The sequence below is a fragment of the Strongylocentrotus purpuratus genome, unplaced genomic scaffold (genome assembly GCF_000002235.5).
Source record: "Strongylocentrotus purpuratus isolate Spur 01 unplaced genomic scaffold, Spur_5.0 spur5_scaffold_6, whole genome shotgun sequence".
NCBI lineage: Eukaryota > Metazoa > Echinodermata > Echinoidea > Camarodonta > Strongylocentrotidae > Strongylocentrotus > Strongylocentrotus purpuratus.
Genome location: NW_022145612.1, coordinates 1,416,889 through 1,537,689, shown reverse-complemented (window position 1 = coordinate 1,537,689; position 120,801 = coordinate 1,416,889). Strand labels below are relative to the sequence as shown.

Sequence of the window (120,801 nt, the reverse complement as noted above, 5' to 3'; positions counted from 1 at the left end):
TTACTATGAAGATCTACTTATGCATTCCCTACGTACGGAAAGTGCCCTTCGATCAACTCTTTGGAAACATTTTATTTTTTCCATACCATGGACAAAGAAATTTACGAAATAATAGGAATGAGTGTTTTTTAAACAAAGTGAAATAGTTCAGGGACCTATGCTTCAAAGCTAATCATGTGGTGTCACGAAAATTTACTAGCGTTGTTTCATCGGAGTAATATATATCTCATCGAAATCTGTGGTAATACGAACAGAAATCGGAAGCAGAAGTCTGAATGGCGAGTCAAATTTGTAGGAATTTCGTATAAGTAAGGATCGCATATATGCTTCCAATATGTTCATTTGAACCAAACTCATGGCCCCATACCAAAACTTTGTATTACCTCTAATGTTATCACCCATTAGTGATCTTCACCTGCGCCACTGAAATTTACACTGATGTAATCCCAATACAATATCGGCCTAATAATCATATGGTTATGATTAATGGTACTTAAAACGGGTTTACAGAAGTACAGGTTCATGCATGGATGCAAATTAAATGCCATTCCATCTGTATCATTCAGACAAGATGGTCTCCTCGTACTTTAATAGTATGCTTCCCCGCACAATCTCAAAGCCAAATTGTTTTGTAACTGACACTTTACAGTTATCTTTCATATTCTTCAAATGACTCAAAATCAGAGTTCATGCCAAAGGAGTCATACATGGATGTATACGCGTCCCAGAAAAGAACGAACCACGACAACAAACGAAAATTATGAGGAAATAATGAGTTGTGTGAAATAATTTGTTGCTCTAATTCATAAAGTAGTAGTGATATGCTTTTAAATGAAACTTTGATTGATTTAGTCCATGCCCGCTTCACAAAGCAACATTATTTTGAAAATGCATATCAAAATCCACTAGTGCCAGATTTTGGCCAGTGAAAACGTCAGTATCACTTGCAAACACGACTTGCAAAAGGGGCTTAGTAACATTGTTCAGATGAGAGAACATGGTGCTAACTAAGGTAGTGAATTCAATGCTAGATGTACAATCTGATAACTTTTTGTTAGTTAAAAAAAGGCCATTAATAATTGTTAATGATACAAATTGGGAAAAAAATGATCTGATCGATTCCTAAATTCTCCCATCCACATATTTATAATTAAATTAAATTTTAGGCGAATATAAATCGTCATAAAGCAATGAATTTGCTCTATATACTATTCCAAACGTGTTGAAGGATTTTAATAGGCTGCTTTATGTCTTATTTTCATGGAGAAAAAAATGGTTGGTAAAATTCAAAAATGGTCGAGAGAATTTACTATCAGAGAGTGTCGCACATTGACGCCTTCAAAGAAAGCCATAAATATCTTTGTGGTTTGAGATTTTTTTTCTTCAGGATTTGTTAGGGCTTGTAGAGTAAAAGGAATATAATAAGTACCGGTTCATTAAAAAATTAGGCAGTTTTTTTTATCAACCTTCAACGATGTTACCGGGTCACTTCAAGTGATGATTATGCAAAATTCCATTGAATGACGATTTGTAGTAAAATAAGCAGTAACAGAAAATAGGGGCAAATACTTATTTCGGACAGGGGCGTACACCCTCAGATTTCTCGCAAATTATTGAATAACCCTCGAGCACAGATCTATTCCCTTCTTTTTCCTGACATGTCAATACCCTTACTATCTTTAATTTTCTGCTGGCATTATATTTGCCCTCGTTATTAAAAGAAAAACATGAAAACAATATTCTCGTTGTACTTAAAATTGTGCGTCATGTTCGGTCATGATCGCCGTCATGTTGTTTTTTTTAAACAAAAAATCGTTTTCTTTTCTAATAAGAAATTTGTATTGTTAAACATAATTGGATTATTCTTTTCTTCAAAATTCCTACAACCGTCCAAATCTTCCCAAGCTTTTGTCATTTTAAATGCAATCTCGGGTACGTGTACCACCCCATAGTCCCCCCCCCCCCCCCCACACACACACACAAGCACCAAACACACATCCAGTTTACCTGCTCACAATCATATTCATTTCTAATTTCGCGCATTTATGTACTCGACAACCTGCTTAGCATCTTTTCCTGCTCTATAAAATCCGTAATAGTTGTCTGTAATATCCTCCTTGGTATCTTTAATAGCTTGACTAACTTTCTATGAACACAGTGAAAATTTACGTTTAAGTGTGTAAAATATATAAGCTAGGCAAGAGTTTGAGTCGACAACACATGGAACAATGAGTACCCATAAACAATCACCTGAAATCTCTTGAATAAAGAGAGGTTGAGTTGGTTCAACAAACCCAGAAACCAAATTAAGAACATATTATCATCAAGTACACATAATACTTCGTACAAAAAAGCAAGAAAAATGATTAGACATGGAATTTATTTAATAGCAATGCGTAGTAGAATCTCACTTTTAAAACAAATATTTGTCTTCAATAAAAAAAAAAAATTACATACAAAAATTTATATTTACAACTCGAATACTTAAACCATTGAAGATTATTCAGCAGGGGAAAAATAGGTTGTTTTTCTTTATAATGATCAATCAAAATAGTACATGTAATGTAATTTTTCAATAGTACTTAGAAAGTTGTATACAAACATATTTGTCTTGAATGCATAGGAAGTCCTTTTCAAATAGAAAGTAAGATGTCCTTATCAGAAAGTGCATAAATGATTACAATTAACAATGAATCCTTTTTCCTTTCTGAACATACCTTGAGCTAAATGAATATTCACATTTACAGAATTAGCCATTTTCTGTTAAAAAAATATCCCATGTTTATTGGATACAATGTAGACTTTAAGGGAAATCCAACCTTAATATCAAACAACTATAGATAAGAGGAGAGGAGAAAAATAGACTGGTGAAAGTTTGAATGAAATCGGACATAAAATGGTGATTTTTTTAAAAGATGTAATCAGTATAAGTATAGACTTTTCAAATAAGATGAATCAGTAACGTCTCTGTGATGTAGTGGCAGACAACTTCCCCCCTTTGTTCAAACAAACAAATTGAATAAAATTTCAATTTTTCAAAAATGTACGAATCAGGAGGTCATTCTCTCTTCAGGGGACCTACAATAATATGCTATCCATAATATATTTAAGTAATGCTCCAAGGGTGAAGGCACTTAGGAGAAAAACACAAATTAAGTACATTTTTCAACACAAAACAGGAGAATACCACAACCACAAGGCAAATTGCTAATTTGCGATTTGCAGACACTTTGTGATCTCATATTTCATACATTCATAACTTTCTTATTATTGGTCAGATTCATTTCAAACTTTCGCCATTTTGTTTATCTTATTATTCTGCTTTCACACAAATTAATTTATTACAAGGGTTAGATTGCAGTGAAATGGGTGTCCTTAAAAACACTTTCCTATTTAAGACTTCACATTTCCTAGACTCAAAAATTGCTACATAAATTGAAATTGAACATATTTGATTTATACTACAATCTATATTCACATTTCAATCCTACCACGACTCTGCTTTCTTTCTTATCCTTTACAAAACATGATAGGTCGAATTATCTTTAGCTCTCAGTAAAAAAAAAAGTGTTTATGATTACAAATAATAGGGATCGTAAAGAAACAACATTTAAGACAGACTACATCTTTAATATTCACTAGGTTCATAGACATAATAGTGTATGTGGACATGAATATATATAAATATCATCCTTTAAGGTGTTTTCCAAGTTTCTAACTATTCCAAATTAAAAGGTACTACTTTAAATGAATTCATTGCTGCATATGATATCATGGACAAATTTGGCATCATTTATAGTTGACAATAGCTTCATACATTAATAAGCAATACAGAATAATGTTATGTTTATTCAAGGAAAGATACCAGATTCATATATAATATTCTGAGTACACAATGTTACTGATTATAATGAGCATCACCTTATGGTGCACATATCACCCAGCCTAAAAGATCAAGGTGCCTACAACTTATCCCTCATGTGCAGAAAGAGCAGCTACTCTATATAAAGAAACATTAGAATCAGGGGCTGTATCTCAAACAATCCTGTACTGAACGCACAATTCAAAGCAAATATATTATGTGAGTTTTTGTTATAATGTGAGTATATGGAGCAATTGCAGGATAACATTAAAAATCACTTTTTTATCACCATACAATGTAGACAGTATATTGAAATTTCTGTGATAGATTATTCGTGTTCTTAGATGATCTGAAGAATAAAATAGATAGCGATGCATATGACAGATATACTTGTACATCATGATTCTAGAAAATTGGTCAGAATTTCACAACTGAGATAAACTGAGACATACACAAAACATTGCGCAAAAAAAACCTAAATTTCCAAGTTTAACAAGTAAGTTACATGTAAACATATACACTATTTCTTTTCGTTTGTTTGTTTTTACCAGACAATATTTGACACTGAGAATAAGAAAGATTGACTTTACATCTAAATGCATGCAATATTTTTTTGCCAAGATGCTTCCTAATGACACAAAGAGAATAAAACAAGCAACACAAAAGCTGTAACCACGTACATGCAGTAATTTAGATCAATTCAAGCAACACGTGTAATGAATTAATTTGTAATAATGTTTTTTTTTGGAAAAACGAACATGGATGTCCATATACACATACTACATTTTTACCTTTATATCTTTGTATCAAAAATTGTACAGTACCGTTTCATCACAATTAATTAAAATCTTAGTGGAAGCTTAACATGTTTTATTCATTAAACTGAATTAATACATACAATATTGACAAAGAAGACATAGGAATCCTAACATATAAAGTAAACTCATACAGTATTCAATGAGTAAGCGCAACATATTCTTTTGTGTTACAGTTTAAAGATGGATGCATTATTTATAATAAATGCATAATTCATTTATTTGTATGCTAGAGGATATTTCAGATTGATTTCAAATTCATAACATATTAACAGCATTCAAGTTTTCCCTATCAGGCTTTAACAATCCTGAGAACAAATTTTGAGCAAATGTCTATAATTAATGAGATTTTTACATAATTCAATTCAATTCAAATGAGGTTTTATTCAAGACCTGTCAAAAAGTCCAAAGACTAAAAATGCAAGTTTACATCAAACATATAATCATATAAAAAAGCGTTCAAAAACATATATATATATATATAGAGAGAGAGAGAGAGAAAACATAGCAAATGAGAACAAATATATAAAAATGAATAAATGTTTACATCAAAACATCAAAGCAATAATGTGAAAAATCTGGAATTTTCTTGGTAAGATTTGTCAAAGGGAAAAAGCATGCCCCTTTTCAAATAAGATAATCCATATATACATGTATTATCAAAATCGTGCCTTATAGGCATCTTTCCATTTAGCTCACTTTTTGTGTGTTAATACAAGTGATGAACAACAGCAGCTGAACACTTGAAATAAGCTGCATATGGTTCTGCTCACATCATCTCTGTGATTGAATCAAGCTGTGGAACATGAAAGAAGGAAAAATGTTATCAACATTATAGACGGATCCATATTTATGGAAGTATTGAACAGGTATGTGTCTTTGAAAGATTTAAATAGGAAACTCCTTGATAGTTTACACTTAAATGTCATTAAAAGATTGAATTATTGTTCATTTATACACAATACACAGATGGAAGTTTTCTGTGAAAATGCGAACAACGGCTATTTATGTAGCACCTTCATCGATGTAGGAGCAATTATTTAAAATTGTACAAAGTGGGACCTCTTCATGTTTTGAAGATCTGTGAATATTCAGGGTCATGTGGGACATGTGCTAACCATGAACTGGTCGGTTAAAATGAATTTATTCACTTACTAAGCCGGCAGTGTCGTGATGGGTGAAGTCATAGAGCAATTTCAGGGTTCCAACACGGCTGAAAAGACCAGAGAATTCCTGGAAAAAATGAATAGAAAGGAATTGAATTATTACATGTATGTTCATGACCTGTAATAATTCATGGCTCTTAAGCAAAATGATACTTATAAACATAGATATAACAACGAGTTCTCTTTCAATTGTTGAAAACTTGAAAGTAAACAACAATAGAGGAATTGGAAAACTTTTTAGTGAAAATCTATGGATGGCTAATCATAATAATATTATAGCTTGAAGATGGTGCTCTTAATTTGGAATACCAAGACTGAAAGTGAGAAATGTCTTTCCTCCTCTCCTAAATGAGGATTACAAATGCATCTTGAACTTATAATGATCAAGTTATAATTCATGCCACAAACTAATGTTTTTTTCAACATGAAAGCGCAAGGCAATTATGTTCCCAGGGGATCTCAAACTTTTTTCTTTACAGTCCAGATGTGATTTCCATGTAAGCTAAACAGTCCGAAGTAACGGGCAAATCTAGTTTGCTAAGTCAATTATTTCCATTCATATAAGTTTGTGATATTATACATACTAGTCTTTACACGTACCTTAATTTCAAGAGTTAAGACAGTCAAATATAGAAGATTTGGTATGCATGTATTGTAGGGTATATCAGTGGGAAAAGTGGCATTGTGTCCCGGTAATAAAGCTCCTTAAAGGCCTGGTCACACAGAGGGGACGCATGGGGGACGCACGGCCAGCGCATTGGAAATTTGCAATTTGGGCCAGTGCGTTGTCGTTCGCTAGGCGTGCGTCATCATTCATTACTCGTTCGTTGAGCCTGCTAAACCAACGCTAGACCAGCGCTATGCATTCGTCGTCATTCGCTGTGTTTTGAGCATGCTCAAAAGTGTGCGCGGAGCTCGACGCATGAATGTACACGCCAGAGGCATGCCAGACATGCGTGGAGCGCGCTAGACCAGCGCCAGATATACGCGGAGCACACGCCCTGTATACGCACAGCGCGCTAGCTACACGCTGTGCATTTTTTGTCAGCTCGCTAGCTTTTCCAAGATCATGGCAAAAGTTAGGCACACAGCCTTTTCCTTTTACAAATGGAGCATTAATGTAACTGTTCAGACAATCTACTACTAGGATTTATACAGTTTAACCCTAAAAAGACCAGATTATTTTGAGGGGTGGGGAGGGGTTGTGTCCCCTTGGAATCTCAGCTATGAAATGACAACAAATTCTTAACCTTAGCATATTGATAGAGTTTCATAAAGATTTATGTCCATGAAGTTTCATATCTATGTCTCAAATGGTTTTTGAACGATTACTAACTCTTCATATATTCACGAAGTGACAATTCTGTATTGTGTACAGTACATAATTTATGGTAGAATGTTCATTTTTGCCACGCACAGTGCCGAAATTTTTCCCACTATGCAGTACTTCAACTGCGGTCCAGACTTTAAAAAGCACTGCTTTACTGAAATGAGTCCTTTAAAAATGTTAAAGTCATGTGCTTACAAATGAGATCTATGGAGAACCAGTAAATGTAGGTGTGAAATTATGAGGTAATCGTATTTCCTTAATACACATGAACCTTAACATCCTAGAGACCTAGAGAAGTCACACAGACCTACCTGTCCAAGCCTATTGAATTCTCCCTGCAGCTCGATATGTGTTGGTTCTGGACGGGAAGCCAGGTTCTTATAGTAATCACTGATAGTTCTGATGTACCTTGGTAGATCCTTGACAAATAACACTCGATTCAGGGACGAGTCCTGCATAGGAGATCATGTCATAAGAAAACATCATTAACGAGGGAGGGGTCTAGAGAAAAAACACTTGATGATCACTAAGTCCATCGATAAAGATTTTTTCTTCTTGGTTTCGAAAGTGATTCTGTTGATACCTGTTTAAATACATGTTTCATAGAGAATTAAAGCAGATTAAAGGAGGTAACCTTATTTTTTAAATGATTGTAAAATCTGTTAATGATGATTTTGAATTGATTTTGAATTTGCTCCAGAAAATGTTAAAGCAATTATCAACAAATTACCTATACATATTAGTTGCACATCCATTTCAATATCTGTTCATATTCATGTTTGATGCTATCTATTGGTATATATCACTGTGCAGATAACTTACTTGATTTTTTTCTGGGATGATCTTCTTACAGGCATTGTCTAGCATGTTAGCCAGGACAGACACGCTCTGATCAGCAGAACGTGATTGACGCATGTCAAAGATGTACGATGGGTGAGTCAGAGTGGTTACCCAGTAATGCTGAGGAAGGCTACAGTACAGTGATACAGAATGGGGAAATAAGATTTAGTAGTCTGAACAGAAATCAGAAACATATTCAAGAACATGCAATGAATGCCTTTCTACAAATCTAATCTGACTATATCAACAAAACTACAAATGAGATACCACAAGCTTTCAAATATTTTGACATATATATACATGTACACAGATTCACTTCTTCTAATGCTGATGCTTTCAATAAGCATAGAATTCTGGAGGGTTTTACCGCATTGACCTTGGACTTTCTACAAAAGTACATTATATAGTTCATATGGATATCATACGTGATAATACATGCTAGGTCTTGATGTTATGGTAGATTCACTACTTGACGATATACATGTACGTAAAGTTTCTAACATAAATCTTGAATTGATTTTCCCATATGCTTTTGACAGATTTTCGCTACATTTACTTGTACATACCTGCAAAAGAATCACTTGTTACGCACATTGTTAAGTCATTATAGAGCAGCTGATCTCAAATGTAATAATAATAAAAACTCTGTGCATGTATGTATGACATTTAACTTGATCATTATCACAATTTCTAGTATAACAAATAGACCCAATGGTGAGAAAATTTGAATGATTTTACTGTAATATTTGGGGGAAATCAGGAATTTCAAACACCTCACCTGTTACTCTTCCAGGCTTCTGAATAGTCTTGTGGGTGATTAGGGCAGTATTTAGAAGCCATTCCATCGTAGAAATCAAAGAAATTCTTAATGGTAACAGGTGTAAGGTCTGGATTCTCAAACACTGCTGCCAGGAACTGGTTCAGGAATGGCTCGATGGTTTTCTGTCATACCATAGAAAGAAAAGGAAATTATTATATTGTCAGTTTATAAAATTACATGGCTTTTGTGATTAGAATCCTTTTTCTTTAAGCATATGAAAAATTACAATACTAACTTTAAGATATTTAAACGGTATGCATAATTTGAAAAACAATAAATAAGTATTTAGTCAATTTTATGAGTCAGTTAAAGGTAATACAAATTTTTGGGAAATTTTGAAAATTGGGTGGATAGTGATTCTTTTCAATTGTGATATATTTGGATGCCCCTGTGGATGTATTATAAGCTCTAGAAAATTTAGCCCCTAAACTACTTCTGCTTTCGAGAAAAATTGAATATAAAAATTTACCGGTGCTCCCGGTAAATTTTGATAAATTTCAAATAGCGCCTACGGCCGTACAATGGTAGCTGCGACCATGAACATCTCAGAATATGTAGTTGTGATATATAATTTCCGAACGGGAACAACTAATCGGTAGATTTTAGTCAAGAATCATTGTATTATAGCTCAATTTATATCTGGACCTTGAGAGGGAAATATACAACATAAAGAGTTTATTATTTACAATTTCATATCTTTAGACTCGATTTCAACCGCGACAACGATCACTGAATATTGTAGGACCGCATAAGCATCCAATATGTTCATTTGAACCAAATTCATTACCCCATACCAAAAATTTGTATTACCTTTTATGTTTTCATATTTTATCTAGTTTTATATAACTGTGTGCAATTTTGCATTTTGCGTCACATTTTTTAGTGAAATTATTACACAAATAAATGACTACAAATACTATTATGCAAACCTTTGTAACTAGCAAATGGGGCGCTGAGAATTCCTTATCTAGCTTGGTCTTTGATGGATCACCATTGGCCTGCAGGTGATCTTCTGGAAGCTATCAACAACAAAAACATATCAAAACAATTGCAATAAACATCTCATACAAACCGTACATCAAAATTCAGTGAGAATTTATCCTGTATTTTGTATTTATTGATTGTGATGCAAACTTAAAAAGTTATTTAAGAGAAAAACGGGTTCTAAAATATTTTTAATTAATTTAATACCATAAAAGGCATTCAACTAATGTCCAAATAAGAATAGCAGAAAATAAAAGGGTGAACGAAAAAAAGAAGAAGAAAATCTTGTTTCCATCCTGAAATTTGTTATCTTACTCTTTGTCTAGTGGCACACAATGCCATTGGTTTGGTATTAAAGCAGAATATAACAAACAGAAAACAACAGTTTGATCAGAACCCCCCCCCCCCAAGATTTGATAATAATTGCACTGTACTATTTAATTAAAAAACACAAAAGAAGCATTTACCAGATGACAGTGTTGGAAGCCTTCTCTCTGTGTCTGTATCCTAGTGTAGTCTCTATCTCTCACATCAGTATTTCCTTGCTGCTCATCTGGAATCATCAAAGTTAAATAGAAACAGCAATTAACTAGACAGTTCAGAAACAGTTACAAGAGTATATGATACATGCAAAATAGCCGAGATAGTATATAAATTGAAACTGAAAATAAAGTGATTTATTGATAAAAACATATAAAAAAATAGCAATTATAGTACCTTAAACTTCATTAAAGTCAGCTTAGCAAAATATAGTGGCACAAAAATACACATCTAGAACACAAAATGCATTGTATAGTTAGTGATGTTTTTCAATTGAAATATCCTCTTTCAATTATCTGAATACAAATTTAGCTAACACCAATCCTCATCGAGATGGTATATCCATATACCAGCTCCATACCCCAACCATGAAGTTCTACCTCTGTATGATCAAATTTTGATTTTCATAAATTTTGATTGGATGTGACTTTTCGTACCACTATATTTTGCTAAGCTAAGCCTTAGATAGGAGTTACGGCTCTTCCAGCTTAGCAAGATAGTCTTAAACTCTGTCTCAGATGTGAGTTACAGCCCTTCCAGCTCAGCAAATAGACTTCAACTCAGTCTCAGATATAAGTTACAGCCCTTCCAGCTTAGCAAGATAGGATTAAAATTTGTCTCAGATATGAGTAACAGCCCTTCTAGCTCACTATGATAGGCTAAAACCCTGTCTCAGATATGAGTTACAGCCCTTCCAGCTCAGCAAAATAGGCTTCAACTCAGTCTCAGATATGAGTTACAGCCCTTCCAGCTCAGCAAATAGACTTTAACTCTGTCTCAGATATGAGTTACAGCCCTTCCAGCTCAGCAAAATAGGCTGTAACTCTGTTACAGATGTGAGTTACAGCCCTTCCAGCTCAGCAAAATAGGCTTAAACTCTGTTTCAGATATAAGTTACAGCCCTTCCAGCTCACCAAGAGAGGCTTAAAGTCTGTCTCAGATGTGAGTTTCAGCCCTTCCAGCTCAGAAAATAGACTTTAACTCAGTCTCAGATATGAGTTACAGCCCTTCCACAGCTCAGCAAAATAGACTTTAACTCTGTCTCAGATATGAGTTACAGCCCTTCCAGCTCAGCAAAATAGACTTTAACTCTGTCTCAGATATGAGTTACAGCCCTTCCAGCTCAGCAAAATAGACTTTACCTCAGTCTCTGATATGAGTTACAGCCCTTCCAGCTCAGCAAAATAGACTTTAACTCTGTCTCAGATATGGGTTACAGCCCTTCCAGCTCACCAAAATAGACTTTAACTCTGTCTCAGATATGAGTTACAGCCCTTCCAGCTCAGAAAATAGACTTTAACTCTGTCTCAGATATGAGTTACAGCCCTTCCAGCTCATCAAAATAGACTTTAACTCTGTCTCAGATATGAGTTACAGCCCTTCCAGCTCAGCAAAATAGACTTTAACTCTGTCTCAGATATGAGTTTCAGCCCTTCCAGCTCAGCAAAATAGACTTTAACTCTGTCTCAGATATGAGTTACAGCCCTTCCAGCTCAGAAAATAGACTGTAACTCTGTCTCAGATATGAGTTACAGCCCTTCCAGCTCAACAAAATAGACTTTAACTCTGTCTCAGATATGAGTTACAGCCCTTCCAGCTCAGCAAAATAGACTTTAACTCTGTCTCAGATATGAGTTTCAGCCCTTCCAGCTCAGCAAAATAGACTTTAACTCTGTCTCAGATATGGGTTACAGCCCTTCCAGCTCTAAGCAAATGAATTTCATGCAATTTTAATTAGGCTTTCATTCATGATCCCACACGTATATACTGAACATATATAATTTTTAAAATCAAAGTTAGCAAAACAGAAATGAATTTGACAATCCAGTTTCTGAATTGCTACTTACAAATGTAGAACGACTTTGCTCCAGGTGAGACTGGTGTATAGCTTCCAGTATGGCCTTCAAGATTACCAACTTTATTGATCATCGCCATCCGACAATCAGTTGTCACCTGTGTACATCAAGGATACATGTTTACTGTTTAATAGACATCCAGATACATATAATGTGAACCAAATTCAATGTAAACATACACATATGAGTTAACTTTACTAAAATGTAAGGTTAGGGTTACACTGTAGGATTATAGTAAACTGTGACTGAACTACATCTAGCTTCACGCACATTGCTCTATCACACATGTATATACATAAAATTATGGTGGCACAGAACACAATTGTAGGGGTGCATTTTAGTTTTGTTTATATAAGGTATTAAGCTGCATTGGGTTTTAATAGAGGGGAAAATACCCCTGCACCCCCGTGCCAACCCCCTCCCCCAATCTGTTGTTGGTATTTGCTAGAGTCAGTGGCATGCTGAGATTATAAGCAGAATGCACTAACGAGGTTTTCACATATAACTTGACCTGTTACCTTGTTCAAATCATTAGAAATTCATGATGCGTTGCTAGGATGAAATAGCGAAGTTAGAATTAGCATGTTCTTTTCCCTACACATTAACTCTCAGGTATTTGAATATGCAGTTTTGCACACAATTTCTGTGCCCAAGAGAGGCCTGCGCAATATAAATAGACCTAAGTTGTGTCTTTATTTTAGACAATTAGAAACTGTGATGACTCTAGCTTACCCCAACACTCCTGAGTGTATTTACTTGTACAGCCATAGATGTATCTGTTGGTGTGTTGTATTCATCTTGATCACGTAAGATCCTCTGCTCTCCACCAGGATGGTACCACACTGAGAAAGAAAATTGTACAATTCCTGCCACCGTAGTTGATTTTATCACGGCAGACCCTTTTCCTAAATTTGGCCAATTTTCATAACATGCATCAGGACAATTTACTCTACTTCTGACAAATGTACAATACTTATGTAACATAATAAAATAAACAGGCAGTCAATACAATCAGTTCCCCTGTACAAAAAGTGAATAGCCATCATAAACAAAATCATCTTGATTATGTGTGCATCATAATAAATCACAATACTTATTAAAACAGGCTCATAACCCTTTAACAATATTTGTTGTTAAAGAGGCTCCATAGCATCAAAACTTGTTTTAAATCTCACTTGTCAGGTTTAAATTTTTAGCTTCCACTTGCTACGTCGGTCATCAAATATTTATAACATATTTATGTGCACTCTGGAAATTCTCGCCAAAAACAAAAACAAAACATCTGAGGATTTAATAATAGATTGAATAATAGATTTCTAACTCACAGAGATCCAACTCATGAGCTCTACTCTGCTTGACAAAATGCTGTCTTCTGTAAGCTGCATCCAGTATCTTCTGCTTAGTTTGAGAGATGCAGTCAGAGCTGAGGACAGTAACATAGTACTCATGCTGCCCATCAGCACCAACTACAGACAACGACTGTGTTTAGACAAAAACAGAAAGTTTGTCTGAATCTCACTATAAACATGTTCACATCTCACATGGTGCACCTGCAATCCTACTGTATAGGTTATTCTAAGTTCTCCATTTCTCTGTTACCAATTTGTTCATGTAATGAACATGTTTTGAGCAATTAATTCTCTATTAGTTCTAAAACACAAAAGCTTCAAACTTTCAACTGATCTCTGAAAAGAAACTTATTTGCCTCTGTATTACAACTCTGCTCAACACATCAATGCAACAATTAACTAGATGGAATTTTGACTGCGCGCAGTCGAAAATGATGCCTCCGCCATAGAGCAATTTAAACAAGTTTGGAGTTTAAATCTCCAGTGGTTCTTGAGATATCATGATAACAATCTCAATGTATGGAATTTCATAAGTTGACCTCTGTGACCCTTGACCTTTGACCTACGTGCTCCAAAATCTAATCAGATTGTCTTCCTATGGTGATACACACTATCATTAAGTTTGAAGTTTAAATCTCCAGTGGTTCTTGAGATATTATGATAACAATCTCAATGTATGGAATTTCGTAAGTTGACCTCTGTGACCCTTGACCTTTGACCTACGCGCTCCAAAATCTAATCAGATCGTCTTCCTATGGTGATACATACTATCCTTAAGTTTGAAGTTTTTACATCTCCAGTGGTTCTTGAGATATCATGATAACAATCTCAATGTATGGAATTTCATAAGTTGACCTCTATGACCCTTGACCTTTGACCTACGTGCTCCAAAATGTAATCAGATTGTTTTCCTATAGTGATACACACTATCACTAAGTTTGAAGTTTAAATCTCCAGTGGTTCTTGAGATATCATGATAACAATCTCAATGTATGGAATTTCATAAGTTGACCTCTGTGACCCTTGACCTTTGACATACGTGCTCCAAAATCTAATCAGATCGTCTTCCTATGGTGATACATACTATCCTTAAGTTTGAAGTTTAAATCTCAAATGGTTCTTGAGATATCGTGCTAACAAACTCAATACAAGGAATTTCATAAGTTGACCTCTGTGACCTGTGACCTTTGACCTACATACTCCAAAATCTAATCAGATCGTCTTCCTATGGTGATAAATACTATTCCCGAGTCTTAAGTTTAAATCTTAAATGGTTCTTGAGATATTGTGATAACGGTCAAACGGGACGGACGGACAACCCGAAAACATGATGCCTCCGGCACCACCTTCGGTGGCGGAGGCATAAAAAGGGGATCTTTAAGTGACATTGCTATGCTCAAAGGGTGGGGGCAATGACAGTCCCCTCCACCCCCATCCCCTCCCCACCTACATGGTAGACTACATGTACCTGTATACATCAAAACAATTTCCATTTTGGGATTGAATATCACATTACTGTACATTTTTTAATAAATCATGGTGGAAACTTCATATTTTTAGCCCAAATTCCACATGTGAAAAAGTATCCTGAAATGAGGTACAATAACAAGGAACAGATCCCCCTCCCTCGCCCTTTTAGAGTTTATCAATCCTGGTATCTCATGTAAGGATTAAACTGTAAGGTACCATTTCTTCATAAGGAACATCCTCCTCTATGAGACAGTCAAAGTTGAGTGAGAAGTAAGACTGTCCAGTGATGATATCAATGGGTCCCTTCTCAACTTGAATCTTGATAGATTGGTATAACAGGTACAGTGACTTGGCAACATGTTTCTGGCAATAAAATATAGAAAGGAAAATTATATGATAAGAACAAACTGATAGGCAATGTAAATACAAGAGTTTTGTCTGAAAGAGTAAAATAATATAAAATGTTTTAAAATGAAATGTGTGTGCATGTAACTATCAAAAAGTCATGTTATTTACCAAATGAAACTATATACTTTATTTTGTTTGAAGCAATATACATGTAGAAGTAATATAAAGGCAAATTCTACATGTACGGCTCTAAAAGTATTACAATGTGATTTGATCAGACATTATATATATATATATATGCAATATCTTCATGAACTTGGTTGGTAATAAACAGTGATCAAAGATCAAATAGCACACATTTATGAGGTACATATCACCACTGCTCTTATCTCACCATGTATCAATTAGATACTAATTTACCATTAGTCTAAATAACACATTAAGTACATGAAGCATTATTAAAATGAAATATGTAGATAACAAAACATACCTTAAGATAATGGTACATGCAGAGAGAAAACCAGTTGGCCAGCAGCTTTTCAACAATTGTTTCAGTTCTGTGACCAAAATAAACAAAAAAAGATGATAAAAATATATTCAATGTACTTACGATTGAAGATATTAGATGCCAAGTAGGAGAAAATAACATTAACAAATTCTGCTCTTTAAATATCTGAATAATAAAGTTGGAAGAAAATGGAGATAAAATATTGCCAGTGTGTAAAACATATTACTCACTAAAAATGCATCAATACAATAGTTTAGAATTCAAATTCTTCAAGAGCAGAATGTATATTTCTAGTAATATTTCAGACATTAAAAAGTGAGATCACTAAGAAATAAAAATTAATGACTAAATATAACAAATAGAGCCATACACCTGAAATGTTCATATGATCAGCCTAGCAGGCCTGTGCCCTTTAGCAGTATATTTGACAATGCTTAAGTAGCAATTAGGTTTAAAATTCAAAAGTTAAATAAATGTGTTTAGCATCTTACCTTCGAAAGAGAGACTTGAGTTGTCTTCCAGTATCTGATGCATCACTGATCTGATCTTCCAATAATCTTTTGAGGATCCTTGAGAGGGAAAAAGTAGATGTAAACCAGTTGAGCATTGAAAACAAACATGTAGAATGTTTTTTAGGCTCCAGCAAAGCCAAATTCTATGTGTGCAGACTTGTATTCCTATTCATTGTAATGTTTAAAAAAGGTGGATTAACAGGGAATTCTTAAGTTGGTATTTGTTATTTCTACTATTTGATAAACGCCAAGTACTACTTGAAGCACTTCAAACATGCTAACAATGTGCCAACAGGGAAATGAGTAAAATTATATTAAACATAAATTAATCATTCCTGTCACATACAATATATATGTGATGATGCACTTCCATTGTAATTAACTTAAATCCCCTTCTTTAATACATGTAATAATAATAAGTCACATTTGTATAGCCCTTAATACTAGATTTCTAAGCATTTAAAATTGAAATTAGTACCCCTGTCACCGGTTTCAATTGCCAATTGGAACATGATAGTGCATGCGCCCCACTCCCTGCGGAGTATTTTGGCCTCGCTCCATTTTACAAGCATACTACATAACGTTCACATCATACCAGGTACCCATTTAACACCCGGGTAGAGAGGGACAAATGCAGATTAATCTCATGCCGAAGGACATGCTGCGGCACGACTCAAATCTTTTATTTTATTATCTTTTTTTCTTCTTCCATAAACTACCTAATAAAGATAAACTACACAATAAACAAATAATGGGGGGGAGGGGGATAATAAAATAAAATAAACTTTTAAAATAGGAGTGCCAGAGCAACAGGAATTACAGAGTACTGTGCTTTTAAATCTGGGTATGCCTGTGTAGTTTAAATTTTTTAAATCAATACATTTGTACATATATATCAAATATAAGGTAAACTTATAAATATCACAGTGCAAAATGAGAATGAAATGAAAATACATCCATATGATTAATGGCCATCCAGGATATCAATACTTACTTAGTGAAGTAGTCAAAGTTCCCTTCTGATACCAGAATAACTGTAATAAGTGATGCGATGTTGACTCTGAAAATAACAAGAACGTCAGTTTATCCGGCACTTCACACGCCACATTCAAACTTACTGCGGGAGAGTATAATCAGAGTCTCTTTCTCCTTCAATGAATTTGTAATGTGCTTTGTTCAATTGCTCTGATATACATCTACATTGCAATAAGACCTACATAACACCATATCTATGTCTCTATTAGTCTCATTTGAAGTAATAACAATTTTCCCAGTAATTATCATATTTGCACTAATTCATGAGGTAAATGTATTAATTGTGCTCCTCTAGATTCAACAACATTCCATTTGCCACTATTATTAAATATCTTTCATTGATGACATAACCAATAAACAAAACCAAAGGAAACGTCAGGAGCAAATTGATCAGCATTACAGTCACACACCTCCTACATGATACACAGTGCAGTCAAGTTTGTTATTGTGAAATGACAAGAGTAACAGAAAGGGACACAACTAGAGAAAAGAAGTGTATATTTACCGGTCTCTCCTCTGAGATTTCCTCCTCTCTTCCAACTCTTGAATGTACTTGACGAGGAAGTCAGGGTTATTCAGCTGTCTGGAGAATGTGATCATTGCTCGCTCTAGATCTGCATCCAAGTACTATACATATACAGTAAATCAGTTTACAAATTACTTTCATATGTGCATGCATTAAAACTTAAACATTCATTTTGTCTGTTTTCTTATCTGTGTTTTTTTGTAAAGATATGATCATCATATTTATGGCTAATGTATAGTATAAATGAAGAAATACAGAAATGTTTGTAGCTCTTAATCATTGGATAAAAGTTGCTTAATTTACAGGTGCATGTGCATCAACATGTTTCGCTTCTTTGTTCTTAATATTAATGTGCATTTAAAAAGCTTCTACGTTGACACTATATAGCATAATCTCATTTGTAGAAGGATAGTCTTCTTGTGACCAATAATTCTGCTACACTTTGATACAATTCTTCTGTAAATTCTACAATATATTTTGCATAAAAGAAAATCTATTCTATAGTACTTTTGCCATGGAACAAAAGGCTCTATTTGTACAGTGTTAGAATGCTATTCCTGCACATAGCAGGTGTCCATCATGTTTGTGGAATCACACAGCAACCACCAAATGTAAGACAATCAAACCTATCTATGGAGGCCACCTAAGGGAAACCGAGAAAGGGGACACTGTAGAAAGGTGGCCTTTTTTTAGACAGGTTCTGCAACACACATTTCTTTCTTGAGGAATACAAAACCACGGTCACTCTAGACAGGTTGCCTTCATAAAGAGGTGGCTACTGATAGAGATGTGATACATACTGACCTCTGGATCAGCGGTAGCAGGGAGGATATCCAGACCTGAGAAGAGCATGTTTCGGGCATAGTCCTGGGTGTTTACAAATGGAATACCAAGACCTTTCACCTGGTCTTCAACTTCTGTCATGTCAACCTGCAAGTTGTGGTAGGCTGAAGGGAAGTAAAAAAAAACTCATCATAAAAAGATGGTTGGGCAATTGCACAACAGAAATCTTCAAGAAACATACAATTTAAAGTGGGGTAAAACCAATTGTAGCAAAAATAATGATACAACAGATTTCTTTTGATTGATTGTAAGTGGATTTAGATATGACAGGGCCCTATATGCTGCAAGATAGTGCCTGTATAGTGTACAAATCACCTGAAAATAGAGATTTAAGTACAGCAAGATTGTATAAAGTCAATAAAAAAAACTTTACCTGAGTTAACAGTAAAAGAGTATAGTGACAAAAGTTAAAGATAACATAAAATCTCTGTACAAGGAACCTGAGTCGGACTTGGATTCAATGTGCTACTGACTTCTGTGCAGGTATAAGGGTGCATCAACTAGTGTTCTTGTAGGTTGCTTTCATGTTCATTGAGAACATACTTGAACATGTTAGTAGTACCGGTATTGCGACAAGACTTCCTGTCATACAGAGCTATACTAGTTACTGGTGATATTTACCTTCTTCTGCACGATTCTGAATTTTTTTTTCAAGAAGTTCCAACTCATCCACCTGCTGATCAATAGCTTTCTGTCTACGTTTGACCAAGAACCTTCCAGCAAGACCCATGACAATAATGATTACCACTAGAGAACCAACAGTAGGTCCAACTATGAGCCCAATCGAGGGTCCAGTATTGGTTGAATATTGAACAAATCCAGGGTAAAACCAAAGATTTCCATGCTTCACCTACATCAAGAGGAAAATATACAGCATATACGTAGTTTTGCAATTATTTTAAAATTAAAAATACATGATGGAACATAACTAAACAGTATTGCAAATCCATATGACATCAAAATATAATCAGAGGTTGGTTTTAACTTGATCCACTAGCAAAGTGACAGAGATTTCTACTTGGAAAAGTAATAATACTAACATCATTTTACATGTTTGCTGAATACATCTCACATTTTACAATAAAATTCATAAATTACCTCCAAATTTTGTTGAAAAATTTGACAGGTGTCATTAAAATGTACCAATCACCTAAAAAAAAAAAAAATTAACTTTTGAGTAGCTAGAATGTATGAAATCAATCTTTAAAAGAAATTACTTGGCATTATATATGTTAATGGTTTAAACTTGGGTTCTGTGAGAAAGGTACGTGTGTGTCGACCAGTCTATTAACAAATCTATTTTATTTTTACCATATTGAAACTGCAATAGCTCTTTGATAGTAGAATTAGTATTCACAGCTCCTATTTTGAATACACTATGGCAAATTAGAACCCTCACATCAAGAGCACAACATGTTTGGGTGGTCAGTACATTTTAATGGCTATTTTCTCCTGTTTTTAGTTCAGATGCTTGAAACTGAAAATTTGCAGAAGAGAAAAATAACTTACTGTCACAGCTGGAAGATTCTTTGCATCTCCCTGACCTAGTGTTCCATTCAAGTTTCCTGCTTGAGGCTGGACATCTGGTAGCTGACAACGCAGGACATTCATTCCAAGATCATCAACAGTGCATTCTCCATCAGGTCCTAACAAAACTAGTACATCGTCTTCTGTACTTGCCAAGGTTAAATCCATGCCCTAGAAAAACATAGAAGCAGAATTTACAATTTTAGCTTCAACCAATTTACTCATAGCATGTGCAGTCAAGCCTGTGAATAGAAAAAATCAAAGTCCTTTAATATGCCAATGAACTTAAAAATGTTCAGTGTAAATTAATTTCCCTATTTGAAATGAATAATAACAATAACATTACTATACAAAAAATAATAATAATAATAAGTTACTCAAAATATGTCAATACTTTGCATTAGACACAATAATAATTCATTAATAATAATTAATTATGAAATACATTTGACATATATCAGATAGCAAACACATTACACTTAATTTTATAGCTATAAAAATTATTTTACAAATAGTATTGTATTACGTACATTACATTAAAATTATATATAAGATGTACTCTTCTTTAAAGGCAGATATCATGACAAAATACAGAGAATATTGAAATTAATATAGTAATCCACAACTATAACATTAAATTTTAACTTTCAAGTGTCTTTTAAGCCAGCATTTATATTGGATTTTAAGCGTATGTAAAGCGTATGGCTCTTTCTTCAATATGTGAAAAGGAAAAGAAGGCAAATTTCTCCTGCAAATTTACATAGAATCATGACAGACATTAATTCAGTATCAAGAATAGGCTAGAGGCATTACTGCAATATTTCTATTACATGGCAGAATCTAACCGTCAATAACAACGTCTATTATTAAAGCAATTCAAATTTCAATTGAAAAAATTAAATAAAAAACGATCATGTACGCGAACCAAAACGTATCTGCAAATACAGAGTAATGATGACAACATTTTTCGAAATGATTAATCAATACAGGCTAAATGACTTATTTCATGAACAGAAATTTGGTGTTGCAGGTGTGTATGAAGAAAACTCCTAAACTCACTGTAATCTCGAGTCGTTTATTAGCACTCTTATAAATTCTGCTGTTCCCACTGAAGTTTACATACACAGGGTCTGGGAAATATTCAATTGTGCCGCCATCAATCACATTTCCATCAAAGTCAAAGGATAAATTTGCGATCATTGCATCGTCTGTTGCTCGTCTTCTTCTAGCAGGGATAGCATCATCAGGAAAACTTGGTGTTGGACATTTGAGAATGGTTTCTGTTCCATTGCAGAGCTTTAGGACATAAATGTCAAAGCATTGATAAAGAATATAGAACAAAAGATATGAAAAGTATTAAAATTTCAATTCCATTTCATGTTATTGCATTATGATCACATATAAGATCCAATAATTTATGAACACAACCAAATGTGATTTTAAAGAGAAAATTTGGGAATAAACCTGTAGATTAACAATTACATGTGCGAATGTAAATGTGTATGCATGGCAGAACAATTCATTCATGTTTTATATAAAACTGACAACATACATGTACTTGTACAAGCAAATACAAAGTATGCTAAAGCAGTACTGTGTCAAATAAATTTATCTAAATGTTACTAAATACAATGTACAAGGGTATGCCTGAGAAAGAGCATACAGGTAGTCATCCAATCTTTTACAATCAATCTATCTATGGTTACTAATCTCCTAAACATATATGAGTATAACTAAAACGTCTAATATCAACCAATAAAACCAATGCTTAACCAAGCATTCTACGGGCTATAAAACAATTAAGGAGTATGAAAGAAATAAAGGATAACATAATACCCTACATAAGGACTAGTATGCCTTAAACAATGCACATGTACTATTAGAGCATGTAAAGGAAAATAAAATAATCTTCTCACAAGTTTCTTCTATGTTTAATGAATGTATTTAAAATTGCCACATCTCTTTGTATAAGTAATATTTGAAGCACGTATTTTTTAATATACTAATATACTATAACCTGATCATTTCCCTTGCATATACAGAGCAAAAATACATCTTGATGATTGATACCCTTTACCAGTAATGGGACTTGAATGAAATATAGAGAATGCATACCATACCTCAGAGTTGCTTGCATTAGTCGTGAGAGAGGTAACATTAATCCTGGGTTCTTGGATCAGATCAAATCTAACGCCAGTTAGTGTGATATCAAGACCTCCTCTGTTGAAATAAAAAATAAATTCCAAGGTAAGCTTCAAATAACACCTAAATATAAGAAAACAGTCATATGTGAAAATTACAGACAGGGAATACCGGTACTTTATAACATTTGGTCAATTGTAAAACAAAGAAAAAATGGTCAATCTATATATTCTTATAGTATATAGTATCTATGAAAAATAATGATAAACTTTATCATACACATGTTTAGATGGTTGCTTGGGCTGAATAATAACAAATTAGAGAAATAGATCAATTAAAGCTCCAGAGAAATAGAACAAGGAAAAAGAGGATTACCATTTTTTTTTACTGTTTTACTCACTCATTTTATGAAAAATCTTGTAATAGTGAAGCAATAATGATCCATTATGTCATACCATGGAGAACTTTACCAATTGTTTTATACATAGTACAAAGTAGTCAATATAATCCCTCTTCACAATGCTTTTGGTGGAACAGACACGTGTGAAATTTAAATAACCATGCTGCTTCTTGAATAACAAAATATATTCTATCAATAAAATGAACAGGGATATTTGTAATGATTTCTTAACAAAGGTAGAGTTCTCTATGCATAACATTACAAATTACTGCATTGCCAATGGGTAATTTTTAATACCACTGAAACTTACAAGAATCTATTTCTATTAGTTGACTCATAATTCTATTATAAAGTTATTCACCAAAATGTTTATTATGACTAAGCTCACCATGGGGAATTATCACAGTGATTCTTTGTAACCATGTAAATGAATGACAATAGAGGATGGAGAAAAAATTAAAAATTCATATTCCATGTTACTTACGACATGATAGATGTTGTCCTATCAATATTATCAATCCTTGGATTTGGCATGTAGGTAAAGGTGTAATCGCTGAAAGGTCTTTCTTCTCCATCAAATGTCATGGCCAAGGTTACAGTAACCTGTTCATTCTCTGGTATGCTGCTTGTGATGCAGGTTGCGAATGAGTCTTGAACAGAACTACAAAATAACAAATAATACCCATTTACAGATTGAATGTACTTCTATTCTTTCAATCTCTGCCTGATATTTGTTTGAATTAATGGAGCCTTTCATGAATGGATATGATGAAGTTCACATATTCATTACAAAATATTCTAAAACGGTATCAATGAAGAAATGTGTACAAAAAAATATTTCTCAAGGCCTAGTAGCTATACAAATTCTTCTCAATATTCCAATGCGCTTCATTACATTTTATTACTAATTAAAGTTTAAACAGTAAAGAATTACCGTGGACTGTACATAATAATTACATCAAGCATTAAATGTAATACACATTACTTACATCACTACGCAATCTGCATCTCTGAAACTTGCAGTAATGTCCCTTCCAGTGTCCAAGTACATGCCATTGATAGTGATTTCTGTACCCCCTGCCACGGGTCCTTCTCTAGGATCAAACCCTGTGATCACAGGATCCTATCAGAGACCAGAACATGTCATCATATTGTATATACTTGTTTCTCAAAGGATATGAAATGAAATGTATGTTAAAACAAATCAATACATCTATCTGCATGTTTACATTTTGATCTAACAACTGTTGACATGAATTTGGATCATTAAGTTCCCTCCCATGAAAGATTTAAATACTTAAAAGAATATACAAGAACATATGGACTAAGAGCTTATCGGTGCAATTATGCAATTATAAGAAGTATTCTTGGAAATCCAGACATTGTAAACTGTCTATCGTATGCTATATTTCCATTGTTTCACTCAACAATTATATCCCAATACTTTGGCTACATGTATAATCATCAATATTAAAGCCTACATTCAAACTTTTATAACATCATGAATATATTTCAGTTGTTGCTGTTTTGTTTAATAGTCATATTAACCTTTTTATTTAATTCAATTCAATTTTAACATATACCACATTAAAAATGAATGAATTAATGCCTCTTCCACCACAGTTGCAGAGGGATAAAAACTAGACAGGTTTTCATCTTACTCACCCTATACTGAAATTCTTTAGTGCTCTGTCCTGTCTTGTTTCCTTCCCCTGACACCACCGTGATTTCAATGCCTCCTGATATTACTTCAGTAGATATTGCTGTCATACAACTTACACTGCAAAACAAAAACAAACAAGACAAATGCGACTGCGTCTCCTATATGCCTCCACCATAAATTCAGTATACGAAATGCATGGAAATATTTGTGACATATCATAATGAAAACAAAAAGCCTATCTCTTGTATTTCTTTATATATCACAATAGCAAAGCTAAAACCTGTTATTTCAGAAATTGACCTTTGTGACTTTTGACATTTGAATCCAAAATCTAATCAGATCATCTTCCTATGTTGATACATACTATCCCCAAGTTTGAGCCTCATATCTCAATTGCTTCTTGAGATATCACGATAACGAGGCCAATAATAATAACATAATAACAATATTTATAAAGCGCAGAAATCACAATAATTTAAACAAGTTTAAGGTTTCTCTTAAAGGGATCCGGTAACTTTGTCTTAGATCCTTTAGAAATAATCCTTGATTTAGCTCACGCTGCAATGATAATTATATACCTTTAGGTCAGTCAGGAACTCCATGGCTTTTTTAAGCCGATTGCCTGTCTGATTATCAAGATATTAATGATTATAATTACAAATTTTGAAAACCGTTCGCCGGACGGTTTTCATAACACTACAGTCTATTGGGGAAAACGAGTATGGTAAAACCGGTCACTCAAAGATTACTTTTTTGAGGCACTTCTTGATTATTTTTAAGTGCGAATATTACACCATATCACAGACACTGGTAACATGTAGGACCGTGTATCTCAGATTTAACATTGTTAAACGATCCCTTTAAAACGTATTTATTCAATGTTAAAAGTGTACACCCATGAACTCAGCGTCCAACACTACATGTACTTCTTTGCTTCTAAGTGGATTTTCTAATTTGTATGACTTTTTCTTGTAATTCTTTCCTTTCTATTTAAAGCGCATAGGGACATGCTATCCTGTAATGTGTTATGCGCTATAAAAGAACTGAGTATTATTATTATTATTATCCATCTCTAGAAATGCTCAAGGCGCATCAATACCAGGAATGTAATAAGTTGACCTCTGTGACCTTTGACCTATAGGTTACTCCAAAATATAATCAGATTGTCTAAGTTCCTATGGTGATATATATTATCATCAAATTTGAGCCTCATATCTCAATTGCTTCTTGAGATATCTTGATAACGAGGCCAATGCCAAGAATTTAATAAGTTGACCTCTGTGACCTTTGACCTAGTTAATCCAAAATCTAATAAGATTTTCTTCCTATGTGATACATACTTTCATCAAGTTTGAGCCTCCTATCTCTATTAGTTCTTGAAATATGGCGTTAACGAGAAAGCGGGATGGACGGACAATCCGAAAACATAATGCCTCCGGCACAACCTTCGGTGTTACACTATAACTTGCAATTGTATAACTGATGAAATGCAGTTTACTTACTTATTCCATATTATATAAACAATTAATTACACCTTTAAGATGTTTGGCAACACATTTTCATTATAAACATAAACATACAATTGTACAAAATTAAAAAAAAAAAATTGTGAAAATTGGTATTACATATATCAGTCAGAAAAAAAGAAATAAAAGTAATAAAGAAGAGTAAATATGAGATTTACCTCTGTCCTGGCTGGTAATATTCGCCCATGTTGTTCAAATCGCACTCCAAATCTTGAATAAAAATTTGAAGTACATCATCAAATACCACTCCAATGTCAGTTCCGATGATTTCTAATCTTGTTTGGCCATTAATAGGACCTGACAAGGGGTCAAACTGCAAGAAAAGAAGAAAAAAAAGAAATAAGAAATTGATCCCATCATATCTCTTTATATCAAACTATTTCAGTCTATCACTAGCATCAAAAGGGATAATTCCAAATTTAAGAATCTTGTTTGTTTGTTTTTACTAATCATGTGTCAAATATAAGATTCCTTATGTGTGTGTACATGTATGATACAAATAATGAATACCAATTATATGTAAATGTATATGAAATAAATCTAAACATTAAAAACTTTTCTACAGGTATAAGGCTCGTTCAGATATATATGCCGCGGTAAGCCATGGTGTTTCTGAATGTGTATATGAATGACAACTGCGTGCAGCAAAGGTCATACAAATATTCACTTTATTAGCTTTACATGTGCTATGACATACAGAAATGTGAAGCGTTTTACACTTGTGTCATCATACAATGAATTACCACGGTATCCGAATGACTTAATAGTTCGCATTTACATCCTGTTTGAACAAATATTCTCTTACATCAGTGATCACTGGTGCTGAACATAGATGTGTCTCATTCTGATGGAGAAACTGGTTGTTCTTACAAACTTCACTTTGAACGACATTGCAGTCATCACCACACCAACCACACTTCAAGATGGATGGAGTTGCATCTTGGGAAAGGCATCGACTGCAACTTCCACTGTTAACTGAACACTTGTAAAGGGTGACTGCAATTCAACAAAACAACATACTTTTAATAGCTCAAAATATCCATTAAATGCAGCTCAGAAGTCACTCTTTATACACACTAATTTTTTTAAACTGATTTTCTTAATGACATTTTTGGAAAGACTTTTTAAACATGCAAGAGCATTCATAAGAATACTGCTGTCGTGTAACTGGTGCCAGACTACATACCCATAATTCCCCTTATTGTAAGAATTTTAAAACTGAATGTGGTTCATAATTAATCCTTAAGTCTGACTATATACTCACATACTACAGTGATAAAGAGTAGACATAATATCACTCCTCAGGGAACGACCACAAACAATAGGTTATTAATACAGAAGACATAAATTCATCCCGTGCCAAGAACTACATGCACAGGTCTACATGTATGTGACACATTCTAATGGTTTTAAATTCCAATTAAAGAAATGAAAAAGGTAAACAATATTATTCTAATGAAAATTTAGCTCAGAATTAACATCCGAGCTTGCCTCACTTTCTTCACTTTTGTTTACTGGTTTACTCACAATCTCCTTTTACAATAATTTAGAGTGCAAATTCAAGATTTCACCATGTAATATCTTTAAAAATGTAATATCTGAAGCAGACATTTTTCAATACATATTTTGATCAACTCAAAATCCAATACCACCTGTCTAAAATGATATTAAATAAAGTACCATTGACTCCTTGTAAAACGTTACATGATTATATGTTAGACATCTATTGGCTTTAATACCATGCGTTTCTGACAGGTCATCTATGCTGTTCTGTTCATTCCACTGTACAGAGACACTGACATTCTTCTCGAGGACATTTTCATTGTACATGTACTGAAAACAAAAACAAAAAACACAATGTTATGACAAAAGAAGGAGAGAGAATCTGTCTTGAAGTAGATGGGACTTGCAGTGCAAATCTATCAACATGGTTTCAAAGCTGTTCTCACTATGGTTAACTAGTGGAACAAACAGGGGAACACCTTAGTTTATTTTTGGCAGAAGTAATACGTAGCTGTATCATATACTCTGTGGCAATCAAACAATGTGGCAATCTCAGGGTTTCATTCCATAGCAAAAAAAAGAGTGAAGAAATATGAATATCATAGACTTTGGATATACAAGTACTTTACCAGTAAGAATAGCTATGAACAGAGACAAACTGAACATTTGTGTCTGCCACTTATTGGAGTAAACCACAAGAATAACTGCAAGCTAAAATCAGGCAACATAAATGGAAACTAAAGAAAATTGTGGACAGCGAAAAAGCTTCAGTTTGTCTTTATTCACAACTATTATTATACAAATGATGCATGCGCATGAGTTCATTATACGATCCATCCGCACTTGAGTTAAGGCTGTGTGTATCTATCGCATGAAGCTGTTAGGCTGAGTGCGATAGATACACACAGCATTAGCGAGAGCGGATAGATCATATAATGAACAAATGAAAACATGCATCGTTTGTTTTATACAACGAAACTCCTAGATCCTTGTTACTTGATGTAAAAAGAATTTATTCAAGATTGTTTTGTGACAGTATATGGTTGACAAATAAATCTCAAGTTTAATAAGGCTTAATTTAGTGCGCATACATAGCTAAAGATATAGCAAGCGCAGTAATTACCTCTACCCATTTACACATAGTGCTGTGCAAGAATAGGCTCATGCTCACGCAGTATACGCGCTCTAACCTCTACGTGCACTACTGCGCTCTGAAAACGAGTTCAATAGTATTGGAAAATATTACACTCCTTTTCATGAAAACGAGTGCAATAGGCTCAGTTAATGAATCACACGTGACCGTGCTTGACCAATCATTTGATTAGGATCTGGGAGTGAATTGTATAATTGATTTTGTAGTAGCAATCATCTTTTCAGTAATTTTAGCAGTAACCAAATAGTAGGTGGAAAACAAAAGGTATAACATATATCTGGGAACTTAATTAGAGATTTACACAACCAAGACCCTTAACTCATATCCTGCCATAAAGACTGCATGCACGCTACCGTTTTATCACTTTGTACACACGAGCGCACTATCAATTCACTGCTTAATTCATGCAAGTGAGCTACTGCTTCGCTGCTTCATGCATGTTTGCTCGCATTCGTAATAAATTTATAAAATTGTTATTGTTCATGCCAATTGTAATGTGCTGAGTGCTTCCCACACACTATAGATCGCACCATCAGATTATCAGATTATTTCAAAAATAAACTTGGCACAGGGGGGATTTGTGGCTTGGCACAATGGGGATTAGCCCTGTGGCTCTGGGCTGTATTCATTATGGCACGATAAGAGTACAAACTACTCTTTGAATGACAACATAATAATTTTCTTTTTTGTTTGTATATTAAATTTGCCACACCGTTGATGCTAAATATACATTTAAACATTTTAGAGTCAAATTTATAACTCCATGAATACTTGCATTTTAATTCAATGTTTTCATGTTATTGGAAAATCATATGTTACTGTTAAAGTTGTGATAAATGCTGGGTTTGAGCAGAACTTGAGGTTTTACCTGTTCATCATTGCAGAGAATGTAGGTTTCATTAAAAGTGGTACTGGGTACTCTCACTTCTTTTCCTTCAATGTCAAGGATGCACTCATATGTTACTTGGCCCTGGAAATATACAAAAAGTCATGTTAGTAAGTAAGTAAAGTTTTATTTAACCATAAAATGAAACATGTACATACAAATGAGTAACATAGTAAACATAATACGGTAAAGGACACCCTTAGAAGCAAATTGCTTGTGGTGGGGCCTTAACAAGAAAAAACAAACTACACATAAATTATACAGTTTAAAAAACTTTAAAATAACATGATACAAACACACAAGCACGCTCACACATATACATACACACATACATTCAAAATATCCTCCTCTGCTCAAACTTGTTTACATAAATCATTAAATAATAACTGTTTACATCGTACTTTAAATCTAGATAGAGTTGTACTTTCCTTAATATTATTACTCAAATTATTCCATTCCTTAATGCCATTTAAATAGAAAGAATTTTGTGCATTTGTCGTACGAACTTTAAATAAATGTAAATGATTTTTCTGACGAGTAGAATACGAGTGAATATCACTATTAATAACAAAGTTTATATTAGGAATTTCTGGCAATAGGCGATTTTGAAATTTAAACATAAATATGCGAATATTAAATTGAATCAATTCAAAAATTGGGACTAGGTGTGTTTTAACAAAAAGTGGCCGTGATGGGGCTAAATAATCAGATTTAGTAATAATACGCACGGCTCGTTTCTGTAACAAATAAATCTTATCTATATATGATGCATAAGTATTTCCCCAAATAATATTACAATAATTTACATGTGGAAAAATCATACTATTATACAACATAAGCAAAATATTTGATGGTAAAACATGCTTTAGCTTTGACAAAACTCCAATACTTCGAGATAATTTCAACGAAATGCAATCAATATGAGGTTTCCAATTAAGTAATTCATCAATTATAATACCAAGAAACTGAACACATTCTTTCCTTTTTATAATATTTACATCAATTTGTATAGGCAATAAATCACTAGGGATCTTCCGATTTCGAGAATGAAATATTACATAATTTGTTTTATCATAATTGAGAAATAATTTATTACATTTGAACCAATTATCCAATTTTATCAATTCATTATTCATAATATCAACTAAAGTATATACACTACTATGTGATGTAATAACGGAAGTATCATCTGCAAAGAGCGTAAAATTTAATACATTTGAAGATTGTTTAATATCATTTATATAAATTAAAAACAAAAGGGGCCCTAGAACAGATCCTTGAGGAACACCACATATTACATCCCTTTTAGTCGAACAGACACCGTCAACCACCACATACTGCTTTCTATCACTCAAATAGTTTTCAATTAATTTCAATGGAAGGCCGCGAATACCATAATAATTTAATTTTTTGAGCAGTATGTGGTGGTCAATGGTGTCGAACGCTTTTGACAAATCCATAAACACACCCAATGAATAATTACCCTCATCCATATTCTTAATTACATAATCTGTTAAATGAAGTGCTCCCAAACATGTAGAATAAGTCTTCCTAAATCCAAATTGCTCATTTATCAATAAATTGTTTTTAACCAAAAAATCATAAATTCTTTTTTGCAGGATTTTTTCAAATAATTTTGAAAAAATTGATAAAAGAGCAATTGGTCTATAATTTTGTATATTTTCTTTTTCATTTTTCTTATAAATGGGTATAATTTTAGCTAATTTCAAACTGTCGGGGAATACTCCAGAAGAAATTGATTTATTAAATATATTACATAATGGATCAACAATAAAGTGTATACATTCTTTTACTACTCTGGGAGAAATACCATCTGGGCCACTTGCTTTATATGGTTTCAATGTTTTACTAAGTTCAATTATTTCAAATACTGTAGTAGGTTTTAAAAACAATGTAAAATCATTATGAGTTTTTAAATAATCATTAAATGAAGTATCTACAACAGGAATGCCACGAGCTAGATTACTCCCTACATTAACAAAGTATGAATTGAAACATTCAACAATCTCTTTTCTATTATTGTAACTAATATTTTCAAAATACATATTACATGGCAAATCATTCTTCTTGCTCTTTCCTAGTAATACATTAACTTGTGACCATGTTTTCTTGCAATCATGTTTATACTTAGCAAACATTTTATAATAGTACTGTTTCTTAGCTGTTCGTAATAAAGAAGTTAATTTATTTTTATATATAGTATACTTAGTTCTATTATTATCAGTACGTTGTTTCAAGAACTGTTGATGTAATTTTTGTTTCTTTCGTACTGATATTAAAAGTCCTTTACTCATCCATAGTTGCTTGAATTTGCACTTCTTGTTCTTTTCAAAAATGGGTAACAATGGAAAACAATCATCGTACAATAATGATAATTTACATATAAATTCATTATAACAATAATTCACATTATCAACATTATACATATTTGACCAATCTATTTTTTTCAACTCATTCTTCAATCGAGATATCCCGTCTTTTGTAATTTTTCTTTTCTTCATACTAGCAAATTCAGAACGATGTCTATACTGATTATCTTTATTATTTTTACAAACATTAATACAATACACTGGAAAATGGTCAGAGAAGTCGGAGTATAACAAACCTGAATGTACATTATCATTTAAAGTATTTGTAAAAATGTTATCAATAAGTGTTGCAGTTTTTGTAGATACTCGAGTAGGTTTCGAAATTAGTGGAAGCATATAAAATGAAAGCATTTTTTCTAAAAAATCATTTGTTTTATCATGAGAAGCACAATTTAATAAATCAATATTAAAGTCGCCCATAATATATATTTCTTTTCGTTCACTATCCAATAATTCTAAAACAGAGTTCATCTTTTCTATAAAACATGGTATATCAGAGCTTGGTGGGCGATAAATACAAGTAATTACAATAGGTTTTTTTAAAGGTTCATTTGTTTCAATTGATACAATTTCATAATCAGGTGTAATGCATGTCAAATCATTGCGAATTTTATACTGGATATTGTGCTTAACATAAATTGCAACGCCCCCACCGTTTTTATTGTCTCTACATTGTTGTATCAAGGAATACCCCTGCATAGAATATATATCAAGATCAAGATTTGGGTGGAACCATGTCTCAGAAACAGCAATAATATCAAAATCAAATTTCACTGAACTGAGTAGTAACTGAAAATCATCAAAATTCTTTTTTAAACTTCTTGCATTTATATGTATTAAAGACAAAGATGGTGTACATAAGCTATATTTCTTTCCAAAATCTTCACAAAACATATAATCACATTTGAGTTGAGTTACATCATAGTCATTATCCAAAAATGGTGTTTCACTGAATTTGAGTTCTTTATTCATAACAAATGGATTTATTTTCAAATTTTGGAGTCTTTCAATATTAATATTTTGATTCAATTGAAAGAAACTGAATACATTCCAATAAAAATCATTGTCACTAAGAAAATGATTAAAAGGTAATATACTTGAAATACATTGCGTACAGATGAATGATTGAGCAGAGGATAAAAAATCAGCACAGTTCACACACTTCATACACACTCACCCAGATAAGTCAAACAAGTTACAATAAAAAAAAAATCACAAAATCACAAATTAAATCCCCTATTAGGGAATACTGAGTTCAATAATAAAAGTTCAAAGTAAAAATGTCTATTGAGAGGGTCGGGAACCTCCCAGGGAAATATTATAGTTCTGTCATCTTACTTTCTCTTTCTCTCTCTAGCTGTCTATCAGTCTATGTGAGTTTTTCTTCACGTTCTATTCGTGGTTACCTTAATTTTCTTGCCTCTTCTATGGTACCGATAACTTTCCTGACCGATTTGCCGTTTGTCGCAGGGAGTGCTACCAGGATGCGGCCATCTGACGACCAAGCTGCGGATACTCTTGGTGACGATCTTGCCACCTTGAGTATTTCGTAGTTATGGGAGGTCAGGTCCTCCGCTATAGTAATCCCGGAGTTTTTGAGCCGGCGTCTAACCGCCATCAGTGTCTGCTTCGCGCGGTAGGTAGCAAATTTGACGATGATCGGTCGGTGGTGAACCTGTTCCGACCTCCGCGTCGCCCTATCCGCCACAGCGGCCCACGATGTCGGTGTCGATGCGGCTGTGTTCTCCGGTCCACCCGGAGTCGAGGTCGGTGTCGCTGGTAGTCTCTGCTGGTGAACTGAGGCTCCTATGCCCTGAGTGTCTGGTCTCCAGATCGCCCCGATCCGGTGGCTTCGGTCGAGGTCCTTTAGTTGTAGCTCCACTCCTAGCTTCTCCTTGGCAATGTTCATGATGACGTTGTCGGTCTGTTCTCCTGTGCTTTCGGGGACTCCAAAAACTCGTATACAATTTCTCCTCGAGTACTGCTCGGCGTCGTTGCACTTGTTTTGTAGTCTGTTAGTTGAGTCTTCCTGTGTTTTGAGTCGTTTTTCAAGATCGTTTATTTGTTGGCTTTTACGTTCAGTCTCGATCTGAAGTGAGACAATATTTGACTCGTTTGACTCTACTTGCTTCGAGAGTTTGGCGAATTCTTGTTTTAGTTCTTGCATTTCCTCTCGTATTGTTTTCTTAATCGTTTTTTTGATCATGTCAAAGAAGTCTTTATTGTTGAGAAGTTCAGGGATCGGAATTTGCGTGATTTCGCTTGACTGTGAGTTTCGCGTTGCTCTCCCTGCCATAACTCGGGCTGATTTCCTTTCATTAGATCCACTGTTTAGACCCTCCATTGTGTGGAGGGGTACGGCGATACAAAGGAGGGGGGTAAACTGTATTGTTGTTCAAAAAATAGTTCGAAAGCTTTGCGTGGACTAGTGATCACGTCGCGATAGTGTCACTGAGATATATTTCGGCCGACTCTGGCCCGGTGTTGTGAACTGCGATGCCGTTTGAAGTTATATGTTTAGATATGAGAAACTGGCTCAATACTTTCAAGGCATATTTTGCCCTACAAAATGTCAGGAAACTCACTTATATGTCCTGGGAGGTCCTCATGGTATATGTAGACACAATCAATATTTGCAAGGGAGTTTGCAAGGGAGTGTTATGTACGTGCCAGACTTGCAGAATAAATTTGGGACAAAGTCGGGAATGCATCTTTTCTTTTTAATCACAATGTATGGTGTGCTTGTTAGAAGAAGAAAAAAAGTACATTACTTCAATCCAAATGTACTAGTCTGAAGTTTAAGATAAATTTACGTGTAAATTCATACTTGCAGACTGAAGTCAAGTCTTGTTCATAATCTGACCGTGACCTGTAAGCAGTGGTGTTGAGGTAATACATGTAATGTAAGTCCACTTCCACCACAAGGTTTTCACTATACTTGAATTTACAAAAAATCTATATAAACTGCCTACCAGTGGTATGCAATAGTGAATCTCTTGTAGCCCTACTAGCTTCATAATATTAATATAATTACCTTTGACTGATCTGTAGGAAGGTTCTTTGCAGATAGTGAGTAGCCAGAAGGAATACCGACTGGTATGAGAAACGATTCTGTTGCTCCAAGCAGCTGAGGGCAAAACCCCTGTCCTTTGTTTCCAGCACCATCAGTATTCTATAGAGACAAGCAGTCAGGTAACATGTGAGCACGGAAATCAGTAACCTTGAGCAACTTGTTTGGTGCATATGTGTTCTATAAAAATGTTTATATTATTGTAACGGAGTTGATTCACCGTAGCAGGTGCATGTCAGCACATGGGGAGTTTAGGTGGTGCATGGGCGTCAACGTGGGAGGACGTGTTTTTGGCAAGTCGGAGAGAATCAGAGTATTGTTGAAGTAGAATTACATTGATGTTATAGTTATTCGTGAATAAAGGGAAGTACCTTTCGATCCTGTAAAGTGACCCTGTGTTTCAGAGCATTATTGAGAGTGGCGTGATGTTGATTGCTTAGCTGTTTATGAAAAAACCTTTGTGCGGGTGATTGGAGTCTATGTTTATAGCCACTCGGTAAATGGTGAAGGGACCCAGAGGAGAAATCATTACATGTACATGTAGTAATAAAGCAAACAGGAAAAAATCTGCATGCTTAAAAGAGCAGTAATTCAATTCATTACTTGAACTTGTGTATTTAGTCTATGATTACATAATTAGGGTCGGCTCTCTGATATATGATTTGCAACATAAAGCCCCCCAAAAGCAAACAATTCTTGGGCAAATTTTCCCCCCAAAAGTTTGGTTAAATTACAATAAAACATAAGGAGATATATCTGTAAATACCATTTGATTGACAGACATTGCACTTTGTGTCAATTAATGCTTTATTTATTCCTTTAGGATGCCAAACAGAATTTATGAGAGGGCCTGAAACCATATACAATGATCTATTTTGTACTCTAGCCTAGGAAAGCTGAAACTATATATGGCATGAAAACACTTTCGTAGTATCCCTGCATGAAGTGCTTACATTTTCTCCAATAACCACTGTATCTCCTGTCTGACATGGGCTGCTATCATCTGTACACTGGTTGTCATAAACACACCAGTCACATGGAAAGCGGGTTGTAACACAAGATGAACATCTGCAAGAAATTGAAAATTACTGTTGTATTAAAACTAATACCAAAACTACATGACTATTCACAATGATGCAAGTCATAACCCTTTCTACAATACTGCCAGAAGTTCAAATTTGATCATTATAAACAGCCCCAATGCCAACAAGAACAACTAGAAAATAGCTTGCTGAAGTTTAATGAATCCAAGAACTTACGATTTAATGTGACTGCAGTCAAAGAAGAAGAAATCTGTGGTCACAAAGTCGACACTTGTTTCATTTGAGACAACAGACAGAGGCAGGTTCAAGAAGTACACTAGCAAGCAAAATGAAAAGAAATGTTAAGCATACAAATCATTTTAATGCAGACAAAATCACGTATGAGTGAAGGATGATGAACCACTTTCTGCTTTTTGTCTAATAACAATAATTAGAAGATAATCAAACAGATTATTAAAGGGGCGCAGATACTGAGAGAAATACATGGTAATTACATCAGTCCTACATTATATCATAAACCTCTGAACACCTTTATACGATGGGAATGTCTCAAATCAAGGAGACACTTCACCTTGTGTTCAACATACAACTCAATCTGCTTTGTGGATTCTGCATGTCTCTTGTGTTGTAATGAGTTGTCTTTCAAAAAATGTCAACAACAACAAAATAAATCAATACATTAGATAACAAAAGATGTACCATATTCCAATTATTTTTTACAGGTATTGGTATTTTAATTACTTATCAATAGTCAGCACATGTTATTTATTCAGATAGATGTAATTAGATTTGCAAAGACAATGCACATGTACAATCCGCACTGGTACACATTTCATCTTTATACTTACTTCCATCTGGAATTGTAGGTATGCCGTTTGCAGGAGGGGATGTACAGGTGACAGTATTACCGGTAGTTGTAGCAGAGACCTCATAAGAGTTAAAGGCACACATGTATTGAAAAGTGCTCCTAAGATCTGGGAGCTGTTGGACTGTGATGATAATCTATAACAAGAATGGGAAAAAAGAGTGTGATTTCTCAACAAGACTTACATGCACAGGAAATCTCACATGTCATTTTACATTGCTTTTACTTTTAATAAGTTGTATTTCATTCCCTGACTATAAAATTTGAAACGTTATAATAAAAATGGAAAATAATATTATTTTTGATTTTTGTTATAACTGATCATGTCCGAGTCAGCAGTCTCTGCATGGTCAGTAATAAATAAGCTAGTCAAGTATCACTTATAGCTGATATTTACGTGTAGTACAAACTATATTTTAATCATCCTTAAAGTGATCAAACCAGCATGGATATGCAGAAGGAAAAAGGTAATCTGAGAAAGTGAAATTACAATTGTATTTACTTCTTGTTGTGTCTGATGATAAGGCAGACTGTTTGGCTGGACATCAGAGATGGATACACACTGTAAAGCATTGTATGATAACCATCGAGTCGACTCATCACGTAAGGGGCATGCCTCATATCTTGTGCACCTTTAGAATGAATGGGAGTATAGAGAACCAATTCATTAGTCTTGATGTGTAGAAACAAGATCATCAATAGATGATTTTTATTTCTATTAAACTAGACTTTAAATTAGACTTTTTGAGGGTATAAACTTCACAAATTTTTTGTTATAGGTTGCCTTTTCTCCCTTGCATATGTTGTTCAGGATCTAGTACTCTTGCACCCCAATTGGATACAGTTTATAATATACATAGGGTTCAAATTATCTAATCAGTGACAGTCTTGTTGCTTTTTCTCCCTATTATTTGTTATCATTCTCTTGTTTAATATTGCATCCTCAACAATCCTTGCAATGGTTCAACATTTACAAAAAATCTGAACCTATGGTTACCTTACTAAATTCTCGACTATAGTTCTCCTGAAATTTCATTAATTTTGTATCCAGTAGAAGAAGTGAACAGAAGACCGCTTACTGATGTTCAAATGTGAAATTTTTCTGTTCAATTGCAAGGAATTTATTAATCCAATATTCAGTCCGCCATCACCTGTGGGAAGCGAGGTGCCTCCATATATTTTTGTATCATAAGTAGAGTATTTTGATGACAAATTAAAGTCATTTGTTTCTTTTCCTTCTTTTACATTTAGGAACAGGATGGTTAATATTCATCCAGTGGCCTCTGCCCCCCCCCCCCCCCCCCCCCCCCGGTGACAATATGTCCATACGCCCATAATGGGTAAAATGTACTAGAGAATGTGTGTTAGTGGATTAGAAATGGGAGTCTACAGCTTATTTGTTTCACTCACTCACTTTAACAGTTGATAGTTGGAACAGGGGAGGGGGGAGGTGCTACTGTAAGGCCCAGGTGCAATAATTACCTAGATATGCCATTGCACAATTTTGACAGAATTCATTCTCTACTTTTTGTGTGTCATGTTTTACACCCATAGTAAGCCTCAACTTAAAAAAAGGTTGAGGAGCTGTTCTAGAATACACAATCCATAGCAAGATTTGTACAAAAGCACCCACCTTGCTTCTAAAGTACACCATCCACAGTAAGGGTCTCCAGCATTTCCTCCATTGCCTCCAATGCATTCATTGCAGGTCTGGTATTGGGTACAGTTTGTCAAATCCAATGTCAGGATCTACATTTTGTTTTTATAACATGAAGATTAAGTTATTTCCTTTACCGGTATGTTGATGATGCTGATACACATATCTATGCTCACCATGTATTGTTTTGTATTTGGTAGAATAAGGAGACCTTTAAACGGACCAACAACAAAAAATATTATTTCAAAACCAGGGCTATATAAGACAGTTAACAATTGAACATCTAGTGCGAAAAGGGGGGGGGGAGATTTATATCATAAGAAGGACCAGACAGAACTTATGAGTTCATTTGCATGCACATCAAATTCAAAGCAAGCGCAACGACTTTTCTGCCAACAAGTGCCTTCATCGTTTTGTGCACTCAAACTTGCAATATTTATTTACATCACAGAACTCAAAATATACAGAGCAAAATAATTTCTCCCTTTTAAATATGTGAATCATTATGTAAGGAGATATGGTCGAGAACCTTATTTTCATGAAAGCATACATACATACATACATACAATTGTCTTTTATATAGCGCAACATCCAACGAATTGCTCGAAGCGCTTTACAGAAATAATGACATAGTAAACACAAGATAATACATGTATAAAAGAGTAATTATAATAACAAACAAAAATATTAGAATTACAATTTACTTATTGAAGAGGTACGTTTTTAGTTTTTTCTTGAAAATTTCAACTGAGGGAGAGGTACGGAGGTCGAAAGGGAGGGTATTCCAAATTTTGGGGCCATAATAAAAGAAACTACACTCCCCCGATCTTGAATTGATACGTGGTAATCGGAGGAGCGTGGAGTCGTTAGAAGAGCGGAGGTTGTATTGAAGTCTAGGAGGAGTATGTAGAAGCACAGACAGATACATTGGTGCACAATTATTCAAACATTGGTAGACAATTAGGGAAACTTTGTATATGATTCTGTTATTTACGGTTAACCAGTGTAATTGCTTAAGTAGAGGAGATGCTGATTCATACCTGCTCCCTCCCAAAACAACCCGGGCAGCACGATTTTGGATTCGTTGTAATCTTTGAATGTCTGTCACATTAGCATTCAAAAGAAGAGAGTTGGCATAGTCTATTCTACTGAGGATTAATGATCTTACGACATGATGGCACGCATCAGAGGTCAACAGATTCTTGATTCTAGAGATATTGTACAAATGAAAGTTAAGCGATTTACACAAAGCAGTAATTTGTTTAGACATGGACATTGAAGATTGAAAGAAAATACCTAAGTTTTTGACATTGTCAGACATTTGTACTCTACCATTTCCTATGTTTATACTTATATCACGCGGTAAGTGATGTCTAAGCTTTGGTGACATGGCCAGCAGTAGTTCCGTCTTTCCTTCGTTCAGTTTGAGTTTATTTAAGGTCATCCATATACTAGTTTCAGAGATACATTGTTCAAGTTTACTTATTTCTTCTTGAAAATTTGCAAGACTTTTGGGGTTGAAACTTGTGTATATTTGTGTGTCGTCAGCATACAAATGATATCTAAGACCGTAGCGACTAATAATTCTTCCCAAAGGTTTGACGTATAGCGTAAAAAGGAGCGGGCCGAGTACGGACCCTTGTGGAACTCCATAATCTAAAGTATGAACATCAGAGTAAGTGCTATCTATGCGAACCCGATAGGTCCGACAGTTAAGATACGACCGAAACCACTGCAGAGCCGTGTCACGTATTCCAAATTCTGAGGAAAGCCTATCAATCAAAAATCCGTGGTCAATGGTATCGAAGGCTGCGCTTAAATCTAATAAAACTAGTATCACACCACGCCTTTTATCAATTTCACATAGAATATCATTTCTAACACGGGTTAGTGCAGATTCAGTACTATGATGTCTCCTGTATGCCGACTGAAATTCATCTTGTAAGCTAAGCTCTTCGACATGGGCTGTCAGTTTTGAGGACACCACGAGCTCAATCACCTTGGATATGTAAGCAAGATTAGATACAGGCCTATAGTTTTTAAGTTCCGAAGAAACCAACGAAGATTTTTTCAGGTGAGGAAAAACTATTGCATATTTAAGTTTGTCAGGGAAAACTCCATTCACTAACGAGCAGTTTATGATTGACGTGATAACGGGTACCATTACCTCTGAATTAGCTTTAAGCAGCCAGGTTGGCATGACATCCAGGTCACAGGACTTGTTTGCATACAATCATTCAATTTCAATTTATGAAATATGGAGAAAGAGTAGAAAAGTCAGAAAAAAATCTACAAACAGAGAGAATACATGTACTTTACAGTTCTCTTTTTTGAAGTTTTTCTGATTAAAAGATAAATCAGGACATTAAAAAATGAAATGTTATTTTTTTAAACTATGTGATTATGCTCATACTGTCAGAATCACATGAAAATAGTGTGCATTAACAAAATTATAAGTCAGTTAATATGTTGTATACAAATCAATCATCATCTGAATCACAGAGTGGCATTAAAGTGCTACACTGACAATTTCACACTTCAATCCTTCATCTGGGTAGAGAGAGCAGTTTAATTTCAGTGACAAGGTTGATCAATTGAATTATAGCCTGGCACTTGTGTACCAGGCCAGAAACATACATGTACATGTACACACATATATACACAGAATTCTATACATTATGATTATATGTGTATAATAACCAATTTGCATAAATTACATGCATTAATTGGCCAGTGGCTGTTCTAGAGGGGGCTTAGGGCTCAAGTCTCCCCCCCCCCCCCAACATAAAAAAAAAAATCATCAAACCCCCCAAAATGTTCAATTGTTAAGCAAGTTACATGTATGTGTAGAAAATGAATTAAAGAACCCCAAGCCGTGCCCCCACTAATTTATCAAGAACCTTGGCATCACTAGCATATTCACACATTAATACTTATACTTGTATAACCTACCTGTGAGCCTTGGTCTGAACTTGTGGCCAATGTTATCTGCTCCGTAGATTCATCAAGAAATATGTCTTGTAATACAGATCCACTTTCAAGAGGAACATTCTCATAGACGTAGCCAAATGAACTATTCACAATATTAACCTGGCAAAACAAGCAAATTAGAATGATAAAGTATATCAATTAAATAATATTCTACAAGTGTGCATGCCCATACATCAAGAAAATAATCATACAATAATTATTTTCTTTAACAAAATTCTGTATTCTGCTGGATAAAAAAGGGTAAATATATTTGTAAATTTTCACAAAAACACAATGTACATAGTCTATCAATCAATTTCATATCTATTGATAAACAATGAATCCTCAAGGTCTCTTCTGGGTAGTCTTGTCTAGCTATTACTCCGATGGGGACCACATGTGTGTCTTGAAAGAAGAGTGCTTACATATGCATTCATCTTCATGATGTTGGCTGGTATTTTGACCCATTTCAAGTCCCTCCTGTAGTCCCCAGTTAGAGCTGGACAAGACTACCCAGATGTGAGAGACTTTAATATCTGTTCTTTTAGATATCAGTAGTTAAATATAAAACAGGTTCTAGAATGTAGGTAATATTATTCGTCAAATGACACCACATGACCGTGTATCATTCCTTCTTACCCAGCCTACTGTGCGAAACAGTTCCTTTCAAAAAGTGATGCATAGCTGGGATGCGGGTATGTGTATATATATTTCACAGACGCGCACAAAATTGAGATGTGATGAAATGCAGGTAGTTACAAATACGTCATTGATGCGCACACTGAGATGAATTTTATACTATTAGGCTGTGCTTATGTACTGTGATGTCTTTCAAAGCAAATGGTGCCATCCCCATCCCCCCCCCCCCTCCCACCCAACTGTGCACTTTGTGACATCTTGATCTGGTTTTGTTGCTTATTTTTCAAACTAATATTCATATTGAAGAGAAAAAACAAATAAGCTCATGCATTATAGTGATATGCACTGAAATGGGTTAAGTCACAATGAGCCAGCAAAATTCTCTTTCATTAATTCTATTGTGACTAGACCTGCCTGCAGGACGTATTCACCATTGCACTCGTTTTCATGAATTACTTGTCTAGTTTGTTTCATAGACTACAATGTATTTTTTTGTAGTAAAGCCTGATAAATTATGTTTCTTTTTTAATCCAGCAAAAAAAGTAATTCTGTGAGGGAAAAAATGAATATACAAAGCTAGATGTAAATGCACATGTAAGCACTATTATCTTTGGAATTTGAAGTCTATATTACAGTACCGGTATATTGTTTTGTGTTGCTCTAGATATTATTTCACTCCTTGTGCCATTTTGTGATATTCATCTAATTGTTCTCCTTTGTAATTGAGAAGCCAGCTTCTCCTCTTTGAATGTGCTCAGTAAAAGGGGATTGAAAATATTACCTGTATTCAGATACTTTTCATATTCCCAATCCTATGTAAAGTCAAAACATGGTCTCCTAAATAAAGTTAGAATTTTGTTATCTGTCCAGTTAATACCTTAAGACTGGTTATCCTTCACCTGTATGCATTTATGTACACTAACCTTATGTAGGTATCCTTGTGTATCTCCCATGAATGCCACAGTATGTTGTCTCTCTATGGTTGTCACAATGGAGGTGCATATCACATCAGGAATGGTGAAGATGGGCGAAGCAGAGAGGGGAAATGTACCACTGGCATACCGGTAGAGAATCACAGGAGGATCTTCATCAATATAAGCTGTACACTGTGCTGTTTCTGGTGGAGTGTATGGGTCAGGAAACTGCCAAAAGAACATACATGTAAAGAGAGATAATGGTAATGAAAGTGTTACAATGGAGTTTGAAATATACAAATATTAACTGATGTGTCAGTTTGGAAGAACGGGTAACCATTCCACTGGTATAACAGTAAAGAGAAGCATTACTCTTCTTCGTAATAGGCTGCACTGGACTTTAACATCTAGAATGAATGCTTGAAATAATGGCCTGCTGTCTTCCTCTGGTAGGTGAGGTGGAGGTAGGTATATCATATCAAGTAAATTGGTGCTGGGTTAGGCAGAGAGGAGAAGCATTCCACTAGCATTCTTGTAGAGATTCCATATAAAGCCATCATCTTCATCATAAGCTGTACACTGGACTGAGTCTACCTGGTGAAGTGAAAGCAACTGACAGAAAAATTGAGAATATTCATAACATTTCATGGCACATAAACTTTATCATCTCCAATGAGAGTCATCATCAGTGGTGATGATGGATGAGGCAAAGAGTGAAAATATTCCACTAGCAGATATACCAGTTAAAATGTAGCAATAAATGTAATCTTCTATGTAACGTAGTATTTTGCAAGATATTATTTTCACAGATTTTTTGACTTGTTGTATATAGCAAGTCAATATAAGCGAGGGATGACTGCCCAAATTTGTACTGTGAGGAGCCTGGGTTAAAATGTCTGTGTCAATATCATCCAGGAAAAATATTTGTATGCAAATAAATTGCCTGATTCCCTGCATTTAGAGTTTAATAGAAGTAAGAAATCAGAGCCTGGCAGAGGAAAAGCTTCAAGATTTGGCCCCAAATACCGGTAAAAATAGGTTTTACACTTGCTCATTTAGCTTGCAACAGAGAGAAATATTTCTTCCGCTTTGAACCCCCCCCCCCCCCCCCCAAAAAAAAAAAAATGAAAAGGATTTTATTTGCATTTACATGAAATTGGATTACCGGTACATCTTACTTGTAAACCAATTTATTTGGTAATCCAAAACTCTTGAAAATGTAAGGTTGAGTGTTACCCTTTCTCATTTCAGATTGATATTTTTCATTTCATGTACAAGTTCAGTTCATGAACATCTCATAATAATACTACAAAATTTACTACAAATATAATTTTCAGTCAATATTCCATTTAAAAAAAACAAGAAATCAATATCCTGTTCCATCTTGCATCTACACAAGTACAGTGTACGTATATCAGGCGCGGATCCACGGGCCTAATTCTTCCGGCCCGGCTATGGCAAGCCCTTTGTGTAAAAACTAGATAAACTCTGTTTTTCTCAGATAAACTCCGTTTTTCTCAGATAAACTCTGTTTTTCTCAGATAAACTCAGTTTATCAACAGATAAACACAGTTTATCAGAAAAACAGAGTTTATCAGTTGATAAACTCAGTTTATCAGAAAAACTCAGTTCATCAGTTGATAAACTGAGTTTATCATTGATAAACACAGTTTTTCTGATAAACTGAGTTTATCTAGTTTTTACACAAAGGGGTTGCCATAGCCGGGCCGGAAGAATTAGGCCCGTGGATCCGCGCCTGTATATACATGTATATGTATGTACACCCGTATATTCAGGTATGTCATCTCAACTACAATGTGGATCTCACAATGTGATCCAGTCTGCTCATGTTGGACCAGCAAGATCCCAGTTAACTAAATCATTCAGTATCGAAAGAACTGATGGCCTTTTGTCTCTCTAAAACTCTAAAAACTGAATGCATCAGCTAGCTGGGATCCTACTGGTCCGATATGAGCAGACTAGATCACATTGTGAGATCTGCACTGTAAGATGTGTTTCATGTATTTATGGGCGTAGAGCATTTCAATATGCAGTCCCTCAACTATGGAACAAACTTCCTATTAATATTAAAGAACGTTCTTCTCTTGATATATTCAAGCCTCTGTTAAAGGCTTACCTTTTGCAAACGTAATTTGTTTGTACCATTCTTTATACAATACAATGTATTAGTTTCAGTTTGGATATTCATCATGATATTATGTTCTTATCATTTCATTTCTTCTGTACTCACTTCTTGAATTTTTTCTATTTCCACAGCGCTTAGAAACTTAATTGTCATTTGCGCTATATAAAAACTGAGTATTATTATTATTATTATTAATATTTAATTTTGACTTTTGATTTTGATTTTATGCAGGGGCCCCACTGAGTGAATGCATGGCTTGATGGGATTACCATGTTCAGATCATGTCAGGTCAGGTCAGATCAGATTAAATCAAATCAATTCAAAATATATAATCATTTACAATTATAAGAAATCATATCAAAGCAAAGCAAATCAAATAAACCCGCACTCTACTCAATCGAAGTACAATTAGGTGTGCACATCCAAGAACTACAGCAAACTCTGATGATCATGATAATACATATGCACATACCTTTTAATTGAATTGACTTACTGAGTTACAAAAGCTGTCTCCAAAGTAGACGTTTTTTGTTCCTAAGTCGTTTTTGTCTTCCTGGATACATCCCAAGACAGCATCTTCAAAGCTCTGCAGGACATCACTCATCTTATATATACAAAGAGCAGATGAACTCTCACTTGTGAATACAGCATACAGAAGGTCATCAGTACTCTCAATACTGAATGAGTCAGCTAGCTGGGATCCTGCTGGTCCAATATGAGCAGACTGGATCACATTGTAAATCCCATCGTGAGATTCACACTGTAGTTCTATCTCTGTGTAGGATTCAAAATCATCATCTAATGAATTACGACACAGTCTCCCCAAGTATACAGAATCTCCCCTTGAGATGAAATAGTAGAGATATTCCATGTAAGTGATCAAATGTTTACAAATTGCCTGTGTGGTAGAAGATGCAGGTGCTGATACCCGTTGTACAGGTCTCAGGTCTACAAGACTGTGCTTTGAGACAGATCGAATATTAGCATTAGCATCACTGCTCCCTGTAAATAAGTACAATCCACCATCTACAGTACCCTCACCATTGCTTACAAAGTCAGCACCTAAAAAAACAGCTCCAACATTGGGTGCATCTGATGTTGTCACAACACGCTGAATAGTACCAAAATCATATTTCACTACATCATGTGATATATTAGTCAGGCTTCTCGTCTCACAGTAACCATCACAGCTGCCACATGTGATGAGCTTATCCTCAGGTGATGGAGCTACAAGAAGAAGTTTATTGTTGTTGATATTAGAGCATTGTCCAGTATCCACAGAGTGTTTGAGAGTCAGGTCTGAGTTGAGTTGATAGAGTCTCTGTCGTGCTCCAATATAGACATCTCCAGTGATGTTGTTGATGGTGATGTGGTTGAATGGCAGGGTGGGGTCAGGACTCTTAAAGGATGATACCAGGTAGGAGGAGAGAGGAGCTGAGTAGATGGTCTGGGTCAGGCAGATGAAGAGGACAGTGAGAACAGGCAGAAACCCTCTCATCTTTAAGAAGTGCACCCCAGCCATGATTGATGAAGTTTCCAGGAGTGATACTTCTTTTCTGTTAAGGGTAAAAGCAAGAAATAACTGTCAGGACAGATGTGAATGCAATATGTGCATTTTGCCAATACAGATAAAAACATGCTCAAATGACGATAACTGAAATCCCCTACAACAGGTACTTGTAAAGTTAAGATATGAAAACAGAATTCAAATTCAAAATTCAAATTCAAAGTTTATTCAACACTCTTCATAAAAACATTTAAAACATACAAATACAGAATGGAGTTATAAATATAAAAAAACACAGAAAGTGATAACAAATACAATGGCAATTTATAAGAGCATTTGGGATAGGCAGAAAGGAGGGAAGTTCCTTATATAAAAGCCTACCCCTAAAAACACACATACATGAAAACGAGAACAAAAGAATAGAACAAAAAAACAAAGAACATATTAAAACTTACTATCATGCACGATCAGAGTATATAAGAAAATGTCAAAAATTTGCCCATACTATTGATACTGATTATTATACTTGTTTAACAGAAATTGTTTATATTTAATTTTACAAAGATTGAGAGTTTTGCATTTTTTTATTTCCTGAGGTATACTATTCCATATTAATGGTCCTTTAAAAAATAGTTAATTTTTCATACAAGTCGTTCTAATCTTGGGGAGGTGATAATTTAGGGCATTTCTGGTATTAAAATTATGCACATCACAATTCAAGTTAAAACATGTTGATAAAAAGGTAGGCAAGTTGCCATTAAAACATGAAAACTGCAATATAAAAATTATGCATATCGATTACATTCAAAATTCCAAGTTTACAAAATAAAGGATTACAGTGAGCATAATATTGGGAATGAGTTATAATGCTTATTGCTTTCTTTTGAAGCTTACAGTAAAGGTAAAGACCAGTAATGGTCATGCGATTGCATTGTGAAAGAAACGTTGTGGAATCGATCAGAAAAGGTTGATCATCTAGCATCTAGCATCTGCAAGGTTCTGGAATCATCAAAATGATAAGAAATTTGGCCCATTCTTCGTAAAGTTACAAGCACTATACACAGAAAGATGTATATGGGACTACCCTATATCTCTCACACGACCATGAGAGAAACAAATTTACCAAATATATGAATTAGTAGGCGGTTTCCCGGCAAATTTTTTATCATCATGTATTAGTCAAAACATATTCTTTCACATGATTGGTAATGAGAGCTTCCATTTCATTTTTTGAAATTGGGGCGTTTCCAATACTGGTCTTTACCTTTAAGTAACCTTAACATATCATTTTTATTAAAATTTGCCCATGCAACTTTACAGTAATTAAAATATGGTGTTATTAAAGTATCATACAACATTTTCAAAATATTTAAGGGATAAAAATGAACTTTATATAAAATACCAATATTTTTTGCTATTTTATTGCACACCACATTTATATGCTCATGCCACTTCAATTCATTATTAATTACAATACCTAAAAACTTAAGATTATCTACACGTTCAAAATTATGATCATTTACTCGTAAGTGCATGTTGTTAAAATCAATATTTCTATTTGTAAAAACCATAAACTTAGTTTTATCATAATTTAAAACCAATTTATTATATAAAAACCAATTAGAAAGTTTCAAAATTTCTTGCTTAAAAACATTTTGTAAAACCTGGACATCAGAATGAGACATAAAAACACTTATGTCATCAGCAAATAAAATAAACTTTAGTTTATCAGAAATATTGCACATGTCATTAACATAAATAATAAATAAAAGATGGTCCAAGGATGGATCCTTGAGGCACTCCACATCTAAGTTTTTCAATATTAGATTTATCTTTATTTATTTGTACAAATTGGGTTCTATTTTCTAAATATCTTTCAAACCATTTTAAAGTTACTCCACGAATACCATAATAATATAATTTTTTCAATAAAATAGTGTGGTCTAATGTATCAAATGCTTTACTTAAATCTAAAAAAAGGCCCATTAAGATATGATTATTTTCAAAAGTTTTCAAAACATTATAAATAAAATGCATAATTGCATTAGATCGTCCTTGTTTTCACGAAGTGACGGTAGAGAGGAAAATCGTAACGCAAAGTGAATGCAATTTTTTTTCACTACCGTCACTTCGTGAAAACAGCGACGAGATGTAGAGTGCCCAGGTCTAAAACCATATTGACATTCAGTGATAATATTACACTTATTTAAAAACATAAAAAGTCGATTATAAACAGCTCTTTCTAAAATCTTGGAGAAAACAGGGAGTATAGATATAGGTCGATAATTAGAAACATTTTCTTTAGTGCCATTTTTAAAAACAGGAATAACCTTTGCAAGTTTTAATTGCTCTGGTACTATACCTGCAGATAAAGAAATATTGAATATTGCACTTAAAGGACATGATATAATATGAACAACTTTTTTCAATAATTTAACACTTACATCATCATGACCACAACTCTTATTATTTTTTAATTTACTTACAATATTGATTATTTCTGTGGGGGTAATGGGATTAAAAAAAGCTGTACATGAATTAAAATCAATATTACTATAAATGTCATCATTACTAAAATCATTATCTATGTTGTTGTCTAAATTATCAGTTAAACTAGGTCCTATATTAATAAAAAAATTATTAAAAACAGAGCATATTTCTTTCTTATCACATATAGCTTGATCATTACACATAACCGAGTCGGGCATATTATGCTTACTCGTACTCTTACCGAGACTTTCATTGATTAATTTCCATGTTTTCCGTATGTTTCCTGATGCATTTCTAAATTTGGCCTTAAAATATTCTATTTTAGCTTTTTTAATTTTACCATTCACCATATTTCTATATTAGTTGTATTTATCTTTTTTATATTCAATTGGATCTTTCAAGTACTTCTTATATAATTCACACGTTTTTTTGCACATTTTGCGTAACTCTTTAGTAAACCATCGGTTATTATATTTTTTACTCTTTACACATTTTTTCAAAGGAAAACATTTATTAAAAATACAAACATACTGTCTTAAAAAACATTCATAACTATAATTTGGATCATTAGAACATAAAGTCCAATCAGAGTTATATATTTCATGCATAAATTTTCCAATATTTTCCTCATTTAGATCACGTAAAACAAAATTATTTTCTTCATTTTGTATGCACTGTTTTTTATTGATTAAAAATACTGGCAAATGGTCACTTACATGTACGTCACTTAAAATTGTTCCACACCAAACTTCTTCTAAATTGTTTGTAAAAATATTATCAATTAAAGTACAAGACCTGTCAGTTATTCGGGTTGGACAATGAATCATGGGATATAAAAAATGAGTCATCAATAATTCTAAAAAATCATTAACAGATTGGCAAGAGTTAACGTCAAATAAATTAATATTAAAATCGCCCATAAGATATATGTCTTTATTTTCCTTATGAACAACATTTAAAGTATCTTCTAAAATATCTAAAAACGATTGCACTGGTTGATTTGGAGGCCGGTAAATAACACCAATTAAAACATTTTTCTTTACCTTTTTTCAATTTCTATAAACATTGACTCAAAACATTCATTATTTACATCTAAATCCTTACGTTGTTTATATTTCAATTTCTCATTTAATAAAAGTCCTACACCTCCTCCTTTCTTACCTTGTCTTACATTCAATACAAAAATATAATTATTAAAATTGTAGAATGGGTCAGCCTCTTTAATCCAAATTTCAGTAAAACCAATTGCAGAAAATTGCACATCAATAGCATCTAAAAGCGAACATATTGCACTATAATTCTTATTTAAACTACGAAAATTTATATGAAGGTAACTTGATGTAAAATATACTTTAGAATGAGAATTAAAAGTGTTTAAACATGAATTAAATTCCTCGGACGTATAACAAAAACTATTTGGTCCATATTCTTCATCCTCCCCTGTAGTTGGACTCAATAACTGATGTATATCTTGGGGTTCTATAGGCATCTATATTTCACATTTATTCCGATCATTTTCACTGGCATTTTGACATAAAAAATAAAGAGAAAATAGAGAAACGTGTACATGACACAGATAATATAAACGAACATACAAAACTAAGGTTACGAAACCAAAGCCTAAAACACACACAATTAAAACTAGGACTTAAAACCAATAACTTAAAACAGTTCTACAACTTAAACAAACTACACAAAAGTTCAGAGATTTCAAATATTGTTGAAATAGAAGAACAATTCATAAATGGAAGAAAAAAATAACTAAAAAATACAATACGAAATATTAAAAGCAAATCAGGACTAATTTAGTCAATTGTGGGGAAAATGCTAGTCAAATTAGTGGAATGTATCATCGCATGCATGTGTCCATTGCTTTATTATGGTAGTTTGTTCAAATCATGTATGTTCCGTATGACCTTTTTTGTAGTTTTTCCTCTCGTAGCGGCAATCAAAACTATCACGTGACCATCTGATGTCCAGGCTTCTTTGACCTTTTCGTGATGCTTGGCTTTCCACAAAAGATCTAGGTTGTATGCCATTAGTGCTTCATCAATAGCTAAGCCAGATCCCTTCAGTTTGCGTCTAGCGTGAAGAACAGCTGACCGCTTCCGATAGGAGCAAAACTTCACTATTATCGCTCTCGGCTTTTTCTTCCTGATTGTAGCGCCATCCGCGGTAGTAGTAGTTGATGCATCTCCGCTCTTCGACGAGCTGCTTTGCACCCTGGGTGAGACACGATGAGATCTGTCAATCTCCTCCGTGGACAATTGAACGCCTAATCGCTCAGACACAGATCTGACCATCCGTATTCTCATCTGTCTTTTCAGGAATGCCGTAGAATTTTAAGCAGTTTCTTCTTGAATACTGCTCCATGTCATTCACAGAAAGTTGGAGGTTGTTGAGAGTTGTTGCTTGGGTGGAGATCATACTATTCAATTGCTTGATTTCATTTACTTTGGCCTGGACGTTGGCTTCTAAGTCCATTATTCTTCCATCGTTGATCTCTAGTCGTTCTGTTGTAGCAGTATTACTTTCCTCCAATCCCTCAATCCGATCAAATAACTTTTTCAATTGTCTGTCGATTGCCTTTTCCACTGCTGAATCAATTGCTTTGAAAAAGGCATTGCTTTTTAGGTAATCCTGCACTGCTTGAATAATCGTGGTCTCAACCTTTTGTTCTTTTTGATCCAATTTGGCTTTAGCTTTCGATCTGGTTGTGGCGAGGGGGCTCGCCATTTTGAAAGTATGAATGATGGCAATATAATAACAAATGTTTGATTTACTGATTATAAGTCTGTTTGGTATATCGTATTTCAATCACAAACGCATATTCAAGTTCAGGATCGAAAGAATATATAGGCCTATACTATCAACAATGTGTGCAATACAAGAATAACAAGTTATTCAGTTTCCACCAAGATGAATATAATATAGCCGGTCATAACGGATGAAATATGCCTCGTTACATGAAATGATACATTCCGATAGAGTAAGGCTCTTAAATGTTATGACATATCCATCGTTTAAAGCGATGTTGAGTTCAATGTATCAAAGTTACCTTCCGTGGGATGATCGCTATATGACCGATCCAGTTGTATGCTGACAGGAGTACATGGGACTACGCAGTTCTTCGGTGTACTGTGGTATATAGTAATCAAGTTGTCCAAATCTCCTTCAAATGTTAGTCACTGAAAATTGTTCCAATTTCAAATGTTCAATAAATGTTCAATAAAGCTCACAAAGTCCTCCAAGTGATAAAGTCCAATTAAAAGATAGGAATTTTAAGAAATTTTTGATAAATCATGACCACCCTCACTATGCGTGTCTCTTTCCTTATTGTATGAGCCTGTATGAAGACAGTATCCGAATTCCAAAAACGGCTTTCAGGTTTTCATTTATGCCACTAATTATGAAATGTCCTGCAATATATTGTATATACAAATCCATTATCACTGCAACCAATGCTCTTCAAAGTACACACTTCACTAATTTCAATTCAAATGAGGTTTTATTCAAGACTTGTCAAAAAGTCCAAAGACTAAAAATGCAAGTTTACATCAAACATACAATCATATAAAAAAGCATTCAAAAACATAAATATATGTAAAGAAAAAAATAGCAAATGGGAAAATATATCAAAATAAATAAATGTTTACATCAAAACAACAAAGCAGTAACAAAACAAAAAAACAAAAAAAGGTACAATAAAATACAAAATATAAAATATTGCCATATATGTCATAGACAAATAAAATGTATCAATTCTAACAACCCTGGGTTCCCAAATCCATAATTCGGTTAATCAATGTTATAGACACTTATGTCTGTGACATACAATTTACATGTATGTACATACAGCATGTAGAATGTATATATTGTCAGTGGGGTGACAAAACCTTGTATCTCAAAAATCATGAATTTTCAGGAGTGCGGAAAATCTTTCCTGTCTCAACAAATTTAGTGCTGTGACACCGTCCTTTCTTTTTAGAACTGGAATATTTATACAATTTTTAATGTCATTGTTGAAATACAGTAAAATAATTGTTCTTTTTTCTAAAGTGAGTTACGAGGTCTTTGCGTTTATCTACATTGCGATACGAGTTTTTAGTTTTTATTCAAATTGAGATACAAGTTCTTACTTTCAACTCTGAATGAGTTACGAGGATTTGCATACACTAACTTCAGTACTGTTAGGCCATGTGTGAGTTACAAGGAAAAGAAATTACGTATCTTATGTTACGAGGTTTTGTCAGTGCAGCTTCAAAGGGGGTTAAAATTATGAGGTTTAGTTTAAGGGTGTTTGTGTGGAATTTGTGAAAAAAACGAGAAGGAGGCGTTCCATGGATTTATCAGGTGGTGTCGTAGGCCATTAGGTACAAAATTATGCAAAAAAATCAAAATCTCAAAAAATTGAGATACGAGGTTTTGTCACCCCACAGACGATATACCATACTCTATACATGATTCTATTCCAACATACATGTTTTTAAAATGCAGTTATTTCAATAAAATGTCTCGTTAATACAAGACATTTACAAATCAAAACGTCATTACATTTTTTGTCAATATCATATATAAAGTAGTTTTTCCCAGCCCAAAGCTTGAAATTTATTAGTCATGGTTTTATTTTTTCTCTAAAAATAATTATGATGAAACTACATGTAGTACAAATGCAACAACATAGCATTAAAAGTCAATGCAGTACTGTATGGAAGAATTTACCGGTAAGTGTATCTGTACAGCACCTTAACAGACATTAATTAAGCACTTTATAATTCCAGATGTAAGAAGGTGTTATTGGTGATAACTATTTAAAACTCACCAATATTATTTTACTCTCTTTCTGTGAGTCCTTCTGCTGTTCAAAATCACCTGATAACAAAATAAGTAGAAAAAGGTAAATGTTGCATTTTAGAAGCTTATTGCTAATTTCAACAGCAATATTTGACAACTCATCAATGATATAATGGAGAGTTATCAGGTAAACTACAGTATGAACTGTTTCTACTTCACAATTTGCTTTCATGCAGTCAGAAGGGGTTCTCATAGGGCGACTCCTGAAACGGTATCATGGTTAAAGAGAAGGTTCATTGAATTTAAACTTGACTGAATTTGGTATCATTGCAATCGAAAAATTACACTGAGTAAAATTATTAAATTTGTGTAACTTGTAAATTCGAGCAAAAATTATAAAAGTTGATTAAACTTGATGAAAAATCAACCCACTCAAGATCCCGAAAACATCGTAATTCAGGAGACTTTTCAGTGACGTCACAATATGAACGATGGGTCGCTCAGCTGAAATGATTGACGACGGTGCGCGATGCAGTTTGCGTTCAATTCACATGTATTGCATTGACTCTTGAGCACATATACCCATTGATACCCAACGTTATTTACCTTCATCAAAATCCCCTGGAAATATCGATTTGGACGAAAACATACTTGATTTTAGTTTTGAGGAGATAAAAGGAGGAGATAAAAGAAGGAAGTACCTCGGACAGCAACAACGACAATGGAGATTTTGGAGGTCTCTACTCTAGACTATAAATAAATTTCATAACTTCAAAATAGCAAATGGATAAAATGTTGAAGTAGGTTCAAGTATACCGTTCGTCTGTCTCTGCTACGTACATAAGTATTTATATACAACCTGCCTGAATTGCATCGCTTTTTACGGAATTCATTTTTATGGAATTTCCTCCTAAACTCATTACGTTATATATCCAATATTGAAACATTCATATCTGAACTCAAAACTCATCTTTTCAAATTAGCACATCAATAGTATATAAATAGTATATAAGGATAAACAATGTTATAATTTTTCTCTTTGTTAACACTTCTTTGTTTACTATATATGTTTCTGCTTTATCTTCTTTTTATGATCGTGTTATACTTTATATAATTATGTATATTGTAAAAATGTAAAGCGCATTGAAATGTCAACAGACATAAAATGCTCTATAAAAGAACAAGTTATTATTATTATATTATCAAGCGCAGCTTTCTTGTCGTAGCCAGCCTAGCCGGCACTCGAGCTAGCTGTGTATCGTGAACCAGACTGATCTAAGTCTTCTCTCAGTTTCCCCTTTCCCCATTTATCTGGTACTATGACTTGATTTATTAAAAATCTAAATTAATCGTCCTAATCTGACATTTTCCTAATGAATATCTTGACAATTTTATGTCAATTTGTCGCCTACTATTTTGTTCCAGAAGAGTCGTTAGGTCAGCATGCAAAATGTCCTCTGCACTCCCAGATCAGACTCATACACCCTCGGAATTAAGTGATTATTTTTTTAATTTTCATGCTCAAATGTGACAGAAAATAACATAAAAATCAGACAAACATTTGTAGAAAGTTTTTTCATCGGCGTGTCCCATTAAAAATGCCAAAAATAAAGGAAATATCACCACTGGCATCTGGCAGTAAATATACAAACAATGTTAACCCATTTCTAAAAATTGCAATGGGTATCCAACATTGTCCTGAATATGTGATACAACTGTAGGTTGTTCATACTGTGACGTCACCTTGTCACATGTAAATAACGCCGTTATTCCACTTTATGAGTGGGTTCTGGAAAGAGTAATTTATTCCTCACAATAGTGAGGGCTTAAAAAATGCTTTACTCGTTTTGTTAATGTTCTCAGCAATCTGCAGAGGTATAATTTGCCCGTTTTCCAAATTTCAATTAATGACCTTTCTCTTTAAGTCTAAGCTATTTTGTCCCTTACATGTACATGTATGTCACCAATCACATCTAAGATTTCAGTATATCTGATGACTATGTCAAGCTGATAACCCAACCAGTGAGAGCTTGAACTATACTAAAGTCCGCTTAACACCAAATGAATGAAAATGATGTTTAAGTGGAAACTCAAAGAAAATCACAAACATGTCAACTAATTTATCACTAGAAACTGGTAAGCTAACAGATGGCTATCGTACAAAAAAAACATTCATAGTGTGAATAACATGTAAGGTACTTGTAAGTAGGAGGGAAGGGGTATTTTGATAAATATAATACTGTGTGGCTGGCAAAGAAATTTCAGAAACATTTCTTGCTCCCCTGGTCTATAAACCGTTTTGCAGACACATTCTTACTTTAAAAAACTTCTCAAAGGGCAAGTCCACTCCGAAAAAAATCTTACCTTCAATAGAAGCGGAAAATTCAGAACAAACAAATCAAAACAAATTTGAGCAAAATCAGAAAAACTAATAAGAAAGTTATGAATTTGTAATGACATGAAAACTTTGAAAATCACAAGACAATTTGGCAACTCACTCATGAGTCTGTGACGTCATTGCCTCATTAACCACTAATTGATTTATTTATATTGATAATATAAATTTCCAATTTTTCCCCTAAAAAGGCATTTCCTCACACCAGCATCCAAGTTATATTAATAGTAATATGATTTTGTTTGGATGCACTAATATAGAGTAATTCTTTTCAGTTAAATTATGAAAAATGGATTTTGATAAACTATTTATATAAAAATTAATGATTATGGATATACAATATTCAGAATATAGTATCAATTCTTCAAAGTTCATAAAAGATTTTGTGAAATGTCATGCACACACTATGATACAAATCATATAAGATGGGTAAAGGCATGGGAAAATCAATTTTTCGGGATTAAAAGGGAAATTAATGGGAGTAAAATATATCAAGCAGTTGATAAATAGTGAGGCAACGACGACACAAACTGATGCCCAAATTGGCAATTTTTGTAGTGATTTTCTAATTTTCATAGTTTTTCATACTTAAACAAAATTCATAACTTCCTTATTAGTTATCTGATTTTACACATTTTCTTTTTTGCTCTGTTTCTCTTGTTTTTCTGCATCTATAGAAAGCAAATTATTTTTGGAGTGGACTTAGCCTTTCCTTCACTGATGATGGTTAATATCTCACTAATTAATTGTTGAATGATCAGATAAAAGTTCAATATATCATAAAGTACTGTGGCCCAATTTCCCCCACATATTGTATGCACTGAGGGTTGAACAAATATTGGGAAAACTTTTCATCAAGAATGGTGCAGTTCCTTTTTCTTCTCCCCCTTACATTCATGATATTTAAAGAGGAAGTCCAATCCTACATTTAATTTTATTGCTGTTGATAAAGGAATAGATTTGTTTCGTACAGGGTCAGGGAGTGTGTAAAAACATATGTGTATAATGATTATATCTCTGGTGCATATATATATATATATATAAATATTGTCCTTCTAAAGAGATATTAGAAATTTCTGGATTTCTTTTTTAAAAGGAAAACGGTCAGGTCCTCAAAAGAAATGTAATATAGCTGCTTCTGTTAAAACGAATCTAAGATCATATACTAATCAAATACCTAATATTCATACCAGTTTTATTAGACTCTTGTTTAACCCATCTGATGTTGATCGACATGTTGTTGATGTTGCTGTTTTCTTCAACCCTCCCTAAGATTATTTGAACTCCTCAAACTTTGAAATGGAGTAAGCTGTTGCACTTAAACATATAAGAATGTGCCTAACGAATGCGCCTCTATGATAATCTTACAATATCTTCCACCATATTTAATACAGCTATACAGAGTTCTTAAAATCTGCTTCATGTCACAATGCTCAAGACCATGCATATAAGTCACAGTGCTTCAATAGACTCCTTATTTCAAATCCCCTTTTCTCGAAAGTAAAATTTGTTTGGGGTTGAACTTTCTCTCTCTTTTTAATTTCACTGAGTAAGGAAGATCCAATTCTGATGGTCTTGTTACCATTAAAGCTGACAATCTCTTCATTTGGTGACTCTTTATTTTGTGGTGCCACAAATGCAATACAGGGTACATACATATGTATGTTTTATCAAACAGCACAATAACACTCAGATTGACATTAAATATTACACTGTGCTGTGGATTCATTGGTAGCTAGGCCGGCAGCAATCCAAAAAATTACAAATGTCACCTCTCTCTGTATATCAACACTTCTGTGTGCTACAAAAAAAAAACATTAAGGAGCTGCATATAGTTCCAAGCCTTAGCTACATGTACTAGTAGGATGAACACTTATACTCACAGAATATATATTGACTTGAGTCATGAAATAAAAACACCGATCCGACTAGTTAGTGCAGTAGGCCCATATCAAGCATCTCTAAAGACATACAAATGTAGTGTGCACATATGGATTTAGGTTCCAAAGGTCTCATGAACAAATACAAAATGTAGACAGTTTAAAAACTTGTTGACACCCCTCATCTACTCCTCATACATGTAGTACCTTCTTATCACCAGGAACCAACAGAGCACTGTAAGACAAGAAGGGATTTCCCCTGATGTCATCCTGCAGGAACTAGTAGAGAATGGTATAGACTACATGTACATGGCTGTATGCACTGCAGTACTCTGCATTGTATCTGTGGTGGTGCAGAATACTTTGAAAAGAATTCTTTTTCAACTGAGTCACAGACTCACCCATTCACTCAGACAACAAAAGACTCAAGTTACATCAATAGCGATTAAATCAATGGTCAAGGGGATTTCCCACCCCCACACATGTAATATGTATGGATGTGTGGGAGTGTCCTGCTGTGATTGTATCACTCTCCAAAATACAACCAGCAGTGCATGCTAACCTGCGACCAAACATATTTGAAAAGTCATGATATATATTGACTTACCTACATGTACAATCCTTACAGTGTAAACCTGTGCATGAAGAAGATTTCACAACAGGCAAATGAGTTGTTACATTGAGCTAGTACAAATTCACCCTAGCGCACCGATGAACACAAACATTGAACTGCATACATGTGTATCGTCTGCTAGAGAATGGTAGTCTGTGAGTCAGCACACTGGGTGATTCCATCACATACATATCAATTTTGAACGATATACTTCCTCATATCGACCAATCCATTATATTATGGGACAGTAAGTTTCATAAAGCAATTGAGACTAAATTAAAATATATTAATCATACAATCTATGAATTGCCATTTTAATGTTTTCTACCAACATTAAAGAAAAAAACTCAATGGTAAACAGGATGGCAAGGCCCATGAAACATGGAAGGTGATAACAACTTTGAAAAATAATATTGAGCCTCTATAGCTACCTACTTGTAAATAGAATGGTCTGAAAATGTGAACTTTGTATTATCAAACAAAACAAAGTTTCTGTAATTCGTACAGTGTGAAGTGTGCATGGTAACAGGCTGGAATTGCCACCTAAAGATCCTGTTTCAGAGTGTTTATGTCTACATGTATTATTGCAGAACAGTGCAAAGTACAAAATAACATATTCTGCATCAAAATAATACTTAAACAATAATGACATGATATTTAGGATAATGTCTCTACTACATGTACATGTAGTACCTTGAATAGCCTTTAAGGGCCTATGACATCCAAATACAAGTGTATTCCTGTTGGTGTGCAGTCCTGCATACATCTCATATTTTGATATGTAAACTTCTGAATTAGTTTCATAGATTATTAAATATTTTGTTAAATATTTGTTTTTCAAACTTAAAGCTCCACCCCAAAAACCTCCAGATCTCATTCCCCTTGTGACATCATCTGTCAGTCATCAATGAGCTAACTTGAGAAAGTAGTATGTATCTTTGCCGAAGTCGACTACCTGTTACAATACACTAGCAACATACAAGTTGCTATGTTAGACATGCTGTAGCATCACCAGGAAGACAAAGGCAATGATGATGTATTGTACATAATTATGTATAAGCATGCAATTCTATTATGAACGTGTGCTAAGCTGGGGGAAATTTAATACATACCATTGTCTATTCTAGAATATTAGTTTAGTCTGACATGTCTGACATAGTATAGTATTAATGACTGCTTTGAGAGAAATAGTTGTTTTCATACGCTCAAGGGAAGGTTAGAATTGTGCTATTACCCGAGGCGTGCCGAGGGCAATAGCCCAATTGTAACCTTCCCGGGAGCGTATAAAAACAACTATTTCTCAAATATTAAAGCAGTCATTAATACTTTTATATGCCAAAAAAAATAGACTAAAAAATAAAAAATAAAAAAACTTTTGTCGAAGATGGGATTCGATCTCTTGCGTACAAAAGGTGATGTAACTAAAATCACCGCCTTAAACCGCTCGGCTATCACGCTCTGTTACCATACATAGCAGTTTTTTCTTATATATACATTAAAATGGATTGAAAACGGCTTCGCTTGGTGGATGCTTCGCGGCTGCTCCATTAAACAGGCCCTTCTTTTACTTTTGCAATGCATATTGGCACGAATTTAGATCAAGATCTATCGGCAGATGTTGTTTTTTTTGTTTTTGGAAGTTTATTTTCGTCTTCATGTCAACAATGCAAGATAAAATTGTCGGTAAGATCGATCGAGATTCAATTGTATTGAAATTACCGACCAATTCTTCGCACACGTACGGTATCCTCGATCGCTCAGACCATTTTTTAACATGTAAACCTATGGGGTAACCATGGAGACTGAACTATTTTTCCAATAACCATGGTTACTGGGATTATAGAACTGTTTTAACTATGGTTAATGGGAATTTTACAGAAATAGTTGAAGTTTATGAATGCAATTTCGACCAATCAGATGGCTGGATTTCTTAAGTGAGGTATATAACAACTTATATGTTGCTATTGTTTGTGGTAATGTAACAGGTGGTCAACTTTGGCAAAGTTACATGCCACTTTCTCAAGTTAGCTCATTGATGACTGACAGATGATGTCACAAGAGAATGAGATCTGGATGTTTTGCGGGTGGAGCTTAGCAAGTTAGAAAAACAAATATTTAAAAAAATATTCAAAAATCTATGAAACAAATTGAGAAGTTTACAAATCAAAATATGAGATGTATGCAGAAGTAACAGGAATACACTCGTATTTCAATGTCATGGGCCCTTTAATATTATCTAAAAATATCATTTAGATATTTCATTTTACAACTGTTTATTCACCATTGAGCCTTCTTTACATTCCGGATGCACGTTTTGTGCCAACATATTTTGCTACACTACCTAACGGATAAAGGAAGTAACACTATTCTTACTTTGTTGGTGACTAAGCATAATAATACTTATTTTGATTTCAGATATTAGTAACTCATTTTATTTGGAACCATCTGCAAAAGGTTCATGTCTTGAATGAAGAAAAAAAAAATCTCTCCAGTTTTAAATGATGAAAGAGTAGCAGAGATTTTTAATCTCTTATCTTTTCCATGTTGAACATGACTCTCCCTGCACCCTAATGTACATGAATGAGTGTATTGGTATCATTAATGACAACAAAACAGTTAGGCATACTTCAAATTCCAAAGACATCAATGACACTAGATGAACCATATGACAGAATAGATCAAATGAAATTGGATGAATACTAAATTAGGTGACCCTATAGTATACAGGGAATCAAAACAATGCTTCCCAGATACTATAGTACGGTAGTCAATATTCATTATTGATGAGATGTCCTTCTTAAGGTATACATATTTTAACATAATAAAGTGAAATGCTCTTTCTTTTCCTGCAGTAAACTACAGTAGCCCAAATGATTTAGATAGGGAAAGCAAATAATTTGGAAAAAATAATTTGTAAGCCTGCCCCCACAGAACAGACAATTTTCCTTAAAGATTGTGAAATTGAGCTTTAAAAATACAGTGCAATTTTTAGTTTGGGCATTCAACAACAATAATTGCTTCATTCCCTTTAAGTTAGCTTCTGCTATTTTGATACCAACTATATACCACATATCCTGTTTCCTCATGAATGACATTATAAGATAATAACTAAAGATCAAGCTTCCTTTATATAGTACAACCCTTAACCCAATTTCAACATTACACTGAGACTTTTTTTATGTGTGTCACCAAACTGTTCTCACAGTTGATTTCTGGAATACGTTGTAAAAGCTGAACATTCTATAACACTGATTAAAAAAAATGATATAACACAAAAAACATAGATAACACAAGCAAATTTGTTTAAATAGTTTCAATAAAAAATGTTCTTTCTTTTTCATATGAAACAAAATTCAAAATAGAGTAAGAAATATTAATTTGATATTTTATGATTATTACTGATTAATCAATTTATCAATCATTCTATTTTGCCCTAAGTGGTTTGTGACTTCCAATATATTATATCACAGTTTGTTTTCATGCCTCTGGTCATAAGTATGTTGACACTGTTGAACTATGGTGTCAATGTTACCAATGACATATATACAAATGAACCTTGAATCCCTATGCATGAAACAACCTAAGACAAATTTTGTTATCCTTCATTTAGGAAGTGTGACTTTGCACAGCATATATCATTTGGACAGAAAACAAATACATGCTTCAAATACCATAGGCAAATTCAAATGATTGAACACATTCATTCAAAATAACTTCCTTGCATGGGATTTTTGCATAACATACCGGTAGAGTAGGGAACATTTGGTTTATGTTTGGAAAGCATGAAATCAGTACACTTATGTATGAATTGGTACAAATCATGCTCCAAATACTATGAAAGGATTCAGGCAATTGAATACAGTCATTCGCAATGAATTCCTTACATACAAGGAATTTAAGCATAAAACAGACCAAGGCAATACTTCTATTCTTCGTTTTGGAAGTGTTAAATTGGTATAATGAATAATGTGAATTAGTTGAAATCACGCAACAAATAGTATGGAAGGATTCAGGCGATTGAACACATTCCATCACATTTAATTTGTTTATGAAATCTAACTATATAAATGATTCATTTGGATACCAAGGATCAGATTTAGAAAATGAGCAATACAAGGAAAAGAAAAATATAAGCAAAAGGAAATACTGGTGAAGGTCTGTCCTTTAAATTTGATCTAGAGTCTTCATAAACTTCCTTCCTTCCTCATCACGATAATTCTTGATTTTAAAATAAAGCATTAAAAAAGTTGGTGAGAGGGAGGGTGGGATTTTAGAAGTGTAAGAAGGTAACTTAATTTTAATATCAAATGATAGCCTTATTCTAATCATGAGAGTTCTTTGATACATGTAAGATGAGTTAGTTCTCTTCTGAGAGAGAGACACACAAAGAGAGAGAGAGAGAGAGAGAGAGAGAGAGAGAAAGAACATTTACCCTTACTGCTGTGGGAATTCATTAATTGAAAGAAAAACGAGAGTCAATTCTAAATAATTGTCATAAACAAACCAACAAACAAACGAGCAAACCATAAATCTTTAGAAGAGAAAAGGGAGGGAAGTCAACAAGCAAAGTAGACATGGGTGTCAAGTCAACCCTAGACAAAGTCAACAAGTCATAACACCATTGCCAAAAGTAGACATTTGATAAAAGTAAGCTACTTCCTCTATAATATTTCATTGTTATTTGACCTCTCGCATCATTGAGTTTCATAGATTATTTCATGAATTTCTGATTATTCATTTCGTGACAAACTGTATGGTAGGAAGTTAACAAAGAAAAAGACTATAAAAACAACTCAAGTCTTTCCCAGTAATTTCACCTTTTCACCCTACTTTTCTCTCTCTATCTCTTTTTTTCTCTCTCTCTCTTTCTTTCTCTTTCTCTCTCTCTTTCTTTCTCTCTCTCTCTCTGTCTCTCTCACCATCTCTCTCTCTCTTTCACCCCCTCTTACTCTCTCTCTCTCTCTCTTTCACCCCCTCTTACTCTCTCTCTCTCTCTCTCTTTCACCCCCTCTTACTCTCTCTCTCTCTCTCTCTCTCACATTCTTCTCCTCCCTCAGTTCTGCTTCATGCCTATACGTCTTTCTCTTCAAACGTCTTTGTCTTCAAACCTCAAATGAAGTTTTTTATACTAGAAATTACACTAATGTGGACTGTTTACAGTTCACACAGCACAGCTACCTCATTATTCTAAAGTTCACGTAATGTTTACTCTCTGCTGTATAAGGAACTTCCTTATTGGAAATGCCACAAAATCATCATCATTTGATTTCAACAGAATATGTGCACATAATGCAATTATGTTTTATACAATAGAATTTCTGCTTAAAAAGTTTGTGCAAGGGAGTGTACTCAATGAGGTAGGTTCTTAAGGGATTTTTTTTTTCAGTGACAAGTACTGGTATCCTCAGTAGCAATAACACATCACAACAGTGCTTGGCATGTTCATATGAATTGACTGTATTTAAATGATACTTCAGATCCCTTCCATGTACATCTAACTCCTCAATCAACTCAAACACAGGTACACAACAAACAAACAAAATGAACAAAAGAAAGGTTAATTTTTTTTTTCATGCCTTATAGCCCTTACCGGTATGTATATTTTATAAACATATTTCAATAATGAAAATACACAAATTAATTAATTTAAAACTGTTTTCCTGTATACCGGTAGATAATATCTGCTAAAAAATTTAATACATATACCTATATATTTGAAAGTTTTAATCAATTTTGGAACACCTTACCATCTATTCTACACAAATCGCTCTCCTTGCAGACTTTTTCCCGTAAGGCAAAAATGTATTTAATTGCTCGATATTGATACCCTCTCTTGTATTTATGTGTGAAATGATCTTTTGTGGAATTTAATGACATGTTTGTATGACCGATTATTTATTTACTTTGATAACTTGTTGCTAGTACCATCTGTATATTCCCAGGACAATGCTGTCGGATAAAGCTGTTGTCTGTTTGATGATTTTGCTTGTTTGTAATGATATGTACCCGCTGTCTATTTTATAATTGTACTTCGTTATCTTTATGATGCAATCGCAGACACATGTACAGCCCAATTGATGTAACTTTCTTTTTATAAGTGAACATGCCTTCCTATACTTAATTCTCTCCTCTCTTCCTTTCACTATTTTTTTCTTTCCTATCAACGTTCTGTTATATACAATGTAATTTTCATAATAATATCTATAATGTTCTTTCGGTAACTGTGTTAATTTATTATGGGCGTTCCCAACTCAAGCTACGCTTTCCGGGTTTTCGTCTCCTTCCGTATCTGAATTAATTACTGTATACTCTATGTTGAAATAATTGTTACATATATCATGTATATATACATTGTGTTTTATATTGTGCTGTTGAGAAGGAAATAAATGTTAATAAATACAAATACAAAAATAGCCACTGGCCCTCATTCATGTCTTTGTCCCTTTGGCACAATGTAACCTACCCTCATATTACTTGTATCCTTCTTGATAAATATTACATGTTCTGGCTTTCTGGAGAAGAGTTGAGTTTTGATCACCATTAGATCAAGACCCTCTTTCTATTTGGCTCTCTCTTCATCTTGTGTTTTACATAAATATGTGGAAGTTCATAATGATGTGACTTACTATTTATGCTTTCTTAGCAGTCAGGTAAAATAACCACCACCACCATTCATTCATTCATTTGATTCTCCAAAGTTTGGAGATAATGAATACTCTCATATGACTCCGGAATACAAGTCTCTCCTTGCTGCTTCACACCTCTCCTACTGCCAATATCCACATACAACGAACCCAGCACAACAATATTTATATACATCTATACAGCGTCGCTAGATGGACATGTGTAGTGAAAAAATGAGTCATTATGTAAACATGGTCATTAGCAAGACATTTTCATGTCCTGTTAACGAGTGAACAATAGAAAAGCTGCCCTCTATGTACGTGTGCAGGCAGAGGAAAGTTAAAGGCCTCCCAAGAAACAGTAGGTTTAATCAGTAGTCATTATTTTGATTAGTTATACTGTTTTGATTTAGGGTTAGGGTTAGGTTTAGGGTAATGGTTAGGTTTAGGGTTAGGGTAATATACCAGTTTTTATGTCATGTTAATGTACCATTTAGGGTTATATGTAAAGGACCTTTATTACAACTGTTCTAATTAGTATGATCTACTTCAAATTATGAACACAACACTCTACGACTTCATTAAAGGAAAACCCAAGAGATAAAGATGAAACAAATCATAGAATATGGATGCGAATGAAGGTCTATCGTGACATCAGAGCAGATAAAACTCTCAAGTCATGGTTTATGATCAAACAGAACTTCCTGATCTCCATTTTAAATTAAACAATGTGTTTCCCCTACTCAACTATCAATTACGAATTCAATTGCAGGATGGCAGGGAGAAACAAAGGTTTAAAGGGAAGGTTGAGTTCTGTTTTCAGACCGCATATACCTTCAAAGTGCATGGTTATTGCTCTTATTCTTATCTATAACATTTATAGTGCCCTTTTAGAGCCCTAAAATTGCTATGAAGGTAATTTTAGACCCCAAAATGTGTGAAATTTAGACAATACAATCATACCAATTCAGCTCCACTTAAAAAAAACATGGTGACCGTTAAATAATTATTTATTTAAAAATTACAATACATGAGCTGGCTAATTGTGGGTAATATAAGCAACACGAGAATGCCAACAAAAAAGCCAGGATGGGCATGGGCTGAAATACGACGTAAAGGCGTAAAAGGCGTTATCTTGTTTTTTCAATGGTTTTTTCAAATTTTTCAAAATAGATCTAGATTTTTTTATATTTGTGGTGGTACACAAGTATTAGAAATCGTTATATTTCAGCCATCTCTGAACCAATTTTGATCAAACAAAGATGATTTTGTCATTTAAATATTATGTTCTTTCAAATTTGACACTCAGGTTTTCATTATCTCACAAAAAAATTATTTTGTGTAGCGCCCTCTGCAACAGAACTCAACTATCCCTTTAAAGGGAAGGTTGATTTGTCTCCTGCAAAGGATCACCAAGAGATGAAATGTTTGGACCACACTTATCATGCCCTATGTGTGTGTAGTCCCCTATGCCCCTTTCTGTGTGAAATGCATGTGATTTTAAAGAAGACTGGGTTAACCTCACATAATACATCAATCCTTATATACTAAATGCAACCTTTTTCTCTTTTTTGCTAACATTCTTTTTCACATTGTAATCACATCAACAGAACTCATCTTTCTCTTTAATGTTCCATATTATGTTGTTCGTATGTGGCATGGGCTAAGAAAGTTGATAAGATTCATGATTTTCATTCGACCATGAATAATATATATACTAGTTTTTATAAACATGTGCAAACATGCTTCCCTACTGACAAATGAATAATTATATTTTGTGTGGTTTTGCAATTTTAAGGTACCCACATACACATACATATATTTGCATATTATAACATATTATATATGGAAGGGTATGTGATAAGATATATGAAAACTTTTTTTAACTTAATGATGAACTAATTTTTTTAACATGTACATGCTTTTCTCCTCACAAATAAATAATCATATTTTGTGCAAATTTAAGGTTTTGTTTAAAGATGAAGTTGAGTTCTGGTCATGGATTGCATTGTGAAAGAAACGGTGTGGAACCGACCAGAAAAGGTTGATCATCTAGCATATAAGAATTTGTGTGTATTGCAAGGTTCTGGAATCATCAAAATGATAAGAAATTTGGCCAAGTCTTGGTAAAGTTACAAACACTTGCACAGAAAGATGTATATGGGACTATACGAACACGTGGCGTAAACAGCCGCCCCCCCCCCCCCCCCCGATTTTTACAATGTTACATGCATATTTAGAATATGAAGGCATTTGAAGAGCCATGCTTTTCAGGGAACATGTCTTAACTGATGTTCTTCCACACTTGCATAATAAGAATGAGCAACGTCGATCTGGCGCTGCTCAGTGGCTGCCGGGCTCACGATCAATTGGGCAAAAAGAATTTCCGTTTCGGTTTAATAAAATTTGGAGTGGACTATTAGGCTATTATTATTATTATTATTATTATTATTAAATTATTTTTCACCTCTTCCCAGAACTCAACCTTCTCTTTAAGGTTTTTGTTTTACCTTGGTTCATTTCCTCTTTTATTGTTTACAACTGACCAGCAGTAAGGTTTCAATCTTCAAATGCAAGCTGTTTATCGGCTGGAAATGAAAAGGATATGCTCGAGTTAAATAGAAACTACAGAACAAAATGGAAGTTAGAGAAGTCCTTGGGTTACTTTTAGTTCAATGATCAATACTACTGGTCAGACTTCAATTCAAGATAAGGAAAGGTTACTAATTACAAGTAGATTTAATTTCATAGAATCCCTGTCAAACATGAATGTACTTGAATAAGATATGTACATAAATCAGCTTCAGATTCCTGCATGCACATCACTGCACCGATAACACTAAATTTATCACAAAATGCCTCAAATGTAGAGTATATTACTGTAGAACTTACTGTGCTGTACAAAAGTAAGTGACTTTGATTTTTTTTTTCTTCTTTTTTAATTTTTTTTTTAAAGAATGATCATTTTGTGATGTGATGGGTTTACCTCAAGACAATTCCTAAATCTCAGAATATGATCCAAAGTTTACTCACATCATTATTCACAAGTGAACAAACCCTCAACAGACGGTTCATATACCATGAACTTACTACGAAGGCTACAGCCCAGCGGCCCCACCCTGATCAGCCTCTTCTGATTATGAGGTAAATTTCTTAAGCTGTATGTTACATGATGATTGTAAACAGGAACTGAGCAAAATCTATCATAAAATTGATTAAACAAAACTTCAGGTCCTTTAAGTTATAGTTTACTAATAACATCTTCATGTTTATTTAAATTTCAATTTTCGAAGATAAAAGTAATCATTTGAGAAATAATTTTATAGCACACCATAGAACATGAGCTGTTTTCATTCTTTAAGACAAATAGTTTCTTTTTCTTTACATGTTTCACAGTTTTGATTTTAAAATCTTCTATTTAAGACACAAGACACACAAAGAGTTTGATCCAAAGACATGATTTTTGGATGTTGACATCCAAAGCAGTTCCCTGGATGTAAATCATTTTAAAAAAAAATTAAAAAATATCACAGACCTGACCCAGACATTTTATACATTATCTGATACATACTGTTGAATGAATGAATGAATCATCATGTCTGAAACATAAACAATCTTTACAGGGTATACAACAAAAGTATATGGTAATGGGAGACCATAAAATAGTTTTGGTATTTAACTTTGTCACATTAGTTTTGATACAGATCACTTATTTACTTTTTATTACTTCTGAGAAAAAGTTTTAAAATAACCTAAATAATTTTTTATTATTATTTATCCCCTTGAGGCAGTTCATGTTTTGATTAATACACAGCTGAATGTTGAAAATTGATCAAAATGTAATGGTTTTCAATAATACATGTAGGTGGCTTTGATAACAAAGACCCGATTTAAGCAAGAATTTACTTGGGCAATAATTTATATTTAATAGCCTGATGGTTTGCAGGTCATAAACCAAGTGGAGTTGAAACATGAAACATTAAAAGACTTACCATGTTTTGCACTTCAAATAAAACAGAATTACAGAACCGATCCAAAGCTGCTACATGGCTGCACAAAGTACTGCAACAGAAAATATAAAATAAGAATAATCCATAAAAACCTCCTGACAATGATGGATAGAATAGAATATAATTTGGAATAGAATTTTATTGACTCTTTGACCCCCTCTCGGGGTATGAGAGTACAAACAAACATGAAAGTATAAATAGCAATGCATGACTTATGAATACAATTCTCATACATTATACAGTATAGATAATGACACAAAGATACAAACGATAATAGGTGTATAGTGCATGAAAGTACAAACATGAACAATGAACCAACTAGTAAACATACATAGCAATGTTGATAGTGACAATAATAAGTGTATAAGTATAATGCAGTCTATTTACAAGCTAAATAGTAAACAAAGTAGGCTGTTTCATTATCTTACCGCTAGCGTATGTGTAGGTTCAGCTCTAATTGTACTTCTTGAAATGCTTGAACTATCTTCTTTCTCTGTTTTTTGATAAAATTTCAACATAATAAGGCGAGTAAATCTTGCTAAATTCTTCAACTGAGAAGTGCTTTTAGTATTAAAAAGTTCTGTCATGTGCATAGCACTTGAAAGCTTACACTTACAAAACTTTTTTGATAAATATAAACATCTCTCCCTTTGAAAATATGAACAAACAAAAATATAGTGAAATTCATCTCCTATATCAGTGGACAGGCAGAGTGTGCACTGCATATCACAATGTGGTGTGTTCGCATCAAACCGACCTTTGTTTACAGGTAATTTATGTGATCTACACCGGAACTTTAATACTGAGAGTAAAAGCATCAGTTTTATTTAGGGTGAGTAAATAGCTTTCAAATAATATGGTTGCCTTTAAATATTCTACAATTTGTGCAAATGCGATTTGACCATACTGCATCTCTCCATTCCTGACCAAAAATATCATTTAGTCTCAATTATAACAAAGAATTAATATTTAAGCCAAATCCACCATTTTGGCATAGCGAAATATTGGATAGACCAGCTTGATTAAATGTGTCTTCAATAAATTTTAACCATGAGGAAGTAAATTCCAAATGTTCATCTCTATGAATGGTAGAAATGAATTTTAAAAGGACATATGAATATTTGCGGATGGATATTGGGAAAAACAAGAGTCTGGGCAAATTTTAAAAAAAATAAAATATATATATATATATGTGGTTTAATATTCATAAATCTTTTTATATAAAACAAATACTTGATTAAGTAATAGAGCAATGAAAAAATAAGCTAAAAACATTTGAATTTGATAACAAATAAGCAAAAACAGCTCTTTGTAGTTTGCACCAAACATTTGATAGATTGCAGTTTGAACAAAATATTTAAAGTGACTTGGTAAAACTGTTGAAGGTTGATGAAAAAATTGCTTAATTTTGTATAAAATGTTACTTACTATATTCCTTGTACTGTACTCTGACATGAAAAAACTCCTGAAAATTTTTTCAAAAGACAAAGATATCTATGGTTTTCTTTGAAGGTGTCGATGTACGACACCCTGTAACAGTGATTAACAGTAAATTCTCCCAACCACTTTTTAATTTTCCCAACCGTTTTTCCATGAAAAAAAGACCGATCAGATCAGTTTTTCCCAATTTGTACCATGAATAATGTTGCATTTTCACTCAAATGTTCAGATTATCTTTAATTGTACGTCTAGCATTGAAGTCACTACCTTAGCACCACTATCTCTCCTCTTAACAATGTTACCAAGTCCCTTTAAACTTCCCTGGACTTTTCAAGTGCATTGCTGTTGATTGTGTGAAATGTATACAATTTTCTCTTACCCTTTGGAAACTGCTTGAATAGGCGGTGTCACACAGAAAAATCTTGACCCATCTTCAACAAACCAATTTTAGAAATCTATTTTTTTCATTTATGTCTCATTAAATGCGCGCTAATATAATTGTGTGCAGGCTATGATAGCGCGTTAAATCCATATGCCAGCCAATCATTACATCAAACGTTGACCTTACATTGACCTTAAAGAGGATTATTTCAAAATTGGTGTCAGACTGAAAAATGCCTTAAAAATCCCTTGAAAAATCCTTTCAAGGGAGAATTCCCTTGCTTCGTTAGAGGATTTTTGAAGGAATTTTTGAAGGGATAATTGATGAAAGACAGCCAATTAAGAGGATACCCGGTAAAATCCGGAATTTTGGCCTCTGTGTGACACCGCCTAATGAGTTGTTTTCATCTGTTGTTCACAATAGTTGACAGTTGATTGTGCTTTACTTTTTGGCTGTGAGATTGTGTACTTTTTCTTGTTAGTTTCCAAATCAACTTTTTTTTAATAGCTTATCTTCAGTTTTCCTTATACACAGTTATAAGGTTTCCACTGAATTCCTAAATGGTCTTGATTCTCTATATATCTCATAGACATAAAGCAGAGAAATGATCTTGATTCTCTATATATCTCATAGACATAGAGCAGAGAAATGAAAGCCTACGGGTACCTCTTTCACTGCTGATATTAATTACTTAGTTTTGAACACTTGAGAACTCAAGACAAAAACTTATGCCAAGGTCCTTATAATAAATTATCATTGTAACATTCTTTCAGTTGCTTTTGTTCCATACTTCATTCATTTGTTACATCTCCAAATTCATGCTTATAAAGTTATGAGATATTTGTATGATAAAAGAAATATAATCCTGATCAAAATCTTGCATGTATTCTTACAAATGTTCAAGAATTGTCTTATCTGCACCTAGTATCAATAACATTTATATCTGTAATTCATTCATTCAACAAAGCACAAACCTTCATGATGACTCACCGAGGAGCTGTTGGATACTTGAAGTGTTACACCACGATTGTAAGGAGAGCCTCTCTCATTATTAGGAACAGAAACTTCATCACCCTCTGTTACCTGCCATCATCATAAAAGTGAAGAAGAAAAGTATCTCAGAGTATGTGTAACATATACCATCTATATAGGTATACCAAAAAAATGTTCTCTGTAACATTTTTAACACAAAAAAGTGTTAAAGCTCAGATTTTTAGAGTTATGAATTTACTCTTGGACAAGTCCTATGTGCTTTGCTACATGCTCCATTTGATTCCATCTACATTGTGTATACCAGTATGTACAGTTTTATCTGATGACTGTAAAAAGTTATCAACAAAAACATGGTTTGAATAATTACATGAATGATATTACTTCCAAATTCTGTTCATTTCGAATTCTACTTGGCAACAACTTACGGTATATATTGATACCTGTATCAACTTGATTTCTCCTTACTATAGTAAATCTTGACCAAATTGTATTACAGTGAAAACCTGTATATAAAGACCACTCAAGGGAAACAAGAAAGGTGGTCTTTATGGGCAGGTGGTCTCTATGTACAGGTTCCTTTAGTACATGTTTCAATGACAAACACTGTTTGAGGGAAATGGAGAATGTGGTCTCTATCAGGGGAGGAACTAGGATTTTCCAAAGGGGGGGGGGGGACGTGAAAAGTACAAAATTACTGCGAGGTCTGTAGAATGTTGAACCTGAAGATGCTCTATGATACATTCTGAGGCATTTCTGAATGCCTAAACTGAACATTTATGTGAATATTTATTAGCTTTTTTCCTGCATTTTTTTTTCAGAAGGAAAACAGGTGACCTTTCTATACCGGTGGTTGCTATTCAGGTTTCAATGAAGGTTATCTATACAAAATATGCATTAGTACCAGCTTAAAAGCTTTGAAACATATATACAATGTATGCTTATAATGCCATAGCACCAGAATGATACTGCAGGATCAACGAACAATCCACCAACATACATGTACATGCAGTCAGGGGCGTACGCAGGATTTTTTCAAGGGGGGGGGGGGGTTTTAAACAAAACAAAGGGGGGTTTTAGGGGGGTTTTCTTAAAAATACACACATAAAAAATGCCTAAGGGGGGGGGGTTTAACCCCCAAAACACCCCCCCCCCCCCTTGCGTACACGCCTGCATGCAGTGTCACTTGTCCTATGTGATTTATTTTTAAAACATAAATTCATCAGAGATGGTATCGTTTTATTAGAGCTACAGTATTGCTCCATGCAATGCAATACGGGGTAACCTCGCTAGTCATAAGGACCGCTGTTCACAAGGACTGCTATACATAAAGTATTGTTTTAATAGTTTTTATGCCTCCGTTACGAAGTAGCCGGAGGCATTATGTTTTCGGGTTGTCCGTCCGTCCGTCCGTCCGTACGTCCGTACGTCCGTACGTCCGTCCGTCCGTCCGTACGTCCCGTTCTCGTGATCGCGTTATCTGAAGAACCGATTGATGGATTCCTGCCAAACTTTGGTCATGTATGTATCTTGCAGAGCCGATGAACTGATTAGATTTTGGGGTCACGAGGTCAAAGGTCAAGGGTCACAGGGCTCATTATGTATGCAAAAACAGCTCGTGATCGCGTTATCTGAAGAACCGATAGATGGATTGCTGCCAAACTTAGGTCATGTATGTATCTTGCAGAGCCGATGAACTGATTAGATTTTGGGGTCACGAGGTCAAAGGTCAAGGGTCACAGGGCTCATTATGTATGCAAAAACAGCTCGTGATCGCATTATCTGAAGAACCGATTGATGGATTCCTGCCAAACTTTGGTCATGTATGTATCTTGCAGAGCCAATGAACTGATTAGATTTTGGGGTCACAAGGTCAAAGGTCAAAGGTCATGCGGCTCAGTATGCAAAAATAGCTTGTGATCGCATTATCATTAGAACAGATTGATGGATTCCTGCCAAACTTAGATCATGTATGTATCTTGCAGAGCCAATGAACTGAGTAGATTCTTGGTTCATGAGTTCAAAGTTCAAAGGTCATGGGCTCATTATGTATGCAAAAATAGCTTGTGATCGCATTATCATTAGAACAGATTGATGGATTCCTGCCAAACTTAGACCATGTATGTATCTTGCAGAGCCAATGAACTGAGTAGATTCTTGGGTCATGAGTTCAAAGTTCAAAGGTCATGGGCTCATTATGTATGCAAAAATAGCTTGTGAACGCATTCTCATTAGAAATGACAGATGGATTACTATTTAACTCAGGACATCTTGCAGAGCCAATGAATTGAGTAGATTTTAGGGTCATGAGGTCAAAGATCAAAGGGTCATATATGTATATGAGAAATTGCTTGTAATCACGATATTCTTAGAACCTGTTAATGGATTACAATTGAACTTGAATTTCAAAAATTTCTTCTGTTTTGGTTTGTAAAATTGCTCTTTGACGGAGGCATCATTTTCGACTGCGCGCAGTCGAAGTTCCATCTAGTTAAAGTAATAACACATTTTAATCTGTAAACAAAAACTTACCAGGTACATCATCAAACAATGATATCCAATTCAACATCTTGGCATCAAATGAACTGTCTAATGAAGGCTCCAATTTGAGCTGTTTTCATTCTTTATGACAAGTTTCACTTGCTGAAAGACAATGCTGTATTTTCAAGAGGGCTACACAATGACAAAACACTTAGTAAACAGATACTTAAGCAGTACTTATCAACCCCATTATTCTAGATAAGTTGGTATGGTTGTATTGTCTTCTTATCCTCAACATCTCACAGAACATTGCACTGCATATTCTTAAGGAACAGCACACAAGCATAATATCATAGCAACTTTCTAGATTTGTGCATAACCTTCCAGTATGTACCCACATTATTCTCAGGCCCTGTTGCATAAAAATTTCCGTTGATGGTAACTTTCATGGAAACCTTGATTTGATTGGCTATTGAAAGATGTTGCCATGGTAGTTAATAATGATGGCAAAGTTATCATCTGTGGTAAGTTTCAAGCAACTGGACCAAGTAATAACTGAAAATGGAATACGCAATAACGTGTTTCCTGTAGATGTATAATTTAGACAACATATATCCTGGATTACACTAATATCAGGTTGGATTGAAACTGAGACTACATATTTCAGCAGCATAATGTCTACACCTATCCGAGACTTAGGAAGGCAACTGATGGTATCAATAATAGCAAACCTGCACAAGCCTACAGATAATCATTTCAAAAAAAGATTTCAATTGTTTCCTGTGATACCTTTTTGTCATCTCACATTATCTCATCAGGACAATGAAGTTCATCTAGCATTCATTTCCATTGGCTATGAATAACAATATTTGATTTATGATGATTTAAAGGGTTAACACGGCACCAGGTAAAAAACGCTATGAAATTTTTATGTCTGACATTATTACCTCAATCATTTTTGCCTCTGACATTTTTACACCAAGCCGTTAACACACCAAAAATAACTTGATTGTCATTTGCTACCGTTTAGATTGTGACAAATTGACAATATTGGCTAGACCTCAGATTAACGTACATGTAATGTAACATCTTGTGTGCAATACTGCATACACTACACAAGATGTATATATATTTGTGTTTCAACTCTTTTCTCTCTGCTCCTTATTTCTTTTCTCTTTCCTTTCCTCCTACTCATACCTTGACTCTCTTATACCTGTAGAATGGGTCTTCATAGAAGAAACAAAATCCATGTACATTTATAAAGAAGCACAAATACCGATACATGTTTTCATAATATACTAGTATTGTAATAATATTGTTGTTTGTACAGGAAGTCAGGAACATACAAGATCTACTGGTATACATGAATTATTTTTCTAAGCAATGTTAAAAGGAGGAAAAAACTAATAATCCCACGTAAAATCTGAATGCAAACATAACTTACAGAAAACATATTCACCACATCCTGATACTTCATATCCTGATAGACTAAGAAATCAAAATGAAATGATCAGAAGGCCTGGACTGTAATAATAACATCCAATTTCCTTCTCATATTGCCTGTATATGGACCCAATGTAAAGGGGCGGGGCAGCATGAACTTCATGTAAGGGGGAAAAAAACGCATATTACTCTTCAATCCTACATGTATCACCTGTGACGTAGGATTAAATAGCTACATTTATTTATTTATGCAAAGGAGATGGTCAAGGTGCGTACAAAAATTACCATTGACCTGGATTTAGCCAACCCATAACCTGCTATCAAAGCATACAAGGAATTACTTCCTACCAGGTACCCATCTACTTCATCTTGGGCCTGAAAGTTACTGTAACATAAAAATAGAATTGCAGTCATTTTTAACAATCTATCATACTTCCAATCTTGCTGCAATTAATCTTTAAAGAGAAAGTTGAGTTCTGGGAAGAGGTGAAAAATAATTTGTTAGCGTTATCATTCTTATTATGCAAGTGTGGAAGAACATCAGATAAGACATGTTCCCTGAAAAGCATGGCTCTTCAAATGCCTTTATATTCTAAATATGTCATGTAACATCCTAAAACTCGGGGGTTGGATTTTTACGCCACGTGTTCGTGTAGTCCCATATACATCTTTCTGTGTACAGTGTTTGTAACTTTACCAAGACTTGGCCAAATTTTGTATCATTTTGATGATTCCAGAACCTTGCAGTACACACAAATCCTTATATGCTAGATGATCAACCTTTTCTGATCGATTCCACATGGTTTCTTTCACAATGCAATCGCATGACCAGAACTCAACTTCATCTTTAACCATGCATTTTTTTTTCTGTGTAACAAAAGATTAATTTTAATTTACCATTTATTTTAAGTTTTAGGGAGATATCCTGGGGAGACAACCTAAATTAACCTAAATGTTTATGCTACTGGGTGTGAATTTTGGTTCTGGCAGTTTATACTAGGCAATAATGGTAAAGTTGCATAGACTTTATCCGTTGAAAATGAGAGAACACTGACTTTACTCTCATCCAAGAGAGGATACCAATCTAAGTAGGCCTATGCTGCATTATTGTAGAGCGCTTTTTTAGAGACGTCTGATAAGTGTTAGGCGCTATATAAGCAAATATAATTATTATTAAGTATTACAAAAATGTTTTAAAAAACACAAAACACAAACTAGACAAATTTGACTGCCTGCATTTAAGGGTTATGCCTTAATTCTTGGTCACAAATGCCATTACGAACTGCTACGAACGCCGTACAAACGATTTTCAGACAATGGGAATTCGGGAAGACAATGGAAAAACAGGGAGATTTGTACAAAATTATCATTCGTACGAACCTTTGTGACCTCCCAAGTGCAGTGTTTCTGATCGACATAACTCTTGACCTGGTGACCTCAAATCCTCTTGAGATTATTGGTTCCTCACAAGGTACATAATTATAAGGTAAGGTTTGATGACAGTACAGAGATCATCTTTGAGACATTTACCTAGGATGGGATTGAACCTCAGACATCATTGAAGCTATAGAATGTTATTGCATGTGTAGTCATTTTCATGGAACGTTGATTGACCTTTGTCCTTGGTCAGATTTGACCAATTTGTTTAACTTTACCCGTGCCTTCAAGAGATGTACCTGTGTTTTGAATTTTGTGATCCTACCCAAATCTATATAGAAAGTACAGCATGATTGTTGACTTCAACAACTATGATGACAAATACTTGTATAACGATGGCATCAGAAAATGTGACGCCTATGTCTAAAATATATGGATCAGTAGATAAGACACATTCATCCTAACAATGCTTCTTTTTGGAGCCAGAAGGGCACTATTGTCATATACTGTAGCGCATAGTTAATCTCCTTCTAGCGCCCAACAGAAGAATGAGCATGACAGAAGAATGAGCATGATAGTATAGCTCTGATAGAATAGCCAACCTGTATTACTGCAGATCAGGGGGGTGTTTCACAAAACTTGTCATCAGTGACAAATGACAGTTGTTGTTATAAGCTACTGAAATCCTTGCTTCTGATTGGTTATTAGCAGATTTGTGACTGATATTTGTCATTTGTCATTGAAAAAAGGCTTTGTGAAACAGGTCCCTGATAGATAGTACAAGATACTTACTGATGGGCATCTCACTCATGGGTCTGCAGTAGCCAGTAGATGGGGCTCTTCAGAGTTCAGATCCTGTACTAATCATTCCCGATGCTCATCAGTGTTATCTCATGGTAGAGCATATAAGCTGGGATCTCTGAATATCTGCAGGGCTTGAGAGACTGCATAGAAGAGTCACATGAATGACTATATATTAGACTCCTCCCAATGAGGGATTTAAGAAAGTCTTAAATATGATTTTCATCCTGATATCAAGTTGGTTTTAATTATTTTAAAAAAAACATGAGAGAAACAGATTAGTTTAGTTTGAGAAAAATCAAATTATAAATATGGGAAAATTAATCAGTTTGAAAGTTGTAATTGATCAATTGGCCACCTTGTTACATATCAAATTTGCCTTGTACAGCAAACATTCATGAATTTCCAATCACAGATCCGCCAATTTGTGTTCAATTGATTGCATCTTTAATGCATTGAGAGATAGCGTAGCAAAATGTAGCAGCACAAAAAAACACGTCCGGAACGCAATGGGTATAATATTTAATGATGTTTGTGAATGAAAAGTTCTTTATAACATATCTGAATGAAAGTTTAGTCACCATTCAGGATGGTTGATGGAACTTGATGTATTTACGAGCTCCATATATTATCCTAATGATGTGGTTGTATACGTACCTCTCTCTGGGAGATTATAATTTTCAACATTTCTGACTCGTCTTTTTGTGCCACTACATCTCACTTTTTTAAATCACATTTTCCTTTACTCCTTTTGATATTTTCTCAAACTTGACTTATTAATGTCAGCGTAGAATTTTGCTCTGATGTAGCCCTCTTAAAATACAGACCTTTTTTCATCCTGGCTTACATGATATTAAGCGTGCATATCCGGACACCTACCCCCTGAACACCCACCCCCCCCCCCCCCCCCCCCCCCCCCCGGACAGCTACCCCCGAGGACAACTACCCCATAGGGCAACCACCCCCTGGGGCAACCACCCTCTAGAACGACTACCCCCAGGACAACTACCCCCAGACAACTACCCCCTAGGACAACCACCCTCTAGGACAACTACCCCCCCCCCCCCAGGACAACTACCCCCTGGAAACTACCCCCAGACAAGTACCCCCAAGGATAGTTGTCCTAGAGGAAGGTTGTTGTAAGGGGTAATTGTCCAAGGGGGTAGTTGACTGGGGTGGTCATCCAGGGGGGGGGGGTTGTCCAGGGAGTAGGCCTAGGTGTCCTTGACTAATATTAAGGACCTGTTTATGTGATGCTATGACTTCTTATTTAGGTTACATCAGCCTCCTTCAGGTTTGAAGATTCAAGCGTGCAGGTAATCAATAAGGGATATAGTCGACATGATGACTAAAAAAAATAACTGATGAGTGCAAAATATAATATATAAACATATATTTTTCCCAGCACCAGACATTAATTTGTTTTTAAAGTAAATTAATCAGGCATTCTGACATCATCATCATCTCAGCTCTGAATGATATACACTGTACATGAAATAAAAAAACCTACACATGTACATGTAGTTTTCTATTGACTTCTTTCTCAATTCTTATTCCATTCAATTATTTAGGCTTATGAAAAAGAAAGAATCTTCCTAAATTCCTCCCTTTTCTCTCTTTCGCTTTTGCGGGCGGCCCGGCCTTTATTAATTTAAGTGCTGCTGTATAACCAAGATCTGGCCATAGGGGCATCATTCTTAACCTGCGTCTACAAAGTATTATATTTAATTGTATATTTGTAATGCGCTTTAAAGGTACCGGTATTACAAAGTTTTGGGAAATTTAGAAAAATGGGTGGATATAGTGATTCTTTACAATTTTGATATATTTGGATGCTCCTGTGGATGTAATAAAAGCACTATAAATTTTAGCCCCTAAAACGCTTCTGTTTTCGAGAAAAATTAAATATAAAGATTTACCGGTGCTCCCTGTAAATTTTTGATAAATTTCAAATAGCTCCTACGCCGTACTATGGTAGCTGCGACCATGAAAGTCTCAGAATATGTAGTTGTGGTATATAATTTGCGAACAGGAATAGCTAGTCGGTCAATATTAGTCAAGAAACATTGTTTTAAAGCTTAATTAATATCTTGACCTTGAGAGGGAGCTATACAACATAAAGTGATTATTATTTATAATTTCATAACTTAAGACTCGATTTCGACCGCGACGACGATCACTGAATATTGTAGGATCACATCCTTCCAATATGTTCATTTGAACCAAATTCATGACCCCATATACTTTGTATTATTAAAAGCGCTATAGCTAAATATTATTATTATCATTATTATTATTATTATTATTATTATTATGCCTAGGCCCAAGGAAACCAAAAGCAAACAATAACCCTAACTGTTGTAATTTGGTTAAAATACTTCAAATCAAGTCTTCAACTATATGCTGGCAGAAAGCTAGCCAAACAAGTAACGCACTCCGTGCCGGGGCGGGAGGGCCGGGGACAGCCGTTCAATACCTTGATTTGATCTCGATCCTGCAGAGTTGAGTCCACTTGCACACGTTTGCCCACCGAGTTGTCCAGGGGTTGGCTTGGAGTTTCCGATAGGCGACTATTCAACTGTGAGAACATATTTCTGCTCATATGTAACATTTAAAATGTTAATTTAGCTCATTAAATTAAGCTAAACAAACTAGTAGAAGGCATGGCAAGTAGAGTTCGGCAGATCCTTCCCTCGATTCGTCTGCTCGCTGGCTCGGCCTGACCACCGTATACGATGCCCCCCGGACGCGTTATTTTTTTATGCGGCACAGATTGGGGCATGGTGCGTGTTGAGCCTATGGGAAGTACGTTCTTTCCCTTCTGAATAATGTCTGCACGTACGTGAGACTAGGCATGTTCGCTAGCGCATTAGCGCTGCGAAGAAGTTTGAATATCCATCGCGAACTATGTGTTTAGATAACATTCCTCTTCGTTTAAGTTTATTAAGTTTTATTGACTAATTATTGTGATGTTCTTCTTATTGACGTGCTGCCTCCTCTTCAGATTTCCAATTGCATTTTAATTGTTGATGTAATGATTTTTCATACGGTAGTTGATTACATGTAACACTATTAAAAACAGACCTCTACTACTAGTACGCACACGACCACTATTAGTCTGTAAATCAAGACCCCTTTTAAAAAAAAGCCCCAATCTGTGCCGCATAAAAAAATAACGCCCCCCGGACCGCCCAGTCTGGAGTCGAGGATAGGGGTACGGGTACGGGTAGGGTTTGCGTTACCGTTGTTGTGTAGTCCTAGATATCCGGGGTAGGAGTTTACAATGGTAGCTGTCCGGGGTATAGAAGTCCGGAGTAGGCTGTCCTGATCATGACTGTACATGAGGCGTAAACAAAAAAGATGTTGTATCGCCCTTTGCGATCGACCCAAAAATGTTAAAAACTACGGTCGGCTTTTCAAAAAGTTTTTTTTTTCTTGTTACCTTTTTTCGGAGAAAAAAAATGTCTTATGAAAAAAATAATTGAAAAATATCAGCCCAAAGGAGGGAAAAAAAGAAGTTTTTAAAAAAGAAAATATTTCCGACCGACCGACCCTTGTTTTGGCACCTAAAGGACACTTAATACAACATCTTTTTTTCTTTTTTTAGGCCTGACGTGTATTCACTATCAGCTTGTATTACCCCCCCCCCCCTAACAAAATGGTTATATTGATAATAATGATATAGATAAACAAATAAATGAATAAATATATACAAAAACTTTCGAAGGAAAATCTAGGGGAAAGTCAAAATAAGACTTCACAAATATGGAAAGAGGAGCTGAAAGAACAGATTATTATAAAATGAAAAATGAACACTCTAAAGGAATAGTTTGTACTTAACAATCCTTACCAACCATCTGCATTCATTTCTGACCCTTAATAATATAACTCATAGCACATTTGTATATTTTAATTTTGTATAATTCAACCGTAAAATATTTATGTCAAATAACTGGACACCCTTAGCCTTTTTTTTTTCTTCTTTTTTTTTTGCTTTGATTGCTTGGCTCTTTATAATTTTCTTTCGATAACATATAAAATAATTTGTACTTTATTGATTAATTTAAAAAATTGAGTTTGTTCTTTTATCATTGCCATATTGAGTGTTGCTATACTCTTGTTAGTTGTTACAATGTATTTATGTAGTGGTCTCCCATGAGTACGGCAAGTCGGAATGGGGGACCTTCACGGTTTCGGTGATTTAGTTTGCCTGCCCCATTCCTGGTAACTTGTAAATGCTCATGGGAAACACGATAATGTTTTTTCTTTAATGATTTTCATCCTTTGTTTTATATGATTTGTTCTTCTATGTAATCCTCTGTATACCCTTTGTTTTGCCGAATAAATGATAATAATAATAATAATAGTACAGAAAAAAGAACAAAAAGAACACAGTCATGTAAAAAAATAATAATCTATAAGAGTAACCAAGAGAGGACATCAACACATAGGCGTATAGTGGTCAATGCTAAAGCGTATTGACTCCAAAAAGAGGAGATAAGAGAATTGAGCGTAAAACACAGAGGGGTGGGGGATGATGATGATGATGATGAAAACATAATCACATCATGGCTATACGAAGGGCAAGGTAGAGACGAAGAGGAAACGTTATGCTGGAAAACAGAAATGGAAAATAAATATAATATATTAACAGATTTGCTCACTGTAAACACCACATCGTTTTGCTTATAATGACATTAAACATGACTTTGTATTCAAATGCTTTAAAATACCCGTTATCTTCATTTCAATATTCTAATTGGGTTTTATTCAGTTTGCAGTCCGTTATTTGTTTGTGATCCTTCAGAACAGCTTGTTATGCACGTATGGATTTCACTTTGAATTCATGAAAGTTTCCACAATATCATTCCCCCCAAATCCTATCGATCTCATCGCTTAATTACTGAACAAACTCTAAACTATACTGTATAGCTAAAACAGATCCAAAGAAATGTAATACCTGTCAAGCAGTGGCGTAATGAGCAAAAACGTTTGGGGGAGCTGACAAAAAAAAAATCCGCAGCACCCCACTCTAACATGCAGGCCCCGCTGAACGTTTCGCAAAGTGGGGTCTAGGGGCAACAAGGGGTGGAGCCCCCGAAGCTCAAGGGGCATAGGCATCAGTGGCGGATTCAGGAATTTCTTACGGGGGGGCACAAAATGGCATGGTTAAATATATGTAAAACGATGAAGCGACAGAACGAGGCTTTAGCGGCGAGGGAGCGGAGCGACCAAGCGTGGGTGGGTCTGGGAGGGGGTTCTGGCCCCCTCCCAGAATAAGAAGCATTTGCAATTTTAGAACCAAATTAGTCGCATTTTCAGGCACTTCCTGAAGTAATATGATGTAAAAATAATTGCTTTCTTCTACCCCTTCCAAGAGTAGAGGTCTTTTGCAATTTGAGAACCACATTTGGCGCATTAATGTCCACCGGCACTTCCTGGAAAAAAAAGAGGTCTTCTAATTGGTTAAAAGTTAGAGAAAAGTGATCTGTCACGTCTTGAGACGTTGTATATGCTTTGATGCTGCACAATGCACAAAGACGGTGGTCCGGTACTTCATCAGTAGTACTTGCAAAATGTTTCTCGAGTGTATAAACTGTGTCGTTATCAGGGGCGTCGCTAGATCTTTGTCAGTGGGGGAGTGGGAAGGGTGTAGAGGCCACCGATTACCGACAAAACGAGCAACCAATTACCGACAAATATATTAATGCCAATGTCCAAATGTCTACAAATTTAACCCTATAATCCCGGGGCCAGGAACTAAGTTATTTTTCAGTCTCCCCCCTCCCGCTCAAAGTGCGGAAACTTTGACAATTCATTAAATTATTAGAGAAAGAAAACGATCAGTTGTACCATTCTCGACTCTCAATCCTTGTCTGAATTCATTTTCGCCCATCCCGCGCGAAGCGAGGCAGCTTTGACGATTCATTAAATTATTACTTCTAATCCTTGTCTGAATTCATTTTCGCCCATCTTGCGCGAAGCGCAGAAGCTTTGACGTTTCAATAAATCATCACTCTTAATCCTTGTCTGAATTCATTTTTGCCCATCCCGTGCGAAGCGAGGAAGCTTCGACGATTCATTACATTATTAGAGAAAGAATACGATTCGTTGTATCGTGTTCTTGTTTGAATTCAGTTTTCCCCCCTCCCGCGCAAAGCGCGAAAGCCGTGACACTTCATTTAATTATTAGAGAAAGAAGACGATTCATTGTACCGGTTCCGACTCATAATCCTTGTCTGATTTAATTTTCGCCCATCTCGTGCGAAGCGCGGAAGCTTTAACGTTTCAATAAATTTTTACTCCTAATCCTTGGCCGAATTCATTTTCGCCCATCCCGCGCAAAGCGCGGAAGCTTTCACGTTTCATTAAAATATAAGACAAAGAAGACGAAGCGTTGTATCGTGTTCTAGTCTGAATTCAGTTTTCCCCCCTCCCGCGCAAAGGGCGAAAGCTTTGACACTTCATTAAATTATTAGAGAAAGAAGACGATTCATTGTACCGGTTCCGACTCATAATCCTTGTCTGATTTAATTTTCGCCCATCTCGCGCGAAGCGCGGAAGCTTTAACGTTTCAATAAATTATTATTCTTAATCCTTGTCTGAATTCATATTCGCCCATCCCGCGCGAAACGCGGAAGTTTTCACGTTTCATTAAATTATCAGAGAAAGAAGACGATTCGGTGCATCGTGTTCTTGTCTGAATTCAGTCCCCCCCCCCCCTCCCGCGCAAAGCGCGGAAGCTTTGACACTTCATTAAATTATTAAAGAAGGAAGACGATTCGTTCTACCATTCTCGCCTCTTAATCCTAGTCTGAATCCAGTTGCCCCCCCCCCCCTCCCGAAGCGCGGAAGCTTTGCCGTTTCATTAAATTATTAGAGAAAGAAGACGATTCGTTGTACCGTTCACTTCTCTTAATCTTGTCTGAATTCAATTTCCCCACTGGGTCCCTTAACGGTACATGTGCAGTGTTACATGATGTAAGTATGAAACGCCCGGCAGTGCTTGTCACAGTTGCTTCTGGAAAGGATTTTTTTACTAGTGTTACTGTTAGTGGCAACGGCCCTTAGTGACTATAAAAAAAAAAACATATGCTCTTCCTGGCCATTTGGGAATGTGTCAGTTTGCAACATAAATGGAGAAACGCGCATTTTGTTGAAAATCATGTGATATCACGAACATTTATAAACCATTTGTATATGGAATTGAAAATAAGTCATGGTTCAATTTTATTTGGCCCTCTCTCTCTCTCTCTCTCTCTCTCAATACTCTACTCTCTCTGTCCCCCTCTCTCTCTCTATCTTTCTTTCTCTATACTCTACTCTCTCTTTACACCCCCCCCCCCCATCTCTCTCTCTCTCTCTCTCTCTCTCTCTCTCCCTGTCTCTTGAAAAACGCTGATTTAGCAGATTAAAGACTGGTGTCGACGCCCCAAATGACTAAGCCCACGCTACGCAACTGCATATAACTATAAACTTATAAAAGATACATGGAACAAAACCATTTCTATTTAAAGACTTTAATAACGATGAAAATATGCATGATTAACTTTCCCTGTAAAATATTTAAGAATATCAAATCATAGTAGTGATTCTGAAGTAATAATACCAAGTCTTTCATATTTTTACAAATACACTCACCACTATGCCTAATGAAACATGTACACACACACTTTATATAATTATACTGATTACTTTCCACAACTACTCTCGATGTGATAATGAGATTACAAACATATCGTTATACCATTTCAAATGTCATGTTATTTCCTCTCATCTTTAAATGCGGGAGCATTGAAGACCACACAATATAAATATAAACTTCAGGCAATGAATAGAAGTGCGGGTGTAATTCGAATGAAAATATATTGGAATTGATAAAAGATCTATTGATTTTCTTTAAAAAGAGGAGAATAATTATCTGCCGACATTTCCTTGTTTATAAAATACATATCTATATGCAAAGGTTATGTACGGCCCGACAGATTTGTTATAATTATTCAGTTATTTGCAAGAAAATAGCTCAGTGACATTTTTCTTTTAAACCATCACGTTGAAGGAAATTGGGAGGCGCTTTGTGCTGGCAACATTAACAATTTCAATTGTCATCAGACGATGACACTCCTTAACATACCCTTAAACTCATAAAAATCACACGATGCAAAAGAAATTATGAAAAGATATCAATGTCAAATAGAATCCTGTCTCTTTTTTAGCTTGAGTATAATAATATAATGTAGTTCTGATAAATAGAATCTTTATAATACATTTCTTGGCAATATATTTAAGGATATACATGAAAATGTTCATTCTATGTATATTCGTAGATGTAAACTCCATGACTATTCGTCATTTATATCCTGCAAAATCATAGACTATGATTTCATTATATTTTCTTTTATATGTTTCTTTTCTATGATTATATAGACCATTTTCTTCCAAAATAATAACAACAAGGATAAATAGAGAAATGAAGTCAGGAATAAATAAAATTGCTTATACGATACTGGAGCTTTCATGATTTCGCAATGCGATCCTTGCACATTTATTGACAGTGTACCCTAGGAAGCCAAATAAATATCTGGAAAGGTGCTCAAACGTGTCGCTACGCAGTATTCAGTACATGTTTTCAAAATGAGAAAGGAACTCTTACTCTAAAGTAACTGTCCAAAGACACAGAGGATGTGTTACAAGCTTGAAAATATACCAACGAGTCAAGAACAAACAAAATTGAGCCTGACTTTAGAAGCCATATCAGTGTTACAGCTCCGAGACATGCTACTATTAGAGAACGAATTATTTGTTTGAACACAGGTATTATACTGTTATTTGTTTAAATTTAGCAAAACAACATAACTCATAACATAATTTATTTTGTTTATTTTATTCATTTGTTTTTTTTTCTTCAAAGCATTTGTATTTGTATTCATACTTCACCAAAGGGTAGTATAGCCCATTCAACATCATGTTGGCCATCTATGCGGCCCTGTCAAGTTAACAGGTCAATCAATATCGCTCTCTTTAATCTATACGTACTTCTTGTAATAAATATCGTTCAAGGTAAAATATACGGTGGATCAGAAAAACATTACACAGGCACACATCAGTGGCATATTCGATAAAATATCAATACAAAGCTGTACATTACACATACCATTCTCATATTACCCCCCCCCCCCAACAAAATATATATATATATATATATATATATATATATATATATATATATATATATAAATTTGATGTGATAAAAAGTGCTAGAATAATCGCTCCAAGTTTGCAAGAACAGTCCTAAGGTCAGAAATCAGTTTGTTTAGTATAGAGATGTTATTTCGGACTTCAACTACGGGCATGCCATTTTGGAATTCGCCTTCAAAAGGTGCAAGAATAGCCACAACATTAATACAGCACACACGTAAATATATAGCTAAAACCACTGTTTATGGTGGATTTATGCAGCATGTATTCAAGGGATAAGAGATTTAAAGACTTTAAAAAAAGGCACGTGACAAAAGTAGCTACTGACACAAAACTCTTAGTTTTCCAAGACTGAATCATTTTAAGATATGAACATTCGCAATCAAATCACAATCTTACTTTTGTGCAATTCGTCAATTACAAGAAGACAATAAAACGGTCAAATCTCTAGTGGTCACCTCTCTAAAAGGGCTACTATATAGTGGTCATGATTTTTGTCTCCCTCGAAAGAAAAATTTGTTGTAGATCCTGTCTAGAAAGACTACAAGTCTGCAGATGCCACTTTCTCTTTTTCCTTTAATAGGTGACCTTCATAGACAGGTTTAATTGTAAATTCTACGAAAAAGCAGTAATAATAACTTTTGCTCTCCAAAGTGTGGACATTGTCATATAATATTCTGTCTTTTATGACTATGATATTATCATCACTAACATAATTTACACTACATTGAAGATGCATTTCCCACGCAGCAGTTTCTCATCGAAATAGTCCATTTCATAAAACGAGGAAGTCTTAAATGAGATATTAATTGAATTTATACAAATATAATGAATGCATTAAAAAATGACATACGATGTATATAATTCCCTTCCCCGTCTATATATTCATGTGATTTCTGCATCAATCGGTTTGGAACCTTTGGTAAGGCAATAATCCACATTACCAGGTCCCTCGGAGAGGACCTAACGCCGTCGGCCGTCTGGTTGCTTGCTTACAAGCATTTATGCTTTCTTAGCAGTCAGGTAAAAAAAAAAATAACAACCAACCAACCAACATTGACTCCTCTGGACTTGAGTCAGGTTTGAAAGGTTTAGAAAGATATCTGGACGATGAATGGACTATCAGGTATGTGTTTGTCTCCCCATTTGACAGAGATGACGTAGAATCCAGCTAGATTGACCTCGTATACCACTTCGTACAGGTCATCCCCGGTGAAGGTAACGCTTGTCTCACACACGGTATGGGGACGAGGACCTCGGATGAATACAGCTATAGAACCCTCACCAGCATTCGACGTCTCCACCTGATGAAATAAAAGTCACCGCGCAATTAGATGGGGTGCCATGATATGTAATATGGAATTGTTATGCTATTTGGTAAATATATTATTATTAGGGATTTGCGAAATTCACAAAATGTCGCCCATATGACGTTATCATGTCTAGTACTACCATTGTGCTAACTATGAAGGAAAATGCGATTGACAATCTTGAGATATCTGTTCCACAAGAAATGCACAGAAAGAAAAAAAAAGTTCTAACGAATATAAAAGGTGATATTATGTACACGACACCTAATTAGTCCCCCCCCCCCCCCCCCCCAAAAAAAAAAAAAAAAAAAAATGGGGGGGGGGGATGTTACAATGTCAAAATAAATATTAATCAATAAACTAAATTTTGAAACTAAGTAAATGGAATGGAAAGTGTTATTCGACCAATAGAACAAATATAAAATACCCATCAAAAATAAATAAGATACTGAAAACTTTCAAAAATCATAGTGAGGGCAGTATTAATATATTATTATATTGATCAAAGAAATCATGTTTGGATTACGTAATACAGCATTTTCATGTCCGCATATTTCGACAGGTGACACACAAGGCTACTGAAATTGCTTATATTACTTTTGTGAAAGTCCTTACAATCGTGTTTCGGTTTTGCTGTCAATGTAAACCCTTCAGAAAATTCAAAAACAACAACCTTGAAGTTCAACATAATAATGGAAGTTGACAGATGCTAGATATAATACATCCACAAACATAATGTACATACTAACCTGGAAGTTGTTCTTGACTCCTACCAAGCCCTCATGGATACCCATCCCCATCGCCTGACAGCAGGATGGTCTGATGGAGGAGAAATAGCTATCTGATGAACTTTGTGCACTGAAAGGTGTTCCAACGCGAGGAGTGTGTCTTCTGCTGCTCTTCTTACTGTTGGTTTCACCACCTGCTCTTGATGGAATATTTGATTTGAGCTCTGACCAGGAGGAATCCATTTCCTGCTCCAAGGCATCAAGAGTCGGATACAACTTGTCCGCATCCTTGCCCAGGACATCCTCAGCGAACGTTGGTCCTAGGTTTCCCCCAAGAGACGGCATGAACTTCCGGAGGAACTCTCGGATTGTAAAGTCAGGGTCATTGTCCAAAGTTGCCAAGAGTTTACTTACCGGCACCTCTTTATCATTCTTCAAGGTACGGTACGAACCGCCGTAAACAGAAGAAACGTTCGAGCTGGCCATTGTGACATCATATGACGTCTGATTCGTCCCGTCATCCCTTTTGTCACTCAACACACTACTACGATCGGTATCCAGAAAGGATACGCCATTACCAGAATCAGAGGGCTGATTGTCGATGGTAGGGGTACCTTCTATTTGTTTGGTAGGACCAGGTGATAGATCAGGAGTTTGCTCTTGGTCTTGCGAGTCCAACACGTGTTGAAGGTGTGAAAGATCAAAATTAATGGCGCTAAAACTTGGTCGCCTGTTGGTAACCGCTATAATTTCCTCGTCTTCAATCATATTCTCAACTCCAAGACGTGGTTTCTCAGAGAGCAGTTGATTTCGTGCACTCTCTGATCCACTCTGTAATCGTTTGCGTATAGCCCCTGACTCGTACGTTTTGGTCTCATTCCCTTGGTTCTTGTAGCTGTTTGCTGTTGTAGCGATATCGTCTTTTTCTCTAACGGGCCGTATGGGCTGAGGTGTTGATGAAATCTGGGCATTAGCCATAGTAATGTCATTACCCACGCGTACCATTTTATTCTTCGAGGAAGAGTTTGAACGGTCACGACCATTGAGGCTAAGGATGTGTCCATTTTCATCAGAATAACCGCTGTCAAATGTCGATTGCCTGGCAACTGATCTAGAACTTAATTTTGCTTTAGAAGCAGTTGGTTGTCGAATATTCTCTAGTGAAGGTGTCTTGCTTTCAAACCTCTTTCTATGGAATGATACGCGCTCACGCCCTTCGCTTGTATCTGACAGAGCAGGGCTCGTTGTTGTGGTTTGTGGGGATATCATCTTGCTTAGTTTTACTTGTTCCAAAGACGTTTCAGTTAGTTCTCTTCGCTTTTGTTTCGTAAAGGCACTTCTTCTGCTGATCCACCCAGTTTCTCTCTTGATGTCATCAGCCGTACATTGTGTTTGTTTTTCCGTTCGACGTCGATTCTTAGATTGTCTTTGAGGCTTCGGAGTATGTATTTGATCACTAGAATCCCTGCGAACTTCCTTGTTATCGACAGTGTTTTCAACTGATGGCTCTACCGGCCGAAAACCCCGAACTTCGAAAGCACTAGTGTGTTTACTTGGTATGGACTTCGTATGTGCGTCTTTATTGTTGACTTGTCGAAGCAAATGGAGAGCTCGATCAGATGACCTCAGACTATCTTCCAGAGTGGAATATCCGGATTCCTCGTCTATATGTTCTCTTTCTGCTGATGTCGTTGTTGAAGAACTGTTTGAGCTGCTTTCCTTAGCATTTCTTGAAGAGTCGACTCCTAACTGTGGCTCAAATTCTATTGTATTTTGGGATTCTACTGGCTTGTTGCCAACGTCCTCAATACCATTGGAAATGTCGAGGAACTTAGGACTTTGCGGTTTTTTACTACGAGCGGCCCTTTCCTCGCTTGTAACTTGATTATGACATGAACCATCCATTTGTGTTTTTACAGTTTTTGTGATATGAGTAGCATTTCCCTTTGAAAGTGACTGATCAACATTCTTCTGCTCAAAACCAAAAGACAGTTGACGACCAGAGTCAAGGGGCTTCTCTCCTGGGGTTTTAATGTCGTTACCCTTCATTGTTCCTGAAGAAGCTGGACCTGAGTAGGTGCCGGACTTAAGGACAGCCTTCTTTGAAAGATCGTACATAGCTGTCCCCATCACCCGTTTGGAAACGCGATCGGCAAAGGTGTGAATCTCCCTGTCAGCTATTGCTAAGTTTGGAACAGGAGCGAGAACAGTTGGAGATGGAGCCGTTGAGGTGGAGCTACTCATTCCTGTAGTCACACGCTCATCGCTAATGGAAAGAGAACCACTTGCGCTTGACTGATCATTAGCGGTGTATGATGGTGAGAATCCAGACATAGACATCCCCATGAAGGAGGAGGTGTTGGACATGGACGACATGTCGGCACTACTTGGATACTGTATTTCTTCTTTACCACCTGCCCCTCGAATAGTGCGTTTAATCACCTGTCGGAAAAGACACATACCAGCAAGGAAATAGAATTAGACATCAAACCAATACTTTCTGTTGAGAAATATGAGACAAAAAATTTGTCTTCCATCCCTTCTCATCACTTTCCATTTTGCTTAGTGTAATTACATTGTATACGAATGCTTGTTTAATTTGTGACATTTGAAGTCATATCAAAATTATGCTGAGCTGTCTGCATCATCATAATTATACTGAAATCGGATATGATACATATAGGCCTACTCGGAGTCACGAACACTAGTCCACTCTCCCATAATACTCATAATAACGATATCCCTCAAAGATATGTGTTGTAGTATTGTATACAACTTATTTTCTATTTACATCATATATTTTAAGAAAATTGTTCTGAAGTGCATTATGCATTAAAATACCGGTAATGTTCGTATATTCAAAGGATCCAACTCTCCCTTTCGATTCATTAAATCACATTTATGACAAAAATAATAATCTAAAACACTGCTTCAATACTTTGACAATTAAAGCAAAAAAAATGTACAATCACCTAAAATATTGGAATGACTTTTTCTCAATGAACAATAATGAAACAAGACAAAGAATGTGTCGCGCACACGGATTTTAAGCTGTCTGTAAATTTAAAAACCTACTTGTGTCACAGACCGAATGGAGCAGAAAATGGGAATATTGACAAGAATATATTAATAGGAAAATTCATTACTTAAATCAGAAGGTAGACAAAGTTCCTTCTATATAGAAAGTGAAATGTGCTAAAATTAGCAATTTGTTTGTTCCGGATTTTCCCCCGAAATATTTACTGTAACCTCTTCACGCTTTCGTTCACGTTGTCGGCTACCCCGGGCTATCAATTTACAGCAATTAAAAGAATCGCGAATTGTTGCATACTTTTAGAAATAAAAATATCCCTAAACTGATCAACCTCGATCTATTTTTAAAAATCAATCTTTTCCTTTTGTCAACGCGCAAATAAACTGTGAAAAATACGATGTAACACAAACAAGAATTGGAAATGCATTCATGGGATTTATAGGGGGTAAAACCCAAAAAGTGGAAGAGTTCTGCGTATTCGCATTGATCTTTTTTGTAGAAAGACACACATTTTTACAAACGCATGATAAGTAGGCCTAGTATAAAACTTTGCAGGAAAGTGAATTACTAGATTATCTTAAAATAGGTAAATATCTGTAATACCCACCTTTCGTCTGGTTCTGACTGTTCCTGGTCTGTCTCCACCGCTGCTCAAAATGGAACTGCTTCGATGACTCATCATAGAACTTCTAGATGACGAGGAACTGATGAGACCTCGACGAGAAGCATTCATGAAGGAAGATGTTCTAGCTGAGCCATACGGGTAGAAGACATCACTATCCATACTGCGCTCTGTGCTGCTCGTCATCATACTGCTACAACGACTGTCGTAAGGTGACGTGCTGCCTCCGCTTTCGTAGGACTCTCGAAGAGTATTGACGTGAGATTGACGACAGAAAGACTGTCGCCTCCTGGTTCGCGCATTGTATTTGTGTGCGTATTCTTGTTCGATCGAGTCTGCTGTGCCGAGAGGAGTGTCGTTGTTCGTTGATTCCACGGATGGTGGTTCGTTAATGTCTTCTACACCTGCGTCACTCAGACTTTTATTCTCATGCATGAAGCAGACAACGCGAGAAGGGTCCGAAGGGTCGGTATCTGGGAGAGAACGTTTCACGGCTATTGATGAATGCGCGATGAAAGGACTATTACGGATGTGCTCTCCACCCCAGGTCACTGTTATCTCATAAGCTCCTTCAGATTGGGGGATGTAACTGACTTCGTAGTGGCCTTCGCGAACACACTGGTAATCACAAGGAATGACACCCCCTGAAGCCGACGACGTACTTGATGACGTGTTACCTTCATCTACTGAGGCTGCACTCATGTTGGAAGAATCAGGGTCATCACGATGGGGGCGGCCTCCAGGGAGATGGTTAATGATCTTCCGTCGAACACTTTCTCCCAAAGGACCTGTAAAAAGATCATGATCAAGAATGAATAATTCAACAAAACGGTAGAGAGGCGAGGTAATAGACAATGCTTGATTGTTAAAACTGTGCCATAATTATGCCTAACCCAATATCATGAATACTTTCAGTATTTCAAATCAGTGAAGTTCTAAGTTATTAATTCATTGAAATATTGTTATCGTGATAAAGTGACTCGGTAACATTGTCTCAGATTCTGAAACAAAATCCTGGATTTAGCTCATGCTGCAATGATTATTATGACCATTAGTCATGACTTTTAGAAGCTGATCGCCTTTCTGATTATCAAGATATTTATGATTGGAAATCGAAATCAAATTTCAGTTTACCTAATGTTTTTTATAACAATAACAATACAATCTATTTGGGAAATGATTATAGTAAAACCGGTCACTCAAATATTCATAATTTCGTAAAGGCACTTCATAATCATTTTGAAGCAATTTTTGTAGGGCTTGAATTTTACACCATATCACAGACACTGATAAAACGTACTAGGTCGAATCATTATATTCGATCCAACTTTGATCTTGTTACTAACTTACATGATTATAATACAAGAAATAGCTGATTCAACTTTAACTTACCAGAAAGAGTAGGTAGTATTTGAAAATTAAATTTTATTACAATGCCATAAAACATTAGAATTCCCTTCCCAATGGTGTAAAGGAAATAGAAAACTATGCTCATTTTAAGAGGAAATTAAAGGAATACCTAATACTTGACAGTCAGATAAGAGAAGTAAATGACATGTTATATGATTTAAATTTGTATTCTTCTGCCGGTTCATACTTTTTCATTTTGTATATACTTATGTTTTCGTACGTTATAGAAATTCTACAAATTCATCATTATTTTCCTCTTCTTCCTCCGCCTCTTTTTCTTCTTCTCCTTCTTCCTTTTCTCCTTGTACTTATTATCATTTCTATCACCGGTTTAATGTTGTTATTTTTATTTTCTTTAATAAGTAATTCTTTTATTTTCTTATCTGTCTGTAAATAATTATTAGTATTTTAAGTTATTAATTTTATATATGTCTGTAAGGGACCCCACTGGAAATAAGCTCTCGAGCTTTCGTGGGTTATCCTGTTCAGCTGACTTATTTATGATCTGTTATTATTGTATATTGTTGTATGTTGGAAGCTTGTCGAATAAAAATCAATCAATCAATCAATCAATCAGCCATGCATCTCAGATTTAAGATTGTTAAACGATGCCTTTAATGCCGAAATAAAGAAGTTTATAAAATGTAACATTTCTTTTTTTGTGTCCCTATATTTTCTTTCTTCTTTGGTGGATTTAGAGTGGGGCACACCGACCCGTGCCCCTCCCATTTAAATAGGTAATGTGGCATAGCTTAATAACAGTACTTGTCTTCTTGTGTTTCTTCAAATATTTGACCTAATTTCTGGAATTGTAACCCCTTTTTTTAGTCCTGAACCTGCCTATACCTTTTTTTTAAAAAGTAAAGTCTTTCGTCGAACAAAACAGAGTAAAGTCTTTTGTCAACTCTCTTTGTTGCTACGGCAGGCAGGCCAATGGAAACGAATTCGTTTAATCAAATTATGGAAATGCAAGCAGTGGCGGATCCAGGGGAGCCCGGGGGCACCCCCCGCCCTGGGAAAAAATGTGCATTTTTACATTTTTTAACGTTAATTTTACCTATTTTGGGAGATGGCCCCCCCCCCCTGGCCCCCTCCCCTAAGAAATCAAAGAAACAAGAAACAAATGCACGACTTCGGGGAGGGGGGTCTTTGCTCTTTAGAGGACCTACAATTATATACCATCCATAATATATTTCGAATAATACAGGACAAACGGGAGAGTTATCGTGACTACGTTAAAATCCACTTATAGAATTGCCAGTTTGAGATTCGCATAGCTCTAGTACTCTCATATTTTAAACATTCATAAATCTCTAGTTATTGGTCCGATTAATTTCGAACTTTTGCCATTCCATTTAATATTTTCTTCTTTAATGTAAATGAACTTATTACAAGCGTTGATCTGCCCTTTCAAGAGTCTCCTAGAGAAAATCCAATTAATCTGAACAATAAAGTTCAGATTGAACCAGGTTGCTGCATCAAATATTCTCAGATGGTTATCTCAAAAGAAAAATCACGATAGAGAGATGAAAAATCACGATAGAGAGATGATTTTCATCTGAATCTATGACGCACCTATGGGTGTTGACATAACATTATCGATTATAAGTCAGTTCACGGTTGATGACTTGGAGTATGAACATGATCAGATTAAGGTCATTGTATCTTTGTGAAATACACGGAGACGAAATACTGGATACGTGCTCATGAAAGTTATGTAACCATTATTCATTTATGCACAAGCAGTGCACTCCATGACACACAGGTGGAAGTATTCTTTGAAAAGAGGAAACAAAGGCTATTTATGTAGCACCTCCATCGCTGTAGGAGTGATTATTTCCAAATGTACAAAGTGGGACCTCTTCATGTTTTGAAGATCTGTGGATATTCCTGGTCATTGCAGTAATGTGCTAACCGTGAACTGGTCTATTACATTACTCAGTACATGAAAGAAAGATGTTTCAGAGGGAGAGAGAGAGAAAGAGAAAGCAATAAAGTGACTTTGGCGTCTCACCTTTAATATGGATGTAAAGACTCTTGGTAATAAATTTGGGTGTGTAGACGTTAAACTTGGCCCGTTTGCCGATTTTCGCCATCACAAGGCCACTGCCACTTGCCGTGCAATCAACCTTCGGAGAGATAAATGAAAAAATTGTCCTAAAATAGAAAATACCATACGCGATTTTTTAAATCTATCCTTTACCAAAGAATTGTTCATTTGAATGAATACGAAATGGAGAGATCTCTTTTTGAAAAGGAAGCATCTTGTTCTTCCATTCTTCTCAGTTTTCCTCTTGATACAGCAATAAAATTAACTTGGTATGGGTAATTTATTAATATTCACTCAGAATCAAGGTTATACGAGTCTATACAAACTTCAACACATTTTCTCTTGAATCAATAATAAAATAGTACCTTATCGGCTTCCATAAGTTGTTTTCTCTCCTCGTCCACTACCACCTCACCAAAAGTGGCTTTCTTGGGCCACGCCCCTTCATTGCTCCAGGGACCTGTCTTGTGGGAAGGGGTTTCTACTGGTATCGTACTGGCATAACGTATGGACTGGATGTAACGAAGAAGCTTTGTTTCGCTTGTTCGAGATGGCATCGACATATCCTCGGGCTCCATTGGCTGTGATAAACAGGGAAAATGTAAACTTATTTATACTTACTTATTATTATATATTGGTGTTTTTCTTCCGTTGAACATTTCATATAACTAATTTATTTAATATAATTTAATATATTTGTAAAGCGCTTAGAGACTTTTGTATTAAGCGCTATATAAAAATTAAATATTATTATTATTATTATTATAATGTAATTTATTTTAATTTAATATAATTTAATATATTTGTAAAGCGCTTAGAGACTTTTGTATTAAGCGCTATATAAAAATTAAATATTATTGTTATTATTATTATAATGTAATTTATTTAATTTATTTTCTAATTGATTGATGAGTGGGTGGATTGATCGGTTGATTGGTTAGTTGATTGTGGTTTATCAAAGTTTCAAATATAACAATGCGCCGAGCGCCTTATGCTGATTAAATACATTTTAATCGCTTTCATGATGAGAAATATTCGACGAAGTAACCGAACACAAGTTGATTTACACCACATCATAGGTGTTTGCATATTGAAATTCTTTTTCATGAAGCAAATAGCCAGCTGGTAATCGAGATTATACCTACGTATTATGCTTCTGTTCTGCAGTTAAGTTCTAATACTAATCGAACTCATGCAAACCTTGACCCAACAAAAAGGTGGCTTGCCTGAACCTGCGAATCAAAATGTGTTCTTAATGCTGGGAATGGCAAACGTAGAAAATGGGCCTTATGCCACTGTCAACCCTGAGGCGAGAGAGGTATGTAATTCGTTGTCAAGAACATTTGCCGAAGAACACGGCAAATAAAACGAATCTAGAGGCCTTCTACTCTTTGTAATAAATCACATCTTGACTAACCCCTAACCCTACATATTTAATTACTTAAACCAGATGAAAATGGCAACGACTCTTTTTCTGAAAAGTTAAGATACCATACCTCTTCGATCCCTAGATTTTTTCGCACGAGAGTCATTCCAAGTCGACAGTTGTTGACGCGATTCGCTGGCTTGAGAAGATCATAGCGAGGACATGTAGAAGGCACGACTGCTTCGATCAGGGAACACAGGCAAACTCCGTTCGACCAACTGTCCTTGAAGTCATCGACGACGACAGTAGGGGGAAGTTTTGTGTTTAGCCAAATCATTAGTTCACTCTTGAGGGACCGCTCTGTGAAATAGGTGAGGATGGGTGTGAGGAAAATGGCGGTGAATAATGAAACTGGAGTGAAATGATTGCAAGATGTCGTTGATCAATGGTGAAGTGCAGAAGAGAAAATTAATAAAGTTCTGTATTTCATGTGAGGGTCGCAAATTTAATTTTTGACATGGATATATAACCAGTTCTGCCTAAAAAAGGTACGATCTCACTGTCCACATTGTTTCGCCTAATAATAAGGTATGATGTTATGCTCTTGCTCCTTGAAAGTATCACTCGACACAATTGTTATCAAACTTAGAATAATTTTCCATCTTTATTCCACATGGATCATGTATGTGATTTTTCAAGCTCTCATTCTATCTCTGTCTCTCATCTTCTCGTTCTTCCCTCTTTCCCTGTTATTCCCTCTTTCTCCCATACCTCTCTCACTGTCTCTATAACCTCTTCCCTCTTTACATCGACATCCCGATTTCTCCTATATGCTAATTTATGATTGTTTCCTAGGCCACCGTTGGACATTCCAATTAATACTCACCACTTTTGACTGTGTTTTTAAATCTTTCAATCATGGATGGTTTATATGTGACGGGTTGATAGTTCTTGTAAGTAAGCATCCGTCGATTACGTTGTCTTGTGAAGAGTGATTTAGTGGTAGCAACCAGGAAGGGTATCGGATTGAGGTAGGTCAGGTATCCCAACAACATCATGATGTACGCGGACACAGTTGCGATCCCACTCGCTGCAACTTCGGCCGATACCTTTATACATTTCCATACTGTTGGCAAATACAAAAACAAACGTCAAACAAGAAACCAAACAAACAAGAAGTAATAGTAGGCCCAATGATATCAATTTCTGCAGATTTATGCACAATTATTGTTTAATTAAAAAAATGAGTGAAAACGATAAAGAGATACCGAAGATGATGTGAAACTGCAATATATATTTATATTACATTATTTGGCAAAGTAAATGACCATATGAACCTTCATGATCTCGGCTGATATGAGTTGGTCTAAAGGTCAACTCAGCAACACAGCAACACAGGGTTTTAGTCATTTATTTATTTATTTTAAATGGTTTAATTCTATAAAAAAAAATGAGAGAGCCGAATTGCACTTTCTTTTTACAAAGTATTTACATCAGTGACAAAGTAAAATTACATGTAATACATATGCGTATAATATTATGGTAGTAAAATTCCAATCCGTTTTGTACATAATATGAAATTGTTCTTCTACGACACCGTCTGCTCCGGCTACAATTACGCCGCGGCAATTCAGTACATTAATCAAACTCCCAATCTCAACCCCGGACAAGAAACCTTCACCGCACCCAACCCCAACACGAAGCACAAACCCAGCCCAAAACCTAAAACCAAATTCCAACCCAACCCTACATCCCTGATGAAAAAAGCCTGGAGCAACCGCCGCCGGAGCCAGTGTCGGGAAGCCATCGCTGTACTTTATGGCAGATTACTTGTATACATAATTATACAGAAATCTGAATATTTTAACCATATTTGCAATAACATTATATATTGAACGTATACAATATATGAATAGATATATTTTTTTGAAATTCGAAAAGAATAAATGTTGCATAGGCAGATGGGTAGTGTATGTTCTTCAATAACAGAAACCAAATCCAGAAATTATAAAATCAAATAGATGCTACAATGAATTAAACAATTATACTTTGGTCATGATTGGTCATCCTCTCTTCAATCTAGAGGCCAAACTGATACCATCTTTCTCGACTTCCAAAAAGCGTTTGATCGCGTACCACATCCACACCTTAGATCCAAACTACATTACTACGGAATCAGGGGAGACTCTCTCCGCTGGACTATGTCACTCCTAGCGAATAGACATCAAGCTGTCGTCGTCAATGGTGCTCGCTCAGCATGGATGCCTGTTACTTCAGGAGTACCGCAGGGTTCTGTCATTGGCCCCGTACTTTTCCTGCTGTACATCAATGACATCAAACTCAACATCAAGTCCACAATGCGTCTATTTGCAGATGACAGTGTCATCTATCGGCGTATCGAATCTCCCTCTGACACTCATATACTGCAAGAAGATCTCCATGTTCTTGCAGACTGGTCCACTAAATGGCTGATGGGATTCAACATCAAGAAGTGTGCTACATTGTCAATCACAAACAAGAAGCACCCCGTCACAGTGGACTACACCCTACTAAATGAGTCAATTCCTCGAGTACAACAATACAAGTATCTTGGTGTCACGATTACCCATGACCTTAAATGGAACACCCAATGTAAACTCGCCACCCAGAAAGGCAATAGAACCCTTGGCCTCCTACGCAGAACTCTATCACCGTGCACCAAGAACATCAAATCCAAAGCCTACACAATGCTTGTTCGTCCTCAACTTGAGTATGGCAGTGAAGCTTGGAACCCTCGGACTCTGACATCAATACAAAGTCTTGAGAAAGTACAGCGAGCTGCCGCCCGTTTTGTATACCAAGACTACCGGAGAATAACATCAGTCACAGCACTTGTCAACAAACTGGGATGGGATACCCTTCACAACCGCAGGCTTCTTGCACAGTCCACTTTGTTTTACAAGATGCACCATCACCAACTCAACATGCCTTTTCCCACTCACATTATCCCAGCTACATATCTGGGCAGAAATGATCACCCTCTGAAGTATGCAGTACCCCCAGCTTCCATTGATAGCTTTAAGTACTCCTTCTATCCTCGCACCATCTGGACGTGGAACCACCTATCAGCTGCTGCAGTAACATCTCCAACAGTGACCATCTTCCAGGAGGCTGCTCTACCTATCATCAGAGCGTTGCCTCCTCCTGTTGGGTCCAAGCTACTGTAGACTCCACGTCTCGGTTTTTACTTGCACGTCCACCGTTTTATTGTAAATAATAGACATCATTCACTGTTTTGAATTACTTCATGCACTGTCACTATGCCAGCACGTTGCGCGGACATCCCAGTTTAGCTGTATGATAGCTGCCATCGGGATTATCTCTACAAGTAACAAGTAACTTTGTAGGTAATATGCAGATTTTTTTTTTTTTTTTGGGGGGGGGGACCAATTTAGTAAAAGATACGTTGGCGCATGAAAATGATTTTCGCATAAAAACGTGGATCGCATAAAAATATGGGTAAAAGGATGTCATGGTAATGATCGATATAATGTGCATCATCTTGGGAATCGTTACAAAAAAGCAAACAAGATTGTGCACAATTAAATCTAATTTAGTTGCTCCCATGATTGGTATCATTCACATATCACATTTCAAATTATATATTTAAGGTTTTGGCAATTTGCCAAGATTGTGAAAGCATCAGTATGAGAAAACTATCTAGAAACAATGATATGAGTATACAAGGAGTCATGTTTAATAACAGAGTAAGATTCAGGTGCGTTCCAGATTCGCGTCTCTTGGATGGTGACGTAAAAGGCTGGTCATTTTTTAAAAAATAATTTTCTGATTGATACGAATATCTAAAAGCCTTGGGGAAAACCGCCACACACACACACACACACACACGACACGCACACACAACACATGCACACGCATACGCACACGCACGGGCGCACACACACACTTTTTCCTTCAAATTTGTTTTATTTCTCCAAATGTGTAATACAAACAAAAACATACAATTGAATAAATAAATAAACATTTTCCATATTGATATGAATTGCTTATACATACACACGCGCACACACATACACACACGCACACGCACACACACACACACACACACGCACACACACACGGCATACATCTCTTTAATGGCTTTACAAACGAGGGTAGCAGTTGTTCCTCCATTGTTTCCTGTCCTTGGAAGCCTAACGGAATAAGACTTATATCATTGTTTGACATCCGAGGACTATTGTAACGCTATCTGATGGCTATTGTTCTCTGTCCACACCATGTAGGGATAAAAGCTATCACCCACACGAACAGTTCCTCATTAAAAGCTAATTAAGGTCATGCGTATTATGAAAGATCCAACCATTCTTTTGTTCAGTCATTTTAGTTTCAATAGATCTGGTGTTCGCCTTGTGTCCCCCGTACCAAAGCGACTCGTTTGTCCCCGATTCCATCCACATGTTCAAAAGTAAAGTACTAAGATGAGATGATTTCTGAAGGTAATAGGAAGGGGAGGGGCGATACCGTGAATATATTTTGATACCAAGTATATTATGGTATTTAAATCGATTAATTTCATTTATATATGAATATTGAAATTAAATGAACAGTAATTAATGAGATCATGTGATCATATAGTTAAAATTTAAAAGCATGATTTAATCTCTTTGAATTTAGTGTTGATTTTATAAAGATTAATTTTTAAATATTAATATGACTTACTCGGTGATTAATAAGGAATGTGTAATTGGAAGTTTGTTCAATTAAATTGTGCTTGATGTAGGCCTATATACTTTGTAACCATATGTGAAAAGAATTTCCATTTATCTGGACAATAAAACAAATCAAAACAATTCAAATCAAATCGTTAATTCAATACCCGTTTCGGTAATATCGCCGAAATCTGTTGATGGGATTATCATTATGTTCACATTACATATCTCTGTAATAATATTAATCAAAGCATTTTTTTCTGGCTGGAAATATTTCTTCAAGACTAATCTGAAAATTTGTCAAGTCAGACTTAAAAGGCTTTTTATAACACAAAGACTAACAAGTGACAATTGTATATATACCTTTTAACTTCCGACATATATAGACACACAAAACTATATACATGTATATTATATATAAATACATGTATATTAATAAATTCACAACACACTGTAAACAAAGTATGGAAATTTTAACTTATCAGTAATTTATCAGAAATAGATCAATGCTTATATTCTATTTTAACCATACAATTTACCATAATAACCACAAAATATGCAAGATAGAGAGGTCAGAGAAACTAACGATTTTATCATGTCGATGGCCTTCTAGATAAGCGCCATCCACAGTGTAACCATATCATGACTCTGATCATCGGCCAATAGAATAGAGAGTGAAACAATTATTGGTTCACAATAAGGTGGCGTCAGATAGGGAGAATAATTCAGCAATATCAATCCTTGGTCTTTCAAGCTGAATCGTTGTTTGCATAATTTAATCACACTTATATTGGTGAATATTTTCAATTCAAACACTAAATATTGGAAGAGAACGAGACCGCTAAAATACGAATACTGCGGCTAAGCGTGTAAGGAATCGGGTAGAAGAAAATTAAGAAATTCGATTATTTAGGTCATATGGCCATGACTCTCATATAAACCAGAAATTCAATGTATAGCCTCATAAAACCGGGTTCCTATGGCTATACTGGTGCAGCGTTAAAGATATATAAAACTTGAAACAAAGAAGAGGGGCGTGAAGGCACGTGCAATGTGAAAAGAGAGTTAGAGGGTGTGTCATGGAGATGTTATCATGTTTGTATATTGTACAATGACACTATTTAGTTGACCCTTTTATAAATATAGTGATAGCTGCATATGATTTGGGCATTCTATATGTGTTGCATTCTAAGGTCATTGGAAATAGAAGAGCAAAATTCAGTAATCACGATTAGACATGCCAGTATTCATCTTCACTCGGCATACATAATTATTTACTATAACTACAATCTACTAAATGGTTTATACAAGATCTACTGAAGATCACAATAATCTGCATTGTTTTAACTTGTTGTTACTACATGGTATAAAGGTACTCTTTAAATTGGTGTTTTCTTCGTGGTATCAAGGAAATGATGATTAGATAATAATCAGGCAATTTTCTAACCTACTTAATAAAGTAACCGGATTATGTTTTTAGTGTTGATCCGTATAAGCCCTACATAAGGGTAGGGTGCATTTTTTCCCTGAGGTGAATAAAACTATTCGAATAGGAGGAGCCTTCATTTACGTATCAGGCTATATTTGACAAACTGTCGTATGAAGAGGTATTACATAGCCTTGGGATTTAACCTTGTCAGTCACCTAATGTTGACAAATATATTGATTGTCGGTTGACATTTGAGAATTTTATATCTCAAAAATGTCGCGCTGCTTCGTATGCTTTCTATAGGATTGGAAAAATACGTGCTTTTTTGGATAGGTCCACCACTGAAAAATTAGTCCATGCATTTGTTTTGTGCCACATTGATTTTTGTAACAGTCTTCTTTTCGGTCTTCCTCAGCGACAAATCAAAAAATTGCAAACTATTCAAAATTCAGCGGCAAGATTAGTGACCCGAACTCGGAAATACGAATCAATTAATCCTGTACTACGAAATCTGCATTGGCTTCCTGTCCACTCCCGTATTTTGTTTAAACTATTAGTTTTTGCATACGAATGCTTTCATGACATTACCCCTTCTTATCAATGTGAACTTTTATCATTATATCGGTCTACTCGTACTTTAAGATCAAGCTCAAAATCATTATTTATTGTTCCTCCCACCTCAACAAAAACATACGGTGAACGTTCTTTTATGCACGCCTCCTCAGTCTTATGGAATTCACTTCCAGATTCCATGAGAAATCACAATAATTTGAACAAGTTTAAGGTTTCTCTTAAAACGTATTTATTCAATGTTAAAATTGTACACTCATGAACTCAGCGTCCAACACTACATGTACTTCTTTGTTTCTAAGTGGGTTTTCTAATGTGTATGACTTTTTCTTGTAATTATTTCCTTTCTATTTGAAGCGCATAGGGACATGCTATCCTGTAATGTGTTATGCGCTATAAAAGAACTGAGTATTATTATTATTATTATTATTATTAAATATATGAGAGAGAAACAACGAGAGAGACGAAGACAGAACAAAAAAGACTGATAAAGACTGATAAATATGTGGAATAAGAGAGAGTATATTCATGAATTTATGGTTATGGTGTGAGTATTTGTCATGCACATTTACCATCAATGGATTGTTTCCAGGCTGTAGATGTTTCATAATATCAAAATCACTTAAGTATTACACTTTAAGCCTCAAGATGATTTCAAAATGGTTCAATATAAATCTAGGTGATTAATCGGTTGTCATGGAGCTAGTCAAGTCCGGAAATTGGTAATTGTGCAAAGTCGTTGTGTTGCACAAGGCAATCCTTCCGTCAATTGGGAATGATTGTTTTGTGCGAAAATTGCTCAAGCGACCGTGCAGAGATGCCATGAAAGCAATCGGAGTGTTAAAACTTGATGATTACATATTAACTTGACAGCGGGGGAAAATAGTATAGATATATTGACTGCTATGAGAGGCATCGCTGTTTCTATACGCTCAGTAAGACGTTACATCCTGATATGAACCCGAGGCGCGCGGTGGCATGTAACGTCCCCGAGAGCCAGTATAAAACAGCTGCTTTGAATATTAAAGCAGTAGTTATCTTTTATATACCGAATTCACAAACAAATCTACAAAGAATTTTTACCTTATCCTTTTCTTGAGTAAAGAATGGTTATTAACATCACAGAAAATCTGAGACGCTGTCTGTAAATCTTCGCTGGAAGTTGCCTATTAATGTTGCGATCATTTGGGAATCGCAGACAAAAAACACTTCATGGTATCCGCGCTCACACAGAGAATCTTTTAAACGTAAACCAATGGGGATCTCAGCAAATGTCGTAGCAAAAAGCAGATTTGACAAAAGACTTAACTCCATTTCGTTGACAATCAGCCATGCATGAAGACTCTCGTCTACGGCTGATTGTCAACGAAACGGAGTTAAGTCTTTTGTTAATTTCGTTTATTGATACGGCAGGCAGCCAGTGAAAACGAATTCGTTTAATAAAATTATGGAAATGCAAGCACTACTTTAAACAAACAGAACTTTGTCATTCCTCGCTCATTTTTCCTGTTTGAGGTGTCATATGAAAGGGCAGAAACTCAACGTTCTAGAAATGTGAGGTTTTCTTCGAAATTCAGATACCACCCGCCAAATGTCTTTTTGGATTCCTTCCTTCAAATTGATTTTAATCACTCACGCGTGAAATATGCATTATCTGAGTAGCATCACATGAAAGGGGAGACTCTACGCTTTCCAAATATGTATCATTCATTTATTATAGTTGTGATTAAGTTATGTAGTAGTACAGGCGCGGATCCAGGATTTCTTAGGGGAGGGGGCCCAACTCTTTTTTTTTTGCTTCCGAAAATTTGAAAATCGCGCCGGCCGAAAAGTCGCTCAGTGGGGGGGGGGGGGGGGGGGGGGGTACAGAGCACAATTTTTTTTTTTTTTTTGCTCCCGAAAATTTGAAAAACGCGCCGGCCAAAAATTCGCTCAGTGGGGGGGGGGGGGGGGGGGGGGGGGGGGGGGGGGTAGTGAGCACATTTTTTTTTTTTTACCCTCAAAAAAATTTCAATTTGCACCCCCCCCCTTGAGCGCCAGGGGGGGGGGGGGGCCCAACCCCAAAAAAGGTAAAAATCACGGATTACCCTGGATCCGCCACTGTAGTAGTAGTAGTAGAATGGTTTTATATTAGACAACTTCAAAATGGTAGTCCGAAAGCTAAATTACATTGCAAGTTTTACATGTATTAAAAATCATTTCAACAAACTTAGATAATATGGACACGTACACATAATACACAGTCGGGTAGATCATAACTATTTACATATTCCCTACTTACAAACAACTTATTGATGAAACAAATAAAATAGATTCGGCGTTATTTTTTTTTCTGTAATCATTGTTAAAGGTAAAGACCAGTTATGGTCATGCGATTGCATTGTGAAAGAGACGTTGTGGAATCGATATGATAGAACATCGATACTTATCGGTTTCGTTTTTTCTGGGACGCACTGTATAATATATTTATGTATGTGTGTGTGTCTCTCTTTCTCTATCTCTCTCCCGCTCTCTCTCTCCCTCTCTTTCTCTTTCTTAGCATTAACGATTATAATAACGTTACAGCCATGGCGTCGGTGAAACATTAGATGCCGCCGAGATAATTTAATGTCACTGTACTCCTTATTCGTTTGGACTACGCCTTCAAAATAAGACTGCAACTCGAGATCATCCTACATGAGGAACATGAAGAACAAATTGACAGATCTTTTTGATAATCATTATAACATATAAATTGGGAGGACATAATTATGTTTCTTTCACGAGACAAACACGAGTATATAGCTTCAACCCTAAAGCCAATAATATATCTAAACGTGACCGTTACCTCATAATTAATCTGTGCCGAAATAAAGCAATGTCGAATCATCATGTAATCTCATAGTTCATATGCAAATTCGATCATATGATCACATAATAATCTTTAAATAAATTTATTTATGCCACCAAATACCTCCAAAGTTAACTTTGTTTTAGACATTACAAAAAACAACACGATTGACTGTACAGCAATTTTGCTTGTATGTATTATAATGACAATCGAGTATCTATTGATAGTGATTGAAAGGTTTGAAAATGTGAAAGGATACTCGAGATCAGTGGCATTTTGCAGACTATTAATGACGTCATTTTCTGGTCTGCCATCTCCTTGAAATGCCTACGAACTTTTCAAAATAATGAAGCAAAAATCATTTGGGTACCTGATTACTAAGAAAAGGTATCTTGAGGTATGATCCTTTTTGAGGACCCAAACGAAGCTCTGAAGAACATCAAGTATGTTTACTGTAATTTAATTCGGTAAACTGAAGGTATTACAAGTCTGTAGATTTCGTTCACGATTCCTGCACGATTCAGTTTGTGTAAAGATACGTAGCTTAATATTACAAATCACCGGAAGTAAATATGTTACTCTAGTTTCTCCTTTATATCAAGAAAATATACCGCATAAAATATATGAATTGCAAGCATGAGATTCATTCGATACGCGTTAATTCAAGAAATTTATTGTAGATTAGAAAATGAAGATAGCATTTGTTGAATTGTCTGCTTTAGATGGAGATCCTCATTGCGTTATACAGGTTATAATGTTGTGCTTTATTCTGAACTGAATGCTATTACCAGAAGAAAATTCAATGCAAAATTATTTTATGACAAAACGTATCCACAAATCATCTATGACTCGATAGGAACTTCTTAAACCTATCGGGATCTGCAGTGTCTAGTATCTCTATGATTACTCCGTGTGATCTTAGTTCGTCTGGACTTCGGAGACATCGTTATGGGAACGCAACAAAAGCGCTCTTTACACGTCGTAATTGACACGTATCATGAGATCGCAATTGACGTTACGGAGACACAGTATAAAAAGAAAAGACAAAGAAGAAAAAGAAGAAGAGTATTGGATATTTTCATAGCGCACATATCAACATAAATATCTCTGCTAGGCTACTGGTTTTGGTGCTAACAGCATTCAAGGGATTCCTTTATACCGTTACCCATTTAACACCTGGATGGAGAGTGGCAAGTGATTAATGTCGTGGCAAAGGACTGCTTCGACGGGACTCGACCTTCCAACCATGTGATCCACAGTCTGAAGACGTATCCGCCTGACCACGACACCTCTACACATAGTGCAAGGGTTTGGCTAAATCGCCGAGTTTGAACGTGTCCAAAATACGTTTAGCTTTGGTAACCATTTTGAGGTTAACAGCTTTTGGTTTTCCCAGGCCCCGGGGCACCCTACAGATCAACAATAATACAATAATACTTTACTGGGATCGTGTAGCGACTAATAGAATGCTAAATACCAACTTCAGTATGCAGCGCTGTTCATGTAGATGTTAAACAAGGTTTTATATTCCTGAAACCAAATATGTTGATTGGTCGGTTGATTTGAAAAAGAACCTGGCATCGAGGGGTCAAGGAAATCATTACTCGACTTTCGGTAGAAACATCTATACAACGAAAATCAAGGTGTTTTTACGTTCAATAAAAGACTAGTGTCGCAGGTAAACGACCCATGCAGGATTTAGTTGGTAAAATAATTTGCTGGTAGCATTTGTGAGGTTTGGGAATGGTATTCATTAAAAGGAACTGCCATTGGCTGGCTCCACAATGATGCTTTCGGGCGTATATTACAAAGTCTATTATAAAGATTACATTTTGCTCATACATACTGCAAATACACCACAATTTGAGAAGTCATTATATTTATCAGTAACTATTCTTATATATTCGTGGAGGGAATTGATAATTAGATTAGATTGAACTAAGTTAATTAAAGTTGAATTAAATTTAATTAACTAGATCAAATTAAATTATATTAAATAAAGCCTTTCTGCACTAGTTTGGCTAGGAGGGATTAGACCTCCCTGCGTGATTACTGGCAAGTGCTTTTCTCATCAAATCAGCTCTCAATTAACATAAGAAAAAGGGGAACATGGGGATCAGCGGGTACCGCTTAGGCATTGTTGGCTGTACAGAGGGCGCAAGTATATAGCTACAAGTAGTGCAGTCCTGCTTTAGATGAAATTAGATGAAATGAAACTACTGAAGAAAGCAGTTACGTAATGTGTTAACGTCAACTTATTTCTTAGTGCGGCGTGGCTTTCGAGCATTATTCTGGTAACCAGGCCGTAGGTCATCCAGACATGCACTCGAATCATGTTGCACAAAAATTGTATCTCGAGTCTATTTCCTTCTCCAGGATGGCCAAATGTATAGGCGAGTCGCAATTTATCGACCTTAAATACATGTCTTAAGTTTGCATCATCCATTAGCAGAATGAATCAAGGTTATAGCTTGGTTTGCCGTACACTAAATGCAGGTTCTTTCTGGCGTGGAATGCACGACTCGGTTGATCGACGAAGGGGTAATTCTATTGCCACGTCGTCATGGAATCAAGATCCACTTCTCGCTATCCAATATGGATGGAGGCAGGAGGAAGGTTACAAAAACATTATCCAAACTCAACTCACGATCGCGTGAGTTGCAACGTGGGAATTCACCAACATTGTTAAAAGGTACATGACGTAGATAATTTCCGAGATGGATGAAAACACAACTCTGCCATGACTGATTATTATGAAATGAATAGGTTGATGCAAAGAGCTTAATGTTGAATTCATGTTGTCGTCAGCATAGACGAATAAACTTATAGTTACTATAATGGCGTTAAGAAGGAGAGATTGCTATAATATTACTACCACAAATGTCTCAAAACTCTCCTCTTTGACCATGATCAACAATAGATTCTTTGATAAATGTTATGTAAAGCGCTGTGAAACAACAGTTAGTTTGTAAGAGCGCTATAGAAATGACTTTATTGTATTGTATTGTATTGTACCGCAACTTAGTGCCAATACTAAAACACAATATGAAATCATAACCCATCAATCTTTCCCCTCCTCTCCTTCTCCTCCTCCTCCTTCTACCTCTACAACCACTATCACCAACATTAGTATTCGAAGTAGCAGAAGCAGCAACAGTAGTAGGAGGAGGAGGAGGAGGAGGAAGAGGAGAAAGAGAAAGAGAAGGAGAAGGAGGAAGAGGAGGAAGAGGAGGAAGAGGAGTGACAATAGTAGTCCAAGAAGTATTTTGAAAGCTGGCAAAAGTCTACCAACAAGCAGGCAGAAATAAATGAGAGTGCAATGGTAGATAACAATATTATTAAGTGCAGAAGCGGATCTAGAGGGGGGGTTGGGGGGTTGCAACCCCCCCAAAAAAAAAATCCGGGGACCATTTTTTTAAATCTTATCTTTTTTTTTAAACTTGTAATTTTATTTTATTCTATTTCTATGTATTTATTTCATTTATTATTATTATTATTATTATTATTATTATTATTATTATTATTATTATTATTATTATTATTATTATTATTATTATTATTATATTTCTTTTTGGGGGGAGGGGGGGGGGGTTGGGCGAACAAATGTCACAGAGTCCCTTGCCCCCCCCCCCCCCATCAGCTTTTTTGAGGACACGGGCCACCGCCGAAGTGACAAGCTAGGCCAGCGTTGCCGATTCTCATCCCCAAAATCCCCACATTAAAAAAAAAAAAAAAAATTGGGGGATTGTTGAAGTCTTTGGGGATGAAAAATAAATATTTGGGAATGAAAATAATATTGAGTTTTATGAAAAACGAATTTGGGGATTTTCTGTCAAAATTTGGCAACTTTGGGGATATTTTAAGTGTCGTTTGGGTGGGGATTTTGTGAAGATTTAACCTGGCAACGCACGCTGAGCTGGGCTGCTCATTTCCTGGATTACTTGTTCAAGTTGCTCACTTTTTTATCAGTCTGGTCTGAGTGTAGTGACAAGCAATATGGAAGCAAACAGACCCCCTTGGGCGGCCCAAAAAAAAAAAAGGGGGAAAAAAAGAAGAAAAAAAAAGAAAAAAAGAAAGAAAAAAGAACGCACGCTGGAGAGAAACCCTTTCAAGTGCAAATATTGTGAAAAGATATTCAACTCATCTGGTAACTTAACCAAACACATGATAACTCTGGATATAACTGTGTATTTAACTGTTACTTGATTTAAAAAGACGTTATCATGCACTGCTTTTTATGGTCTCCATTGTGTTAATAGATGCCAGGAAAACATCACTTACGGGGTTCAAATAAACACCCCTAAAAAAATCGGCTCGCCGCTTCGCGGCTCGTGGACGATGCTCCGCATCGTCATTATTGGTCAACCCCCCCCTTAGCAAAAAGCTAGATCCGCCCCTGAAGTGGTACCATTACAAAAATGTATACGAATTTTATCATCGATTTGACCCGAATCTATTATTGGGTAGTTTAATCGTTACGACAGTGACCGTCCTAATAATTTGATTTATTTATGAATGGAAGTTCTGTTGGAATAGATATGAAATGAATCGAGCACTGATGACTGATGAAGAATTACGCATCAGTATCAGCTGGTAGGGAAAACCCAGAATACATGAAGGAAGTAAACCGGAAAGAAGTCATAAGAAGTAACAAAGAGCTGAATCTTCTTATACTGTTTGTTAGTTACATAGTTTTTGTTGGCTTGCTTCTTAACAAGCCCGTGCCTGGACGATTTTTTTTCTTCAAAGTGAACTTCCTACCTTTAACTCTGATGTCGATGGATGGGGGTGTCTGATGATATAGTCGCTTCCGCTTCGCTCGACCAGACGCCATTTTGTAAATCAGTTCTCAGGCTTGCTATACACTGCGACTGTGGAAAGATGCGTAAAAGATGAATAATCATTGTATACAACAGAGTTGAAGAATTAGTGACAATGACATAAAAACACGATGACAACACGAACAAAATATAAAATATCTTGATAATATGAAACAAACAATACGATGGCAAAATAACAAAATTGACGATGCCGATAAAGCAAGTTATTATCATGTAAATTGGGCGATTTTTCGTCTATACTCGATTTCTTGTTTGTGTAAAGATGCCACGTACTCTACGATCCTGTTTGAAGATAATTCCATTACTGTAACTACCTGCATATCTCACTTCGATCAAACGAAAAATGTCCACAAAATGGTGTATCTTCAAGAAAAACAGTAGGTCTTTAAGTAATCATCATAAAGAACTCAAATTTAAGCGCTCGTCGATCAGATTCATTGGTAGCAAATGAAGAAGGAAATCATTTTGTGAGACATGGGTACTATTTCTAAAGACAATTATCGAAGTTGAAAGACATACAAGATGATTGAAAGACTTTGTTTAATGAATCCATAAAAATGCAATAAAGAGTGCATCACCAACCTACTGTGTAGTCGTAAAAGTACAGACGTGATCATCTCTCCTCTTCAGATTAATTGGGAGCAGGGTAAATAAAATTTAATTTAATTTAATTTCTAAGGGCCTGGTAGTAAACTGACTTCCTCAAGTCAATCTTCAAGAGTTTAATGAAGGGCTCAGGATGTTCTGATAAAGTTGCATCTTTTGTGAGAACGGTCTTTTGTTTTTTGTTCACTCAACCCACCCACTCACATCAATAAAATAAACGTATTACTATTAGAAATGAATAAAAGGAGCAAACCTTCGTATAGATGTTTCTATCTATAAGGTCTCACACGTGACTTAAAAAAGGCATATCATCAATTTTAATGTTATTATACAATGAAACCTGTAAATAAAGACCACCCAAGGGAGACAAGATAAGTGGTCTTTATAGGCAGATGGTCTTTATGTTGCCTATAGTACATATTTCATTGAGAAACCATTTTCAAGGAAACAAACGGTTTGGTCTTTGTAGACAGATGGTCACTAAAGCAGGTTTGACTGAAGTATTTCTTATTTTGTCTGACGACCATGTTGGGCGAAATCAACTGCTTCCCTTCCCTCACCAACCAAATTCAGTAAAATAAAATAAATTATTATATCAATAATCATAGTAGCCAAATGAATACCTTAAGTAATAGGAAAATGAATAGCCAAGCATTTCTAGAAAATGCATTATAAAAGCAATCTATTGTACTGAAAATCAAAACAACAACAAATCAGAAATTATTTTCTGACTTGTTTTAAGAAACATGGTTAAAGAACCCATTATCTTTAATGGCATCATGGTACAAATTACGTAAAATAACTTGTTCGGATCATAATGTCTAAACAAAGAACAAAGATAGATAAGTTTAATTTTGGGACAGGGAACATAACTTGTTCGTATTTGTTATATCAATACCTTACATGACTTGAAAGTATTGCAGGCTCGAGTATACATAAGATCTTGTTGAACGCATGCTGCGAGATCATGTTTTATTCAAATTTAACCGCTTCAACGAATATAAAAAATACAATTTGCCCGTGACTTAGTAGGGACGCTAACGATGAAACAAACAATTATAATAGCAACACAAGAGTGATGATTAACATAGTGTCAAAACAATTCAGTTTTGTGACAAAAACTAAATGCTTAAAATGACGTCATCTTGTCAAAGATAGTAAACCATAAATAGTTGTTTATATATAAACAACTATTACAATCGGCAATGAGCGCTAATGCGTTAACGTTGAGGATTGTGTTTTGGTCAACTGAAAAGACTTATTATGTATATCGTTACGGCAGAATCCATATACGATCATGAATGCGCTACTAGATTCACCTCTATGCTGATAAATGTTTTACTTACTAGGATTTGTTTTCATACATTAATTAATCTTTACAGACAGTAATAATGACGAAAATATATTTCAAGAATATCTCTTCGTTCTTTCAGGAATATTCAACAGACTATTGGATATTCTTATAGTACTTTTTTTTTCTTTTTTTTTTTTTGGGGGGGGGGAGCTTGTGCGATTATTTTCTTCACTTGAATGGTACTGAAAAGGTATTGCCACTCAATAACACCATCCTCTTTATATTTTCAAAGAAATAAATTCGAGGGTGTGTTCTACTTACTATTGATTACCCAAATTCACGTTAGAAATCATCAATTGTTATTTTGCAAGTACAAGACCCTCTTCATTATTGATAGGACTATCAAAAATTCATTCCATGGGGTATTACAAAGGTACGTAAGGAATGAAGCCTACGAAATGAAACAATCGTATCTGTAATGAAGAAATGTAAAGATTATACACCAAACCCAACTGTTAACTTGCTAAGAAAGAGCTGGAATATTGACAAGACACGTCCGAGGCTGTCAGGCTGAAGGCAAAGTCTATCCCTTTTGGTTATGTGCATCATCACTTTTTATCATGCTACTCAATAATCAAGAGAGAATAGATATCCATTCGTTGTACTCTTAACTTTTTGTTTGATATTTTTAGGTCCATTATCTCCTCTTCCTAGAGATTTAATCGCCGCCCGCACTATCCAAATAAACATATATATACATAATAATAAATAAATAAAGACGGACCAACAAGGGATATAACTCTATCGTAAATGAGATTTTAACTGATATCCCTACAGTCTCTCATAACACCATCATTGCATACGTACACATCTTTTGTCTGCCACAGCCGCTGGAGAGGGAGTAATAAGGGACAATTTCAAGTTACCATGGTAACCATTTATGCATGTGTGTTTCATACAAAGATGGTATCCATGTATATTTTTTTTAGCAGCGCGGTAGCGTCATTTACAAGCTCAGTGTGGGTTGAGGCAAATATAGATCGGAAACTTCGATGAATTGCATTAATGAAATTTTCGTCACTATATTCAACTCACTAACACAGCGAACGAAATGTTTTTAGCTATGTTGTTTATTCTATTTGGACAAACCCAATGCTTATTCTGGCTTTGTAAAAGCCAAAAATGAAATATAGTTATATACTTTTTTTCAATCGACATATCCTGTGATTAACGGCATATATGCATAATACTGATCTTTATAGGCACACTATACAACAGTACGACACTCCATTATGTGGTCAGATGAAAATGTCTAATAAACAAAGCTTGGAGACTTTAGCATTTAGATTTAGCGTATGACATGCCTGCTACATATGGAAACGTTGTATCATCCGCTCAATCTGACTTGCGTGCATAGAACAAATAAGCATTTTTCCATAAAAAAGTGAAGTTTTCTAAAATGTGCGTTTCTTTCCAGCATTGGGGCGCCCGGAAGTCACTCGGGTAACATTTCATTAAGTATGATATAAAAAGATCATATGCAAATTTTCTGTACTTTTGTCGGAAAAAATAGATTTATCCAGCACAATGTCGTCTCTTTTTGCGTTGGAGAAGAGCAAAATGCGAGTTTCAATCATACTTTGGCCGCTTTCGCAAGCTCTCACTTCTTTCACTGTGGTCAAGCGACTTTGGGGCAAGCGGTTAATGAAAATACTAATCGTTAGCTTTCTTCTGGTATTAAACTTATTTTGATTGATTGTATACTTTTGTCGGAATAAAGGAAACAAAAAGGCTTGACCAAAAACTTATCACCGTTTGAATTGACCTTTTGACCTTGAATTCCCTGATGCAAGCGCACATAAACAGGTTCTAATGACGTCATCTTCGCTCAATCGGTGTCTTTTATCCTAAAATACTACACTTTCACAATGTTTATACATCTTTTTAAATTACTAGAAAGATATAAAATATTTTGTCTGATATCACTGAAGTTTTGGGTTTTATTTAATGAGTAATTTTAAAATAAGAGCTATTTTAATGTTTAATTTTACTGGATCGTACCATTAAAGTCGCATGGTAGAAAGATGCATTTTCCAACCGCGCCAAATTTAATTTACGTTCCGACATTCTGTTAAATGGGTTCGTGTTGTTAAGAATCCACCGCTTTCTGCTCCACCAAACGTCCATATGCGGAATCGTTTATCAACTAAATTATTCAAATGTATGCATGCTTCCTTCCCAGGTGTTTGTGTTATTGAAGCATTTCATTCACATGCTATCATTCTGTGTACTCCAATTGCCAGAACGCAAATTACATTTTGGTTTTATAGTTTCATGCGGAGTCGTTTAATAATAATAATAATAATAATACATATGATTTATAAGGCGCCAAATCCACTTGACAGTCAAATGCTCAAGGCGCAGCTTGTGCAAAAGATGAAATACATACATGATACATTTATACAAAGTGCGATAGGAAAGGTACAGACATGAAAGGTAATGGTAATCAATTATAAGCTAAATTAAACAGATATTTCTTAAGATTGTTTTTTAACACCTCAGCAGAACTGCTATTCTTAACCCATTGAGGGAGAGTATTCCATAACGAAGGCCCAGCATGAGCGAAGGTTCGTTCCCCCCACTTTGTTTTAACCCTAGGAGTAACAAGTAAGCCAGAGTTTTGAGAACGTAGCTGTCTAGAAGGAAAGTAATGCTTAATCAAGCCGATGTTATACTGCGGAGCAGAGCCATGTATACAGTGAAATAATAGCAAAATAATCTTGAAAACAACACGTTTTTCTACGGGCAACCAATGGAGTGATTTAAATTCCCCTCATTTTGCAATAGTTAGTTTATCAACTATATGTATTCAAATGTATGAATGCTTCCTTCCCAGGGGTGGTGTTTATGCATTTCATTCACCTGTTATTATTCTTTGTACTCCAACTGTTTTAATACAAAATGCATTTTGTTTTTATAGTTTCATTCAATAAGTAAGTCAATAAAAGAGTATGTTCTGCACAATAAAAACAATGTGTATCCCTACTGTACAATGTAATGTGTCCCCTCATTTTGCAATAGTTAATTTACCCATTCACATAATGGAACTACCTGCCCGGTGAAGCCAGTGACCCGTGACCCCTGAGCACTCAACACCGTGTGGGAGTCAGTTTGTGGTTAACTTCTTTTATGAGACAAATTAAAGCAAACGTTTCCATATGAATAAACCTTTAAAAGCTGTTGTTCTGGAGCATCATTTTATTTTAATGAGTGTGTGCGTGCGTGTGTGCGCGCGTGTGGGTGAGACGAGAATTCAACGTTATCTTTAAATAAACATATAAGGGCAAAGTTGCCATAAAAAGCTAATTTAGAAAATTCTTGCTTCGTTTTCTAGACAATGAACCATGTCTTATTTCGCATAATTCAAGATTTTTGCTTTTTCCGTATTGCGTTCGTTTCCCTTCCGAACAAAAGAACAAGAGTGAATTAATCGAATGCCATTTCCAGGATAACGAGTGCATCACAGCTACAATATTAGTGTCAATCCATTGTTTATAAATATCGTATACCTTTCCAGCAAAGAAAACAATTTATTCTAATAAGGAAAAGTATTATAGCTCTGACAAATCTAAAGTTAAATAAATGGGTGAAAATTTTGTTTCATTGTTCCAAATATTAAAACAAAAACATGATAACGACGACCTTCTTATGTGTCACCTTTTGTTTCAGATAAATTGATGATATTTCAATAGAGTATGGTACATGTTTGCTTTTTATCAATGCAAGCTTTCCACGGGGTTTTAGCATGGTAAAAAGATAGCTGTAATTATGATATCCTGCATGTATGTACGTTTTCTTGCAAAGTTACATAACTAAAGGATTCCTGTTGACGGGGTTTTTAAAAGGTTTTGAAATACTCGTTTTTCTTGCGACTTCTTTGCAATTTCTTATGCATTCATTTCATTAAATGAAGATAGGCCTACTAATTGTCATTATTTATTTCAAATGTTCCCGTTTTTATATAAGGAATAACGAATGAATAGGAAAACCGTCATGTAATCTTTTCGAAAGAAATATTGAGCTAATTATTTCGAATTTACATTGCATAATTATCATCATCATGACTGCAAGTCTGCAACCTTCTTAACTTCTCTATCTACAATAATAGTGTGCTTCATTTACAGAGAGTAAGGAATGAAAAGGCTTTTAACATGATTTGTAATGAAGTAGATACTGCTTCATAATCATTTTCTTTTAGAAAAGTCAAACCTTACATTGATTTACTTCATCTCCGATCCCCTAAGCAAATACAAATGTATTATGCTTAGACTGTTAATCACGACTACAAAGGATGACGTGATAAATTTAACTTAATGAACCGTTCGCAACGGGAGCCACAAGAGGATTAAAATTGCCTGTCATTAATTTCTACATTAGACCGCTTTGTTCACTGAACACTGTACATGTGATTTACATTTTCTGTTGAATAACTTGAATAGCTAATTGCGGTATGCGGTGCTGCGTTGAGATTTTGTACGGGAATCTATTCATTGCTTTAGAAAAAAGGTCGCGGTTTTGTCATATAACTACATTTCACATAGGCGTGGTTCTATATATGAATTGTTGTTGTTGTTGTTGTTGTTGGGGAGGGAAGGGGGTAAGAGTGTTGGGGGATTTTGAAATCATTTAATAGATATTTCAATATGAACATTATGTTTTCAAGATTTTACAGTACAATACCAACACCACAACTATAAAAAAAAAAATACACCTGCGTGACATTGTATGCATTACAATACGCAACAGACTTATGCAACATACTGCTTGAAATTTACAATGTGTGAGACGTACAGCATAAAATTTTCCCCAAAAATCTCATTAATTCCGAGTATTCTTTGAAAATTCCGGGGGATAAAATACCCCATACATGCCGATGTTTTGGAGGTTTAGACATATTATCATTATGACCCTTTAAAACATATAATATTCTACAAATAATTTACGGTCATGAAGTTCAGTCATTGACTGACTGGTGTATTAACCTTCTTTACCAAACGAAAAAGGACACATGTAAGAAGGAAAAATATCAGTATTTTTCAAGGTAAACCAATAATTACTATAAATGAATGTACCTTAAGGGAATAAAAGAGAAATCCTACACACCTGACAGTATAAGATTCACACCCTTTCTCCTGCTGAGCGTCATAGAGTCCGTAGAGATGATTTCGCGCTCAAATCGAGATGACAAAATCCCACCTCATCGATCGATCAGCACACCGGCATAGATCTGTTTGGCTGCCAAGACAACAGTGAATGATGGTCGTTAAAAAAAATCACAGCATCATTCCTTACGAAATTAATACCGATGTCGGAAAAGAAGGCGATGTAAGTGGCCCGTCATCGATGAAAATGGTAGATTTGAGGCGACCAGACATTATCACATGGCTGGTAAACTGAAGCGTTTTCGCTTTCTCCAGCCTGTTGCATGTCTACATCCAACTCGTGTAATCTGTTTGTTAACACACGACTTATTACGATCGAACGTTTTCCCTCATCGGTGCGAACGTAAAGTAGTACTGTAGCAACGTTAATTATCATGCTTCAACCATTGAACACTCGCACACACAAAACCACACACGTTGGACTACTTGAATCCCATGTTGAGCGTAATAGAGTTAGTGATTTCGTGTGCCCTTCTTTGGTTCATTCTAATCGTATTTCGTCATAGGTAGATGTTGAAGTCGTGAACAATATTGGTGATTTTCAATGTCAAGCCGACAAGCCGACACATTAATAACCGACTTACTATTGGCATGAAACTACAAGTTTACATCAATGTATTAAAATCTGTTAATTTCCAGAAAACGGATTAGAACTTAATTGAATTCTCAGAGTTAAAGGGTTGTCTGAGAAGCCTACAGTTATTGTAAATAAAGAAAAGGCAAGCATTCGAAAAGTAATCTTGTTTTGGGGGTATTGTTAATTGTCATGTACAAGAAAATCGTACAGCTATTTGATTACGTTTCTTTGTTTTGATAAAAATAATAAAACAAAAGGTAAGAATAAGATCTAGTAAGTTTGATTGAAAAAGTATAGGAAAAAACATTTAGATGCCGAATACCACAAGAGGCTCCTTCTTCCATACCTTGACAATTTATGTCACTTCTAAATCTTCATAGAATTATAATTTTGTTTTATCGATCAATGTTACCCAGGGACCTATAATAAACAAGCACTGCTTTTCGATAGGTTCCTCACATTCTACTTAATCTATCATATG

At 35.2% G+C, this 120,801-nt stretch overlaps 3 protein-coding genes across 8 annotated transcripts; all 3 read right to left on the bottom strand.

Annotated features, from left to right (window-relative positions):
- Positions 1 to 5,266: 5,266 nt before the first annotated feature.
- LOC586628 (plexin-B1) lies at positions 5,267 to 81,264 on the bottom strand. Of its 6 annotated transcripts, XM_031000148.1 has the most exons (42): positions 81,001 to 81,264; positions 78,516 to 78,667; positions 72,407 to 72,515; positions 70,039 to 70,103; positions 69,593 to 69,662; positions 54,118 to 54,167; positions 45,792 to 46,854; positions 43,162 to 43,380; positions 41,582 to 41,719; positions 38,606 to 38,721; positions 37,475 to 37,604; positions 36,956 to 37,109; positions 36,324 to 36,423; positions 36,018 to 36,132; positions 35,029 to 35,166; positions 29,587 to 29,688; positions 27,802 to 27,895; positions 26,868 to 27,058; positions 26,221 to 26,375; positions 24,539 to 24,653; positions 23,863 to 23,996; positions 23,358 to 23,534; positions 22,452 to 22,551; positions 21,391 to 21,627; positions 20,314 to 20,502; positions 19,426 to 19,654; positions 18,766 to 18,908; positions 17,941 to 18,062; positions 17,395 to 17,460; positions 16,380 to 16,457; positions 15,871 to 15,937; positions 15,249 to 15,395; positions 13,539 to 13,692; positions 12,946 to 13,055; positions 12,205 to 12,310; positions 10,285 to 10,370; positions 9,763 to 9,852; positions 8,792 to 8,955; positions 7,996 to 8,143; positions 7,485 to 7,625; positions 5,833 to 5,910; positions 5,267 to 5,473 (listed from the first exon to the last, which is right to left on the bottom strand). In XM_031000148.1, exons 7-42 carry the CDS (start codon positions 46,818 to 46,820, stop codon positions 5,447 to 5,449), a joined length of 5,589 nt encoding a protein of 1,862 aa, XP_030856008.1. In that variant the 5' UTR covers positions 46,821 to 46,854; positions 54,118 to 54,167; positions 69,593 to 69,662; positions 70,039 to 70,103; positions 72,407 to 72,515; positions 78,516 to 78,667; positions 81,001 to 81,264; the 3' UTR covers positions 5,267 to 5,446. The 6 variants fall into 6 exon arrangements, with proteins under 6 accessions (XP_030856008.1, XP_030856005.1, XP_030856006.1 ...); XM_031000145.1 differs by lacking the exon at positions 70,039 to 70,103; XM_031000146.1 differs by lacking the exon at positions 70,039 to 70,103 and having other exon boundaries at positions 72,423 to 72,515.
- A 7,527-nt stretch (positions 81,265 to 88,791) lies between these two features.
- On the bottom strand, positions 88,792 to 90,994 carry LOC115919519 (filamin-B-like). Its single transcript, XM_030973569.1, has 2 exons — positions 89,782 to 90,994; positions 88,792 to 89,026 (listed from the first exon to the last, which is right to left on the bottom strand). Exons 1-2 carry the CDS (start codon positions 90,763 to 90,765, stop codon positions 88,814 to 88,816), a joined length of 1,197 nt encoding a protein of 398 aa, XP_030829429.1. The 5' UTR covers positions 90,766 to 90,994; the 3' UTR covers positions 88,792 to 88,813.
- LOC115919271 (serine-rich adhesin for platelets-like) lies at positions 90,767 to 99,297 on the bottom strand. Its single transcript, XM_030972643.1, has 7 exons — positions 99,129 to 99,297; positions 98,373 to 98,653; positions 97,242 to 97,457; positions 96,841 to 96,955; positions 93,402 to 94,204; positions 91,314 to 92,202; positions 90,767 to 90,771 (listed from the first exon to the last, which is right to left on the bottom strand). Exons 1-7 carry the CDS (start codon positions 99,295 to 99,297, stop codon positions 90,767 to 90,769), a joined length of 2,478 nt encoding a protein of 825 aa, XP_030828503.1.
- Positions 99,298 to 120,801: the final 21,504 nt, after the last annotated feature.

Excerpts from the sequence above, each read along its gene's own strand:
- LOC586628 (XM_031000144.1), bottom strand. The coding sequence starts at position 58,633 with ATGACATCAGGGGAAATCCCTTCTTGTCTTACAGTGCTCTGTTGGTTC. Across the intron at positions 37,605-38,605 it reads TGGTGTACTTTAGAAGCAAG|GTGCACAAGATATGAGGCAT; the intron begins GTGGGTGCTTTT and ends TTCATTCTAAAG. Across the intron at positions 37,110-37,474 it reads ATCATCAGACACAACAAGAA|ATTATCATCACAGTCCAACA; the intron begins GTAAATACAATT and ends TTCTTGTTATAG.
- LOC115919519 (XM_030973569.1), bottom strand. The coding sequence starts at position 90,765 with ATGGTACGCGTGGGTAATGACATTACTATGGCTAATGCCCAGATTTCA. Across the intron at positions 89,027-89,781 it reads GAGTCAAGAACAACTTCCAG|GTGGAGACGTCGAATGCTGG; the intron begins GTTAGTATGTAC and ends TTATTTCATCAG.
- LOC115919271 (XM_030972643.1), bottom strand. The coding sequence starts at position 99,297 with ATGTTGTTGGGATACCTGACCTACCTCAATCCGATACCCTTCCTGGTT. Across the intron at positions 98,654-99,128 it reads TAAAAACACAGTCAAAAGTG|TTTCATTATTCACCGCCATT; the intron begins GTGAGTATTAAT and ends ATTTCACTCCAG. Across the intron at positions 96,956-97,241 it reads AACTTATGGAAGCCGATAAG|GTTGATTGCACGGCAAGTGG; the intron begins GTACTATTTTAT and ends ATCTCTCCGAAG.